The following is a 131850-nucleotide window of genomic DNA, read 5'->3' on the forward strand; positions in this document are numbered from 1 at the left end:
CTGCGACGCTCCTGCCTCTTGATGGCTACTGTAATTCAATGGCTTCTTTTATAGAGCTGATTTCATTTTAAAAAATAGTTTGAAAAAAAATCTTAAAAACTGTAATGACTGAGGATTTTTAAGCCTACGAGGTAAATTATTGTGTGAAAACAAATGAAAAAAGAATTGATTTTTGAGATTCTATGATTATTAGTGGGTTAGTGGTCATATATCACTGCAGTGACATCATCTCTGACCAATCACATACTCTCTCTGATTCCACCTCCAACGGATGGCAGAAGGCACACACAAACACACACTCCTTTCTCTTGTACACTATTATTGACTATTGAGCTTTGTCACAAAACTAGACTTTTGTGCTCATCTCTCACTAAACCCCCCCCTTTTTCTCTCTCGCTCTCTCTCTCTCTCTCTCTCTCTCTCTCTCTGCATTAGAGGACAGGGAAAGAGGGAGATAGGGTGCAGAGCCTGATCTTAACAGGCAGCAGAGGCAACCCCCTCCCTCGTTGTATCAGCCTCTCTGACAAAACCACTGCTGCTTCCCCACCAGAGAACTGGCCTGGATTCACAACAGAAAGGGAGAGTGAGAAAAAAGACAGAGAGAAAGAGAGAGAGAGAGAGAGAGAGAGAGAGAGAGAAACAGAGAGACAGAGATAGAGAGACAGAAAGTGAGTGTAGGAGAGAGAGGAGTAATGCAGACAAGAAAGGAGAGCGTGCTAAGGCTACCTGACTAAGGGAGACCACCTGCTGTAGCTCTCTCTGTTTTACTGTGGGTTTCTTTAGCTATGATGATAACTCAAGGTCACTCACACAGCTTACGCACATATACAGAAGTACACGCAATCTTTCCCAGCCACATGGAGAGACAGACCACAGTACAAAACAAAACTGACCTCAGCTGCAGCAGACAGCCCTTTTTGCTACTGTAGTCACTTCATATCTAAGATTTTCACCATCGTATTAACCTGTTCTTATAGTTCCATAGAATCTCGTTCACTTTAGTCCTCAAATCATAATCTGCACAGTTTTTTTCTTATCTCAAACTCTTGACCTGATTTCTCTAAACTGTGCCACAAAGGTGCCACAGTTCTGTTGCTGTGGTTACTGTTCTTATGACGACCCACCCTCTCAGTTATTACAGTCAGAATTAGCGCAGAGAGAGGGCAGGTAAAAGCTGATGTGGACTGATGGTGGGTTGGAAGAAGCTTGTGGGTGTTTCCTGCTGCAGTCTGGAACATGGGCAGCTCCACAGGCCTCTGTGGTAACGAAGCTCATTACCAGCACAACTGTGATGCACGAGGCTTTGAAAACTACATTTACATTCATGCGGAGACCTGCTCTTGGATGTCCTGTTTTTCTCAGCGTGACATACCTACCCTGTCTTCAAAGCCGATTATAATTTTTTGAATTTTCTACTGTAAACTGCCTTTGCAGGTGTATTTCTATGACATTAAAGTATGTTTCTCTCTCTAGAATAATAAAAACTAAGGTCCTATGCTTTCACAAAATGATGACCCACTTTATATTTGGTGGTCCAATAACTTCATATATTCCTATTAATTACCTGTGTATACACCTCTTGATTTCTGTGGAACTGTACTAACTTTGCTGCTCTCTGATATCACATTTATTTGTGAAATAGTAATTTTCACTGTAAATGCATAGTAACATTGTCACACATGATACCTGCACAACAGGTGTATTATTGCTGCCTGTTAATAAATCTCCAATATGAGTGCACAGTTACTTAAAACCGTAGATATGAAATTGAATCTAAAATGGTGACATTAAACTTGCCCAGATTCTGTTACATCTCAGACTTCATGACTCAGTACAAATGGCAGTAATTCAAACCCCAGTTATAAAAGACATATGGAGAAAAAAAGCATAATATTCATGTGAAAGAACCAAACTTTTTTTTTCGTTTTAGACCATGGCCTAAGGCTCAAGCTGTCTGAATGATTTAAACCCAGATTGACACTGATTACAGGAGCATGGCAGAAGAAGGCAAGGCTTAGCGACCGGTCAGCAAGAACAGGCTGAGAAAGAAAGCCAAACACTCCATTAACAACACTACACATAAATCCAGTCTTACTGGGGGCTAAAGACATCCATATAAATGCCTTCCTAACCATTGTATCAGTCAGTAAAGAGAACAGTCTACTCTCTTAAACATTACACTAGCCATTACAAAGTAACATTTGTGTAGTTATTTAAGCAGAGTGATATAACTGGGCAATAACCAGATGTGATAACAATGAACTCTGCGTGAAAGTTACTTTGAAGTTACTTTGGAGTAAATATACAGTCATTAGGCTTCAGAGTAGGACAGTGGGCAGATGACCCCAAGGTGGATGGAACTGCCTCTCAACACTGAATAATACCAGCCAAAAAGCAGCAAACAGGACACATCAACGTTGACATGCATTTACAGACACACTGATTGAGGTGAAATGGAATGAGGCTGATGCTTGAGTTACAATAGTATGCCAGGCACTTCACATCCTTTGAAACACCGATAAAATTGTCAGCATTGAGCTAACAGCTGAGGAAATGGAGCTGAACAGAACAGACAGAACAAAATTTCGCTGAAATGAAGAAAAGGGAGGTAAATTATCTTACCCGTTCGCCAGGTTGTCATCATCGTCTTCGTCATTCAGGCTCTTGGTCATCAGGTCGGTGTCACTAAGGTAACCCGACCTGAGTTCGGTGTCGTCGCTCGTGTCCAGGCCTTCGATGAGTTCGATGCGGGAGGTGTGGCTGAGGCGGGAGGAGCAGCGTGCCGGCATGGTGTGAGACGTGTACTTACTGCCTCCTGTGTACCCCACACCTCCACCGCCTGTGGAGGAGGGGGCGTCGCCTGCCTGCAGCCGCGGGCTGGACTGGCCATGCCGCCAGGAGAGGGGAGATGAACGACTGGACAAGCTCGACACGCTACGAGCGTTAGTCTCATCACTGTCGTAGCACACATTACTGTCCAGACAGCTACACAGAGAGAGAGAGAGAGAGAGAGAGAGAGAGACTAAAAAACTGTAATACTTATAATAGGACCAGACCCTTCCAATCTGGACCTGATTATTTTTGTTACACTCAGCTCTACCAAAGAGAACCAAGATTCTGGTTGTGTTGGCAATACTGCTGCAAAACAGACGTTTTCTTTTGATCCAAAGGGCCACAATGGTTATCCATGATGTCGTAAATACTCTCTCAACTTGACGAAGGACACTGCTACTTAACAGAAAATGTTGACAGATGTGTACACGGAGATTATAATGGGGAGTCTGTAATTAAAAATAATTTGTCTCTTATAATCAGACATATCAATAAGCAGGAGTTCTTCATATAATACAGCAGCTGCAGAGAAGGGTGATGCTTGTTTTAGCAAATGAAGCACACTGCAGAGAGTAACATACAGAGAAAGAGAGAGAGAGAGACAGTGAGGATGACAGAGAGAGAAAGAGAGAGAGAGAGAGAGAAAAATGGAGAGAGAGAGATGGAGTCTGTTTGGAAGTGGGTCAGGTTTTGAGGAGCTCTGCCTCCAGAGATTTTGTATTTATTTATTTATTTTTTCGATTACATAACCAGATGCACCAGTCTATATGAATAATGCAATATCTCACCGCCACACAGGCGTTTTAGAGTTATTTTTACCTGGTGCTGCTAGGTCACCCATTAATCAGACGACAGACTGCTATTCTGACAGGAACCCAAATATGCGCAGTTGGTTTGACGAATGGTCCAAAAACTAGCTATTATTTTCATTTGAGCTGAAATTAAGATGCCAAAGCATTCAGATGCACATAATTGTTTTGGTGCAGGCCACTGCCAAATGTCTGATAAGAGAGGAGCAAAAAGTAGTCATTGGTTGAGTCATTGGTTTGTGGCCGGTTTTCATGTTGGTTTAAATGTAATGATAGGGCGGTAGAACTCAGGCCAGGACAAGTTATTAAAAGAAACTAAATATCTTCATAATATTATTTGGCACATTATGCATACAGTTGGTGGTGCTGTGTGAGGGTGTAAGTGAATGTGACTGAGCATGTGTATAACTGAGTGTGTGTGTGTGTGTGTGTGTGTGTGTGTGTAGGTGTTGGATTGCTGTCACACAACGTTGAGGCTAAGATTGAGGTGAAGAGCTGTTTCCCGGATGCATAGCTGCGCGTGACTGCTGCACATCTAGACGATGCTCAGAACGCCAACAGAGACTGTCCACAGATCTGAGTCTGACTTTTTCAACACTTAATCACACATAGCTTAGATCTTCAAGTTCTGTCCAAATTCCACCGTGCTTCCATGTTTCATTCCCTTGTCTAAATTCCCTGCTTTATCCCGTGGGCAAGTTTGTTCTATAGCATTCTTTCAATTTTACACACTTTATTTAGTCAATGGCATTAAAGTGAAAAAAGGAAAAAAAACACAGCACATAAGAATAACTTGAAGTGTCACCAGTGCTGATCCACGCTATCTTTTGCTTGTCCATCATGTCCAATCAAATCATGCGTTATTGTTCCAGGATTCCATACACTGTCTGACGTGATGGGTTTAGCTGCATGTCCACAGCTACAGGTGTGTAATTTACAGACTGAAGCCTGCATGTGTTTTCTAAATGCAGAGTTAGAGTCGTTTGTTTTAATTTCCACTTAACTGTCGTTGCACCTAACTGTCTATGAGGTCATCAATATCTCTGCATAAACAGTGTCTCCTGTTACTGAAATGTCATTGTTCGTCTCATCAGCCCATTAGCCATTAGCCCTGTTGTGTTAGAGTGGCTGTAAATCTAACCGTGTGATGAAGTGAAGCGCATATTAATGAGATGTTTCAAAAGCTAAGAGCTAAACGGCTGAAAAAGACTCATTCAGAGCGTCTCGGCATTCGGCGCGAAGCAAATATTTTTTAAAATATAGGCTCTGAGATTTGCAGGTTCAGCAGTCTTGCTTTATAAATCCGCTCTCTATGCTCCGTTTGGCGGATGCTCAGGGCATTTGGCATCCTCCCCCCATCCCTCTCTCTCTCTCTCTCTGTAAACCTGGCACTGACGGAGCCATGTGTATGGAGAACAGGTCACTCCACAACTGCTGAGGAAACTGAACGGAATATAAATTACCTGGCTATGTGGAAGCATCAATATTCAGCTGATACTACTGTGAGCTAGCCTGTAAACTGAGCTATCCAGCTGTATCAATGGAAAATACTTTGTATTGGGAATCTATTAGAGTTGTCTTTGGTGACAATCCTCTTATGATCAACTGAGTTTTTACAACATTGCGTACACTTTCTACATTCCATTTCTGTATTTATTACATGAATATGTCTGGTGTTGTTTTGTGAGGGGAAAGGGTTTAGGGAGAAACTGGAAGGTTTGTACAGTTACTGCACCGGTTTGATTGATAGCTGTCAGAGTTATTTATTATTAATATGAATTGCTGGGAGGCAGGTAGGAGTCTCTGTGGGCAGCTGTGAGGAATTCAGGGAGGAGATAAAACAGGCCTGAGGCATTGAGGAGTATTCCTAAGGTAGAGGAGCATTATGAAGCCAGGTCTACTTGTGTGTGGGAAAAACAGACCAAAGCCATCAAAAAATATTTCATAGAGCTGTGTGCTTATCTGAATTTCTCTCTCTCTCTCTCTCTCTCTCTCTCTATTACTGCTGAATTTCTCTGGGAATTGGGCTGTTACCTCCATGTTGTCATGTTGTTTTGGTTTTTGTATTTATGAGAATGCAGACAAACAGAGAGGTCCGTTTGGTCCTTCCAGGGAATCTCCATACCCATTGAGATTTAAGGCTATAAAATAACAATGTTGTTTTGGTTCGTTTATACAAAATTAAAGCCAGGTGTTTGGATAGCTGGAGAGACAACCTGTCCAAAAAACATGAGAAGGAGACTTGCACCAATGCAGTGTATGTGTAAATGTGTATGTGTGTGTGTGTGTGTGTGTGGGTATAAGTGTGTGTGTGTGTGTGTGTGTGTATGTGTATGTCTGTGCATGCATGGTGTCAGTGTGAGTGTGTGTAAGTATGTGTCTGTGCAAGTGAGTGTGTGTGTGTGTGTGTGTGTGTGTTTATGAGTGTGTTTCTAACATGTCCTCAGCCAACACAAGCCGAAATCAATTACTCAAAATGCTCATCCAGATGCTTTTCCAAAAATGAATCATTTTTATTTCATCTTTTAACATTTTTTCAATGCTGTGAGCTGATTTGATGCAAATTTAGAATGGAAATCTCATCTTACCCGTGGCTGAGCTGTGTACCTCGTAGACTGGACATTGTCTCCTCCAGGTTCTGTCGGAGGTCCAGAACATTCTGGACCGTACGTTTCCTTTGGGACTCTGGATCTGGAAATGAGATCACACACAGGAAGACAGTACAGTAGAGGTGCTACAACGTTGCTAGTCAACATAAAAAAATATTATAAAACATCATGACAGTCAACCTCGTACAAGTACACAAAAAACCTGCTTCTCATTAGATACACAAAGGCACCAATCCAGAAACCCAGAAATATTTATGAAAACATTCACAGATTATTATCATTATTATGTTTTGATTTTTCACTGTGTTTTTTATACGATCTGTGCAAAGTCCCAACCAGGGCCCTAAAGCAACTTATTATTATTATTATTATTATTATTATTATTATTATTATTATTATTATTATTATTATTATTTCTGACTCACAAATATTTTTTATTGAATATCACAGTCTGCCTGCTGCCAGTCTAATTGGTACACGTTTTGATTGCTCATAAACAAAGATAATCCCTGCAACATAGTCTTTGTGAACACATTGTGAATCCCGGCATAGTCTTTGTGAACACATTTATAATGACTACACACAGAAGGCAGTGACATTTAAAAAAAAAAGAAGAAAAAAAATCATGCAGACCCTAGAGAATCTGACATTTCAAATAAATCTGACCTTCGGAAAACAGATCTGGATATATATAATTGACAAACCAATTCCCTCTGTGATACTGCATGCAAAGCTACATTATCCTTAATGGTTAGTGAAGTGTCAGTATGAAAATGTCATATTTTATGATGACATGCCTAAGTCAGGACTTAATCCTTTCATGTTAGCATTCAGTATATATTGAACGTATCTGCATCTTGTTTAAAAAGCAGATACATGTAGCCTGCTAGCTGTGACTGTAAGCTATAGCATCATCATGTCAACGAAGGCCCCGCCCCATTTATGAATACACAGTGCAATATATATTTCTGCCACTCTCTCATTGGCTGAGTGAACACTACCACAGTGTTTGTAAATGTCCACCAGCAGGTTCAGCACGTCAGTTATTCTATATGGACAGAATTCTTCGCCAAACTTAATGACACTCTCCACAACACTGTCCACTTTCTTCAGTTACACATAATTTAACTTTAACAAATGTACAGTGTGCAGTACCAGAGCTCACTCAGCAAATTCACCACTTTTGTAGTAACAATAAGAGTGTATATAAGAGCACATGTGGACTCAACATTCTCAGTTGTCAATTCTCTCAATTTGCCATTCAGCAGAACTAGGCCGTGTGAATAAAGAAAGGGATGCATCACAGAGCACAGTGGGGATCTTCTGGAACTAAACGTATAGTACTGGTAAATGTATAGGGTGTTTTAATCGGCCAGCTATGTCTTCACCTGGTTATCAGGGCATTTTTCCGTCCAGTGTTTTCCGATGTGAGACAGAAAAAGAAACTCAGCATTGCGAGAGTGAGGCAGAGTGAAAACGACGGTGGCTCTTCTCGCAGATATTGGCCGTGACCTACATGCCTGCATCTGTACGACTGACACTCATGACATTCTCCCCACGCAAATGCCTAAGACTCTGAACAAGAACTTTTCTGTACAGTTTTTACATACATCTTCCACCTCCTGTAACCTAAAACAGTAACACTGAACCGAGCAGCTTATCACCTCGTTCTTCAAATGCACGCTCATAAACGCCATCCGACATCAGTCAACTTAATCAAATAAAAAGGGCCAAACCCACTATATCTATGAGAATTTAAGGATAGATCTGTCTTCTGAGCTCATTCCCAGAGACAAGCAGCTTCAGGATGCTCTTTGACTCTGGACTGCAAAACAGAGACAATCGAATCATAGAGGGGAGTCAGTCCTAAATCACTCAGCCATTAAGGGAATAAGTCCGGCGAGCTATAAAATTGTCGGTTTTCTTTGGGTCGAGACTAGATTTGCCGGTTTGTATATCTATCTCTCGTCTCGCACGCTTTGTTTCCAACCTCTGGACAGGGGACACGGTGGTGAAACCCCAGTTCCTGTGTGGGCGGTCAACATGTCACCGCCGAGTCCAATCAATCCCATGGTGCAGCTGGACACAACGCCTGTTCAGACATTATTAACGACCTCTCTGAGACATGGGGGAGAGAGAGAGAGAGAGAGAGAGAGAGAGAGAGAGACAAGGAGGAGTTTGGATGGACACAGAGAAGAGCACGGGCGATCCAATGCCCATGTCAGTCATGTTTTAACTACAAGAGCATTAGAATTAACACTAATCATATGATGTAAACTATCAGTACAATAATTCATTTAGTAAAATAACACACTCTAGTCTGGTAGGTTTTCTTAAAAAACTCCACAGATGTTTACGCAGGTAAAGAGGAATAGCCATCTGCTCCCTCATTACTCTGTACTTGACTGCTATGGCAAATGCTTCTAAAAGTACATATGGACACAGTTATCAAACGGAAGTCTGTGTGACATATATTTAGACTCTTTTAACCAGCCTTCAGTTTTGAAGAGACAAAACTTCCAAATGGATCATTCCCTCATAAGATGACACATCATGTGGAGCCTCAGATCCAACAAGTTAACACACAATAGAGTCCTATTCTGGAGGCTATGGCTTTGTCAGAAACTAACAGTACACTGTTCTCTACTTCACGCTCAGTGCATCTCAGTGAATCAGCATGACTACTTACATTTGGGGAAAATTCACTTTGGCTAAACAACTCCTTTCCTTTGAGTGTAACAAGAGAGAACATCCAGAGGTGGGCTCTCTTGCCATTAAAGTCAAGGATATGCACCTTCTGAAGTTCTGCTGTTGTACCAATATATAAAAGAGTGTAGAGATACACAAAAAGAAGAAAGAGTCCATTCAGAATATGTGGGCCAGCCACTGTAATATGTACTAAATCTCTTAAGATGGAAGAGGGAGAATGAGAGAACAAGAGAGCTGAAGACTGCTAGCAAAGATCTCACACCATAAGCAGGTCAGTTGTCAACTCTGAGAGTGTAGCAGGCAGGTGTCTGAGCAGAACCTGTATTTGCTGGGTGTTTTCAGGTTTTAAGGTCAGCGAAAGATAAGGAGTGCACAGTAGCTTCTCGTGATGTCAGTGAAGGTCACAGAGACCCAACAGTTGAATGGTAGATGGTTTCTGTAGCTCTGCTTCCACCATTTCATACTATCACTGTACTGAAGGTCAGAGTGTATCTGTCTAACCGGCCTGACATTCTGAAAGTTTTTTCATCGTTTGCATCTCTCCTGCACTTGCCTTTAACTCTACCAAGGTTTTGTCACGGCATAAATGGTCTCAAAGGAGCATTCACATCCAAAGGAGCGAAATAAGCGGCTCACGCCTCGGTTAATTTTACTCCATTAAATTTCCATTCCGTGAACTGCCTCCTCAATTCCACCTATTGTCCCTCAGTTGGTATTTTAAGGATGCTTTCCTCCATAGGGTTCCTCAGCCATCACAGCTGTGCCACAGTGTATAATGGAGACAGTATACATGTACTAAACTAAACGTCTCATTGTCGCTTCCAATTTTGTCATACGAACACAGGAAGTTGGTAGGCAAACCGAATGACGGGAACAGCAAACATTGCTGAAATTCCCAATGAGCTGTACATAAGGAAATCCATTATACTGTGAGGACGACCACCACCACAACAGGGACACAAAACATCTCGGGAATCTTCTTTTAGTACTGTTGGCTCATTTAGATGTCTTGAGAAAGTTAACAACAGTCACATGGTTGTTAATTGGTAGCACTACCATTTTTCACTTCTGGTCCATTTTCAGCTACTGGACCAACTCAAAACAAGAAATTTAACGATAGTGTGATGTGTTTTCCAGATACAAAATGAAGGTTTGAGAAGGATCAATTTACCACTTAGCAATGTTGTTTGGGAAATCAATTCATATTTAATGACTTTCTCATCTCTATTTGGATTCTATCGAGCGCCAGACGACATTATAGACTTCCTTATAAAAATCTGTGCTGTTCTCTGACTATTATCAGTTTCAAAATATGAAATATCACCCAGCCCATGACTGACAATGTGCCAAAGTCTTAAAGCGTTTAATGAGATCCATGACAGCATATTACTGTTGCCACTCTAATAAAACATAGCCTAGCAACATGTAACTAACAAACTACCTCTCTGACATTTGTAAGCATCATAGTTACGGCAGAGAAATATTTAGCTTAGCAGCTATAGGAAACAGACACATCAAACTGGAGGCATGTTGTATGTAATATGAGATGGGTTTGACCATGAAGTGTTTTGTTTTACAGTGGGCCCAGATACACAGTCATTGGCTCTCTAACTAACTGATCATCCCTGAATGTTCTGCTAGGATCAAAGCTAAAAGAAACAGCCTTTATTTCTCAAAATCCAGCATCATTATTCCTGATAGCATGAGACTGTTACCTTGGCCCTGAAAGGCCAGGTCCTTAAGTAGGAAAAAAGACATTCAAAACGAGCTTCCTTGGGAAGCAATCACATGGAGCCAGCGACTGGGAACAGCCAATTTAAATGACTGGAGGTTGGGCATGACTGAAATAAAGGTTAGTTATTCAGAACCTCGAACACAAATATTCAGGACACATTATATTATGACAAAGCCAGTGAAAAAACTAGATGGAATATTTGGTTTCAGGTAGCTGTAGAGACAGACATGTTTTCATGCCCGATAAATGTCAATTCCCTGTTGTCTGACATCTAGTCAGACCATATAATGGGAGTAGTGTCTTGCAGTGCATAATGGAATCATCCTATAGCAAATCCAATGAGCATAAAAAATACACAGTGAGTGTAAACTGTAGAGAAAGAAAAGTCCATACCAAGACCTCTCTTTCACAAGAGGGTTGAATTCTCTTGGTCTGTGTTGTGTCTAAATGGAGGCTTTTCTGAGTCGTAATCGACATACTTTCTGTTGGGTGGCCGATAAGTCTGCTCATGTCTTCCTCTCTCTCTCTCTCGCTCCATGACTGATGGCGAAGGCACCATCTGTCCATGGCCGTGGATGAATGGAACAAAGAGGGAGGCTAAATACAACGCTCAGTGTGAACTAGGGGGCAAATTCAATATGCCCTGGTTTATTTTCAGAAGCCATGTCCTCTTACTGCCCATTTCCCTCCATAGCGCTCATCACATCAGAGCAACACCCACACCCCCATCCACACACACACCCACTGCAGCCAGGCGCTAGAAAACAGATCACTGTGTCAAGCACCTGCCTTCAGGCTTGATTGTATTTGCCTATCAAAGGTTATTGGAAATAAGCCATTTTATGTGTTTTTATTTTCCCACGGCTGATTCAGAAAGGAGAGACTCCAAGAAATGAATGCAGCAATTGCAAATGCACCGAGAACAATGCCTGGCAATACTCAGCAGCAAAATCTGATCACACACACACACACACACACCGACAGAATTGTGACATATATCCTTGCCTTAAAAAAATGACTCCAGCAAGACCTGGCTCTGACTGTTTGTGCAAGAGCTGGCCAAAGGGTAAGCAATGCATTCAATGCAATTCACAAGCATAAAAAGAAATAGTGTTTTTTTTTCAATCAGTATCAACAGCTACGTTGGCTCCATTCAGGGAGTGTGCAGCTGGAGCTGGCTGTAGTAAGTGGGCGTGACATCCGCTTGCCATTGTCGACAGATAGAAAGAGAGCATTCGGTTGCAAGCTAGCAACAATTTTCACATCCCAGCTCAAAAGCATTTTTTGTTCTTTGTTTGTTTGTTTTTTTATGTGTGCTGATGATCAAAGTCATACTCACCTAACATCTGACTGAAGAGCAACTGTTCCAGGTCACCCAAAACGGTGACCACCAACTCAGGGTCCACCTTCAGGAAGGGCTTGTCCCCTCCTTCTTCACCTTGACCTTTGGCCTCTACCTCTCCCGAGCCACTCGCCGCAGCTTTCTTCCCAGCAACCTTGGCCTTGCTCGAGAGGATATCGTCATCGGACTTGCCGTCGTCGGAGGCCTTGCTAAGGGGTTTCACCTCTGCATAGGGACCCCTGGGGATACGGCTCTGGCCCTTGCCCAGAGATCCGGGCGCCGCCAGCGGGGTGAAGGGTTTGGGCTTGCCCTGAAAGAGGGAGTGCTCCGACTTGGATAGGTTACGGGAGAGCGGGGCGCCACCAGCCCCTCCGCCCACTCCGCTTCCACCCCCAGCAGTTTTGGGCTTGCCTGCCTTCAGGTTGCCGGCACCTGACTTGGCCATGTCATCGCACCACTTGGGCTCGTACAGCTGCATCTTCTTCTCGGCGTCAGTGAGCACGGCCAGGTTGGTCAGGGACCTCTGCTTTCGGAGGTTGGTGGGCACGGGCAGACGGCCCTCCGTGCTGCCAGCGCGGTACACCTTTAGCTCACTGCGTGCCACGCTCTGCGGCACCCCCGACTTGCCCCTCTTGGCTGCCATGCCAATGTCTTTGCCCTCTGTTTGGCTGTGTGTGTTGGCGCCTTCTTTTATCTCCGGCTCGATGTCGCCCTCACCGCATCTCACGCTACCCCCAAGCAACCCCCCTGTAGGAGACCGTTTAGAGGAGCATTAGCGAGGAGAAGGAGAGCAAAGATGAGAGAGGAGAGACAGAATCCACAAGCACAGCCTTTTCTCTTCCCTTCTACTTCCCCTGTATCTCTCTTTTTTTTTAAATGGAAGGAGAAAAATGCTAATGTTCTCTTTCGTTTTTTGTCCTTCCTGTGCCTCCCTGAAAGGCTGCTGCTGCTGCTGCAGCTGCTTCACTGCTGCCCTGGCTCTCCCTCTCTCTCTTTCTCTCCTCTCTTTCTCACTCGCTCCCTTAGCCTCTCTCCGTCTCTCCTCCTTTCACCAGACCCTCCTGCCGCTGAAGCACGCAGCAGCCGAGTGACAGCAGAGACAGACGCAGCAACAAGCCCTCCCCTTTCTCTCTCTCTCTCTCTCTCTCTCTCTCCCACACACACACACATGCACTCTCTCTCTCCCTCTCTGTCCCCTTCACCCCCTTCCCTCTTTCTCTGTTGCATTCACTGGTGCTTCTCTCTGCCTCAGCAGAAAGTGTGAAATGTAAGGGGTTGATGATAAAGTGCAAACCTCTGATTTGAACTGAACGCTATTACTGTATATATTTCCACACACTCTTATTGTGTTTCTTTGTTCTTCCCCTCCCCCCTTCTCCTAATGTCTTCAGAGCCTGCAGTCTCATTATAACTGCGGTTATGCATAGATGCATTTCTTTAGGGGAAATACAATGCTTTCCCAATATAATCTAGGTAATCCATTTATTAATACACAAATCCATGTGATCCATCATGCCTTTAATGATATATAACCTTCACACGCACCCAGAAGATTCAATGACAGAAATTTTCAAATACATGTTCACAGGCAGATGTTACCCATTCATCACAGTGATAGATAAAACTAAAGTAATAAAAAAAGGATGCGGGTCCTGGCCTACGCCTTATTTGCACAGAGAATTATAACTGACCTTTTTGACAAACATGGGCCTATTTTCTGGCCACAGACTGAAATCTTGTTCTGAGAAGATTGGACTAATGGTCTGTTATATGGGTATAATCTGCTCTTCTGACCAGAGCTCCATTCAGGGAAAAGACCCAGAGTGTATTAGCAAGACCGTGTGACCTCAAACTGACCGACAGGGAGAGAAAATCAGTCTGAATCGATAACACTGCTATGACAGAGGTAATCAGTTGTAATCAGTTAATATATTACACAAGGCTGTGCTATTTGTTTTTTTTCCACTGCGAGCCTGGTCTTATCATTTTCCATAATTCATTTCACAGGAGAATCATATGTCAAACTCTTTGGAGAGGATCCCTTACACAAGCAAACGCTTGTGATATTCCATACGCAGATGTCTCGGGAACACTCCACCATGCACCGCCACAGAAGCTGTCACCATGGCAACGTGGCTGCTTCCATCGCAACATGCATTAGTGCTCCCTGAGTTACACATAGCACACCCACCACACGAACAAGGTACCAGTGTTCTTTAAATTTAGTTAGTTTTTTTTTTTTTTTGCTCTAATTTGCTCTATGCTTCATGAGTGTCCTAGTTTTACACAATACTAAATAAAAGTAACTGCCCCTGACCGAAAATGAACGCTGTGAACAGCTCCAAAAAGTGATCTGTGATCCGGATCGGCTGAGGGAACTGACCGATCAGGCACAATGACTAAAGAAAGCCACTAAAGCTCTCCAGCTGAACGTCTGCACAGTTGGCTGGACATGCGTGTTATTCTCCGGGGCATTTAGGGCAATGCTAAAGCCAAATAAGTCATTTGATGTGACCAGAAGTGAAAAAAAAGAAAATAGTGAACAAAGAACCCATTTATTCTCCTTCATCACAAGTTGTGTTCCCATGCTATGTTTGGGCCATTTCTGATGACATCATTCTTAGTTATGAATAGAGTCAACTATGTGTTTCCTGAGGACTGCAAAACATGTTGCATTCATCTTCACTCTCTTTTGTATCGTCCGTTTGAGGATCACCGGAAATCTACTTCAGTTAATTTATACAGCATGATTTAAAAATGCCACGACCACACCGCAGAGTATAAGACGTATATAAACACTACTTTCACCACCAATGATATTAGTACAAAACACGAGAGTCGCTAATGGCTAAAAAACTCTTTCTCACTGAGAGAGGCTTACATTTGGTTAAGCTTTTAAAAGCTGGAAAATGACTGAAGGCACACCTAATGAATTAGGATAGCGTCACCTCCTCTCAGGGGAGGAAGGGAGAGAGCTCCCCACCCATCTGGAGTCAGTTCTGATGCTTTGCTTGTAGTGGATAACATCTGTGTAGAACCATGTGAACGTTCACATAGTGAATGGCTCATGGCTCATGTTCACAGTGGCTTCCTTAATGACACCATGATGATAAATGGTAAAGCACATAACTGGAAAAAACTGCTAAGGGATGTCTGCATGTCTGCCTCAGTGTGTGCGTGTGTGTGTGTGCGTGCGCGCGTTTGCGGGTGGGCGTATTTGTGTGTGTGTGAATTTGTGTGTGTGTGTGTGTGTGTGTGTGTGTGTGTGTGCATGCGCCCGCACGCATATGTGTATTGAACTCCCAGACAAAATGAGTGGAATGTATAAATGATAGATCTTTTGATTGTACTGATGACTTTCTGATTTGCCCTGAATATACACCATACAGGGTAAAAGTCTACTCCTTGCTGCTCAGACTGGAGACCTGTAAACACAGAAACACAATCATACATCTTTGTTCTCATTTCAAATCTCCAAATTTATTTCCACACATATTTCCACACACATTCTTTGCACATCTGTAAACATTTCAGTCACAGGACTGCCAACGCTGCTCCTCTGTTCACAGTTTACAGCAAAGCTGAGACTTATAAAGCATGATACTATGAGTTGTTGATGGTTTACACCACAGTGACAGATCTGTATAGGTCCCAAGGCTGAACCCTGAGGGACTCCATACTGCTCAGGGCTGCAATCTGATCCTTACAGTTGATCATATTGTTCCACAGTCCACAGTCTGCCCTGTCTGTGTTGTTCTGCTTCCAGATTCTCTATTCTCCATTCTCACACAGCACTCTGAGAGCTCAGATACACTTGCATGGAACACATGTGTTCTGTCAGGGTCTTTTATAAGATCATTGTCACTTTACATGCATGTTAGCTGGTTCAAAAGGATACAGACTGCTGTGGTTTTCTGGCTGTTTTACTGTCCCCGAAGATGAAATATGACACAAAATAAGAAAGGAATCATACTCTATTATTTTCTTTCAGTGAAGTTCAGACAACTGCAGGAGAAACCCCAAAAAATTTAACTTCATCTCTGAATTTTCCTTTCCCTGTATTTGTGCAACTTTTTTTGATGTTTTACTTTTTTTTAAAGAACAAATTAATTGAGGATGATGAAAAATGAAAAATGAAAAGCATAATGCGATTTAGTTTAATCTAATATACAGCTGTTGGAATTAATGTAAGACTGAATGGTTTTAACAGATTATAGAAATGGAATTAATTGTCTGCAGCTTTTTTTGTTACAGCCTCGTGTCTGTAAGTGTGTGTGTGTGTGTGTGTGTGTGTGCGCGCACGTGCATGCATGAGCATGTGTGCATGATTGTGTGTTTGCATGTATGTATGCACTTTAGTATGTACTGTCCATTAAACCTTAATTTCTTTGTTGTTAAAACAATAACAGCAACAACAACAACAACAACAAAAACCTTTGAGATTACTATCTACTGCGTGAAATGAACTATTTCACTCAGGAGGCCAAGAAAAACAAAACCTGCATAAATATTCACAGTCTGATTAGTTTTCAAAACTTACTGTCATTATTAAGAACAGTGTGCATAATTCGTATTACTAAAGTACTGTCTGGCTACAAAGATCCAGTGCAGCAGCAGGGAGATGGGCTCTGGAGTGTGTGATATTTGACAGAATAAGGCTGTCAGATTGACACTTATGAATATTTGAGTTCTTTCATGTCAGCTGGAGAGATTATTCATGAGCTTAGTCCGTCCAAGAAAAACTGCTATGAGAAAATTTAAGAAACCGATGAAAAAGCTTTTCATGTTGCATTTTATTTAATCCTAGTTTGCAACTAAAAAACATTTATCTGCACCTGCCGTACAGCTCATGTTAAAAATAGCAAATTTCTGCGTCTGCACACACAACTGAACACACTAGAACCAGAGCAGTTTGAGGTTCACATAAATTCCCCAAAGCGTACATAGAGCCAGGCTACATGATTCAGCTGTGACAACTGTGGTGAGGCTTTGTCCTGTTCAACCAAGAAATGTCAGTAATATATTAAAAGGCTTGTAGATATCTCTAGTATCATCATTACAGTACACGAAAATTGTTTTCCAATGAGAAAATATTTTACTATTCTGTTATAGTGACAAATTAAGACATAACAGGGTAATGTCCTCCGTGGTAGCAGAAAACACCTGTTTAGAATGATCTACTGTTTCCCCTGCTGGTCGCAAGCATGCTTGCAGGAGACTTGGATGGGGAACTTGGCACTGAGCAGCAAACGTGTTTGGACAATATTTTGTGTCTGGTTTTTAGCAAAGGTATTACTTATTACCCCTGTCCTACATCAGCCAAATAAGACTAAGAGATTAGAAAAGAGGTTAAATCCCCTCCAGTAGAAGTTGGAAACGTAAAATGCTTAGACCATAAATCTCTACTGCACAGATCTTCAAGGGTGACTCACTTATTCTGTAAGTGTACGTCAGTTACTTCTCTCAGTAGCCCTTTGGAAAAAAAGATGAGAGTGGAACTGGGACAGGATTTTGGGGGAAACCATTCCTTCATTAATCCTTTAAATTGCTTGTGTAATGTTAAAAACAATTGACAAAAAAAATTGGAATGAACTACTATCCATGAGAGTAGACTCGCGCTGAGCTGAAAACAACATGGTAACCACTCTGCCATTTCTAGTATGTTAAATTCACAACCAGCGCTGAACTGCAGGGCAGATTCATCATGATTCATAGAAAACCAAACCACGCTAGAATCAAACTTAAGTACAACTGCCATTTTCAGCAAATAAGCAGTCTGAATATGGGTTTTGTCTTGGGCATTAGCAGGATAAGCATGTCTGATGTCTGCTGTATAATGAGCAAGGAGACAGAGAACAAGATGCACCACATGTAGCAAAGAAACAGCAACTGGGGAGCTGGCCTACACAACACAGAGTTCTGAATGTTAGACTGCCGATGTCACCTATAGTCACAGGAAGCCAATCCAACTCCTCCAGACCTGCATTGCATGCAGGCTTTTGCTGCAATACAGACAAATCAGTGCGTATATGTGTATGTGTGCATGTGCGCATGTGTGTGTGTGTGTATATATATGTGTGTGCACATATGTATGTGCGTTGCAATACAGACAAATTGTAGGTGAGTGTCGCCTACCCCCAAAACACTCACCCAAATCTTCACAGCATACTTCCATGGAGTCAGAGGAGCAGTCACTGAGGTCTTCTAGAGAAGACGCATCCGTGTCCTCCTGAATTTGCAGCCTGGTTTTAGAGAAAGCATAAAATGAGACCAAACACCAACAGAAGCCTCATAAACACATGCAAACTTTGGATACAGGACTGAATCAGACAAACAAAGAGGAAAACTATGCCAAGGACAAGCGATTTCTGATGGTTCTTGCCCACCTGAACCTGAATGGAGCTACGGCTGCCATTCGTGGGGACTCACTGCCTTTGGGCAGTGTGGCATTCCCTCCCATGGTCAGCCGTTTCGACTTGGGGAGCAAAGCATCTCTGTCACTACCACTTTTCCTGTTTATCTTGCCACCCTCAAACCCTCCAGAAGGTCTCTGTTGATGGATATTCATTTGAACAGTGGGTGAAGGGCTCCAAATCACATTCCCATTGGTGGTTTTTTGATGAAGGAACTTTGCCTGGCCTGTGTGGGAAGAAGCCTGCATATCTCCATTGTCCAAGCTACCAGAATGGATATGTTCAGATTTCCAGTTTTTGTTGTTGTTCCTACCCAGTTCTCGCAGGCTGACTTGAGGCAGGGAACCTCTGCGAACATCTATAGTGTCTTTGGAACGGTTCATCTCCTTCTTTGGCACCTGCGGGCTGTTGTACGCTGAGCGGGTGCCAATGCTCCTCATCGGGGCGATGAAGACTTTGGAGAAGGAGTGGGGGGAACACACACTCCCAGTCTGCTTCAGAAGCTGCTGTCCCTTCACTGTCGTCCCCCTCAGCAGCTCCTTTGAGATGGAACGAGAAGCATTGGAGGAAGTGGAGGAGGAGAGGGAGTTCATCCGTTCATCCTGGTACTGCAGGGTAGGGCTGAGGCACTTGGTTTCCTGCTTGGAGAATGAGTTCACGCTCCTGGGCAGAGGGATCCCAGAACTTGTCTGATTCTGTGACAAGGTCTTAAAGTTCACACCAGCGCTCATGGTTGATGACATTCACTTTGACAGGCTCTGGAGAGAGAGAGAAAAAAAACAGAATATTCTAGTAATGTTGGTCTAACAAATAAAAGACCACTCAGAACTTGAGCCATAATAACTGATGCAGATTAAAAGCTGATACACTGTTTATGCACAAACAAAACTGACTAACATAACTCTCCCATTTACAAATATTTACTGATCGGCATTGCTCAGGGAAGAACACTGAAAACTTCACCAACTTCATGAACAAATGCAACAGCAGTGGTGAGAAATTGTCACAGGTTGCTCATTCTTATCCTTGGTGTGTGTGGATAGAAATGTAATATGAGACAGGGGATATAAAGGTCAGATTGTTCGACAAGTGGCAAATAAATTTGAATTTCTAACCACCCAACAGTAGCACATTTGTAAGAGAGCAACAGGTGCTGTGGCTGATTAGACAGCGCAGTCCTGTATCACATAGCACTGAACGACTGCTGGTCACACAGTGAGAAATCTGAATGGAATTTGGACGTGAAAAAGGCAGTGAGGGATTGAATTGGGATTGCATACTTAACACTCAAAAAAATAGTTGGGTAGAGTGCAAATCGCATATGTCCAAGACCAATCAATGCGACTGGCTAATTTAATCTTCTTTTCAATTAATTATGTGTTTAATAAGCAGTTCTGGATCAGATGTTAACTGATTCAGTATAAATCCAATGCTGTAAATCACTTTTCGTTATGGGGGGACTAACTTCAGGCAATTAAAATAGACTGTGCCATAGAAATGTTCCTTAACTGTTTTCTTATTGGAGTTGTCCAGAAGCAGCTAAATGATGAGAGCTGTACACTTGGCAGTAATGTATAAGCAGTTCAAAGCTTTGAACTGCATTGTTCTCGTGGAGAGAAAAGAAAAAAAAACAAAACAAAATAGAGAACACTGAAAGGATGAATTATTTTCTCCACAAATACCACAGCTTGAAAACGTGTTTGATATGTCAGATGCTCTCAAACACGCTGTGCTATAATTATTTTAGCTTGAGCACAATCCAAACTGTGTGTTTCAATTTATTCTCCATGATCCAAAATTCTGACACTGCACTCTCACATATTATGCAGATGTTTTTGTTTGTTTGGTTTGTTATGGTTTTTTTTTTCCCTTCGGTCTGGCCAAAAATCTATTTCTTCTCTGCGGCTCATGAGAATTTAGGTTACTCTGACAGATTGGCACTGCTTGGCACACACAGTGGGCACGCCAGCCCTGTCTGCCATCTCAGATGCCCTGTCTCTGAGAGATTGGCGCAAAGCCTCCCCCTCCCTTAGCCCACACAGGCGTTCAGTCAGTCCCTCCCAGTCACCTTTCCCCGGTTAGGGTCAGCCAGACAGGCGCATGGACAAAACGATTATTCTCATCCACCCAGCATATTACAGACACACATTACTGATGAGAAGAGTCAGATTCCCGTAGCGTTAGCTTTGTTAGCCTTTAGCTAATCGCAGTGCCCTGTGGTAGAGCCGGTCTAGTTACAGATCAGTGGGGCAGAAGACACTGTGAGAGTGGGTGAGAGTACAGCTCATAATGGTGCTGGGGGAGTTGGAAGGGAGGAGGGGGGCTCTATTAGACTGCGTGGATGACAGTGCCATCACAATGCATCACTATCTCCGTAATACGCTAACTTAGTCAGAGAATGCTTAGACGTAGTTAACTTATGGACAGACAAGGGGGAAAAAACAACCTGTTATATGATGGAGTCAACTTAGGAACACATACATAATTACACACACACATACATGTGCACACACATGCGCGCGCACGCGCACACACACACATACACACACACACACACACACACACACACACACAGAGTGAAATATCTTTTCAGGGCAGTCAAATGTGAAAAAAATTCAATCACATAAATTACAGAAGTCAATGCAGAGATGTTATAATGGTCAATAATCAAAATGATCAATAATCCAATCCCAAAAAACCACATTAAAACCAGGAGTAAATCCTGTTCGCAAAATATGGTGAACAGTAATCAATAAAAGCACTGATCCACTGATCTACATCAATCCTTTAGAGTAATCTGGGCTGGAGCAGTCACTATAAATGCACGAGGGAGTCTGCTGCAACCTCAATCTCCAGAGAGACTAGCTAACAGAATTATCATGACATTGCAATGCAGGACTGATAGACGAGCAGGGAAGAGGATTTGGAGTAAGCGGCCAGAGGAGAAAAAAAAACATGAGAGAGCGGATGCTGTTATTGAGAGAGAGACAGAGAGAGAGGGACAGACAGAGAGAGAGAGAGGGAGGAAGAGTGAAAGGGAGAGCAAGAGAAAGAGACGAAGAGAGAGAGAGAGAGAGCGAGAGAGAGAGGCTGTTAGAAGCGAATAAGAGTTAAATGTCTGCATTAATATGAATTTTAAATGAGTAATTCAAATAATAACTCAATTTCAGAGTAGCGCTGTTTTTGTTGGGGGTTTTTTTTTTTTCATCCTACCTGACTGATGTGTGTATCTTCACAGAGTGAGTACTCCAGATTTGTAATAAAATCCTACAGATCCTTCTGCACGTCTGATGAAAAGCTGCATATGTCTGTGTATCCCATGCCAGCTACTATCCACTACAGCCTGATAAGCCTATAATGCTATCTCGCCGAGTTCCTGAACGCCACGTGCAGTGTTCAGACAGAGGGGGAGGAGTCTGAAGACATCTGGACACAGAGGACAACCAGTGGGGACACAAGGCAAGCCTGCAAAGGACAACAGACAGAGAATAGAAGTCTCAGTAACCCATTCTCTCTCTTTCTCTCTCTCTATCTCTCTGTCTCTTTCTTTCTCTCTGCCCTCTGTGCTTTCACTCACAGACCTACTGACACAGTCTCAGACAGGCAAACACACAAGCATTCCAATCTAACCACAATTACACACGTACAAGGCACACCCATAACCACTCACACACACATGCATACTCACACACACACACTCACACACACACACACACACACACACACACACACAAGTGACTCATATTTCTATTACTCATGACATCATGCCAAACGGTCCCCTGGGGTTATGTCTCTCCTAACAGTCTGAATGTGACATTCAGCACACACACACACACACACACACACACGCACACACACGCACACACAGCTTGCACCAGAGTAAAATCAACCCCCTTCACTATATCACACTATGGGTCACTATAATCTCTGCGTGACAGCTAAACCATCCCCTGCTAAAAGTACCACAAATAACACAGAAGCATCCCCCTGGAGGAGGCTGAGGGTGTCACACACATTTACCCTACACTATTCTACACAGGCTCTGTCTTTATCAATCACATCAACCATCTGTAACTGTCTGCTGTATCACAGCTCCACCTCCACCACTACCTAATCATTATCTGTATGGACTGTATTCACTGCAGGTTTAATCATTTCACAGCTCTGCTTCTGACCCTATTATAGTCCTGCTCTGCCTGTGCCTCACGTTTATATAACAGGCCTGCTGTATTTGATAAATTTAGACTCAGAGTCCTAGATTCAACATGCATTCTCTCTCTCTCTCTCTCTCTCTTTTTCTTTCTTGCCATTTTCAGGTCTTTCCATGTGTCAGATTCATATGTGTTGCAAGACAATCTCTCTCTCTATCTATCTCTCTTTCTTTCACCCTCCCTTCCTCTCTCTCTCTCTTTTTTTCTTATCCTGACTACTGCAGAGAGAGAAAGAGAAAGAGAGAGGGAGAGAGAGAGGGCAAAACCCTGGGGGGAAGGTGGGAAGAGGATGCAGTGAGGAGACAGGGAGGCGTATGAATGCCTCTACATGAGAGACAGGGGCGAAACTGTATCTCTCCTCCAACAGATCAGAGAAGACGGATCGCACTCTATCTCAAACACAAACTCACTGACCAGAATGTTTTTTTTTCCCTTCTACCAGAGATATGTATTTCTATTTCTAATGTGCTATTAAGTGAATATGGGAAAGAGAATATACAAATATATTTGAGCAGTTTAAGATGATTATTCAAATGTAGTGTTGATCACGTAACGCAGTGCATTAACAAATATGAAGAATATTACCTTGGAGCTGCCTGATTTCTGAGGGTGGGTGGGGGGGCTGAGACCCCCACTTTGTAAAGTCTACCTCTCCATCATTTGAACCAAAGAGGGGCTTTTCCCAGAACCTGTCCTGCTTTAATCTAATTCTCGTCTGCAGCCCCTCCCTGAACTCCCTCTCAGTGCAATCAAGCAGTTAGACTAGCATCCTCTAGCCATCATACGAGCCTAACACAATTACAACAGCCAATCTCACTCCCTCCCACAGGAATGCATGGAAGCCCATTCCAACACGCTGAAAACAATGCACAAAGAGAGACAGACAGAAAAACAGCCAGAGAAAGATAGAGACAGAGAGGAGACAGACAGAATAAGACTAAATTAAGTCGTTGAGGGAAAACTGTGAGCTCAGAGTGGAGACTACTATCTGTCATTTGCCAGACAATTGAATAAGGTGCTTAATTCTATTGACCCACATTCCCTCATTACTTATGTTTCATTTCGAGGATGACCAAATCTTATCACACTGTTATATCAATGTTTAATCTTGTTAATGTTTAATGTTTAAACAGAAATGTAAGTTATCACAATCATGTAATAGAATAATGACCCTGTGAACTTGTTTTGGTGAGTGAAAGTGGAACAGGAAAATCTATAATAAAAAAGATTACCTGTCATATTCAGTTGTTGGAAACAAAAGAAGTGTACTCCAAAAGCCTTACCCAAACAGATCTTTATCCTTCTGTAGCTTCCCCCATTAAGCTGGTTAGTTAGTGTCTAAACCACTGCTTCAGTTACCTCATCACTGAATGAACAGCTAAGCTCCAGTAGCAGATTCTAGATTAGCTCTTTAGCTCTCTCTGACACTAAACAGTAGGAACACTTACAGCATATCAGGGCGTCTGATGGAGGTGAAGGAAGTAAGTAACTTACACAGTTTAGAGAATTATAATCCTGAGATTTCATCCTCAACACGGTTTTAAAAAAGTGCTCAAAAGAACACAGTCACACACACACACTCGCACACACACACACACACACACACACACACACACACACACACACACACACACACAGAGGCAGCTAAATTGGAGAAATACTAAGCTAATCAGTCACAAATCTAAAACATATGAGTAGAACAGCACATTTAACAAAAGATATGTCTAAAATATTCCAGACAGGGAAGATACTTACTCCTTCTTGGTTTTGTGTATGACACCATTATTTTTGAGGAGTACATAGTAAAGATCTGACTGGATAAGATGTAATAGAAGCTGAGCAGGAGGTAAATTCCTCAGTGGAGGAGAACTGTGGTAGTCAGTAGCTATGCTAAAAAGGTCTAATCCACTCCTTCTCTGGCATGACGCACGCCGTTATTACTGCTCTTGTGGTCTCGCAGCTTGCCTTGGCCCTCAGCATCCCTCTAATTAAACTGAGTCATGTGAGTCTGGACAGTCACAGCACATGCTAATGTGTCTCTATGTTCAACAGTATAGCCAATCCACCAGCCATCCACTGTGATACTACAGGACAGCTGCAGATTAGCAACACGTCCGGTCCAGCGATGCTCTGTCTTAGAATGAAATTTCCTCTGCCATTCACCTGTCAGCCTCAGTATCACAGAGCCAAACCCCTGCTAATCTGAAAACAAATAAACAAAGCATCAACTTGAGACAGTAAATTACTGAAAAGAGTTCTAAGTTTTCCGAATGGCTGTAAATGCGCTAACTGTTAATGACAACAGAGCGCTATTACTACAAATAGTAAATTGCAATGTTTTCAAGAAGTTCTTTGCAGAAATCCATCTTCATTATATCAAGACAATGCAGAAAAATACCAAGTCATTGTTATCAGTGAAGGTATTTCTACTGTATATATCAAACAATAGTGCGTCAGAGGATAATTTCATTTGTCACTGAAAACTGCACAGCTGTCACCCACATACAGTGAATCAAGAAAAGAACAATCTGTCATTTAGGAAATATGTGTTGTTATAACACAGTCGAGACAAAGCAGATTTATGTATTTAAAAGCAAACGCTCTTATCATAATCGTATTAATCTAGCAGATTTAGTATTAAGGACTGGTCAAGTACATGTTAATACCCAGAAATCTGTCCAGTGCTGGTCCTGTCTCTGCAGTGATTGCTAGCCTTTGTTATGGCAGACTCACTTTGCACTGGGCAGACTGTAACTCAATGTATGCAAACATTACCAGCAAAATCTCTTCTGCTTGCCAAAGCTCTTACGACCAAAACCAAACTGGACTGTATACATCACGTTAAATCACGTGCCATGGACACCATATGATTTTCCATTTTATATTAAATGTTATATTACTCAGTGATTTTATATTCTAGCAGATTATGATGCTTAATTATGAACAAACAGCACAGATACTACAAGATCTGACATAACCTCATTGTAGAACAGACAGTTTTTTTCCCATTCAATTTATTACAGGCTCGCCTGTTGTTTATATTTTTTGTTGTTGTTATTGTTGTTGTTTGTTAAATCTGTCTGCATGTCCTTGTTTAATCTTCTCACATGTAATAAATAAATTCACCTAACATGACTTTTGGGCTGGATGTGAAAGTGGGTCAGTCTCAATCTTTTTTTTTTTTTTTTTTCAATTTCATCTCACGCAATTTCTGAGTCAGTCATCAGAGCGCTGGAGAGAAAACTGTCGAATCACGTAGGGGATCAGAACAGCTCCACTCAAAAAACAGCCATACCTTTGCAAACTGTGACATCATTTAAAAAAACCCTCTAAGGGCCCACACAAGCATACTTCTTTATGTAAGTGGCACGGTTAATACACTGAGATGGTAGCATTGAGAGCTCTGCGGAAAGAGGTGGGCAGGTGGGAGGGGTCTGGGGTTAGTGCCTCTGATGCAGAGGCTAATGAGAGTGTGGGTGCTATACTGTTAGCACGGTATATGTGCAGTGAACTGGGCTAGTGGAGCACTGAAATAGTAATCACTGTCAGAGAAAATAATTCATCAGTTTCACACACTCAGCCAGAGATTTATTGGACTCATATTGTTTTCAAAGTTTGTGTTCAATTAAGTCGCTATAATATTCAACCATGGATCAATTCGGCTGTCTGTCTCTCTCCCCCTCTCTGTCTCTCTCTCTCTCTCTCTCTCTCTCTCTCTCTCTGTGTTTTGTATGTGAATTTTTTCCAAATACTGCACACAGTGGGTATCCTGCCAGACATCTGAGTTACTTTGAAACTAATGACTGTTGAGTGTTTTCCTGAGAGAGGAAACTGAACAACTAGAGATGTTTAGTAAAAGTGTGGATTAAACTCAGACTTTGTCAGGACTGTGTTACTGTGTTATCAGTTAAAGGTTTATCAGTCAGCCATCAGCATCTGTCTGCTGTCATTCAGGAGACTATTACCAACACCTGGGCCAATCGTCACTAGCAAATATTCACACCAAAATATTTTTATCAGATCTAAAGAAATTACTTTTATCAGAATCAAGGAGTGTGTATAGACAAGACAGGGATGATTGCTGGTTTGCAATGGCTACATTTTTATTTTAAAAATGCCATGTATTTATAAAAACAGATAGTGAAGCAATTCAAGTGGTTAAAGACAAGACAAAGAAGGGAGGTTTTGCCTTCGTGGCATTTCTCAAGTAGTTCATATCAAATTGATTAATATTCTCCCAAGTAAGGATTGACTACAGTTATCTTCTCTTTGACTTCACGCACTGTATAAGCTAATACTTGAACCATCTGTTTTGTGCACCATCTGTGTGCCAGTCTTGTGTTTTATTAAATAAACAACCAGCTTATTTAGAGAATGTTGCCATGCCAACCAGATAAAACCAGTGGCAATAGACAACTTTAAAAACTTTTAAAAAAAAGGAATCTGTGAAAACCAAATCACTTTACTTCCTGCATATTTTTATGTCAAAGCAGCAAACCTGCTTTCAACATTTTCAGTGGAGTGTTTAGCAAGAACAGATGTCTTGCCATTTGTAAAAGGCTCTTTTTTCTTTCTTTCTTTTTTTTTTTGCAACTCTCAGAAAGGATCTGCACCTGAGAAAGTGCTGAGGATTTTCACCTAATTCACTACACCAGCTCAGTCCCATCTTTAACACTCTGAGTGCATGCTAAAAATAGTGTACCTGCTTCTACTACATTTTCCCCCGAATTTTGGTATTGAATTTTGAAGCGTTATTTACCTCTGCCTTTCACTTTAATAACAAACCAGAGCCCCTAAAACCTCAGTCTTTCCAGGCGAACCTGCATTCAGACAAGGGTGTGGAAACCTTGTAGGATGTGATGGTATTTGTGGCTGCCAGCACCACAGCCACATCAGCACTGGAGCCAAAACTCGCAATGATTGCATCACTTAAACGTGGCATAGATGTCTATCGTAAGTCTCAAAATGATGAGACTGGGAATTAATGAAATTAAAATGCTGAGATCTGTGGATTCTTTTTTAACAACACAATGTTGGCAGAGGTAGTTCTCAACTATCTGTGCCCTTTAAGTGTTGGCATAATGATGGCTATTAGCCCCCCCCCCCAAAAAACAAACAAACAAAATAAACGAAAGAGGAACAAGCCCTAAATTGAATTTCAGACTGCTGAACCCAGTATGACAAGAAATAAACCTGACCTCTGAGAAACTATTAATCATTCGTAAATATTTCATCTTGACTCGGTACGTTACGTTTATCAGTGCCAGTAGCCACAATGAAGGGGTTTGTAACTGAACGACTCCATTTCTGTCCATCTCTTCTGTAAATGGAGTGCTGTAAGAGCCTGTTTAACAAAATACCCCTTGGCGATAAATCCTTCAGTTTGTCTTATCCAAGCGATGACATCATCCTCCGCCAATGTCCCTATGGTGATCTGAGCTGGGGCCATTTTTCACATATGGTATAGAATTCCATTTGTCTAAGGGGAGAAAAAATGATGTGAAAACTACCTCTCATCCAGCAATGACTGGATCCTATTTACCTGGAGTTTGTACATGCTATGCACACGTGCACACATATGCACACACACATAAGGAAATACCCAGAAAACACATGTTCAGATTTATAGTCATAGTTTGTACTGAGCTCATCTAAATCCTAAAGCACTGCCTTGTGTCTATTGCCTGAGCCATCTTATGCTTATTATCCATTTCTCACTGTTAGCCTGGCGTTGAGGAATCTACCGTGGCTTCAGTTTCCACATTTGGGAGGGATGTTTTGCATGAGTGGAAAGAATAACACAATTTCACAGTCACCGTTGTGGACCATATGATTTCCACATGAGGGAAATTTGTCACAGCCTCACAAACAGCTGTGAGGTTTTTTTTTTTGTTTTTTTTTTTTACTGCTTTTAGTTTTGTCTCTGCCAGAAACACAATATGCTGAGGTCTGCTGAAACATTCACAAACGCTAATGCTAACCAAACCAAACAAGTCCAGAGAACCAGAGGCAGCATGAACCCGTCAGACAATAGCACTCGGTGACGTTGGTCAACATGTGTCAAATGTCAAGGGGTTAAACTCAGACTTTCTTACAAAAGACTCAAAAACACAGCTGCAATAATAAGTGTTCAAAAATAACATTTACCAACAAATGAGTTCCTGCTGTGCGTGAGAGCACGCTAACTGATTGTAATTTGGGATTATTCTGTCACACTGCGCTAGACTCATGCTCCGCAGCATCTAGCACAAAGCAGGTGCTCTGGAGGATGCTGTGAGGAGAGCCAGTCTGTCCAGTCATGTCTATGGCTGTAGCTTCAGGGTTAGCACATGACTATCTTATGACAGCTGACTAGCCTTCACATGATTACAGCTGTTGTCCATAGCTATATGCCTTTTATCTGCTTTATCTTCTTTTCTTTTCTTTTCTTTTCAGCCTCTTGCACCATAACCTCTTCACCCTCAGGAAATATGGGCAAAAGACAAAAAAGAAAAAGATGGAAAGAAGGAAAACAAACAAAACAAGGTTTTATGACAAGATATCATATCAACTTTTGACCTTGAGAAGATGAAAGGATGAGACTCTTAAAAACAATGAGAAAAAAAAAGCCTTCCAGATATTTTTAACAAAAGGCAGAGAGACAGAACCAAACCATAAAGTCAAGAAGTATTTTTAACCTGTAACCTCGTCTAGATACTCATTAACTGTAAAAATTTGGAATAGATTATTATTGAAGGTGTTTCTTAAGGGTGTCTTTTTGTCTTTAATCTCATTCTAATTTTGCAAAACGAATCCCATTCGGCATATACAGCAATCAGGCTTTACCTAATTATGTCATTAAAATTAACATTGTGTCATTAGTTTCTTCCCTGCAGACATGGAAATAAGTGAGCTGTGTGGGGCAGGGATAATTGATCGCATACTCACTTGCTTCAGTGAGAAGAGTCCTGATGACAGAGCTACTCAGACAGTCAGGCGATTCTCCTACCCACCTCCCTCAAAAGCCGCCCAGCTGACTCAGGGTCTGCCTCGCTACAAAGTCCTGCACAAAATGGAGACTCCACCACTCAGGTCCAGGTTATCAGGTCTACGAGGGTTCACGTTCCCTCTAAATAGTCTAAAGTCACGTTTCAGCAGTGGTCAGCATCATTGCCCCGCAGCAGTTTTTCAGAGAGAAGGAGGTATTTGCTTCCTCTCCTTCGCTGGGGATCAACGGTAAATGTTTTAGCGGCCTCACTGCGAAAATGCGACTCGGATGCGAGAATGCAAGCTCCGGTCTGAAACGCTGATTTCTCTTGGCGGCTAAATGGACTCGCTGGCTCTGTTCCAAATCAGACAGATATTTTTACCATGGGCCCAAGCTTAGTTTTACCTCCTGGTCCATTAACAGTACAGAGGACTTTTTTCACCATGGACTTTACCTGTCTTCTACAGGACTGGAAAAGTTTTTAAAAATCGTGTTGCTTTTCCCGACAGAGACATCGGACGGAGCATAAACAGGGAGAGATTTTTTGTTGAATATGAACAAATTTTTTACGATTAACACCTGTATATTCACATAAACAACAGTTTAACATCTGGCGTCTGAGGTGCATGTGGAAAAGACACATTTTAAGCGTGGAGTTTCTTCTTTTTTTAACCTGCACTTTTCCCCTTTGCTGCTCCTTTGGAAGCAGGTTGCAAACCACCTGCCAGAACCAGACATGTTTGGCCTTCTCTTTCTTTTTTTGTTGAATCTTTGAGAATTTTCTTTTCTGTTCAATTAGCCAACACGGTGCAATAGACAAGGCAGAATTTAACAAATCACTCTGGAGGCTATAAAAGGACGAATTCTTGAACACTTAAAGTCAGCTTTACCATTTGATCTGTATGTGCTTTATGGTCGCTGGTGGGTAAAATGATCCCAGGATTTTACACCAATCCCAGCCCCCTGTGCTCCCCCAAGCTCCAGTCTCTTTGGAAAATAGTCATTTGAGATTTACAGACAATCTTTTGGTCATTTTCACTGTAATATGGTAACATCAAAAAAGTGCTCACCTTCAGGGGAAAATAACTCCTCAAGTCCTCAAATGACTATATCTGTCTGTCGTTTCTCTGAAGTGGTTCAGATGTCTGAGAAACACAGAGCTGGGTTTTAATTACATTCTCCAAAATTTTCTGTTAATTTACACACTCGTCTATTCTCACAGAGGAAGTGGTGGCTGAAGTATGTGCTATGATTAAAGTTACTGTGATCTCACACACGCACGCACACACGCACACGCACACACACATACACACACACACCCACACTCATAAGTGACAGAGAAGCAACTCTCTGTCAGCCTGGTGTTTCCAGAGCCTGTGAATCAATGTGAGACACCATTAACAGGTACAGCACATCAGGGACCTGTCAGTTGGCGCCTAGCATGGAGCCCCTGACACGGACCCTCCTGCAAAAGACAATATTCTCACCATCACACCTCCATCCAGCATGAAGACTAACCAGCTGTTCCTGTTTTACCTGAGAAAACAGAGTGAGTATGGCCTGGTTTTGTCAGGCACCTCTGCGTTGAGTTTACCTTCACCTCTGAGCAATGTGCACTTTACATAACAAATGACATAATCATTTGCTCTAGTTATTAGGTTTTTTATTTATATGTGTATATATACGGTCATAATAACAGCAGAATGTGCAACAGGATCAGCTCCACTTGTGGCTCTACTTCTAACCAATAGGAACACAGTTCTACTGTAATATTGTTAATGTTTCTCTCATGGTGGAATATTGGCTCACTGTTACTACTGAGTAAATTAACACATTCGTCATTTGCTTTTAATGGTGTATTTTAGTAAGACAATAAATGATATTGAACCTGCTTTGAGGTATCGTAAAATGGTTCTAAAAGTGTTGTCTGCCTCATCGGAGTTCCAGTGTTATTTCTTATATGTACCAGTTCAATTAAAAATGCACATTTAACCTTGAGAATCATAATGCCACTGATACATGTTTATTAATTTGGGAAAATGCAATATAATGTAAAGTTGTAGTTCGTTAAAACAAGATAAAATTAAAACATAAAAGCACCATTATCGCACCAGTATGTAAGAAGAGTTGTCCAAAAACAAGGTCTCACATTTAATCCATAAAACATGTCTGACTAAAAGAGTATCTGTCCTAAAGATCCTGGCCTATTTTTAAAGCAGAATAGCAGCGGTATCCGTGGGCAGTGCGGCATTTCAGCTGCATTAAAGACAGAAAGGCAGAGAGAGAGAAATAAAGACAGAGAGAGAGAGAAAGAGAGAGTGAGAGAGAGAGAGAGAGAGAGAGAGGGGGAGGATCTCATTTATCCAACTCCTTCAATCCAATCTAAGTGGAGTAGAATGAACCCACTAACACCTTTGCATAATCTCTACCAGACTAAGAGATCTGAGAAAGAAAACAGAATTACAAGAGGATTAGGTTGATGTTATCCATAATTTCTCAGCTGTCTACATAATGTCAAAAAGCAATCACGTTTGAGTATGTAACCAAAAAAAGCACAGTACAAAATCTCTCTATAATGCATTTAATGTCTATTGGAATATCCAAGGTACAGAGTGTTAGTAACTAATAACAGCAACATCAACAAGTTATTAACCGAGCCTGGTTAGAATCAGCGAACCAAAACCACATTTTAAATACAGTGTCAAGTGTGCTATCCACGGCTGACAGCAGATTTGGCCGTCCGCTGCTGATTGGTACTATAGTTATTGGCTGTTAAATTGGATACATATAATAGAGTTTCTTCACTAGGGTTTATTTTTAGATTATGTATTGATTAGCATAGAGGCACTCAGTGCACAATAGAGCACAATGTTGAGCTCCACACGTGAATGAGAAAATGGACAAAGGCATTTACACACATGGCAATCAAGGTCAAGATCATGAGAGAGAGAGAGAGAGAGAGAGAGAGAGAGAGAAAGGGTGAGAATGGAGAGTGAAAGAGAGACAGCATGGGTGTGCCGATAACAGATGCCTGTCAGTCCTAAAAAAGCAAAGAGTGCCCTCTGCTGCCTGCTCCCTAAGGCTAGAGCTTTTTTTTTAACCAAATAAGCCACGATACACTGTACAGATGTAGAGTAAATGCCTTATTGGGTGTATCTCGCACAGACATACACCCAAACACACATTCACAAATGAGCAGACGTACATGCACACGCATGTGCACACACGCTCATACACACACACACACATCACGGACATAAGACAGAGCAGAAGAGCAGAGCAGAAGAGGCATGTTCTAGTGGGCTGCTGACCTACGAATGACCTTTAATAAACCAAATTACCCCATGACCCACAGCACTAAGCTTATCATCCTAATATTCTAATGAAAACAGACGTGCAACAACCTTTCCTCATTAAGTTAACAATCTCTTCATAATCATAATCACTCTCTACATAACCATAATCATCCATGGCTCATCTGAATTTAGTCACAGCTACTGTAACTGCACGTTAGCTCATTTAAAACAAAATGAAAATATCAGAATCACAAATTCTGTGGACGCCGTAGATTAGTGAAATTAATGCTCGTTTCAGATTTCAGACTGACATAAACATGGATATCAGGGAATCAGAATCGTCCAGAGAGAACATGTTTTGTAAATGTGTCGTATAAAATATAAGTTATATGAAAGCTAATAGATGGTTCCTGTGTGACAGAGCTGTCTTAGATTTATGTTGTAAAACATGGGACAGAATGTCTGAGATGCAGATGCGTTGACTGAGTCAATAAACAGACAAATCATCAGCTCTGAAGGGAGACACCATAAGAGAGTCATAAACCAAATTACACTGAACTGTTTTACTGTCATAGCAGAGTGATACACATATTTTAATGGGCTTTGAAATTAAATTTTATACAGAAAAGATGCCTTTACTGCATGTATTGTTTTCTTAATACCAGTTTTTAAGAGAAATTAATATTGTGAATAAACACAAATGGAAACCTTAGAGAATAATGCTGACAAAAGACAGATGTGAAAGTTCTGTACAGTTGCCAATGCAAAACAAGACAGCAGACTTTTGCCTGCCAAAAATGCATTTACTCACACACATTGCCAAACTTGGATGCTGAGAAAGACTAAACATTCCGTCCTGATAAAAAGATGCTATCATAATACCCAGAGAAACTCACCACAAAACATCGCACTGGAAATAAAGATGTCTCGTGGCTCTTCCTGCAGACAAAAAGCTCTGTTATCTTCTCCCTAGTCCACAGGGTACACAAGTCATGCTCTCTCCCTCTCTCTCTCTGTGCAAATAAAATGAGAGGACAAGTTCCTTTCTTCTTCTCTTTTTGTGTAAAATTAATCCATTGGTCACACTCGCTCACTCACACAGACGTCCACACACACACACACACACACACACACGTGCTGTGGCACAGACACAGCGAGGCCAAAGTGGATGTCCAGTGGCACAGACACAGCGAGGCCAAAGCGGATGTCCAGTGGGAAGACACAGTGACTCTATAAATACACTTTTCTGCTCGGAGGAGACAGACGGGACTGGAGCCAGTGTGGCTAGTGGTGCTTTAGGACTCTCTGTCCAGCTCATCTCACTTAGAGCTTTGGTTAGGTTTCCAAGCCCCTCCCCTTTCCCCACTATCATCTCCTCAATCGATGGAAGTGATCAGATAGGGGCAGACGTCTAGAGGACGGATGGCATTTCTGTGACTGTGACTTGGCTAAAGCACTGACTGAAGGGAGAATTACAGAGCTTTGTCACTGTTTAAGCGGTTTACTCAACATTTCCTTCGCCCTTTTTTTAATGATCACTCTGTTGTCCTAAAGCCTCACTGTAGTATTTGTATTGCATACCAAAGCATCCAGCATTTAAAAAACACATGCGTAGCATGGTTGCAATCAATTGAGAATTTTTGAACTGATTCCAGTTCAGTTCATGAATTCATGAGCTTGAATAAAACTGGCTACTCCCAACAGGATGTAGCATTTGAATCTGAATGATGGTGAGTTTAATTTATTGCATATCAAACAGATCTCCTCCATCAAACTGACAGATCAGCAGATAACAGATAACAGGATGGGAATCAATTTCAGTCTTTTGGACCTAACACAACACTGCTGGGTAGACTTTTTGTTTTTTGACAGAGATCGTGTGCTGGCATTGACATGTGACATTAAAAGCTGCTGTGTGCACTTCACCACAGAACAGTCTGAACAATGAGACACAATCATCGGCTGACAGTAAGACCATCATCATTAATATTCATGAGTGTAAAACAATGCCCTGTTTAACTAGACAGCGCAAAGAAAGAACATTTCATTTTCAAGACAAGTAATGTTTGTTTAATCTTGATCTGTGTTACTGGTTTACTGCAAAATGTTGTACTGCAAAATTTGATTTTAATGTTTTCTTTATGTATCGCCCTCTGTAAAGTCTTGAAAAGCCACAGGCATATCTCTCTCTGCATTGTGTTAAACCTGTCTCTCTTAAACACATCAGTGGGTTATTGTGTCGACCTGGTTCACCTAGAAGGGGCACATTCCTAGAAATAGTTTTATATTAAAATGCCTCATGAAGTTTGACCTTTCAGTGTACCTTTCATCTGTCTGTAATACTCAGTCTTGTTTGCTGGTTCACTGTGGGTATAATCTCTCTCTCTCTCTCTCTCTCTCTCTCTCTTTTTCTGCAGTAAGTAACTGATATGAGCAGCATTACAATGACATATTCTTCACACTACCTGTGAGTGTGAGGAATTGCATTGAATAACTTTGATTACAGCACCAGCTGCTGGCGAGATAGTATAACTGCAGTTGTTTCCTTTTTTGTCAGAATTAATTGCTGAGCAAGATAGAGACCAGACTGGATTTATTACATGTTGGTTCGTATCTCATTTTGTTTGTCTGTGTGTGTGTGTGTGTGTGGGCGTGTGTGTGTACGTGTGTGTGTGTGTGAGACAGAGAGAGAGAGAGAATGTGTGTGTGGGTGTGGGTGTAATCTACTTCAGTTTAAATGTCAGAGAGTCACAGAGTTTTACTGTCAAATGTACAGAACAACACAGGTCATCCAAACAATGAAAATCGTATGACATGGCTTGGTCAGGTACCTAGCACAAGACATATCCATATGATAAATGCGGTATAAATGCATTTATTTATTTTTTTGTTTGTTTGTTTGTTTGCTACAAGTAAACCACTCAATTCCATTATTAAAGATTCCGTGGAACTGCTCTGTCAACGCTGGATGTTTCTAAACTGAATGCTTTCATGTCTAATACACGTTGACGGATATGCAAATAACGTATTCTCTGTGGTTAAGCTGTCTTTGGGGACTGCAGTTCATAGCACAAAGTCTGTTTCAGCCGAGCAGGGTTTGGTATCAAAGTAAATCCGCATGTGGAGGCACGTATTTACTGACATATGGACTACAAAGGTTTGAGAAGCCCAGCTTAGTGGTCTTTGCTTTACCCACACAAACCCCTAAGGAATCCTCAAATTACACTCAGAAATATGTTCGCTTCGATCCGATTTCTTAAGTCAAATTTTTTGGTATGCTGACATGCCGCTCAAAACAAATTTCAAAAGAACCGCGGCCAGATTTTAAATTTCACATTTCATCTGAAGATTTTTAGCGAGACCATTTGGAAACTCCAAGCGCCAGGGCTGCATAAAACCTGAACCTTTCTTCTTCAAGGAACATGTCAAATCCTTTTCCCAAGGGGAACTACAAAAAAGTGACGCATTGTAGAATGCTCTTGCTCTTGTAGAATTACACATATAAAGGAAAACGGTCTCGCAGAATTTGAGCACATTCATCAAAAGTGACAAAAGCAGAATAAGAGAACGTAGAGTGAGTGTCTGTTGGTTTAGACTGGGCTTTATTCATATCAAAATAACAGTAAGCATCTACTCCAGCGGAACTGGGATGAACATAGGTTTAAAAAAGAAGTGCAAATGGAGGTGTACTTTTAAACCATTCCTCTTCAGCCAGGTATATCGTAAGGGTCAAAGCACTAAAGCTACTGTAATTCTTATTTTTGCTTTGTTCTCAGTTACTTCTTTTTATCTCTGAAACGGAGTGGGGGATTGTAAATCCTAAATTATTGCAGTTTGTAATACGGACGTTACCTTGTTCCCCTTCCTCTCTGTTGTTCGGGTTATCACATTTACCTCGAATACCCTGAAGGTGGTGCTATTATGCCAATATATGGGGATATAGAGTAAATTTTGGATGAACTCAAAACCACAGAGGTGAATTAGTCTCGGGATTCCTTACCTTGTGAACCTCACTCTCGTTTATTTCGGTCATACTGGGATTTCCTTCCTTCTGAATTTTTAACCAAAACAGGTCTGCTGATCGCCAGTAAGCATGGCGCGCATGCGCAATGGATGGAAGTGGAACGGCATGCCAAATTTAGCTAAATATTTAAATTTTACATATAGGTCACGGTAGATGTGTAAATTATAGAAAAATATATTAGTAAAAATTTAATTCGTCCAAAAAGTCGATAATTCCCTGGGATATTGTCTGATGAATTTGATATTCATCCTTATCTTATATAAAGCTTTAATGCACCTTTCAGATTTTTGTATCGTTCATTCAACACATGCTGCCACAACCGGGGGCGGGGGCGAAATCAGAATTTGGGCAAATAACTTAGACCCCTTTAACTGCCTTTTGTGGTTATATTTACCAAAACCTTTCCGGCGTCATAATGATTCTTATGGTATATCAGAGCATGAGGAGTGTAAGTGCCTATGTAATGCTGGTGATCTTGGAGGCGTGAGTAATACCCTCTGGAACACGCGGACAGTGTTCATCCTAACAAAGACCTTGTATGGAAGTATGGCTTGATGTAGAGAGTTTGGCCAAAGCAGATTACATTACCTTTCTGTGTAGTCCCGATGAGAAACATTTTACCATGGTACACGTAGTGTGTCACCGAAATACCGGACATACTATTTTTATGAGGAAGACTACAATGGGTTTTCCTACGTATCACTCATCTTTCGCTACACGATAAAACATTCAAATCTAACAGTGGTAACTTACCCTGTTGGGACTCGTACAGATTAATGTGTCTGAAAGAATCAATAAGACACTGAAGTGAGAGCTACAAGTGACAGTTAAAGCTACAAGTGGCAGTTAAAGGCATCCAAGATTTTTTTCTGCTGCTGTAGCACCATTTATTGGATCAAAGATACAAATTTTGAAGAGTGTATTAGAATAATTTCGGAGAAGTTATATCATTGTACAGAAATAATGGAGAAATTCTGAAAGCAAATAAAGAATATGGATTTTCACATTACAGATTCACTGGTGTAGGATACATGTTTAAAATCATCCCTAGAACAGAACTAATTGTCAGTTATAAGAAAGAAAAAGAAAAAAAAAAACCTGACAGAATCCAGACGAACCTCTGGCATCCCATGGATCTGTGTCATTCTGAGGGAGTATGCAGCTTTGTATGAGGGTATTTCTCTCTCTCTCTCTCTCTCTCTCTCTCTCTCTTAGCCCCTCCCACAGTCATCTGGCTGTCCGTCTGTCCTCTCTGTGGTCCTATTAAACAGCTGGTTCTCCTGAACTTGTGTGCACTCTTTGGAACATCCAAGAGCAGCTCTCCACCTCAAATCCCCAGCCTCACACACTAGCCCAGGTAAGGTCAGCTGGCCCTCACACTTCACTGCCCATCTGTCGCTTCTTCTCCTGAGCCTAATGACAGAGCTTAAAATATCAGCAACTGGTGAGGAGAAATGATCAACTTAATCTTCTCTTACGAAGTACTCAAAGCTGCAGTGTTTTAGTATGGTGTGAAGACAATGCAGAGAAACTGATTTGCATATAAATGCCATATTTATGCTGCTAGGCGAAGGCCAGGTAAATTCTCTGTTTTATGCATGTTCTGAAATCATCTCTATAGTTTTGTTTTACAAAACAAGTAGTAGCAATAAATCACTTTAAAAGGACTTGATTCGTTTAAAAGTGCAGAGAGAGGCTTTGTTGTTGTTATTGCTCTTGTTATTGCTGTTGTTGATTTTGCTGTTGTTGTTGTTGTTGCTGTTTTCATTGTACCTTGATGAGAAACAAGTACTGGGATTGTAATTTCTGTATACTCTGTGGACTGCTTCAAAACAATAAACCATGGCACTGACTGTCCACACACATTAGACAACTGGAAACTGACGTGATAAGAATTTCCTGTTTACCCACATGTAAAATACTGTTCAACAGCCATTCAGAATCAACACCAGCGATAATGATAGGTTATTAAATGTATAACTCGAGCAAATAAGCAATACGAAGAATGTGAGGCTACTGAAGAACTGAAATGCCCTGAAAAGTTTTGTATATGACTGTGTTTCTCTGTCTTTGCAGGATGCCCTTTGGAGGAGGAAACCCGTGTGGCTGTTGCCACAAGACTGTGTACTTTGCAGAGGAAGTGCAGTGCGAGGGGAAAAGTTTCCACAAGTCCTGTTTTCTCTGCAGTAAGTACTGAGGAGTGATTCAGGTCCTCCTGAGGTCAAAGGCCAAATCAGGTCTAGTGTAAGTAACATCCGTTAGACTATTTTAATCTGGGGTTAGTCTCAATGAGTTTGCGGTTCAATCAAGACTCAGGGAAAGCTACTTTTGTATCTCTCCTGGAGATCAGGCTGTTATCAGGGCAGATGATCACATCGGAACTGTACAGTTAAACCAAGAGAAATATTCATAAGCAATTTTACAAACCATAACAGAGCTTTATCCCCTTTATTTTTCATTTTAAAGCAAAGATTCCCAATCTCATGCCTGGAAAATCCTCTTGACAGATGTCACAGTCCTACTCTGCTTGTTTGTGTGTGTGTGTGTGTGTGTGTGTAGGGTGTAACGGAAGCTAAAAGGGTGGGATCTCCTGTGTAGCCACAGGTGGTGATTGTCAGCCCTTTACTGCCAGAGGATATGAAACAACATCAAGAAAAAAAAAAACAAATGGAAAAGTCATTACTCCCAGTTATAAAAAAATGCCCTGTCATTGTTATATGTACTGCTCCATGACTGCATCAGTCTGTCAGTCTTATTTAAAAAGTCCAGGGCTCTTCCTTCCTTCTGTTGTGTTCCTTTTCTGTCTTTTTTTGGTGATGTGATGTTTGTTGGGGTGTGGGTAACTAGTGTTTTCATAATGTCATTCAGCAATCGTCACTTTTTCCTTAATAAACTTTCTCTACACTTCTGTTTCAAATTATTCATTTCTTCTTATTCCCAATTAAGGGAAACTTTCAGCAGCAGTAGCAGTAAGGAATCGTTTAGAGAACCATCTAATCCAGAAATGGAATCTGGTACGTTGTGTGTTCGGAGCAGAGCAAAGGCAGTGTGTAAATCGCATCCTTTAAACACACATGCCCTTTTTAGGAGCTTACTGTAGCACGTCACCCTGGCTCCACCTGCCTTTTATGGGCCTGCCTGCTCCGGGATTCCTGTGGCTAGCACAGATAGGAAAGATGTACTGTTTGTACATATGAAAGGACACTTGTGAGCAGAGTTACGCTGATGTAACGCTGCAGATACACATTAATAATGTAAGCACTGTGCCTTGACTATTCCACAGTGCCACCAGTGGGGATGGGGGGTAGAATGGTGGTGAGGTGTGTGAAAGAGTTGAGGGTTCTCTGTCTGGAGTAGAAAATCTACCAGCCCTGCTCGTGTCTTAGCCCTTTTTTGTCATTTCTTCATGAGATAATCCATCATTGTGGGGAGAGAGAAGGATGAGAGCACAAACAGCAGTCTGTGAAGCCAATGGATCCCTTTAACGAGATGATGGAGAATAGATCACAATTGTGTGATTGTGACTGCAGTCAGAGTTTGAAATCTGAACAGTGCATTAGGACACACTTTTAATATATATGTGGGCTTTTTATTTATGTAGACACTGAATGGGTAAATAATAACCACAAGGTAGTGCAATACAATGAGGGTATTAATAATAATTTACTCTAAGGATAATTATATGGTATACAATAAGTATGATTTTGTAGTTTTCAGAGAGTATGTTTTTTCATTTGTGAGTGTGTGTATGTGTGTGCGTGTGTGCATATGTGTGTGTGTGTGTGTGATGGGGGGGGGGTATTGTCTTCTATTTTCCACTAAAAACCTACAAGTTAAACCATTAACTGCTGGCTGTCTGAAAACTGTTTCCCACCTCCTCACAGTGGCATGTAAAAAGAACCTGGACAGCACAACAGTGGCCGTCCATGTGGACGAGATTTACTGCAAGTCCTGTTACGGTAAGAAATACGGACCGAAAGGCTACGGTTTTGGCGGTGGAGCTGGAACCCTGAGCATGGACACAGGAGAAGGTCTTGGAATCAAACCAGTCGAGTGAGTTGGAGATAACACGCTGACCTATGACAGACGACTGTTAAATGTGTAAGTGTTGTCATCCACTGGTTACCACATACTGAGAGCATCTGTAATTTGCAAACGCAGGCTGGTTTCACACCGTCCCACCAACAACCCCAACTCTTCCAAGTTCGCTCAGAAGTTCGGTGGTTCAGACATTTGCCCCCGGTGCAGCAAGGCTGTGTATGCGGCGGAGAAGGTGGTAGGCGGAGGAAATGTAAGCGTGATAAACATTTTTTTTTTCCTCACAAATATTATCTCAATCAGAGCGGCAGTGACTCATTGTTGTCTGAATTTGATTTCCTGGGAGAGGTGACTGTTAGAACATTGGTATTTTCCTAAGTTTTATCATCTCTCATGGTTATCAGATTGGACTTTTTTTTCCATTTAACAGTCACCTCTGTGCCTGATATTAAAATTTGCCTGAGCAAAAGTGCTTCAGTTATTGCAGTTTGCACTTACACTAAACGAAGGGTTAGGTCTGTAAATAATTTTAAGTTCGAGACCACTTACCAAGAGTCAGAATGAAGAGAGAACTGGGTGGGTGCTGACTGGGATTTGACATGGTTAGGGGTACCAATCCTGCGCCACCATGTGGTAGAAGTGTAGTAATACAGTGTTTTCTCCTTCTGTGTCAGTCTTGGCATAAGAGCTGCTTCAGATGTGCCAAGTGTGGTAAGAGTCTGGAGTCCACTACACTGGCCGACAAAGATGGCGAGATCTACTGCAAAGGTCAGGACCAAATTTTCGGCTTAACCTGATACAATATCCTCAGTTTACATATTAAGTTGTTTCTCAGATGTCTTGCACAATGCAGTTCAATTGCTCCAGATGACCTATATTTATGTAATAATAGATGGACTATTTACTGTTCTGTAAACAAAGGATAATATCGATTTCAACATGATTATAAAATGCTCTGTCGCCTCAGTGTTAAGATATGTGTTTATCATTGTATCCACAGCGTGTTATGCTAAGAACTTTGGACCAAAAGGCTTCGGTTTCGGCCAGGGCGCTGGAGCTCTGGCTTATTCTGAGTAAACTGGTGTCAGACTCCCAAAACTGATCTGAGGATCAACTCACTCAAATGCATCTTTTCAATAAAGCACATGTGATTCAATTATACATACGCTTACAAGTGCTTGAATGGCTGGCAAAATGTGTGTGTGTGTCTAATGAGAAAAAAAAAAACCTAGTGGAAAATAGGATGGAATTAACTGAACGCGCGTTTTTATCCACGTACTACTCACTGACATTGTATATACTGTATATATTTCAGCAAATTCTTCATTTCATGTTATTCTGACCAAGGTTGTGCATATAAATTTATAATTACACACCAGTAACTGTCCAATTCAATGAGAAATATGGGAAACACGTTTACAGTATGTTGAAAGTCCACTGAGATTGCATAAGTAAAGTATATTTCTTCCAGTGAGTAATGTCAGACATACAGATGGACGATATAATATGTATGTAATGGAGGCCTTATCTGTCTAATGTTTTAACTATTGCTACGGCAAAATGCACTGCAACATTTCACAAATGTACTACTTAAATGAGAATGCTCAGCCCCCAGAAACCAAACTGTCGCCATGATTTTTCCGATATCTTATTTCATTTGACCAATAATTAGCAAATGTTTGTCATTGTTTACTTTCTGAGATGCAGTGAATGTATAAGTGCATCGTTTTGGGCGGGTTGATGGACTGTTAGCAGTTTTTGCATTCACTCTTGCCTCATCCTGTCTCCCGTGAGAATGAATGAGAACAGTTTCAACCAGTTTTCACAATAAAAAAGGGCTAGCTCTGGCTTGAAATGACCATTTTACTTTTTTTTTTTTTTTTAATTGTGCGCTTGGCAAATCAGTGTCAATGCAGCTCCTACTGTTAATGGGATGAATACATTGAAGTAGCTCTTAGTGTGGTACAGGTTGTTAAAAAATTGACATTTTAAATGAGAAACACAAAAGCGCGTGGTTGAAAGCACAGCCGAAGTGCTGATAAACACTGAGGTAAAGGTTTTAGGAAACCCACAAGTCCAAAAGGGAGAACCTTCTGGTAAAGTATTTCCTTTGAGACTTCCAAATAACGCCATGTACCAGACAGTGTCATTTACTGCTGACTTTATTTATTGCTCTTTCCAAGAGAAAAAAACACTAGGCACTTCCTCACACAAAAAAAGCTCATTTTTGCAGTGAATCCTGAATGATGCTTTCACACAGCGCTCAAAAAAGATGACCGGTACTGAGATAAAGCACGATATTAGTCATATCCCTGTGTTGTAGTTCATTTTTGATATTATCAGGGTTTTTTTTCAGCTTCAACTGGAAACTTTAGAAATGCTGAACTAAGCGACATAATCAATTTGTTGACATCGACACTTGTTTGTTTCTTTTATTATTTGAAGCACATTACGTGTTATTGTGTACATACACTTCACATTGCTATAACCACAGCCAATCACCAAATCATATATAATTAAAACAAAAGAAAATGAATTCAGTTTTGGACCATTGTTTTTTTAGACTTACAGACCCATAAAAGCAGCTTGTGCTCACCCATCTGGAACGCCTGTTTGTTTTGGGATTACACCATGGTAGCGCAGTGGGGGGGGAAGTGACAACTGTTTGTATTTACAATGAGGTCTTTCATCCTCAAGTGTGTCACTTGTGTGCTCCCCACACAGCGTGCCTCTTAGTGTTGTGGGGACAGGAGGAGACAGCTGTGTGTGGAGTGTCAGTGTGTTGTAGGGAAGATCCCGTGTGTGTGTTTGTGTGTGAGTTGTGTTACAGGAGGAAAGTGTATATTGTATGCTAAAGGAGAAAAGAAGTCACCATTGTGTGTAATAGAAGGACATTGCATATTGAGGGGTGTTGGAATAGCTGGGCCACTAGAGGGCACATTTGAACCAAGTTGGTAATTTCAAGTTTGTTTAAACTTTTCTACCTGTAGAAAGTCATTTGTCGCTCAAAAGAATAGATGATGATCCACCGATGATCATATTCAACCTGAGGAGATAACCCACCCAAGGCAACTCTGGAACCTTCCAGCTACGTATAGGGCAGTCCATGCTACGTACTCAGCCCTGCTGATACATAGCAAGGATATTGTATATAGACCTTAGTTAGATCGAGCACAATGCTGTCATTTTTTCACACTGTAAATAGAAAGTCTTCCAGTTTACAGCTGAAAACTCTACATCAGTTGTTTGGTCCATGCCTTAACTGAATGAAGGATTGTCTCTTTGTTGATCCAAACTTTATATATAAATAGGAATGACAACCAGCTGTGTTGGAGCCAAAAGTTCACAGCATACATTAATTAAATTTGGCAGTCTGCTAATGAGTATTCTGCATTGCTTCCAAATATAAAATGCCCCAGTTCCTCTATGAGTTCACAACGCATTGCACAGAATACAGGGGATTATCAAGACTGCAATTTAAAAAACAAGAAAAGAGAGAGAGAGAGAGAGAGAGAGAGAGAGAGAGAAATTAAAAACAAATACAAACCACCAGAAATGTGAAGTCAAATTCGTGCAGACAAATGTGAATGTTAATGTAAATTTTCTTAGTTCTGGCAACGATGCATTAAAACAGAATTAATAAACAAACAAACAACCCAACAGAAAACACAGGTGAAATAATCATCTGGACTTTTAAGATTTACTGTAGTGACACTCAGAAGAGTAATATTTACCAAACAGCAATATAAATAGTGACTTGTATTATTCTATATTCTTTTAAACAACATGGCAAATACTGACATGCATTTCTCAGGTGCAGTTCAGACATGTGATGTACCATCAGATGCACTCATAAACATTACTATGAGGTTCCATGTGCCAGTTATGTTTTGTATAGACTTGTTTTGTGTGGGTCTTGTGGTCTCATCACATTAAACTCATACATTTTCCATAAAGATAAACAAGAGGGTGTGGATCTTACTGCAGAGAAATGAAGAGTTGTGAAAGTCAGATTCATATACTCAAAAATGCTAAAACTTTACCTGGGCCAATATAATTAAAAACCAAAAACTGCTTGGCTGTATGCCACAAAGTATCTCAAAGCACTATGCCAAGGAACAGGTCTTGTGTGAGAGAAAGTGGGCGTGGCCATAGACGGCTCCTTTTTCAACCATTATCAGTATATTGTCATAGGCCTGGGAGCAGAGCACATCCGTATATCTTCCATAAACAAACATAACACTTAACACATGATACATACAAACACAAAATACATGTTCTATAGATAGGAATACCACATCTTATAATCATGTCTCAGAGTATGTAAATGATGATTCTTATACATCAGTGAGTAACAATATACACTGTTACATGAGTTACAACGTAACAGTGTGACATAATGTTAGCAGGGATGATGAATTTCTGCGTCATTTTGGCTCGAGCAGGATCGCTGGTCCGAATCCAAAAAAATACAGTAGCTGCATAAACACGTTCGTGTATCAGACACACACTGAAAGGTTGATTTAATACAGATTTAACAGAGATTTGACACAGACCCTGACCCATAGCCATTTTCCAGTTACAGAGACTGCTGTCTGACTGTAAACACAACAGGTGCTCTCTTCAGACAGATGCTTCTAGAGCTGCCTTTAACGAGGAATATATGAGACCTCACGCTGGCTTTGGCACCGGAGATGGTGAAGCTGGCATGATCTGCGTCATATACGCCGTAGGCCAGTCCCAGGGCGGATTACCCATGACGAACGCTTTTACAGGGGGAGCGTGGCTCATCAGTGACCCAAGACGCGGTGTTAATCCCTGGTTAACTGCAGAGAAAACAACGCTAAAACCGCCCAAACAAAAATAAAGGCCTGGGTGCCAGGGGGTTTCCACAGAGAGGTGGGAAATCACGATGCAGGGAAGCAGTTAAGGTCCGCAGAGGCAAAGAAAACGCAAAGCAAAATGAAAATCAAAAAGCGCCTCTGACACAACGAAAGGTGCAGAGTCAAGAACAAGGAGTCTGGATCAACAGCAATCCTGTTTCAGATCTTCTAAGGAAGATATTGACTGTTCAATACTGTGTTCAAACAATGCAAGGCCAAAAAAAAAAAAAGTTTACTTGGAAAGTCATGATAAAGGATGACAAAGAAACGTTGCCTTTTGGGATAGGAAAACTGCGACTGCTTTTATTATGTAATGCAATCCTATAAAGAAAAGAATTATTTCAATCCTGAATACTGATGTTCTGAAGACTTTTTACCAAGCTTACCTTTTTAACAGTACCTTGTGTTAAGTGCTTTCTGGTTCACTAGCAAAGCTCGGAAATTGACAGTCGCAAGAAAATTATCTGTCACTTAACCACAATACAGAGATTGCTGGAGATTGTAAATGTTAAAAGTTACTTTTGAAAAAAATCTGTTCTTTTTATTGCCCTTAATTTATGGAAATAATGAGTAAAAACTAGAGTAATGAGTAACAAGACCCTGTAGTTTAATGTGAAGATAGTAACCATTAAACTATTTTAAACCCATTTTAAACACCACTATATTGAGAGTAAGCCACAACTGAAAATTGCCTCACTATGATTCTGCACAAAAAAGGTCATTGTAGCAATTCATCTTCATTTTGAAAAAAAAATAAAAATATTCCAAAAACATCCTGTGCTGGAGAAGCCAGAGGATATGTTCCGTTTCATGTAACTGATGGAGGAACTGAGACAAGATGACATGATGGTTACATTTCACTGATGTAATTTCAAAAACACCAAATCAGAATCAACATGGGGGTACTGGAACCGTAGAATGGGCCTACTTGAAACTCACTAAACATATGTGATTTCTACATCGGCTGTCTGCGGTTTTCTTTTTTTTTCAGTTGTTTGAGCCGTTTGTTTAAGCTGACTTTGCTCAAAAACATATCTTGTTAATCTGTTTCTGTAACATCAGAATTTCAGTTCTATAAAATACATCTTTCGTGTTCCTTTCCCACCTTATTTCTTCAACCATACTTTCTTATCACTTGTTTTATCATTATTCTAATATTAGTTAGCGGACGGTAAGAGGCAAATGTAAGCTCACCTGGTGTGAAAAATGCAGATTTATCTGTGTACAAATATTACTTCAGAAGGTTCATCTCAAACATTGTTTCATATACAATGCACAGTATTACAATACAAGACACAGTATAGTACACACACACACGCGCACACACACACTCACACACACAAGAGCGGCAGCGGCAGCTGGCACAGTGAGCTATATTTAGCTGTCTGGACTGTGCCAGAATATGGGTGAAATTACATTCCTGTCATCAAACAGTTGAGATTAGCATTGTCTACAGTTAATATATTAAGGGGAGGGGTGGATCCAAGAGAAAGACTATGTGTGTAACGACACAGTGATTACTGGTCAGAATCTCCTCCTGGACTGGTTACAGAGTTCTTTATAGGATCTGGCATCCATTCATTACCAACTCATGAAATCAAAGACAGACAAGTTAAAAGGACTTCTCAGAGACAGCAGACAGTCCAAATTAGATTCTTGGAACTCTGTAAAATGCTTTTTACTTTACTTGATATACTCATCTTTTTTTGGGCCATGCAATTTCATGCAAAAAAGTTACGGCTTACTTAAAAACTGCATAGTTCTCAAAGCTGCTTGATGAATATAACAGAGCATATAAAATCTTTTTACACTGACAGTAAAAGGACCTCTGCATCTGCATTTGCACTGAGGCATCTGCATCCATCATTCTCATATTCATACTACTGCAGGTCAGGGCCTGTTTATTGTTCCACAGAGCAAAATACAGATAACTAAAAAGCCACATAGCAGACAAGATTCTCACTGCCTGGGAGTTTCTTGGGCTCTGAGCTCGCTGAAAGAGGAGGTGAGGTGGGAGAAAGAGGAGGCGAGCTGAGAGAAAGAGGAGGCGAGCTGGGAGAAGGAGCCACAGGGGCCTCCTCCAATAAGTGAATAAAAAGGGAGCGATTAGAGCAGGTCACAGTCTGCTATCACGTGACGTGAAATATCAGCTCCACAAGTGCTGGATTAGAAAGTCCATGTCATCTTCTCTCTGGGTGTCTATTAATAACAGGGCTGCAATGGGGAAAAGAGGGGAAACCAGAGGCCAAGAGGCAGGGTTTAAAGACAGAGCCTATTGTTCCAGCATCACTACACACCAAATCCTTCTCCTGCTTCACGACTCAAAGGTAAGGCTCAGTTCTCCTTTGACTCTTAGACTGCGTGTCTTTTTTGCATCCTAACACAATTGTGTTTTGTTTACATATAGTAAAATACATTAGTAAAGAACTTCTAAAAGAATTACACATTCTGATAAATTGAGATATATTCTATTGTTCTGTAAAGATCAAAGGGAGAATGCTTAATAATATTTTTTTTATTTATTCAGATGATCATACTTGTAATTACTTGCAATCACTTGTAATTACTGAAATACATTGTGAAATTGTGGGGTTTTTCTCTGATTCAGAGAGTCTTTGTTACCGTTAAATTCTAAATAAATGTTAGTTGCAAATTACTGTAAATCATTTAAAAAATTATTAATTTCATTTGACACCACTGTGTTACATAAATTATTATATAGGTACAGGGAAATTTTTAAAAAAATGACAATTTAATGTATATTTGCATCAATATGACTTAATATCATAACAAAAAAAACAGTTTTAAATGTGACATAAATGCCATAACTGGAGAACCAAACTATTACTTTTTCATCATATTTTTCCATCTCACTTTCAGTTACATTGAATAATATAATGTAACAAAAATAGAAGTCAAATTTCCACAGACTTATCGGAGGATGTTTTGACAGAGTGTAGCTTAGCGTAGCACTTCAAAGCCTCTGTGAGATCCTAATGCAGGACTATTTGCGGTAGGCTATTGCTAATGGGCAGGAGAAAGCTTGGATTGTTATCTGTCTGAAATAGTTGCCGAGCCAGTATCAGTCTTTGTCTCCATATGTCTGCCAACACCTTCTTTTTTTGGGGGGGGGGGGGGGTACTTGTGAGCTGCATCTTTGAGTGTGTGTGTGTGTGTGTGTTTGCATGAGTGAGTGAGAGAAAGAGAGAGAGAGAGAGAGAGAGAGAGAGAGAAAACCCTGTCACCACTGTTAGCTGACTCACTGATACAGAGCAGATGGCCGTGGTTTTCTGTGGCCACTTTGAAACTTTGTTCATGTTCAAAAGTTTCATTAAAACATGAACAGCAAAAATGCAATTGACCTTTGTTCAGTATCCAAATGTTTAAAATTTCAAATGTAATCACGGCAAACACTCCACATTACATTCTTCAATACACTGTGGTTTTCAGACATACCTGTAAGTGGAGAAAAAACCTCTCCAAGTAAAATATTCAATATTCTGTGTTCACTGTTTAACAGAAACATCCACCTAAACATTTATGACTCTGACTGGTTGAATTAATAAGAGAGGGCGGGACACAATATAATAAATAAGCACTAATTGGTTACTATGCCTCTGGCCTCTGGGGTTTGATAACAGCTGGGATATGAATCATCTTAAAAGAACTGGATGCCAACAGTCGCAAGTGGTCTCTATTGGCCAGTGCTTCAGAAACAATTGCTTTTATTTTTGTCTTCTAGGCTGAATCGACATTGTGAAGATGCCTGAGCAGTCGTGAGTAGGCCTATATAATGGTTGTGCTTTCTTTTCCAAAGGCAGTGCGTCTGATGGATCTTCCAACATATGGCTTCTATTCTTGGAATTACTAGTCATATCTGTAGCTTAAAAATATGCAAGTGAAACAGAGAAGAATGCTTGTATGCATTACCACAGCGATGCATGTTATACCATCATGTCAATTGCCCTTATATAAAACACTAAAACAATACAAAACAATACAACACACCTTATGCATTTACATACTGTAATGAGATAATACCCATGATCTAATAATATCTTTTTGTCTCCTTCACAGACAAGAGGTAAGACTTAAACATTGTTTTCAAATTGTGTGTGGTTTCCTGGTACCCTCATGGAGGTTTGAGACATTATTAAACATGAGGGTTGAAAGTTTCACTATCAGATAATATTAGGAGACATACATTTACCTAGTAAGGATTGACAGGAATAACGATATGTTGTATTTTTGTCTCTCATTTTTGCAGAAAAAGTCTAAGATCTCAGCATCTCGCAAGCTGATGCTGAAGGTATGTCTGGCATATAAGACAAGAACCCAGCAGTCTGCATTCGTACCGAGAATATATCATTGATGGATGTGTGTGTGTATGTGTGTGTGTGTGTGTGTGTGTGTGTGTGTGTGTGTGTTTGTGTGTGTGTGCACTCTAAGAGCTTGATGGTAGCTAAAGCGAAGGAGGAGTTGGAGCAGGAGCTTGTGGATAAGGAGGAGGAGAAACAGAGGTACCTAGAGGAAAAAGCTCCACCCTTGCAAACCAGTGGCATGTCTCTTGCCGAGCTTCAGGTATTCCTGAGCAAACCAGACACTTTCCAATCTAATACCAACTCTCACTCTCTCATTATCTAAGCACTCATAGGCCAAAAGTCAGGGAAACATCTTCAACAGGTCACCAGTCCACCGCAGGACAGACACACAGACAAACACACTCACACATACATTCATACCTAGGGGCAATTTAGTGTCTCCAATTCACCTAACCTGCACATCTTTGGGAGGAAACCCACACAGACACAGGGAGAACATGCTAACTCCACACAGAAAGGTTGCCCAGCTGGGAATCGAACTTGAGACCTTCTTGCTGTGAGGCAACAGCACTACCCACTGCACCTGCCGTCCAACTCAAGATGATTAAATATGTATCAAATAAACAGTCTTAAACAGTGTAGCTCTCATCTCTCAAACTTATGGTCCTGAAAACTGCGGGTTGCAATCCTCTAGTGTTCTGCAAATAACTCTCAAGCAAAGCTTCAACTGACAGCAAATTGTAACTAAATTTCATCCTTATGTGCATTGCTCTTCAGCCTATGTGATGAGTGAAAAGTTTGTCTCTGTGATAGGAGCTCTGTCAGGAATTACACGCCAAGATTGATGTAGTAGATGAGGAGCGGTACGACATTGAAGCAAAAGTCCTGCTCAACACAAGAGAGGTACAAACTATGAGATATTCAATATTTCATTAAACTGTAGTATTAATATTAAAAAAACTCTGATGATGAAAAATGATCATGTCAAATTCATGTTTTTCTTTTACAGATAAAGGACCTGAACATCAAGGTTCTGGACCTGAGGGGTAAGTTCAAACGGCCAAACCTGAGGAGAGTGAGGGTGTCTGCTGATGCTATCCTGCGCTCCCTCCTGGGCTCCAAACACAAGGTATCCATGGACCTCCGCGCCAACCTCAAATCTGTTAAGAAGGAGGACACAGAGAAGGTGGGTAGGAGCACTTTGGGCCTCCATGAACTAACACTCCTACTGAGCAGCCCTGCTGTGCGGGACAGACTTTGTATGAATTCCCAAATACTGGAAGGTTTGTTCGTTTGTTTGACTGGTTAGTTGGTTGGTTAGCTGTCTGGTCGGTTGTTTGCTTTGAATTGTGTGACAACCATGACAGAGCTGCGATCCTAGACGTCAGGATCTTCTGTAAAGGAGAGAGAGAATCTGACCTACATCTGTCTCTCGTTAACCTGTGTGTTTCTGCAGAAGGAGACAGTGGAGGTGAGTGACTGGAGGAAGAACGTGGAGGCCATGTCCGGGATGGAGGGCCGTAAGAAAATGTTTGACGCTGCTAAAGGGCCAGCACAGTGAAAGCCAGATTGCTGTGGGACCCGAGAAGGTGTGACACATATTCACAGAAAGTCTTTATGAAACCACTGCAGTGTCTTTGTAGAAACATAAACACAATAAAATAGATTGTGGTTGAGAGTTCTAGTTAGGGGAGTACAGGGCAGTGGAAAGCACTACAAAAAGAGTGGACATAGGTTTTGGTAGTAAAGTAAGAATAATGGGAGTTTCTTTCTTTCTTTCTTTGTTTTTTTTAAGCAGTGCATCAAGAAGAATTCAGGAGCAGAAGATGTGTCCAAACCAGTGTACACTGTGCATCAAAGAGGTGTTAACACCAGATGTCATACCAGCCTTGCAGTCACGCTCTCCAAAGCTATATTTATCAACCTCTGCATCTACATCCATTCCGGAAAATTCAAAATGAAATGTGTTCCAGAACTGTGGAATTCATCAATAACTGTGAAGCTGTCAAATGGTCTCTAACACACAGATGTAAACAACTGCTAAACTATGACAATTAATCATCATGACAGCTGTATCGGTTAAGAATGTCAAAAACCAATGCCAGCCTGAATAAAACATTTGATGCACAAAGAATGCAACCATTGTAAGTTTATGTTTATCAACAGGGAGTCTTTGAAATCTGTAATGTTGGCTAGCTAAAGAATGCCACTCATTTAAAGGCAAATACTAAAACATGTTACGGCCTTAAATGCAATACGGATTAAGAGTAAATGTCGAACAAATGTAACACTGGGATACGGAGAAACCCATCGTAAATACATTTGGCTAAAGAGATAGCTACGATAGGAGTGGATATATCTGTAAAAGTAAAAAATTATAGTATCGGTTATCCATGGGTTTTAATTTAACTTTCCAGTAGATGAGAACTATATGACTACACTTTTGTGCATTGCCCGCTGAGGCCTCCCTGAGATGAGCACTCGTGATGTACGCTGTTTCAAATGGAGTTACGTGTTATAGGGTTGCCACCCGTCGCTTATAATACGCTTATAATTATATTCGTCGCCAGGGAAAGGGCTAACCCCCTGATCATTGAGCCCAATATCTTGACAGCCTCTTACGTTTCACCGGGGGACTTGAGACATCATTGAAATAATAAGGAAAAGAAAAATACAGCAACTGAGAGTGCTATTTTCAATTGCTTTCACTACTTCAATACTGGGGGCAGCCATCATGGATTTTGAAGTCGGGGTTGGTGGGGTTTCTCCGACTTTCCGAATTGGAAATCTGAATTCAAGGGGCGTTCCCGCTGAAATTTCCGATTGGGAACTCGGAAATTCCGACTTCCGAGTTCAAATGGAACGCACCATAAACTACAAGGCAACCACGGAGTTACACCTAATGGAAACGATGACGCTGACGTGCAGCACACAAGCATGCAGAGTTTGTTGGTCTGTACCTCAACACTGAAATTAAACTTCCCCACTCCGCTTGTATAATTGGTTTGATTTTACTTAATGTTATGTTATTCTCAGCACTTTGAAGACCTAGTGCATATATGAAACGACGTGTACGAAAATACGGGACAAATGGCGTCCCTTATTGATTCAGTTCGAGACGATGCCGTATTATAAGGGACGGGTGGCAACCCTAGACTGCACGTCAGCGTCATCGTTTCCAACCGTGCGGTGTGTCACGCTTTTCTTCCTAAAACGTTGCTATTACAGTACGAGCACACTAGATGGTAGCCTTAATCAAGCGCAATGAAGCACGACTTGACGTGATCAATTTCACAATTGTGAGGGCTAGAGAATTTGTACTGAGCAGGCTTAGACGGGCTCAGTAAGAATGAAGGATTTGGATACTCCTTCAAAGTAAACACTGTGGAAATGTCTCCAAACATCTCAAAGACAGAGTTATTCAAAGGACAAAGAAAAAATATGAGACTATATATATCAATACAGTATTGTGAATTTTGTTTCGAATAGCAGCAATAAAAAAAACTGTCAAGTTACGTGAAACAGACATAGAATTGACTTGTTAAGAGACATAAAAAAGACAGAATTGCACCTACTCCATCATTCTGTTTTTTTTTTTTTACATCTGTGGACTACGCCTTGTCTTGTGTGGTTTAGTTTTAGGTATCATCAGCAAGAGTCCTCTGAGTCATAAAACTCCAAGGTTGTAAGTCATCCAACTGTTTTTTCACATCACACACACACACACACACACACACACTGCAAACTGAGAAGGTACAGCAGACAATGGATATTTAAAATACGACAGGTCATAGCAGGAAAATGCTTCTGAGGTCTGTCAACATTTGGCCTTAGCTGGGGGGGTCACAGCGTAATTTATTAATAGTGTGTGTGTGTGTGTGTGCGTGCGTGTGCGTGCGTGCGTGTGTGTGTGTGTGTGTGTGTGTGTGTGTTAAAAGCTTTGGCATGGTGGTAAAGAGTGCCAATGACAGTGTGGACAGGAGAGAAAATCTCTCCAGATTGAGGCATTGCCTTGGACACATTGCTGATGTTTGTGGGGGCTGATCACACTTCTAGGTTTTCTCCTCTGGGTATAATGTCTTCCAAAACACAAAGGCAACACAGGTCAGCCACAAGGAATCAGTCTAGATTAGAACCTTTAATTAAGTACATGCACAGGCTAGCTTTCCACTGGAAAAAGGAATGTGTGCTTATGGCGGAATGGAAAAATAAAAAATTGATTACATGTATATTATGAATGATGTATACTGTTCACTCACTACATGTTAAAAAAATAAGCCTTAAATTCTCATCCAGTTTATCAGTATTAAATTAACACTCAAATATACACTATCAGAGTTAATTCAACACAATCAGAGTTAATTACCAATGGTAAATTTGTTGTGTAGGATTCATATCATCAATGTTATATCTAAGTGATCCATATCCAAGTATACGATTTTACAGAATTTAACAAAAGAACAAAAAAAATAACAAATGTTAATGACCTAGTCTTACTAGAGTTGTCTAAATGAAAGTATTTTCAGAAACAAAATAAATGTAAAAATCACAATACGAGGACTTAAAATGACCCATCAAATCTGAGCAGTAAAATGTTTGGGGTATTTATGTGCTGTTTCTAGACAACTAGAGCTAGCAGTGTCTGTGAGCTTTTGACCATAGAGAGAGGGACTGCGTAGTGGGGTCAGGGGGTAGCAGTGCTGTCAAAAACACAGGCGTCAGAAGGGCTTCCTGGCATAAGCTTGCCGTCTCACCTCCAGAACACGCTGATAACACCCTGTAGCTTGTTTCACTGTGGACGTGTCTAAACCTGTGTGTGTGTGTGTGAGTGTGTGCGCGTGCGCGTGCGCGTGCGTGTGTGTGTGTGTGTGTGTTTGTGTGCTTATTATGAGTGTGTTCATCTGTTTGTAAGTGTGTGTGTGTGTGTATGTGTGTGTGTGTGAGTGTGTATGTGTGTTTCAGACGGACTGGGGCTATCTATGAAACAGTCTTCTTGGTCTATCTTTCCACAAACCCTCCTCCTGTCAAAAAGGCAGAGTGACTAACTCCTAGTTTTGTGTGTGGGTGTGTGTAGGGGGGTGTTGGTCCATAGCCAGACAGTGGAGGCTGTGGATATAAAAATAGTGACAATGGATAAACGCATAGTGTGTGTGTGTGTATTCATGCATTGTGCTATATCTAGTTTTAAGGGACATCTGCCCACCCCTGTGTAACCATAGCTTAACCCCAGGCATGTGACCACTGGATTGTGTTTAAAAGCAATCAGGCTCACACCGAGAAACTTACAGTGAGGCATATGCTTACTGCCACTTAAAGTGCCCCCCTATCCAAAATTGGGTAAGTCTGTGTATTACTGCTTGATTTTTAATGAGGGTGTGAACTCATCTTAGTACAGCAAAAATAGTCTCATCATAGTAAATTACAAATCCAGGCTGCACTCTCAAATATTAACAATAGTAAATAATTACAGTCATTAAATATTAATGGCACTTATTATTATCCATCTATTCCTTTACAGTTTTTTCCTCTAGTCATTCTTATGTTATTGATGAGATGTGAGTATGAATAACTAAATGGTTTAACGTTATACTAACTGTGTAACTTCATCCGTATGTTTTAAGCCAAAGATGTCAGACACAGAGGAAGCTGAATATGAGTGAGTAATAACCATATCTGCTAAAGTCTTTCAAAGAAATAACTTAGCAATTTTTATTCATTACTCTGTAACCTTGGAACCAAACCACAAACTCCATCATTTATTTGTCCATACAGTGTATGGATTGAATTACTGGCAAAAAATAATACATGCAGGTTTTAACATGCATCCGTAACAGTTTTTTCTTTCTCTCTTTCAGGGAACAAGAGGGTAAGTGTTTATACCAAGTTCTTCATTTTACAAAGAAAAAAGGAGAAAACAGAAATTAAATATGTACGCACAACTTGAGAATGTAAAGCCATGCTGTGTTTATGTGACATACAAAGACAGAATTTGGGGAGGGAAATTTCACCTGTTTCCTGACATGGAAAAACACTCAGAGTTGAAAATAGGAATTCTTAAGGTCCTCTTGCCACTGTAAGTTTGTTTCTGTAGTGTGAAACATAATCCTTAGATCCTTACATTATGTCATCATTATGGATTTTTTTCTTTTTTTTTTTTTTTTTTGGAGTAGCCCAGTTATAGTATACGTGTCCCCTGGCCATGATCCTATGTGCGCTGAAGTGCCTATGGTCCTTGACTTATGTTTACTGTCGCTGCTGCTTGGATTCAGTACTCATGGCTCAGATGATCCCTGGTTATCCTCTTTTAGCTTTAGAGACGCCTGGGCATGTGTTGTGTCTCACAGCCAGGTTACCATGGAAGTGCATTGTCAATAGCTAAAGAAAAAGGGAAGCCCTGCCCAGAAACCTAAATGCACGAATGCTGCTGCTGGTTATTTGACTAATGGTATGTGCCGCTTGGGAAAGAAATCCTCAGAGAGTCAGGTGATTTGCTTTTTTAACCATGACCACTCGGTTATCAAATATTCAGTAGAGGCCCCTGTTTTAATACTACTTGCAGTCCCACACAAGATTTTCCAAACAGGTGAATACAGTGACACTTTAACACCTTTTCTGTTTGTTGATTTGCTCTTTTTTTCCCCCTTATTTGCAACCATTTTACGTGAACCTGTTTGAGCTGATATTCGTAAGGTTAAATGGAACGGAAATGCAGAATGCCGGCTGTGTGTGTGTTTGCTGATTTGTTTGGTGAGGCGGTTTTACACTTAGCAGTTTGGGCAGTGGAGGTTTATTATTCATTTATTTATTTATTTGGTGGTGGCCCTCAGATGTGGCTGTTAAGAGGTGCTGTTGTTAGCAGCACAATTCCATGCTTGTTATCTGGCATCTCCCCTCCCTGAGCAAGCAGCTCCAGTTTCCTCTCCACAGAGGATCTGGTTCTGGCTTCCCAGGCTTGAAAGGCTATCCTTGTGTTAATGTAATGCTGCAGGGAACAGTTGGTATCCACGGATGCTGCCAAAATGCACAAAGCAAATGTTTTGGACCCCAGAGACTGTCAGGTGGCTATTTCTCCCCTCACTGTGGGCTACATTAAAATAAAACCATTTTATAACTCAGTGATTATTAAAGGTAATATGGAGTGGTTATTATTTCTTTGTTAAAAAGTTGTTGGTTGCTTCTTCTCTTAGCTGCTTGAAATCCATTAGCTCTCCTAAAAGAATCCACAAGAATCTGCTAAAGTCTCTGGATAAATGTGCTGTCTAAACTGGTGTAAATAGATATAAATAAAACCTATTTTAAATATTATTAAAATGTGAAAATTACTGAACATAATGACATACAAAACATAAATCTAACATCAATAATCCAATAAATTATGATTAATAAATCATCTGTCAGATATTTTGCTCTAACCTGACATACAATTACCCTTTGTAATTGTTATGTGTGTCATGGCATCTTAAGGGAGTTGTGTGTGTGTGTGTGTGTGTGTGTGTGCGCGCGCGCGCACGCGCATGCGCACGCGCACGCACATATATGTGTATGTGTCTGAGAGAGAGAAAGAGAGAGATAGACAGGTGTATGTATGTGTGTGTGTGTACATATATATATATATATATATATATAAAGAGAGACAGAGAGAGAGAGAGAGAGTGAGAGAGTGCCTGGTGTGTGTGTGTGTGTGTGAGTGTGTGTCTATGAGGGTGAGAGAAAGACTGTCTGGTATGTGTGGGTGTGTGTGGGTGTGGGTGTGGGAGGGTGAGAGGGAGTTTCTGTGTGTGTGGGTGTGAGGGCTAGGGAGAGTGTGTGTGGTGAGTAGGTGAGTGTGTGTCTGTGCAGGTGACAGAGACTGGCCAGTGTGTGAGTAAGTGTGAGTGTGGGTGTGGCTGAAGAATGCTGCTGATCTTAACAGCCTGTTTGCTCTTGCTTTGCACAGAGGTGGAGGAAGAGGAGGAAGAGGAGGGTGAGATTATAGAGCAAAAGGAGGATGAAGGTGCTTATGCTAACAGCTGCTTCACTGCTTCAAATGGGAAATGCTTCTATTTGACACACCTGTCGCCTGTCACCTGTCATCTTCACAAGGCTGTGGTTATGGATGCATTGTTCCTCTGCTTTAAATTAGTTACTTGTAATCTCAAACAAAATCCCTGCCATTTTCAGTGCATCTTACAAATAGATATGATTTCATTGTTGCCGATACTGTTTCAATAATTTCTAATTATGTGTCCAACTGGATTTAACTCTTCATGAGGTTAAACATTGCCTAAGACTCATAGAAACATCACTATACAGGAGAAGAATACAACACAATACAAAATTTTGTTCTGTCTGTTGCTACATGTAAACTGAAAACAATTCAGAGCAACTGTGAACAAATCAGAATAATTTTTTTTAGTTTAAAAAATATCCTGCATCAGTGAAGGAAAACAAACACCAATACTGCAGTAAGTAGTGCCAATACTGCAGTAAGTAGTGCCAATACTGCAGTAAGTAGTGTGCTGTAAGTTTTACTGCCCATACAGACAATACAAGACTAACAATGTTGCTCTGAAATAAGGAAGACGTTCTACTGATGACCAAAACAGAATTAATGAAATGACAGTGTGTTTGTTTCTGTGTTATTAGTTGAGGAGGACAAACCTACCGAAGAGACAGGTACGAACATCAGTCATTGCATCTACACCTCTTACAGTCAAACCCAGAGAGGTTTTTAAATGAAGCTTAATACAAGTTCAGAATACAAATTTTGTTGTTAGGATTTGCCAAAAGGAGGTCCTATTTCAAGAGGAGACAAAATCTTCCCTCATGAAAAGTCCTCAAAACCCCAAATTTACACCCACTGTGAATTCTGGGTGACTTAGACCAATGACTGACACACGCATGTCTTTCAGATGCTAATTCTTAGCTTGCAGGGTGTCAAAGCTGAAGCGATTTTACTTTAAACACCCAGAACTATATGCCATGTCAGTCACATCCCCATTTGTCAAACCAAAGATCCTTTTAATCTCTTTAAGTGATGCTAAGTAGACTGTAAGAAATTGCTGAAACATTAAGAGCCTCTTTTAAAACAAGTCTATCGGCCTGAAAAGTATGACAGTTGCCACTCAGCGTGTGGGTTTGCTTTTCAGAAGTATCTGACCCTAGGGTTAAATACCTCGCTTTCAGACAGTCCATCACCTTTGAAAAGCCTTTGACACTGAGTGCTAGCCTTCCAGATATTACTGTCAACAGTGTTTTCATTACTTAAGCTGACCGAGAAACTGGTCTGTGATGGGTCATTTTGTTCCTCGAGGCATCTTAGAGCAATTTCTCTTCTTCACAAAGCTAACCCAACCCTGTTCTCCTTGCTCTCTCCCCTCAGGTGCTGCAGAGGATGCAGGAGAGGAAGGTAAAGAGTCCCAAATGATCAGAGAAGAGAGGCCTGGTGAATCTGGGCTTTATCCCACTGTCGATAATGTGCTTTTAACCGAGTCCCATAAATCATGCAATTACAGCTTCAAATGCCTGTCCTGATCCTGTATGTATGTGAGTATTTGCGATGGCAGTGAAGTCTTCTGTGTTGTTTTGGCCTTTTGGTACTTTCTTCTCTAATGGACCTGCTGCTGCTGCTGTTGATGGGGTTTCCTCTGGCTCAGAAGAAGCCAAGCCAAAGCCAAAGTGAGTGGAGCTGTGAGTCTGAAGATGTCACGCTGAACACAGATGTCTATAAGATGTAATATTCAGTAAATTGTAAACAAAAGAAACAAGCAGGGCTTTTAACCGACGTTTGTTTTGTTTCAGATCATTCGTACCACCTCATGTTCCTCCAAAAATTCCAGATGGAGAGAAAGTTGATTTTGATGTGCGTAAAGTATCACTCACATTTTCACATTCTGCTCTGTAGGTGTTCTCTTACTTAGCAGGTTACAGAAATTAGGTGTAACACCAAATTGTACAAAGTTCAAAATGGCTATCTGCTGGGTATTCTGTGTGTGTGTTTGTGTGTGTGTGTGTGTGTGTACTTAGGAGGACATTTTACTGAAAGCACACTGTTCTTCTGGGCGCACCATGTCAAACTGGGGTCAAAATCAGAGTACCCACTAGTAAAAGAAAAACTGAAGAGGTTTTTCCTCCTAAAAGTTATTGTTGATGTTGGCAAAAGCAAAAGTGTGAAAGTGTCTTTTGGTTAGGGTTACGGTTAGGGTCAGGTTCAGCTTCCATGGTTCTTTTTGCGCAGGACATCCACCGTAAACGAATGGAGAAAGACCTTGTTGAGCTGCAGTCTCTTATTGAGACCCACTTCGAGAGCCGTAAGAAAGAGGAAGAGGAGCTTCTCAGCCTTTCTGAACGCATGGTGAACAGAATTTCAAGAGTAATATTTCCATGTTGTAAACAATTACATGAGAATTAATTTATGTTTATACAACTGCAGTTTTCTCAACTGGTTTTAGGTCATCAGTAAGTGAATTTTGTCATGAAACTGACTTTTCTTCATTTTTCTCAGTGTGAATGTATGTATGTCGAATACTGCTAATACATTGGAGATTATACATTGTTTCTGAGCTTGGATTTGTTGTACTCCTCACACAAACGTTCATTAGGAGAAACGCAGAGCAGAGAGAGCGGAACAATTGAGGATCCGCACGGAGAGAGAGAAAGAGCGCCAGAACAAGCTAGCGGTGAGTTTTTGACATAGAGGGCACAGGGAAAAAAAGGGCGTACGTCAATAGTATTAGCTGCCAAGCGTCAATTGGTGGGTAAAAAAAAAATATATATATTATTGCCACTTTTTTAGGAGGAGAAGGCTCGGAAAGAGGAGGAAGAAGCTAAAAGAAAAGCTGAGGATGATGCGAAGAAGAAAAAAGTTCTCACCAGCTTGCATTTCACAGGATATATGCAGAAGGTAATGAATTCTGATAGCTCAGATACGTCACAAAATGGAAATGGAGAAGAGAGAACAACATTGTCTCCAACAATGCCTCTCTCTGTGATTTGGCAGTCAGAGAAGCGTGGAGGACCAAAGAAACCAACGGAGCGAGAAAAAAAGAGAAAGATCTTGAGCGAAAGACGCAAAGAGCTCAACATCGATCATCTAAATGAGGAGAAGCTCAGGTGAAAGCCTATGCAACATTTACTCTGTGGGTGATGTTTTCATTTAAAGTAAACTGACATTGCAACACAGGGTCCAAAGCTTAGGTATGATGCCAAAATGAACACAACTAAAGGCAACATTGTCTGACTCAGAATTCAGGTTCAGAGGCTTCATTGTTTGTTTTTGTGATATATGCTGCAGAGAGAAAGCCAATGAACTGTGGAAGTGGATGCATCAGTTGGAGTCTGAGAAATTTGAGCTGCAGTACAAGTGCAGGCGGCAGAGATACGAGGTAAAGCAGCACAGCCTCTTTCCCACGACCAGCTGCCAACTCTTCCACGCACAGCCCAGTAACGATTTCTAACTCTGCAAGGGCCAGCAATTCTACACTTAGGGAACATTTTCACATAAATTTACATTGTTAAACTTTAATATATGAAAAAACCCACGGTAGCCACACCCTATGCGAGACATAGCAGGAGAGACTGGTTTTCTGTTTTGTAGCTGGACGGGTGCCCAGATATTTAGATAGACAAGAGATGGAAGAATCTGTGTCTGTGTCTGTGAGTGTGTGTGTATGTGTGCGTGCACGTGTGTGTGCGTATGAGTCAGGGGCTGTCCAATCAGACGTGTCGCGCTGTCTCTTACAGGTGACTGTTTTGAGGAACCGCGTCACTGATCATCAGAAAACGTATGTATGAGTAAAAAAGAATTGACTTTCACCCCTCTTCATTTTAACACCTTGTTGTGTGTCAGAGTTTCCCAATGTATTCACTGAGCAGGACAGACCTTTATGATTCGGAACATCTGCTGCTCCCATTAACTTAGCATTAGACCTGCCCATGGCTGGCCAAAAACATGATTCATGTGTCAAATCATCATTTATTGTTTTTATGGCAGTGACATTAAGTTTGGCTTTTTGATCATAATTGTATATTTACAAAAAATGGCAAAGGTACCGTAATGATGCATTTTGGAGATTGTGTGTAAATTTGCAAAAATGACTTTATTGTTACTTTAAATTATATATTTCAGAGGCTGCCTATAAGAAAATAATCAAAGTGGGATAAATATAGAGGGAGCAGAAATTTACACTTAAAAAAATGTAATAAAATATTAAAGCAATTGAAACATTCCTAATTTCTTTTTTTTTCCTTTTTTTTTTCTTTTTTGCTATTGTGATAACTACATTTAGTAGTGCCAGTTAGTTCAAAAATCCCTGAGAAGACAATGATTTCAAATTGCATTCAAATTTTGTCCCAGTTTTGTTGTTCTCCTCTGAGCTATTGGGATATATTCCATGGTCTGATCCATCTGTATCTGCAGATTAATGCCTGTGCATTTTTGTGCGAGGGTGTGTGTCACTTAGCTGCTGCATAGTAAGCTGGGGACCCACACTTGGCACTAGTCTGTCTCGGACATAGCAGGTTTGTCCTGGTTTTGCTGGGAGCTTGGGTTAGTTCACTTAATACTCTGTTAAGACCAGTTATGGCCCCAGCGTGTGCTGGGACTCTCATCGAGTTTCCCCAGTCCAGAATGTTCCGTTTGAAGTGCCAGCTGTTGACCGACCTTGGTGTAGGCCTGGCTTCTGAACCCCAGCCCAAAGGGATTGTGGGATTGGACAAACAAAAGGCAGTGGGTTAAATAAAGGTGTCTCAAAAAAAACAATGTGATGCAGGATACTCTCTAAAAAAAAAAAGGTGGAAAAAAACCTGTACAGAACCTGGAGAGACACAATAACAGAGCAACAGCTGCGAGGGAGCACTAAAGCCGGTGATGAAATCAGGGTTTATAATTATAATTCACAACATTTACTCACAATAAAAAGTGCAGCGCAGATCTCATCCTAGGTGTGTACCTTTATTTTTTTTTTTTTTTTTGAGGTACAGGAGACATTTTGGCATGTTGAGATTTCGGCATGGCATCTGCTTGAGTGAGTAAAGGTGCTGTAATAGAAACCGTCTGATTCATGGCAGATCTGTACCAACTTGTGAGAATCTGTTTGTGTAATGTAACGTTAATCATGAAAAATTATCTAACGGCTGGCGCACTGAGACACATTTGGCAAGGCACTTAGACACGTAGATGCTGTCGCTACGCAGCAAGAAGGTCCTTGGTTCAATTAACGACCCGGTGGGCAGGGTCCTTTCTGTGTGGAGTTTGCATGTTCTCCCCGTGTCTGCGTGGGTTTCCTCCGGGAGCTCCGGTTTCCTCCCACAGTCCAAAGACATGCAGGTCAAGCGAATTGGAGATACTAAATTGCCCTTAGGTGTGAATGTGTGCGTGAATGTGTGTGTACGCGTGTCTGCCCTGCAATGGACTGTCCAGGTTATTTCCCCGCCTTTTGCCCAATGTATGCTGGGACAGGCTCCAGCAACCCCCGCAACCCTAATTAGGATAAGCGGCTTAGAAAATGAATGTATGAAGTCAAAGAGAAAAGAAAAAGAATGACACCTGAAGTGTCGTCCTCGCTCCCTTGGTGGGGTTAGGGTTAGGATGCTTTATTTTTGTTTGTTAGTTTGTTAGGTCTATCTGTTTATCTATCTATCTATCTATCTATCTATCTATCTATCTATCTATCTATCTATCTATCTATCTATCTATCTATCTATCTATCTACCTGTCTATTTATTTAATTGTTTGTCTTTGCTTATTCATTTATTTACTTACTTATTGTCTGTGAGTGAAAAAAGGTCTTGGTTACTGATGGTACTTGGATGCTTGTGTGCTTTTGAACTCATATCACAGCAATATCTCTCTAATTAATCTATTCTTTGTTATCTAATTTATTCTCTAATTCAATCCATTCTCTACAATGTCAGCAAAGTAAAGAAAAAAAATTATTTGCTATTAATGCCTTAAAATAGCCTTACCCATTGCACTACAAATTACATTATAAAGATGTCAATTAACACAGGAAATTACACTGATGATAACAGATCTGTACATGCTCAGGGAGCACTTTCAACTGAGTGAAAAAAGCCCAGTCTAACCACGCAATTAAAAAGACATTCTCACTTCACCAATATTGTTATTTAAAAAACAGCCCTGATGGCTTACCAGACCATTCATTTATTCTTGTCTATCTTTGTAAACTGGTAATAATGTAATTTTAATGTAGTACAGTCGACCCTGAACATGTACAGACTTTTTTCCCTTTCTCATCATTCCCAAAATAATACAATATAACAACTACTTCTGTAGCATTTACATTGCATTAGGTATTATAAGTAATTTAGAGATGATTTAAAGTATATGGGAGAATGTGCATAGGTTATTTGCAAATACTACTCTATTTTATATAAGGGACTTGAGCATCTGCAGATTTTGGTATCCGTGGAAAGCCCTGGAACCAATCCCCCGCTGGCACGGAGGGCCAACTGTACTGTACTTTTACTGTATGAATTTCTCACTCAATCACCTGAACAGACTTGAAGACGGCACTGGTCATTCACAGAAGACATCTTATTCATCCCTTGGCTGTACAATAGATGAATTTTACATTTTCATAAAATTCATTGTTACTCGTCCCTTGAGGAGATGAGGAGATGGGGAGATGGGGAGATGAGGAGGTGGGGATTCTCTGTGAAACTGTTTTGTGTTAACACTCATGGACAGGAGGAGAGTCATGATGGTGGAAATCCCTTTCCCATGGCAAGCTGCCACTCTTTTTAACAGCCTTGAAAAAACCTCTCCCTGGCCTCACACACTGTGAATTCTCTCTCTCCCTCTCTCTCTCCCTCTCTCTCTCTCTCTCTCTCCCTCTCTCTCTCTCTCTCTCTCTCTCTCTCTCCCTCTCCTTTGTTCTCTCTTTCTCTCTGTAACACCCCTGTGGTAACTGAGTTTGGCTTGGCATAAGCCTGCAGGGCTAGGCGGGCACAGAGGGTGTGGTAGTGGAGTACACTCGTCAGTTTTCTGTCTCTGGCCCTACTTCCTTGTCTCCTGGCCAATCAAAGCCAAGTTGAATCTGATTGGCTAAGCAACTTGTTCCTCAATGATTGTGTGAACCTGTTCTCAGTTGGTTCCCTCATTGTATCTGTGTTTCTATACCCCTGGCCCAGTTGTTAAAAAAGTTTAATCTGGATCAGAATTATCCAGATTTGGAAATCACATGTTTTGCTATTGAGGATCAGGTAATCCATCTTACTTTTGTGCTGGTTTTTCAAAGCAACATTGGATTGGATTACCCTGATCCAGATACAAACTTTTCAGGATTACCAAATCCAGATCATCAGTACTCTAAATGGGACTTTGTAATGCAGGCTACTAGCTATAATAGCCAGTGTGGGGTCGATTTAAGTGTTTTTATTTGAAGAGACAGAACACAGCACAATAAAACAATTGTCTTTTAAACAGTCAGACCCCTCATCTGACCCACAACAAATAAATAAAAACAAATAAATATACATTATTCACAATTACATTGTGGATATTTTGAGCATGTGTTTTAAATCATAAAAAGGCTAAATGTCCAATAGTTAACAAAATAAAGAACATTCAGAGTTCTTCTTCCTTAACCTGACAGTTAAAATAGATTATTTTTGTTGGTATTGACATCTGTTCATTTTTATGGGAGCAAAATAATTTTTTTTATGTTACTGTACTGAAAGGCTTAATAGGTAGCCTAATGTCTACTTTATCTACTTCATCACTGTAACAGTTAAACAAATGAAGTACTAAATATAAATAAATGTATATATACTATATGATACAAATGTTGTATCATTTGACCAATTTTAAAGTTTTATTACATTTTGTTCCCGAAATCCACCCTGAATCCACCCTTCTGCTGGGATCAGGTTAATCCTGATTTTTTTGATCAAAGGTATCCCAATTCTACGAAAAAGTTTTGAACAACACATACTGAAGATTTGATCCAGATCAAAACCAAGATTGGATTAAGTGATCTAATCCGATTTCAGAATCCTTTTTTTCTTTTGAACAACCCATTTTCAAGGTTTCATCCAATCCGATAGCCGAAATCCTATCAGATTACTTTTGAACAACAGTGCCCCTGTGTTTTCCTTTTTACCCTTGTGAAGTCTTACGCTAGCTGCACATACTGAGCTGTGTACTGTTCCTTGTTTTACTGTTGCCTTGTTTTCCTTTTAGCCTTGTTCCTTGTTACCTAGTTAACCGTGTTTCCTAGTTAGCCCTGCTTCCTTTGTGTAGTCCTGTTTGCTCTATTTAGTCTTGTTCTCTCCTTTAATGCCCAGTGTACTGACCTTAGCTTGTTCTCGACTTTGACCTTGCCTAGCCCCCAGTGGCCAGTTTATTGTGTACCAGACCCTGCCTGTTGATTGAACATGCATTTGGAATATGATTTTAATGACACTAAATGTTGCCTGCATTTGCATCCAGTCTCCTCTCAGTTTCATGACAACACTAATGGGGAGAATCCTGCCAGCTGTGGCCAAGGTTTTATAAACTTCTCTCACATGCCCAGTGAGGTCTCCACCCTGATAAAGCCTCCAATCACTAAAAGGGCAAAGTGGTTTTTTAGAGTCAGAAAGTGAAATAGTATGGAAAATGGGGAATGTTTTTCTCTGGTGAACTTCCTGGACTCTGCCCTTGTTATTTTGAAAATATGTAAAAATGGCTATCGTGATGTTTGTGTTCACCTGGGATTATTTGAGCACTGTATACATTTATGATAAAACATGAGCATGAATATGTTTGACTGCATGACTAATGTCACATTTTCCTTAACTGAAATGACGTTTAAACAGTAAAACACACAGAGGTAATTAACTTATGGCTGTGGAATAGTGAGTCATATTATCAGAAACTAAAAACTCAGGAAAGATTAGGTGTGCTGCAGCTCGCAAGACGTCTTCTTAAAAGATCCTCTCTAACTTCTTTGACAATGCACAAGGGAATATTTGACCTAACCCTAACCCTGATCCTTTCTCAGTGTGAATTGTCACTCAGAGCGGTGTTTCAGAGCCACTTTCAGAGGCTCACTGATGTTTTCTCTCTCTCTCTCTCTCTCAGCTCAAAGGGTTCCAGGACTAAACATGGCCTGAGGAAATGAGAGTCTGTCACATCAACGCCCTGCTATCACACACATGACCTCTGAGCTGAAGTTTGGAAACTGCATTTCTCAATCCAACATATTGTACAGATTAACTGAAATTACAGTATAATCAAGGGAATAAATGTCTGCCTGAAACTGACCTTGCTTTGAGCTCCTCATTTTTGATCTGTGTAACATTAACAATAACTGACATTAATTGTTTATTACCAATAGCAATAGATCATTTGTTCTCAATGACAGCTCTTCCTCTTGTCTTAGATCCAGTGTTTAGGCATCTATAATTAGAATTTAGAGGTTAATAATAATAACAATAATAATAATAACAATAATAATAATGATAATAATAATAATAATAATCAACCAGTATTGTCTTAGATACTGCATTATAGGTGTGGCATTAGGATTTTTGATTGTTGTTTGCCTGTTTCATTTGTTCACTTTAATTTAATTACCACAATTAAAAAAGTCACTAATAAAAAAAAAAGCAATGCTATCTTTAGACTGAGATTCAAAGGAGCTAGTGACTCTCAGCTCTATTGAAGATTCAAATACATAAATCCCTACTGTTAGGTACTGCAAGTTCCCTCACAGGCTTGCATCAGCAGTCCAGAATGTTCTCTACCAGTAATTGTCTCTGATACAGGCAGTCTCACCAGAACTTGTCATGTCACCACTTGGTGTGCATCAGAGGTCAAAAGGGGGCAAGGCAGAACAGGTGGAACAGGAAAGACATTCTGTGGGGCAGAGCTCCATCTGACTGTGCGTGTTTATCAGAGGTTAAGGATAATGACTTCAGACATCTTGTCTGATGTCTAATGTGACCTTGCATGCTCTTCCCTGGTTGTTCACAGACAGTGGTGCCAGCACAGCAAAAGACTGTCTGGGTATAGTGTTGTTTGGAAAGATGCATTCACTCTCTTCTTACTTTATTATTCATCATTATGTAATGTTTAATGTGCCATTATGTAACATTCTAGACTACAATAAAATTCATCAAAAAAAAGAGGAACAAAAAACATAAGCTGAAATGTATGTTCTGTAGTTTTACTGACAGTTGAAATTGTTTTTGTACGTTACTTACCATTACTTCTGAAGTTTCTATGTACTCTCCTGTAGTAGTTGGCAGAAAAAAATGATTCATTGAAATGTTGACTGCAGGGTATGAGTCACATAGATTCGTTTCCGTATTTCAGCAGTAAGCATAAGACCAAAGACGGTTAAAACACAAATGAGCTGTTACACTTTCACGTCCAATAGGGAGAGAGCCATGTAGTTTCTTCTATCCATATTTGCACATATGAACACGATTGTGTGAGTTTAAAACAAACAAACAAAATTCCCAATTTTATAAACAAATTTTTTTATTTTATTTTATTTTATTTTTGAGAGGGAAGGACTTGTCGGTGTGTTCGTCTGTTTGTTTGAACCAAAATTGCAGTCTATGGAGATAGCCGGTAAGCTGTTGATAAGCATTAATTGTAATTCTTAATCATTCGGTATCAGTGTGAAACTGTTTATTCATTTGAAAGGCTGAAGTTAGTTTAAACAATGCTAAGTGTGATCCCGCTACTGTGCATGGAATACAAGACGACAAGTGCACACCTTTCCCTGAGAAAAATCCGTTTCTCTTTCTCTCGCGTATTCAGCGATAAGTAGTTTCGCTGTTTAATAATAGTTTTGAGTATAAGAAGGATATGTAGAAATATAGACATAGGGATACACTACTTGGCCATAAAAAAGTCGCACACTCTAATTTCGTTGGAAACATTAAGATTTGGTTACGGCGCGCATTCTTATGCAACGTCAAAACGTTTATCGCCGTCCAGAGTTGCAGTGTTTTTTGGCCATGATCTTGCTGACGATGGGAGAGTCGAACCACTCCGTAAATTCTTCTCCAGCACATCCCAAAGACTTTCACTAGGGTTAAGGTCAGGACTCTTAATTGTGGCGGGCAATTCATGTGTGAAAATGATTCCTTATGCTCCCTGAATTACTCTTTCACAGTTTGAATGAATCTTGGCATTGTCATCCTGGAATATGCCCATGTCATCAGGGAAGAAAAAATCCACTGATGGGATAACCTGGTCATTCAGTACATTTACGTACTCAGCAGACTTCATTTTATTGCCACATAACGTTGCTGAGCCTAGACCTGACCAGTTGAAGCAACCCCAGATCATAACACTGCCTCCAGAGGCTCCAAATCCGAACGGCGACTTTTTGGCCAGGCAGTGTATAACAAATATGTAACTAACAATAAATACTTGAATTAAACTTTTTTGTTCTTAATTATGTAGTTGTATTTCTTTGCACCTGCGCATCATTTATGGAAGTTCCAGGTTAGCAACATGTGCAGTGAAACTTCGATCCTTCCGTCTCTATCTCAAAATCGTGCTGTTAAGTTGTTTGTTTGTTTGTTTGTTTGTTTGTTTATTATGTCTCTTCATGTCTCTTTCTCTTATGGGGGTTTCTGAAGGACAGTGATTCAGTCACTCTCTTGTAATCTGTTTTTGGACAACAGTGTTTTGTCTTCTTTTTGTACTGATATGTAGAATAGCTTTCAAATGATAGTTTATTTTTTCCTCTACATATTAATTCCCCTTTTTGCCCATTAGTTTTCTGACTTTCTTTTGTTTTTGGTTTGTTTCTTTGTTTATTTTTGAACCACACATGAATAAACTACGTGGTCTTATCAAAAAGTACTAAGAATTTTTCTTTTATTTTTTAGAATTTTTCTGTTCTATAATTGCTATTTTTCTAATATGAAGGGAGTGATCTATGATGACCTATGTACAAAAGAAAAATATTAACCCATCCCAGGAACACGCCATTTCTCCACACCTTACACCCATGTTGAGAAATACATGTTCTAAGACAAACGTATCTCTTAGCCCTGTCTTCAGAGAAGAAGGTCAACATGTGCACATCATGTTTTGAGTGAAAAATGGTAAAAACAACAACAACATCAACAGCAACATCAAAAACAAACATATTCCTCGGTCCCCATACCTTCCGAATTCAGTCAGTCTGGCTGCACGTGACTTTTTTTTTCTGTTCCCAAAAATCAAAATGGAGCCGAAAAGAAAGAAAGATTTGCGGACATTTAAAACACCCAGAATAACATGACAGAAAATCTTAACTGCATGACAGAAGACTTTTCACATTCCTTCTGAAAGTGGCAGGAGCCTTGGGACAAATGTGTATCATCTGGGGGAGATTACTTTGAAGGGAACATCACATAATAATATAAATTATTCTTTGAAATAAAAGCTTAAAAATCTCTGATCAGAACTAATACATGGAATTCATGGATTCATGGGCCGTTGGATTCTTATAGTTTTTTTCTAAGTTTGAATTGATTGTATTTAACTTCTTGTGGTTTCAAGTGCCTAACTTGGACTTATCCATGCATATTCTTGCCAGGATACTGAGTTATCTGAAAACTTTATGAAGCTGTTTTTCCAACTCTTTTTCGTAATTATCAATTCCAATTCTTTTCCATTATACTCTTTTCCCCTTTGTATCCTCTGCTCAATAAAAAAACAACGTTATACAGAGCCCATCATTTGAATGGGTCTGCATTTTTATTTTCCCTTTTTATATATTGCAGAAGAAGGTAGACCTCTTGTATCTCTTGATTCTCAGTGATTGTACTGGTTTGGAATCTTCTTATTTGTATGGAAGAGAGTATTTGAGATTTCATATTCTCTAGCAGAAAAGATCAGCACAGTTTTACTGCACAACTGGTAATACATTCCTTTATTCTTTTCTTATGTCAAATTTTTAAAATATGATCAAATTTATCATTAATTTACCTGATAAGCAGAAGCTCACATCTAATTATGCAGTTCATCCATCCAATTATGTTCCTCTTCTATATTTTTTTCATTTTATTTTTCATTGTACTATGGGTACAAATGTTATTAATAATTTTGTGTGCACATCTAATATCACCAGTAAAAATTTGTGTTTCCAAAGGCTTCGACCTGAAGAAAGACTTTCTTTCAGCACTTTTTATGAGTTTAACTTAATATGTTTTGTCTGATGAAGCAACTTACCAGCTTGTTCCATTAGTTGGTAAGAGATGATAAGTCAGTAAAACATAAATTCATTCCCATTTTTTTATATAGAATTCTCATATTTATTGTTTTTGTTGAACTCAAGACTTGTTCACTGCACTGATTTGCATCATTTCACATCTTATGTCATTTAATCCTAAATAAATGAAGAGTTATTGTGTATAATGCTATTTTGTCTGCATTCAGTTTTGGATGCATCTTTAACATGATGTGCATTTTTTTGGGTGTCCAAATTAATGACTACCTGCCAAAACTTAAGTACTTTAAATTCTTACGCTATAGCTCCTTTCTGAGGAGAATTCTGCCCTTTTTTGACATACAGTTGTTCTCTTTGTGTGTGAGGCTTTTGTGTGTAAAAGTCAGAAGTGTGTGTGTATGAGCACACATTTACAGAACAAAAAGTACTTTTAAAAGGCACATTTACTCATTCAAATGCCTCATGGTTTTACATTTCACTGTTTAAACAATCAGACTGTTAAAAAAAGTACTCCAGCAGCATTTTATCAAAAATCTGCCAAAAAAACCCAAAAAGTGCTTTTGTGTTGACCTAGGTATGCCTTTGTTAACAGCAAAGTGGCCAAGTTTTACTGGCTATCTGAAGACAAGCAGATCTCATTGGAAAAAACTGCAACGGCCAAAAAGTAAGAGAAATATTGCATTTTATTAAAATTCTGTATACAGAAATAAAAAAGTGTAAGACAGACAAATCACCAATCACTGAATGCGGCGAGCTACACTCTAAAAACCTTTATTGACTAACAGGCATAACAACCCAGGTGTGAGTCAACAAACGAATAAAAAGTAAAAATCGCTAAGTCAGGTGTGAAACGAATGGAAGAATGGGTGGAAACCAAAACTTACCAGATGCAACATCTTCCCACCAAATCCCCCCCCCAAAAAACGCATGCTCTAACGACAAGACTGTGATTTATTTTTTTGTACTACATACCCCGGAAATGTGCTCCATAGTAATTGATCCATAACTCCAAGTGCGCATCACACACGTACAACTACAATACTGCTAACATCCAATGTATGCCAATACCAACAACAAACACACCAAAACAACATTTCATGATGTGAAAATGAATTAAGGAATAAGGTATCATTTGAGTTTAACAACTTAAAATCCTCAAAGTCGTGTCATAAAGTCTTTTGTGCCACATAAACAAAGTAGAAAAAAGGTACAGTTAGTGAACAATATTCTTGATTGTATTTAAATACTGCCTCTAACTTCATTTAATGTTATGCCATCCATGCAGACATAGCATTTCAGGATTTATTATTCAGGAAAAGAGTCACACAAATTTTAATCAATCAGTACAGCCTCTTGGGACAATTTCAAATGCAACACTTTGAAAAGAAAAGAAAAGAAAAGAAAATATAACAACAAATTCTTAAAAAAGGAAGAAATTCTAATAGTAGTCCAGATTGTAACTAAATGACTTATGGGACCACATATTTTATTGCTGGTATTGTTTATTGTTGTTTATCAGTGTAAACTGGTAATAATGTAATTTTACTGTATGAATTTCTCACTCAATCACTTGAACAGACCTGAAGGCGGCAGTGGTCATGTCATTCACAAAAGACGTCTTATTCATCCCTTGCTGTAAGACAAATACATGATATCATGAATATTTTCATAGCTCATAAAGTAAGGAATACATGTCATTGACAAACAAGGAAACATGAAATTATATTTATTCAACACACCTGTATATGTTTTTTTAAGTTATACTTATTACTTTTATCATGTTATTTGTTTTTATAGATGAATAAAATTCCTCAGATAAAAAGGAAAGGACTGAAGGAAACACTCGATGTATTTTCTTTCTATAAACTGTCTTTTCTTCTTTCACAATAGATCCAGGCCCTTCCCATGCTTTACATGCCAGTGCAAAAATGCATTACATGTACACGGCACATATATCACATCCACCTCACCCATATTTACAATGGCGTTGTCATTTTTAATCCTACTGTTAATGGGGAGTGAGAGGAGCAGGTTACATATTTGTCCTTACTCTACCTATACGCACGCATCACCCAGTGACTGCTGGTAGACTGACAGACTGAATGACACTTTGACAGAGTGAACCCTGGCCCAAGATAAGAAATCAGAAAACTAGTACAGACAGATTTCACAAGTCCTCTATTTCACCGTTCTGCCCTGATGCCGGTTTAGACAGTGAGAGTGAGGGCGTGGTGGATGAAACAGAGAGCAGTCAAAAAAATAAGCATGTATGGCTCAATCCCTGCCACGCCCGGCCTGGCTAATCCACGTCGAGTGCTTTGGCTTTACACGCAGACAGACTTTAGGAATGTGCTCCTGAGCCGTGAGAAACAATGAGCTGACCAAGCAAGCCCTCAGTCCGGCAAGCAGAATAACCACAGCTGCTTCTTCAATACCACTGTGCATTCACTATACTGCAATCAATTACATCTTCATTTAGCTGTGACATCAAACCTATTCTTCTATTTCTCCCTTCTTTCTTTCTTTCTTTCTTTCTTTCTTTCTTTCTTTCTTTCTTTCTGTCTTTCTTTCTTTCTTTTGTTCTGTTGGTCTGTCTTTTTCTTTCTTTCTTTCTTGTTAAAATGGCTTTGCAGTATCTCCACTGAATTGACTGCATTTGGTGAATATTACTGTGTGTAGATCAATAGAGAACAGACTCTATACCTTTCGGAGGAAGCTTTGAAAGTCTTTATCTGACCACAGGCTGTAGAGGAGAACGGAGGCAGCTGTCCTGGTCTTTGGCAAAGATCTGAGAAAACAGAGGAGACACAAACTGAAACACACTTTACATCTTCATCACAACCAGCCTCGTATGAGTTTATGTCCTCAATCTTTGGTTATGTACAGATTCAGTACTGAGAGGAAATTTTTCTCTTTGTTTAATTACTCTTGTTTGTGTAAGAAAGAGAAGGAAAAAAGATTCTCTCACGTGTTTTGACTCAGATCTTTCAGTGAGTTGATTAGAGTGTTATTCAACAGTCGTTTCCCCAGCTCAGGCTCCGACTTCAGCAGGTTGAGGACTGAGTGACAGGTCGTCGCCATGGTGTTGTCAGACTCGGTGAGTTTGCTTCCGTGTGTTACCCCGGAGCTCAGGAGACCGACAAGTTGTGGCAGAGATTGGCGAGCTAAAAACCAGCATGGAACTCATGTCAGACCACCAGAACAGCACCAGAACAACACAGGAGAGATAAAGACCACCAAAACAATCCAGGACCAATCATGTGACACAACTCAGGCCCAACATGTTAAACATCACTTGAAGAAAAACAACACACAAGTTACATGCCAAACTGCAGAAAAGAATATATAATATACTATACAACAGACCAGTACACCCACAAAAACTTCAAAAACGTAACAAATAACAAATAAACACAAAACACAACAAATGCAAAAGCTCTACAGTAGTTCAAAAGCTGTGATAAAAAAAAAAACACAACACACAACAGTTACATTTCCTGCTTACTGTACACCACAGAGAACATATTAGATGCTCGATAACAAAATAAACACCTCCAGGTATAAACCACAGAGCTATAGTAGTAGCCACAATGCCACAATACCACAAAAGGTTTGTGTTGTGCTTCTGTTCCATTTAATGATATTGTTTCTAATGTTAATTTCTGTCTGAGCTGAAATTATGGCACAAAATGCAGGTAATCTTTGGTGTGCTCACCCAGGCTGCTACGGAGGTGTGGGATCTTGGAAATGTTCCCGAGGATGGAGACAGCATTGTTCCTCAGAATGGTATTCTCTGACTGCAGCAGTGCAGAGATCTGCTGAAGTCCATTCAGTTTTTGCACAATAGTCTGGCTCAGAACGCCCGATGCCTTTAACGAGAGAGAGAGAGAGAGAGAGAGAGAGAGCGAGAGTGAATAAGATATCATAGAGTCTGCAAAACTAAAGAAAACTTATGAAAAGTTTATAAAAAATGACATTGTGAATATTTATTGACAACTGTACTCCTTGCTTGCAGATCTCCCTCATAACTTCCCTGACACCATTTGTGTCAGACTGTCTTGCGCCAATTTGTGTTTACAGATACACACGTGTAAATTAATGCATATACATGTATAAGCTGATAGAGTGAAGTGAAAAATATGGCTTAGAGAGCAAATGGGGGCAGGTGTCCTTACTACACTGTTGCTGGCAGTGAGGTTGTGTAAGGCTCCAGAACAGGCTTCCAGAGTTTTCTCATTTTCACTGGACCTCAGCAGAGACAGGTACGTCTGCAGTGTCTTAGAGTGGAAGAGCCGGGAAGTTCCTTTTGGGTTGTTCTCCTCGATGACAGGGAAATCAAAACAGCTCTGAGAGATACAGGAAGAAACCTGAGAGGTTACCCCCCGATATAATCGCCGATCAAGCGACCATACACTGTTCTGATCCATTCAGGATTAGTATAAAGATACAAGATACCAATTCACTGAAGTGTTTTTGGGTTTTGTGTGCGTGGGATACACTACATTGGATAAGGTTCAGATTAAGCTTAGCTTTTGTCTTTTCCTTTATTTTTTTATTTGTGGTTTGAGAGGAGCTAAATTTAAATCTGGCAGACTAAGGTCTTGGGTTTGGATTAGGATCCTGATATACCAACCTCCTGCTTTATTCTGTTACTCTGACTACTGAAGCAGCCAATGGGAGAAGAGGGTGTGGTGGTGACCCCTCCCCTGGAGGGGAAACCTGCCAATGAATTCATCTTGGTGAAGAGGGAGGGTACTTCGCTCTCCAGCTGGTAGGTGAGATTGTGAAGAACACACACGCAGTTCTCCACAGACTGAGCACACACACAAAAAAACAACAACAGAACACAGAGACATAGTTCAACCACACAGCATTCTCCTCTAAAAACATACTGATTTTTTTTCTCCTACATTAATATTGATGTACTATTGACAGTTGCAAGATTGGTTGACAAAATGTATCCAAAGTCCAAAGTATTCTTTACAACAGAGCACAACTGACACTGAAGTGGTGAAAGGTTGAGTGGAACATTCCAAGAACAATGAGTGACGTGATTAAAACGACGACACCAAATCAAAAGGAACACTTCATGCTCTTCCCTGGGGAGTGGTTTTCAGCTTGATTTCACCGAATACTCAATGCTACTTAATAACTCAATTATGGAATAAATTGCTCAGTTACGCAACACCAGAATTAATCCTTGGCTCCAATCGGACGGTCACAAAAAAAAGGAAAGGAGATGCCTTTTGTTATAGCCTGAACCTTTCCTGAAGGGTGTGATACGATTCAGCCTCCTCACCTTGTCATTGGGCAGGTCTGAGTCTGCACATTCTCTCACGTAGCTCACAAGAGAATCAATCAGACCTCGGCTGTTACGAAGCGCTTGACGAGAGTTTGTCTTTCCCGAGCTGAGGTTTCTGTAGGTGAAACAGGGGGAAATGCACATGAAAATGACACATAATATCTGCATTCTGACATAAACTTGCAGTGTTCAGTCATCTGAGAAAACACATCGTATTTGTGAAAAAGACGCATGGCCTGACAGTGTAGTAACATGCACTGAGTTCAGACGCAGTACAGTCAATAAACCAAACAGATGCCTGATGTGTTTGTTCAACTGTGTTTGGAAAAAGGACATCAGAATGCTAAGCGATTCAGTTTAACTTTCGAAGTGAAATCACTCTTTTGTCCAAAGACAGTGTACCCTTTGTGACCCAACCCTAACACATAAACATGCAATTTCCCACTCTGTTAAATTTGGAGACAGTACACTCTTTCACTGTTTTGGCTGCCTGCCTAACTTTGGACCCAAACCAAAAGGAATAAAACTCTCAGTTTAAGATGTAAACGACATAAGTGTTGGGCGAGAATCCAGTGCGTGTGCAGTGGAGCTGGTGTGTTCTGATCCCTCACCGCAGACATGCTGTGGTGTTGTAGAAGACTTCAGGATCCACGTTGCTGCTGTTAGCGTTCTGGTCTTTGTCGGCAGTGAAAGGTACCACGACTTTTTCGGTGAGGACGGGTACGGCACTGCGCACCAACTCAGGCTTTAGGCTGTCAGAAGAGGAGAGGTTCCACAGAAGGCCTGAGGAGACACAAAACAAAGACACAAAAAAACCCTGTAAATAACAACAGCACTATGCTGCCTTTGATTCGAAACAATGTGTCACAAGCCGACAGCTAAAACAGAAACAAGAAGATCTTGTTTTGCACAAAATCGCTTTACCCCGACTCTTCCTTCATGACCAGTAAAGACTGAATGTAGTATTTGAATTAAAAATTTGGGGGGAAAAAAAGTTGCAACAATGATTTTATTGCATCTTTGTTCAAATTAAACATTTTCTGAAATGAATTTAATGTACGTTTGATTATTAAATCTGAATGCACCTATTTTTACTGAAATACTACTGTTCATTTTTGGAATTTTATTTTCTTCCCCCACATTGGACAGATCACATGCACAATGTTTTGGCTAAAAATCTGTAACAACAAACATGATTAGAAAAGAGGCTGTGCTTGTCGGCTTTTTCTTGTATTCCTTTAATAACGCATTAATAAAATATAAATATATTACATATATATTATTGATATTTTTTTCTTCCTTTATATCTGTCTAGTTTATCTTTGATTTTTCATTTTGTTCGGTTTATCTGAACTGAATTATTTATGTCTGTAGGTGAGATGTTTATATTTTCCTGAAAGTGATTAACTGACTTGTTTTAATTTGTTGTGCAAGGTTAGACCACAGGGATATCTTTTTGGGAGGGTGTGGTAAGGTTTGTGCTGATGAAACTGTTGGCCAGTTTACAAAACAAGCTGAAACATTTGTATCTGCAAGCACTTTGTTAACATTCTCTGAAAACAGAAAAATATGGAACATACATTTTTTGCATTATTGAGTTCTTTATCAGGAAATGTCATCTTTCAGCCCAGTGACAAACATTTTTGCTGAATTCCTTTGTCAACGCTGCAGGTTTAAATTTAAACAGCAAATCCCACATACCTCCATGCATTTACTTGACCTTTTCCATTTTGTTGAGCAGAATGAGCTGTCTCTCTCTCTCTCTCTCTCTCTCTCTCGCTCTCTCTCTCTCTCTCTCTCTCTCTCTCGCTCTCTCGCTCTCTCTCGCTCTCCATGCAGTCATAACCATGCTTTGAGTTGTGTGTCTGTGAGGCTAACATATTGGGAGCTGGGTTTAGAGGGATTACCTGTCAGGTGTTTCTGGATCTCTGCTGAATTTGTCTCTTTCAGCACGTTGATGGCCTGAGTAATGCCTCCACACTTTTGCACCTCCTCTTTGTTGGGGCTGCTTTTGAAGACCAGGTTCCTCAGAGCAGCTGCTGCTGTCTCCTGCACCTGCAAGTTTGGACTGCCCAGTATAGCCACCAGAGGAGCAATCCCTTTCAACCTTAACACCTGCAAGACAAAGGCTCAGCTTAGCTTTTGGAATAATCCCCTAACAGAGGTAAATTCAGTAGATTTAATAGATCTAAAAGACAGTGGCTTGGAGGCAAAACCTCTCTATCAAAACCATCGTTCCAAAACAAGTGAACTTTGACGTCATATCTGGTTAATGGGTTACTGAGGTTTAAAATGTCAAGTCTTATAATAGTGAATAATTCCATGCTGCACGAAACAGATGCAGAAAACTTGTACATTTGAATAACACAAACTGAAGAAACTTCCTCACAAACATCAACTATTTCAGGAGACATATACTAAGAACACACTTCAGCGTTCAGCATTATGACCAACAAGTTCAGTATTAGAACCAACAAGTTATTCAAAGCGAATTCTTTAGGATCTGATTTGGTTTGAGTCTTGTAGTTTGTTCACCTACCTCCTCCTTGGCCTTCTCCTCCATGTAGGTGGTGTGTTGGATATAGGAAGCTCCACACTGCTGAAAAGCTTCATCAGGACTGTATAAAAACTCCACTGCCTCCTTCATGGTAATATCAGGCACCTGTACTCCTCCATTCAGCCTGGAGAACAATATCAGCTCAGTACAGCATAACTGTGAATGTGAGTATGGCACCTGCTGGGCATAAACATGTACCTTAAAGGAAGAACAGACATGCTTTGTCGGTTAAACTCACCCAGAGAGGTCCCCGTTCTTGCTTTTGGAAACCGAAACTCTCGACTCTGCGGTCGAGTGCATGGAAGGGGGCCGCCTGACACTGAACTGGTTTACTGGAGTCCTGGAGATCTTGTTGGCGGATCCAGCCCTCACAACTTGACTTGTTTGACTGACCTGGGCACGCTGGAGGAGGACGGGGCTGAGGTCTGGGAAACTGCGTGTGATCTGTTTCTTCTCCCTCTGGCTGGTGGACCAGTTCATAGCAGGAGGGCTATTGGGAGACCACACCCTCTCTTTCTTGCTCGAAGTACTAAGACTGCGCTGGGAGCTGGACCCTCTGGTAACAGTGGTTCTGCGCTGGGACATTTGCCTCTGCATGACAAGAACAATAAAACGAGGGGATGGAATTACTGAAGATCTCTGGCTTTGCACAGCTAGACATATTTGGAAACCACTGTATTTAGCTATAATTAAGTTTTTGAATCCCAAATGACTCCCTTTATGTGAGAAGATTGGGAGGTTGTTTGGGTCCATCAGTGTGCTACTCTCCCATGAAATAATACTGCTGCACCTCTTGAATTAATGTATCATAGTAACCTGATTTTTTACAGTACACATGTAAGAACACACAGCGCATCGCAGTGACGCAGATATGGTTATTTCTAGCTGATGAGTCACATGCGGACATTTAATTTTCAATCATGCGAAAATGACAGGGAAGCAAACCACTATGTCGGATATACACATGATTGAGAACTGACAAAAGAAGCCTGACTCATTTTATATTTTTACTGCACTCTGACTAAGAACGATGTTTTGCACCAAACGATCAGCAAACAAACAATACCAAGCAACCAGTTTATGTTTCCAAAAACATTTAGTTGTGCACGTGGAGACTAGCACTTGTTATAATTATTACTTTGTTTTTTTCCATCTTGTCAGTGGCTCTGAATAAGAGTAATGTCTGCCAAATGAAGAAAACTTCACGTGCAACTGCGCTGACCGAACCATTGACTCTCCAATAGAGCCAAATGGATGTGGAGACAACGGTTTCATGTTGCTGCCTGATGTCAGAGTAGTTTTGTTGGTTAGCTGGTGTCAAGGTAACCTAGCTGTTCACACACCTGTCACACATGAATAAAAGTTTCAGATAATCCTGATACACAGTGAGTCATTAGGCTGCACTGTCTGGTTGTGTGAGAAAGAATTTCCCTCAAAAAAGTCAGGACACGGTCAGTGGCTGATAAGTGCCGTTGAATCAGATGTCTTTGTGTCAGCATAAAGCATCTTCTGAAGAAGAGGTTAAGTAAGAGGAAAAGGTTGTCATTTCTGTAGAGTTGTCTATGTCCTACATCAAAAGAGGAAGGTCTGGCCATTAATAAACTCGTTATTACAGAAAAAAATGTGTATAAACCATGAGATGATGTAATCATTCAGTTAAAAAAAGAGCTTCATAAACAGAGCTTAAGCAATGTGGTAACTCGTCAAAAAGATGCAATGAAAAGAAGTTCGGATGATGAGTTACTAAACCGTGTCAACAGTTGAGTAAGACTAGAGTAAGTTGGAACCTAATTCATACATATAAAAATATAAAAATGATAAGGTAAAGTGAAGTAAATCTCCGTGATCGCACACACACACTGTGAACAGTGAACAGTGAATTTGTCCTCTGCATTTTACCCATCCAACACACCAGTAGTGAACACACACACCAGACGCAGGAGCAGTGGGCAGCATTCCTTGCGCCCGGGGAGCATTGGGGTTAAGTGCCTTGCTCAAGGGCACACAGCTATGGATGTTGGTTCTGGGAAATCAAACCGGCAACCCTCCGGTCACAAGCCTGGTTCTCTAACCTCATAGATTTAATTATTATACTCTCATGTCATTTGACATGCTTTATAAGATTACTGCAATTCATTTTATATGTCTAGGATATGGTACTCAGATATTTTACATATTTTATACACTAATCTGAGTGATTATGTTTGTCTACACATGGATTCACTCAGTCAACTACTACTACAGTGTCATTCTTTACTTGAAAACATTCTGTAAAACTTTACAAGAAAACAGTCTGCAGCCTCATTGCTTTGCTCAAATCAAATACACATTATCAGCTGAAGATTTCTAAAAACCTGAGCTCTCATCTAAATACGTGTAGTATCATGAACTCCATTAAATCAAAACAGTGAAAGTAAAACAAACTCGCGTGACCTCACGCATTCGGACATACGACATCTACATTATTAATTCACATGGAAAATACAAACGCATATGAGAATTACAACTATTTATATTGTTAATAATGAAAAATGTACCATTTTGGAATGATCATTTATGCTGGCCTTTCCTCTGGAGAAAACGCCACCATCGACGGTGACTGGAGACATCTTCATAGTGGACTGATCATAAAACACACTGTCATAAGAGGGACCTGTGGGATGCAAAAAACCCCCCCAAAAAACAACAAAAACAAAAAAAAAAAACAAGGGCATTGATCAAGTTTACAAAGTTGTGTTCAAAACAAATGAGAAAATGTACATGTGACTTCAGAGAGAACCTGTAATGAATTACTATGAAATGAAATTACATCTGCGGGAAAAAAAAGAAACCATAGCCCTGCTTACAGAGATTATGATAATTACTTTATCTGGTCTGTACTATCACAGGTATGAATGAAACCTCTGCATATAACAAAGAACTTCCATGACTGATCAGTTACATTAATACAGACATTTTAAAAATTTTAAATAAGCTTTCAACTTTCAGTGGATTCATGTGAAGTCAAAAATAGTCAAACAGCCTCTTACAAAAATAATCTCCTTTCATTCCAATCTATGAAACCTGCAAGATTATTGTTTATTTTAAGCACTTTAGCTCCTCAGTGTCCAACACTGTTTGATCTGTGCTTTCAGATAAGGTATTTGAGGTTAGACTTAAGATTTACATGGGCTCGTGCCGGCCTTCCTTTCTGACTTATTTACAACCTATAAACCCCCTCGCACCCTGCGCTCTCAAGATTCTGGACTATTAGTCGTCCCAAGAGTTGAAAAGAAGTCCGCTGGCTATCGAGCCTTTTCCCACCGCTCTCCCTTCCTCTGGAACGGTCTACGTACAGAAATTAGGGAGGTAGGAAACTCTCTTCTTAACTTTAAAACTACACTACATATTTTTCTATTTTCTCTAACTTATGGACAATATAATTTTGATTTAACTTTGTTGTGGACGTGTAAAGCCCTTTGAGACTATATATAGTGATGCTGTGCTCTAAATAAATTATTTTTATTATTACTATCATTATTATTATTATTATTATTATTATTATTACTATTATTGTTTACGAAATACATACTCTGCAGCAATATTATTAGACACACCTACCTTGCAGATGAACCATGTCACTGTAGAGTTAGAGACTACGGCCTATCTGCTGCTATGCACAGTTTGTGTTTGTCCTTCGTCCTCTAGCCCTTGATGGTCAGGTTCTGACAACAGGTCCACTGTTGGCTGAATATTTTTGGGTGATGAACCTCTCTCAATCCAACACTGAAACTGATGAGTGTAAAAACCCCAGCAACTGCATCTGATATACTCATTCCAGCACAACACTCATTACCATGCCAGTATCACGTCAGTGTCACGGTAGTGTTGAGAATGGTCTTCCACCCAAATAATATACAGTCAACTGTGGTCCTTTGGTCAGAAACTGATCCGGTTAGAAGGTGACTAATTGTGCATGGGAACAGATTGGCTACAGTGTCTAACTGTACACCATTATATTGTACCGTTACGGATGTACACCTCATAAACTGAATGTAGGCCCAAGACAGGTGTTTCTAATAGAGTGGATGGTGAGTGTCATAATAAAACATTTCGAATATATTGCACCACTTCTTACTGTTAATTTTAATGCACAAAAGTCCTTTGATTCAGTTTTAATATGGTCTGTACATTTTTAAAAATATCAACCTATCACATAGCCTACAACATGAGCCGTGAACTTGAGTCGTGATTTAAGGCTACACGAACCATGTCTGAAAGTACAATGAGCTTTGCTCACTTGTCTTAATTTAAAATATTACCTGTGTATGATAATGCAAAATCATTTTCAGCTAGAAAATAACCATTTTAATAACTGATTTTACTTTTACTTAAGTCTTTCAAATTTACGCTTTATTTTGAACATTTGCGAAGTTATGTTAAATTAGAACTAAAAGATGTCTTCTTTCCAAATAATACTAAATAAAACAAGCAATCAAACAAACAATAAAACAGTCTTACTGGTTGGGGACAGCGTTCCAGATCCACTCTTGCTGCTGTATTTTGACTTAGTCCTCTTGATGGAGTGAACCTGATCCAGGACTCTTTGTTTTGCGGAGCGAAAATCGCGATCAGAAGGCACTTCCAACGATGTTTCACCTGCTGATCCAAAGGCTATCGCCGACCTTAAAGGTTCAAGAGTCGCCATTCTGAAAAACTCGGTTTCCTCTCTCATCTAGAAACTGCCACCCAAAAACTGCAACGAAACGACGGGAGAGTGAAGCTGCACTGCCTTCAAAAACGGAGAGAAAGATCTGCCGTAGCACTAATCTCGATGGGTAGGACTAATATGGTGCCGTATTCTGGAGCCCTGCCCAGGTAGATACCTGGACCTGCCCTCCAGCGCGATTCACGCCCTTATGACGCTTCGCATCAGACAAAACATTTAAGACGGTAAAACATAGGATTAGCCTCAGATTACATTATCAAATGACAGAGTTGTATTGAATTCTGTATATTGGGCTATAAGGGAAGAATAACGCTTTAAGATACACCGGAATTATGATCGATGGTTCACCTTTTTCACTTTAAATTCAAATAAAGTTTTTTTCTCCATCCAATTACAATGATATCGCTCAAAATTAAAACAGTATGCTGCTTTAATCTTTTAGGCTGGTGTTCATACGAAAAGAGACATGTTTGAATCGATACGACTATGCATTACCTAAAATGACCTCATCCCTGATTCTTAAATCCGTGACCTCGTCACCAGTTGCAATACAAAAGGGGATTTAAATCGTTGTCAAGATACAGTATGCCACACTTACTCGATCATTTCTGCAGTCAGACATCCAACCGCAAATTTCACATATTCCACTCTCTCCTTTTGTCCTCCCCCACACATAAAAGTCAACTTGCAAAGAGATTAAAGTAGCACCGCAATGTTGTAAACTGAGGTTTGGCAGGAATTAAAAAAAATCGAAGTCGGTCTAGCGGGAAGTGTTTTTTTTTTCTTTCTCTCTTTGTGTTTAAACTGATGGTGTTCAATCTTGTCTTTAAAGCTACCTTCCCTTTCAGCCTGAGGCAGTGGCAAATCTCGAAGGCTGTGAGAAATGTGCCAACTAAAAGGACAGCTCATCAAAAAGGTGTGAATCGAGCTAGACAATCCACCACAGACAAGAAATTTCACGTACACACAGCATCTCGTGCTCCAGACCACACCTTTCGGCAAGACTCAGTGCAACAGGTGGAGTAAACACAGGATTACCTGAGTGAGCCAGAGACGCACCAAGCCCAGTGTCTGACTAATGTTTGGACATGTCATACTGTGACTTGAAATTTATTCGAGAAAGTGCGCCCCATTTTTCATTGCTGTGGTACCTCAAGGTAACGCGTCAAAAATACCCCCCTCCTTTTTTTTCGTACTCCTTTTAATTTGAATAACTAAGACATTTCATGTCAGAAAAAACAGTCAAACAGTTTTAAACCACAATCGTCAGAATTTATACAACAGAGGGTTAAATTGCAAAGGAAATTTGCAGAACTCTTTATTCAGCAGCTAACAAATAGAGACATGCAGCACATAAAATGACGCCTCTACGCGCAACAAGAACCCTTCGCTAAGTCCCGCCCCCTTGGCTACTGTTGCTACGCCTGTCAAGCTTTCACACCCGGCATATCAATCTATAGCGTTTTCAACGATACCAGTGAGAGATATTCCAAAGGAAACAATAGCGAATTTCTGGAAGCATAGTTCTGAAGTTTTAGAGAAGTGGCTAGAAAGGACTACAATATGCATTTGAGAGCTACATTCATAATATAATTTGTCGGCTGAGTATTGCGAATGAAGAGGACATTAAAATCGAGGGAAAAGGTGGTTTGGCCTCGGATGAGCTATTGATCGAAGCACATGCACAAATGCAAAATAAAACAAGATATATAAAACCAACCAAGCGAGTTAAGGATGTTTACTGGTAGTATCTGTCAGAGCCACCTTTTTAAAGTAACACTGCATACATGACTAAAACCTACAAGCTGTGTGGTCACTATTAATACCTGAGTAGCTAACGTCAAATTAGCTATTCAACTGTTAGAGTCGCTGTCAAGCTGAAACATCGTGAACAATTATCATTGTCAAACCTGTACATATAGACGATTTGACAATTTGGTGAGATTACACAGAGTTGTAACGTTGTCATGCTCTACATGCGTTCAACAAATACAGTAAAGTTATGAACAACTAACTCTTCGTTACAAACACGTGCGAAAACAAGAGAATCAGCACTTTTTCAATAACATTGAGTCAGTTAGTAAATCCATTTGACGCGGCAGTATGGCTTCGTTTAGTGTATCACTCAAAATAAAGACTACACAGATTTAAATGCCAATGTGTAGTGTTGTGCTAGCCGTGGTAGTCGTTAATCACCATAGAGACAGAGTTTAATTACTACATATTGTCACTGTCGACATCTCTCCTTTGGCGTTTTTGGTTTTGGAAAAGCGCAAAATACGACACCACCCTGTAAACTTTGAGGATATCTGCTGTCGGACTTGCAGGTTCCAGATGTACACCGTTTCGGTCACAGATATGGAAACATATCTGTGGTTTCGGCATTTTGTTGATGTAAACAGTAAGGTCGCCCATTTATCTTTTAATCATATAGCCCACATGTTTTCATGCTACATGTGGCCTTTAGCCTCTGCCATCTTGGTCGGATTTTATTTGTTAATCCCGCCTCTCTAGAGAAGGTCAAGTACCAAACACATCACATGCCGAACTGATTGGTTCTCTCCATCATTGGCGCCTGTTTTTTAGGCAACGCCCATTTCTAATTAACATATATTTACATATATTTGCATGTGGGCGAACTCGGGAAATCGGGAGTTTGCCATAGGTTTATCAACTTAGTCTTTTCGTTTGCATTTTCTATTCTAACTAGTGAAGTAAAATGGCAAAAAGATATTTTTAGACTCGTGTTTGTCGTGAAAAATCCATCTGTTTTCATAAGTTTCACTTGAAACAACAAACAAAAAAAAAACACAAACAAACAAATAAAAACATGAGGAATACGAGGAAAACTAATGTTGTTGAGAGTAGTGATGATGAACAGAGTATGGGGTAGGACTATCCAGTTATTATACAGCTTCAACAGTCGCGAATGATCAAAGGGATATAAACACATATGCAAGATAGACTATAAACTAACTATAGCATATATGCACAGCTGCTATTACTTTGAGCCAAAGTTGAGACATATATCTTTAACCTTTTCGATGAATTTGTATTTACAATGATGCATTATATCAACTATTTATACAATTATGATAATACAATTAAGTAACATACAGCGTATTATAAATATATGGATAATGATCCGCTCACTCGATTACTGCACACTTGTTGACAATTTGAGACACTAACTAAATATTAGGTTCTCACATTCAACTAGTGGGAACGCGACTTTGATCGATCAGCTGTCCGATGCTGCAACCTAGTGGAGAACTATTTACGTCTTACTGAATATTCTCCTCTCATCCAAAAATGCAGTTACAAATCAGCATTCAGAATCAGATCAGTAATTTACAGAGCACAGTTATAATATGTTAATGGTTTTAGTTTCTGAGGTTACAGAACAAACTTTTGAAAGTTCCCATACTCATTCTCTGGAAGGGTGGATGCACAGGTAACTGAGGTTATCCCAACATCCCAGGAGTTTTTCAAACAGTCAAACATTTCTGTTAAAAGAAAGGCAAAGGTGTTTTTTTTGTCTCAACTAGCAGTCTAATTTAGAATACAACCCTGACACTGTACCTGTCCCACAATCTCAGAGACTAGTTAACGTTACTCACCTCACTGCGTGTCCTCCCTTTGATGCTCGAGACGGTCGGTGCATTTCATCATCTCTTAGGGTATATTTTGGTTTTCAAAAAAGAGGAAGGGAGGGGGGATATATTCCCCTCCTAAATTACTGGGAAATGTAAGTGTTTGTCACTTTTGGTTCCTGTCGTTGCGCATGCAAGACTGGTGCTTGACAATGCAATGTGAAACTACATCTGTACTTAATTGCCGCAATACATAGCCGGTTGGTCTTTAATAAGACAAATAATTGCTTGCATAATAACAGGGTAAGATGACCTTAGGCCTATTTCTTTCCATTCAAGCTTTGGTGGCGTCAAGGCTTTCTTATGATTTCTTGGCTCTTGCTGCGGTGTTAATAGTAATGAATGAGATGCGGTTTAACCAATGTTTATGGCATGATAGGGTACATGACCGTACATGGAGGCGCGACCTAAAGAAAAAGGTCAGAGCAATGCAAATCCACACACAATGTATGGTGACAGTGGAGAGCAAAAAACCAAATCCCAGGTATTTCTGGCAATTTAGAAATCCCGACCGGGCGCATTTTTTAGGTCCGAAAAACGTTTGGTCATCCTATCATCTCCAAATATCATCCATTTATTAACGACTTCACACATTTATGTCTACTCATATCCCCTTGAAATTACGACCCTCAAATAAATATCCTGTTAGATATAGCTTAAGTTATCGATCGCAGCCATTTCCCGCTAAACACTGCTAACAACTCCGTCTGACGGCCTTCTCATACCACACCACCACCTAATGCTCCCAGCATTGATCTGCCGTTACACTTCATATGAAAGACGCTTGGTGTACACCAGAGATTTTACATTGCACACTTGCAGTTAAGGACTGTCATTTACACTTCACCTGCTGCTGTATACTCCTGCTGTGTACGTATCGTCCACGTTTTAGTCTACAGTCTACAATTTAGTACTTCATGACTATTCTCTGTACTTGTCTGCTGTTTTGTACTTCATGTTTTTGTGTTGTAATTGATTGTTTTTACTGAACATTTACATTATTGTCACGTTGTACCTACTGTCAAGTGTCGTTGTACGTTACATGCCGCATCATGGTTCTGGGGGGAACTATATTTCGTTTCTCATTCAACACCTCACTGTCATATGGGTGATATGAGTGGTATGACACTAAAGCTGACTTGATTTGTCACAATAGATCAAATTGCAGAGAGACTTAAGCAATGATGCAAACGAAGAGCATATAACATGTTTAATTTGTAATCAGTTCCTACATGAAAATAAAATTTATTACACTGGTGACATAGTGGGTTTAAGTGCATTTGAAATATTTGAGTGTTACAGAACAAATCAGTCTCTCTCACTCACTCACTCTCTCACACAGATGCGCGCACACACACACACACACACACACACACACACACTACACAAAACATAAAATAATAGACTCATAATAGACCAACCATCTACAAATGTCAGATATCCATTCAGAAATGTCAACACATATTGAAATGTAATGGATATGGGTATAAAATAAGGTTTTAGAAGGCTTCAACCCACAAGAGACTACACTCTCTACACTCTACAGGTCTTTCTTCATCCACAGGAGTGAGGAGGCTAAGCTCCGGAGAGGAGAGGAAAGAAAAGAAAAGAGAAGAGAGAGAAGAGTGGTCGATTACACTTTGTGATATTCATACTTGGCAAAAGCATATTTTAAGTGACAGAACATGAACCACTTATTTCTCCCATTTTCCACTCTAAAATCCATCCAGATCATTACAGACATGAAACTGAGGAAATGATTGGTCCCACCAACCCTGACACAGAATGAACCCCTGAATGAAGGAGCGCATTGTTATGTTGGTTGGTCATCTTAACTTCACATAGCTGAGAAGGGGAAAATAAAAACAGATGAGATGCTGATTGTCACAGGGGAAACTGTGCATAACGGATAAGCCACAGAGACGGGACATTAAACGATAAAGGGGTCACAGGTCTAGTTCCCTCTCTTTTTGCTTAAGAAAACAACATTGTCTACATCCTGTGCAGGCAATAATAAAGAATTAGTCAATTGCATACAAACTCCTCTTCAAGTCACCCAAAATTTTAACAATCTCTGAGACACTTTCAAAATCTAAATATGGGTTTTAAAAAAAATCTCCAAAGAGCTGCCTGTCTCTCCTGATGATTTTTAGGCATCGGGATCCGGAGAACGGAGGTCTTGGCTGTCCGGCTCTTTCCTTTTTAAGTCTTGAGAGATGCTCCGGGGACACTCTTTCAGCCTTTCCTGCAGGCTGCTCATGGCCAGACGCATCTGGTCTTCTGCCCCCTGCAGGGCCTTGACTTCTATGCTGTAGAAGACATAGAGAAGCGTGGTGGAGAGCAGGATAGTGAAACACAGGACGCCCAGCAGGTAGAAGGAAGCCTTGGGGAAGGGCTGGTCAGTGCCCAGAGAGAAGCAGGGCACAGCGGCAATGGCCAGTTCCAGCAGCAGCAGGGCCAGACCCATGGCTCCTGTCCGGGCTGCCGTGTAACGCATCCTCTCAGCACAGTGCACACCCACTTTAACCTCTGTACGAGCCTCCGTTATGATGTTTATCAAGTCAGGCAACTGATCTGAGAAAGAGAGAATATGTTTATGTGAGTGTGTGTGGTGTTTGTGGTTGTGAGAGGGAGTGAGAAAGAGGAGAGAAAGAAGAATCTAAGGCTTGGAGGGAAGTGAAAGTCCAAAGCAAAGCAAAACTCAACGCATGTCCAAAAGGATGAAACAATAATATTCTTTAACCAAAAAAGGAAGAAAAAACAGACAAACAACTATTTTTTAGTTGTTTATATTCCAAAGTGTGTGTGTACAGTGTCAGATGGGTACCTGTGGCACTGCTGTTATGTTTGTCTTCCTCTCTGGACGGCATCTTTCTGACACACAGCTGCAGCTCTGCGCTAACGGCTTCATGGTCAGATAATGGGAATGGATGACCAGCGGCTGTGCCCGTAGTTGTGCTGAGGGACTCACACTTCACGTCCACTCGCTCTGACCCCTGTAAAATTTGCAAAAGAAAAAAAAAAAACACTCAAAACTGACTTTTTCAGCAAAAGCACACTTCTGGTCCAGTAAACAAATGTCATGTTGTGCTAGCACTGTTTGTTAATAGGGAAATATCAGAACTTAAACAACAACTTTCTTTTCAACATTCACCTAGAAATGATTCAGTCCACTGACCTTGAAAAGGATGTAGTCTATCCGAATGCCCCTCCCAAAACGCGCAAGGTCTTGTTTATTGGTGAAAGGGTTGTCAATAATGTGAGTAAGCCCGCCCTCACATCCCTGTAAATTTCATATATTCAAATGTCAGTTCAGGCCACATATTTCACCAGTCAGTCTCTGATATATAAACTCACTATTGTCAGAACTGGTACATTTCCATATTTGTATTTCCATATTGTCTCTGTAGAAGCCGACATGAATACATAGTAAAATGAACAAAGTCCAGTGTAAATCTAGCTTCACCCACGTCAAATTTCTCAGTCTCAGTAAAACAGTCTTTGAGGCCAGTGTAAGTCCGCAGCAGCCTGTTCCCCAGGTCCTCAGGGTGCATGTTCAAATCCCCCCCGAACACGACCACATCTGCCCCCTCACTGGTGTGTCTGAGGGAGAGCAATAGGTGATGCCAAACACAGCTACTCAGGCTATATATAGTTTTGTTGAAGTTTACTGTAAATGCACACGGACTCTGTTTTGGCCAGAATAGATCACAGTAATGTAGGTCATTACCTGATGAACTGCTGGAGTTCCCAGGACTGTACCACTCTGTGTGGAAGGTATGAGTCACACTTTCTGCAGTACTCTGCATGCAGCTGTGAGGGCACATACAATCCAGTCAGTAAAAACACACACACACACACACACACCTATGTGCATGCGCATATGTATCTACACGTGTTTGCATGCACATGCATTCACATGCGTGCTTGCACACTGCACGTGCACGCACACACACACGCATACACTTGACTTACATGCGTGACATAAACATGGACGTTCATTCCACTGATGTTCAGTAAAACCTTTCCAACAGCCTTTCCCCCAAACCAGTCCCCATGATGGGCCTGAGAGAGAAGGGGGGGGGGTGATGAGAGAGAGAAAGAAAGAGAGAGAAAAAGAGCAAAATCAATTTGACCTCAGACTCAGTCAGATACAGACTCATGGAAACATTTTCTCTGTAATCCAATAAAATTGAGTGCTGATTACATGGATGTTGAAACTGCTTAACAAACAGATTTGAGTCTGCTGAGGCAGGACAGTATTGGTCTAATGTTCTGTGCTTTGCCCTCTTTCATTTGGCATGCTGCATATTAATGATAGGAAGTGCAGAAATGCACACAGGAAAATAATTTCAGACAACTCAGCCCCATGGCCAGTTTGCTTAAGTAGTCAGAGAGTCAGCACACACCCATCTTAGCTGACTTTATTTTTTCATGTTTTCAGTGGGTTTTCCACTTACTGTTATTAAAAATTAAAGTGGGTACCATTTCATAGTTATACACACTTGGGACAGATATTTGGTAATACCCTCTGTTGGGATTAAGTGCCGTGGGATATTTACATGAATAAGACGACAGACATGGGGGTGGGGTGGGGTGGGGTGGGGTCCTCTGTGGGCACGCTTGCAGCTTGTAATATAAACAGGATGTCTGTTTGCTCCTCTTTATAACTAAGGGAGTGTCATTACACATTGCTTGTTATTGGCTGGTTTGGTCATACTAGCATTAGGCACTGAGAAAAACTGGTAAAACTGTGAACATAACAGGGAACATTGTCAAATCAAAAGTCAAATAAACATGCTCTATTCCAACAAAAGATTTCAGATAAAAGAAGCCCAGGCAGATTACAGAGAATTTTGAATTTGTTCATCTTTCATCTGGGATACATTTGTGTGTCTCCAACTTTAAAGGACGTGATAGGATACAGTCCTTTGTTTTTTAGAGCTCTCTCCCTGTTAAAATTCTGCTCTCTCATTCCAAAAAAAAGAAAAGAAAAGAAAAACCAGGCATCTAATACCTCTGGAAGTGACTACATGGCAGTTATGTACAGAATTCTGTATAGTGCATTGATACGAAGTCTTTGTGTCTGTTCTTTCTTTCTTTATTTATTTTTTATCACTGTCTCATGTTTGGCATATTACAAATCAAATTTCCTTCCTAAATTTTTCCTACTTAAAACATACTCTCCCACGTTCACACAAACACAGATAAAGAAAGAGAGAGAGAGAGAGACAGAGGGGTAGAAAAAGAAAACAGACTTACCATGTAAGGATAGCCATTTAATGAGTATCGATAGAGAAAAGCATCATGAATTTTGTGAGTGGAGAATACAGCTAGCCCACTACCTATGACGCCACTAGACAGGAAAGAAAAAGAGAAAAATACACACAGCATGTATCTGCAAGACCTTCTTACAAAAGGTGCACACTACAACATATGGAATGCGTATATATGGAGTGTGCTACTTTTGGAGTAAAACTACTTTTCTTAGTTAGTACATTGTTAATAGAGAATTGATAATGCTATTGAACACGCTACTCAGGACTTCTGAGCACTTTCAGGTTTCGTGACACCATACAACAATGACAGCAATAAAGACATAAAATTCTCTGAAATTCCAGTGACCTTCAAACTGTTCACAATGTGTTAAACTCACAGCCTGATTTCACAAGAGATATCACAGTCACATCCACAGGCCATCCACATCCACAGTCACCACTCCTAAGACACACTTTCAAATCCCAATACAGACAGGGATGTAACGATACACTTAGCTCACTGTTCGATTCGATTCACAATACTATGTTTACGGTTCGATTCTTCCACGATACTTTTAAGAAAATCAGTTGAACTGACACTGTAATGAAAACAATGGACTTTGTCAGTATCGTCGGTAACCACAGCGATACTGTGATTTGGCCTTTCAAATTCCCACTACAAAAAACGGCCGATTTTAACACTTCTGCTTTGTTCCAGTGTGCGTTTCAATAAGTGGACGAGTCTGAAGCACAAAACTTTTCAGTACCTACTAACTACTGGTAACATGCAGTTATTGATATGTAGCCCTGAACAGCCCTGGACATCCACCCATCGGTCGTCACTCTCCGCACTTCTCAGAATTTCTGTCACTTTTGTTTTTGCTTCGTTGTAGGCCTACAAGGCTGGTATTACGGATTGACTAAAGTGCGGGCGTGACGGGATGTCGTATTTGGGCTCTAGTGTCTAAGTAGACGAAATCCTTCGTTGTCGACCACCAAGAATGGTATCATGTCTTTAGCAATAAACACTCATCTGTGATATCTTATGCTCTTGCTCATGTATGAGGCAACGGGATGCAAAACTTTTTTCGAGGAGTTTGGCCTTTAAGCACTTTCTCTCTCATACCCACTGACCGGAGTTTGTCATTGTAGTGGTGTTGTAGATGCTGCATCATATTTGTGGTATTAACAGTAGTGTAGCTGATAGTATTTCTAAAGTGTTTGCATACCGTCTTCGTTTTGTCAGTTAATTTGTCGCCATTCTCCTGTTGGATGATCAGAAAGCCAAAATGTTGCCAAACTTAAAGTGGGATGGCTTATCCCCGATTTTAATCTCAGCTCCAGCCACACTCATTACGTTTCACGCTAACGCGGGTCTGCTACTGAAACCTCTTCTACCTATGACTGAAACATGAATCGTTACACCCCTACCAAATACAGGAGATATCACAGACACATCCACAGGCCATTCACATCCACTAACACACAATGACATCCCAGTAGAGTTAAACTGTATCTCTAAGGGAATGTGGGTCTTACACGTCAGTCCTCACTGACGCTGTCTGCGCACGCAGAGTAAACCTGCTGAAATCTTACCTTTTAAAATAATGAGAATAACGATAAGTATTGCCAAGTTCCCTTTTCAGGAAGAGGTAGTCTTTCTCACACCAGATCTGCAATGTTGACCAGAATCAGAAACAGAGCAACACAAACATTTTGTTGAACGTATGAAACCAAAAAGCTTTATTACTTAGCAAAACTAACTTTTAGATTTCAATGAGTTACATACCAAGGACATTTCTATATCAATCAGTTAATTCATAAAAACTATTCATAAAAAATGTAACATGTACCATTTCTGAAGGGCTGTACACCTGCAACTCTTTAAGTCTGAGTCAAACTGTTCAAGACTTTGACATGCCATTGTAAGGGCACAGGGAGGACATTAATCATTACTGGAATAAATGCTGAACATACAGAATCAACCTCACGCGAACCTACGGACTTAATATAGGATCACTGCTAACTAAAACTGGTGACGAAATCTCCTCAATAAATAAAGCACTGTTGAGATAGCAAGAAATGCAATGCTGTAATCTGATACCACTGAAAGGTTCAAACTACTTTGGCCACAGAATCAGTAATAGTGTTTGCATTCTTGTGAAATGGAGATGGTTGACTTCAGACAATCTTCACATGAATGAGTTCCATCTTAAGCATTCAGACACATATCCTCTGAATGGGAGAGGCTGCATTACTGGTAGGAACAGCTGAGCTGGTCAGAAACTTATCCATGTTATAGCAGTATATCTTAGCATCGAGCCACAAGGGGCTCTTAGTGTGAGTAGATTCCACAACAGGAATCTACTCTCTAAGAAAAGACCTTGAGAAATAGTTGGAATAGTTGAAAACATTACTGAAACTCAATACCAAGTATATGCAATTAGACCAGATGTACATATGGAAGGAGTTGACTTCCATGCTCTCTTCACTGAAAATTTCTCATACTGTTCAGTTTCCCTACGCATCCGATTAAATGCTCATGAATAAACCATTAATGTGTTAATTTATTTATCCATTACTGTATACATCCCATATATGTTTTAATATGTTTGCTCATTTTTTTATTTTGTTGGTTTATCTCACCTCCTGCAGTAGGACAAGGTCATGCTGTTCCCTGTTCAGATGATCTCTAATCATTGCAAAGCGCTGGACACAGTGTTTACTGAGGTAGCGAATACCCCTAAAACAATGAATAACAAACAGCCAGTGTTTCAGTATCATTACCAAATACACACACCCCATCAAACAGCGTGGCCTCAGCACTGACACATCACTCAAGACCTGGTAGCACAAGACTCTACCAACATCTCTGAGAGCTGTATCATTTCACTCTGTCCCAATATCTCTCTGTGTATTCACTATATTCAGTTACATTAGACTGAGGTTCTTATCTCAGTTATTTACAATCAGAGGTGCTCACATGCACATTGAATAGAACAGGCTACAAGACATGCTTCAGTTTCTGCTGCTTCATTCTGATGATATGACTGTTTAAAATTTGAAGTGGATGTCACAGAGTTAGTTTATGTCATGAACAAGAAGGTGAACTCACCAGCAGTTGAGAGAGAAGATGCGTAACCTAACAGGCGTACTGGTTGACATGGTGTGAGGGTTGTGGTTAGGAAGGTGTGGGTCTCTGGACCTCTCTGTGGACAATCTTAGACAGCTGAGGAGGACACACCGAGGAGAAGAGACGCTGTAAGCACAAAGCACGAACAGGAGAAGCTGTTTGTCATCTACACACAACAGTCACATTCCTTTCATCCCAAGATAAATCTTTAAATAGGCTACTACTTGGAAAAGACAGTGGTCTGGTCCAAGCAAACTGCAGGAAATGATGAATCCCCTGTTTAAGCATCAGTAAGGTCCTCATTTAACAGAGAGAAGGAGGGAATCTGGGGTACACTTCCCATCACCAAAGGAGGCACTAACAATGCAGTTGGTGGCTCAGTCAGGATCTGGGACTCTGGGGTCAAGTTCCACTCCCAGACACTGATGCATAACCATGACAGCTCTGTAAACAGCCTGTGCAAGTGTATCTGTCACATTGTACACTACCTCATGACTCAATACAAAGGGGAAAAAAACATCAATCAAAAAATCAGCAAACATAATTAACTGAACAGGGTGTGCACTTAAGTACATAACAATTCATGGAACTGAGTTAGTTTAACTGTCTATTATCACATTTATAGATCATTAACTTGGTTCATTTTCCCCCCAAACAGTGCTGTCCAGTCAGAAGGTTCGTCATATATGCACATGAGTAAAAGAAAATGATCAAGATTGCATGTCATTATCTCAGTGTTTATCTGACAGTCTGTCATACATTGCAGCAACATTTGGCAACCGTACTTTGATATGACGACTTTGACGATTCACTAGAAACGGTTATCTCCTGGATCATGGCCGTGTTTTCAGATATAACTATTAGTGCATATGAATGTTTAAACAGGAAGCGTCTGCTATAGCCACATTATCAGCTTAGGATACTAAACATAGACACAGCTGCGACACAGAGGCAGTCGCAGGCGCCATGGATCCGAACGGGACATCCAAGCTTACCGCATGTCCAAATGATAACTGCCAGTCTCAACACTTTTACATACACCGCACACGCCTGATAACATGTCGAATGTTTACTTAAGGATTGTTTAGAGGTTTAGGTCTCTAGGTTTAGGTCTACGTCAACGGTAAAAACACACTGCTCTACACCCCTGCTCCTTAAAGAAGAAAACGTATCCATACACATTAATGCTTCAGTTAACAACGCCTACAGATGTTTCACAAAGTTTATCCACACCAAAGTATATCTATTTTCTTACAATGACATTATCGGTAAACGTTGAGAAACAACGAAAGTTGCTTTGATCATATTAAGCCTACCTTACCGTGCACGATATCCTTTACAAACAACGCCAAAAAATAGGCTCAGACTGATTCCTACAGGCGATCAACCGAGGATAATCGATGCATAAGTGAGGCCATTGGACTTCAGCGAAACAGTCAAGGTGCACACCGACTTTATTCATTCCTGTTCTCTTCCGCGTGACGTGTACATGTCTAAGTGTCGCTAAGACTTCTGGGAGTTGTTGTTTGGCTCCAGATCTATAGCACAAACTAGAGTGGGAAAAAGTTTCTCTACCTATTAATAGAGAAACTTCTTCCCACGACCCACCAAAAATGTTGTGTATCCAAAGAGGCTAACTGAAATATCCTGTAAATTGATACATAGATATCAATAGAAGATAATGCTATTTGAATGCTTTTAACTCACAGAATACAGTAAACAACTGTGTATAGACTTTCTTGATGTGAACCAAAACCACTCAAGTTTATTTGAGTAGTAATGAATGACATTAACAATGTGAGTAGACCAAGCTTTGCATTGCACTGGTCTGATGAGCAAGTAAGCTTACTGGTTTTGTGAGTTTACCACTTCAGATATCTGACAAACACTGTCTTTGTTCAGAGTCGAATTAGCTAAAAGTTATCAGTAAAGGTATAAAAGTACTGAGTCAGTTTAACCAACCTATTGCCAGTATGTTGAGCTTCAATGCAAGAACAATAAAACTGTATGAATGTTCAGGGTTTTTACAACTGATTAATTAATTAATGAATGTATTTGTTTTATACAGTACTCCAAGCATATACTTGATAGTTGATGATGTCATGCCATCTTCCTATCTTACACTCTCTACATTATGCAGTGTAACTCTGCTTCAGTGTAATGACTTTACTTTGAATCCACCCATACATGGTATAGTTATGCTTGTCACAGTCATGGTAGCAACTGCCATTATTTCCAAATTCCACAAAAAACCCACAAAGTAACCTTGTTATTTTTCCTGTTCATGTGCTCATCTATCTATCCATTCATCAATCCATCCATAGCCAGAGAAGACCAGCACATTCTCAGTGTCTAAGAAATTGAAATGATAAACCTAAGGCAAAAGAAACATGACAATTCAACAACAATGTTGTTTCAGCCATTTCATGTTTAGTGTCAATCCTTTTTCATTTCCCACATTTTTAAAAAATATATTTTTAAAATTAATTTTATGAAGTTGGTTTAGGTTAACCGCATTTCAAAATATATATGACTCTCTCTCTCTCTCTCTCTCTCTCTCTCACACACACACACACACACACACAGGCTCTCTGCTCACCAGCTGCTTCAGCAGGCTCAGCTGTGACAAGAAGCACCCTTAAAAAGTGATTTAGGCAATACATCTTTCATAAAAATTTAATGTCATCCAGACAATTTCCAACTTTACCTGAGTTTTACAAATAACCTGTATTGCCAATCATGTTAAACTAAGATGAAATTTAATACATACCCTCAAAGTAACTTAGTATGCATTTTAAATTTGTAGCTGTCCATCCAACAGATAAATAGACTTCTGAGTTAGAACAACAGATTTTGAGCCAACATTTTATTGTTTTTGACATACTAGTTATTTCATATTAATAAAAAAATGTTTTTGCTGTACTGAGAACAATAACAATACACCAGTTATAATCTGGTTATTTCAATATGAGCAGCTATTAACTTAGTAAACTCTATATCTAGCATCTTGGAAAAAGTATGCTGTGAACCTGTGTAGGTCCTGTCACCTACTGTATTTCCAAAATACATCAGGAAAGAGAAACACGATGCTCTAATTGTGTCCATGTCATGTTCCTCTGCCTGTTATCCCTTTTGGAGGCATTTGATTTCCTTGGATCTTCTGCATGTCAACAAAAGTCCCTGTTGGAAAACAGAAAAAAGGCAAATAATCCATAATGCTGGGTTGCTCTAAAATTAAATAAACAAACAAACAAGCTTACTTTAATCATTCCAGTACCTGTGCATATTATAAAATGTGTAATTGTTGGATCCAATACCTGACCCACTTGTCCTGTTACATTAACCACTTGTGACTTATGACCCGTAGTTCTCCCCTAAAGAAAGGACCAAGTTCACACTAATGGTAGAATGTCATTTAACTTTCTTGAATTATTATCTTCTTTCAGTTTAGGATTGTGCATTAAATTGCAAGGTTAGGTACGTACACACTGTCTCTCAATGAAAAAGGAGTGAACTCACATAGCTGCACGTCCCATTCTAACGCAGTGTCAAATTGTAAAGGAAAAGATGATATTTAATACTTGCCTGGGACATCTCAACTGAATTTAAACTTAAATTAAACTTTACTTTCACTTATTCGCATTTAAACATTATTTTTGGACTACACTGTCATTTTATACACAGAATATTAAATCAGGATTGTGAGTGTATCCTAAATTCAAGTTGTTCACTTTCCAGAATTGCTAATAACATATCTTCTAAGAGTATATATGTTGAGGCTGCATGATATTGTAAAATGAGTAGTACACACTAGAAATAAAAAAAAAAAAACTCACATAAGAGCTGATTTTTTTTATGAAGAAAATGGCCCAAGAGGAACCATGCATCTTTTATTGATACTGCTATACTTATCAGTTTGATTACATTATACAAACCCCTCACATTGTAGATAACAGAATATACAAGACTGCAATGGACAGTTGATAATGGCAACACTTAACCATTATTGTGGGGGGGGGGGACCCCAAAAAACAACAACAAAAAAAACATTTGCCCACACCATTTAGATTATTACATAAAATATTTCAAATTTCAACAGTAACACACAAAATGTTCAAAGGATGCATATAGCATCCAATGAAAGTCAAAGAACAGACATAAAATTATTCCATTTAATATTAATAATAGAAAACCAAGAGCCTGTAAAAAAACAGAGTTACAATTGAGGAAACTGTCGTCATTTAAGGTTTGTCTGAAGCATGACGTTCAAAGAGGATGGTGTAACAACAAAAAGGCTAATGAATGAAGCAATGAGCAGTCCAATACACTTTTTTTTCTATGACTAAAAATGTGTCGGATGACTGTAGAATTCAAGCATGAATTGTCTTCTCCCCATTTAACCAACACATATCAGGGCATATGGAAAAGACACAGACATATGGAAAAGACTTGTTGTTCTGTAGTACTGTGATTAGAGTGTGTACCTTAAAAGTTTATGCAAACTTCCACATCCACAAAGCTTAGTGAATCATTGTAGCCTACCCCACAGTGATCCTGTTCACACTGAGGTGGCACCTTCTTTCAAAGACTTTTTAAAAAAAAAAAAAAAAAAAAACCAAAAATACAGCTTTTCACACTGTTGTTCCATCCATCCAACACTTGTGATGTATATTTGAGAAAGCAGGAGGGAAAATAAAATATGGGTTGTGTTGTCAAACACAGTGAGAGAGGAAAAAAAAACAACTGAAAAAATTAGGAACTGCAAAAGATTTTTGATCAATTCCAATGCAAAAAACCAAGAACAAATTAAAAAATAAAAAATACCATTTTAACACTGTCCCGGACATTTAGTTAATGTTGCTACTACATCTTATCCGAATGATAAAAAAACAAACAAACAAACAAGAAGAAAAACCCCTCAAAAGCATGACATGACTAGACAGACCTCAGAGGGTTAGAAATACCAGTGCTTATTGGCCACTATCAGAAGACATTAAAATGTTGCAAACTTCAAACTGATTAGGAATAAAGTTACACAATACTAAAAGAGAGAAGTGGGTAAATCCATTTCCTTTTGTAATGCAGTTACTTTACAGAGAAAAAATGTGAATTAAAAAAAAGGTGCTTTACAATATTGAAAAAGAACATTAGCATTGTCCTGAGTGCAAGACCAAATTCAGATGAGCATTTGCCGTAGAAGCTGTAACAGAAAATTATTTTGGTGAGAAATTTCACTGAGTTTGGACTGCTATAAAGCAATGATCACTTAATTACATGAAAAAACATTTTTCCCCTCAATGTCAAATTCAACCAAATTTTTTCAGACAATGAAAAGACAAGTTATTGAAAACAAAAAGAATGACGAGAAGAAAAAGTGATATGCTAATTACACATTAAAAACAATTAAAGCAAATGAGAATCAAATGGTAGTGATGGTGGTGAGGAAACATTATAAGAATGACATAAACCTTCCCTTTTAGACTGCCCTTCTCTTTCTGCACCAAGACAAGTACCATGTTCTATAGTTTTGATATGCCGCAAACACAACCTTTTCAATCAGCTGCTTCCATCAGACTGGGGCTGAATTCTTTTTAGTTTATGAACTCAAAAATTTTCATTCCTAAACTAAAAAAACAATTACTGAAAGTGATTGGTTAGCACAGTGAACAGAATTCCAGTTCACATGCAGAACTAACATTGTACTTTCTATTGTAACTGAATTAAATACAATTGCCTCTAAAATTCTGTAAAAAAAATGGCTAATGTTGCATATTTAAAAAGACAATCATTAGTGTGATTTACCCTGGATAGAAATTCACAGTGCCACAAATAGTCACAAAAAAAAAAAAAAAAAACGGTTTCATGGGAGATTGACAGTGGACAGAGCCAACAGCTCTCTGTCAATTGCCTAAAAGTGAGGGAGGGCTGGGTAACCCATGCTTGGAAATTCACAATTCCCTCTTCAAGGATCAGAAAGCACCAGAAAATGCAGACAAACAGGCAAGATGTTCCACTGTCACAAATAAAAAGAAAGAGAGCAAAAATAATAACACCTACCTACAAGAGTTTAGTACCACCATTCAAATGATCAGCCGAGTAACCTCAGCTTTAAATCCTTGTTTCTTAGAACTAGACTGAAACTTAACCTGAAAATCAACTTTACATATCAATAGTTACCTTAATCATGAGCTTGACCTCTCCTTAGTGCATATGTCTCACAAGAGAGCAAACGTGTGCTTCTAACAGTGGTGAGAACAGATTTAAATGCTTAGTCACACTACGGTATTAAAACATCAGAAGCTCTTTCTTTTCTTCTCTTTTCTTTTTTGTCTAATGATTTGTGCATAGAGGTAGTCAAGAGGAACTTCAGAATGGCTATATTTGTAATATTTCTTTGGAGAAAGGTATTTGATATTTTGTGAAACTTATCTGAATTCTTTGGAGGTCAAATGACAGTTTAAAATGCCTCTTGTTTGTATCTCAGGACAGGTCCACTGAAAAGTTCTCCAGTGTTTCATTTAAATCCTCTGTTAAACTAAAATTTTATTCAAGTGGTCCAATTGTGATATGCTATGTGTGTGTGTGTGTGTGTGTGCGCATGTGTGATGTGGAAATGAATAATTAAAAAAAAAAAGTAAGGTCCAACCTGAAATTAGTAAGACTTCAACCTGTTATACACTAGCTTAGCCAGAACAATATGCACAATGGGACGTTTTAAGCTGAATTAAAGAATAAAATTAGATGTAGAAAAGATGGGACTTTGGCATAAATACTATTTTTTGGCTGGTGTAAGAGAAGGCCAAGAAAAGCCTAAAAAGTAAAGTGTTTTTGGAAAAGTCACTGTTGTCATGTATGACCCACCATTGATACTGGATTAACTGACAGGCAAGAACAGTTCTATCTCTTTTTGTCTTTTCTTTTCCAGTGGACCAGTCCAACTATACACCCTCCCCTTTCATTTGGCCCCCGTGGTCCTTGCTTGTACACCATTCTATAATACAGCACGTGCCTTTTCCTGCTGGGAAAGGCACAGATTGTCTTCCTTTAGCAAAACATTCTTTATACCAACAAACACAGTCAGAAAACACATTCACATTCCCTCGGTGAAGACAAAAGCTTAATAAAACAAAACCCAACATCGTGACCCATTTTTGTTTTTAAGGCATTTAAATATGTGTAAAAATGTTTCCTTTAACCCAGAAATGCGCTACTAAGTTCCACATTTCCTTACTTCTCTTGCTTGAGACTTCATCCATGTGTCCTGCTGTACAACGTTCTCTATGAAAATGGGAACAAAAGATTTTTTTTTTTTTTTTTATGTAACATTTGTGCATTTCTCAGTAAATGGACAGTCCGTGGAGGAGGGGCTTGAGCAGGGAGACTTGAGTCAATTGGCTAACCGTCTCACACATGCCCCTCTAGTCCTTAATGAGCCGGTAGACGTGGTACTGTGCCCCATGTTCACTTGTTGATACCTCAAAAACAAATGCTATGCATAGTAAGGTTTCCTGGGTTTCCCTGTTCGTCACAACCTGGGAGAGTAAGAGAAAACACACCACTCAGACAGAAAAATCTCAAATCTCACTAAAACCAAGCAATCTTCAATAAGGCCTCTATGATACATAATGTAACTCTTGATATAGCAGCAAAAAACGGTGATTAAGTGAGGAATTCGTGAGGTGCCTTTCAAAAATTACCTGTAAAATTGTGAAGTTTTCTAACACGCTGTTCATCATGTATTTTTCCGGAAGATGTTTGAGCTTGTGAATAAAGTTGATCATGTATTCACACATGGGCGAGCGATGAATCCTGTATACGTACTTCCCTCCTTCCATCCGTGCATACTCCGTCTGCCAATCGGACAATGTGGACAAAATCAAGCGTAGTTACCACCCGACCGTTCTCTCGCTGGGCTTTTGCAGATACAGTTGCTTACAAAATTCTGAGTACCCCTTGTCAAACTTCATTCTTCAGTGAATCTCAAAGTAAGCGCAAGCTGACCTCAGCCTTCAAGTTACACATTCAAGTTACACTCTCAAATATTATTTATTCAAATGAACTAAAACTACAGAATATGGAAGACACAAAAGTTTGAGCACCTTTCCAGATGATCCCTCATTTGTTTTTTTTGAAGGATGAAGGTTGAGGACCAGCAAAGTTAACTGAATTGTTTAGGGCTTTAGCTAATTAAAGTTCACATGGGTGAAGAGAGGTAGCAGACACTCACCTCCACCTTCTCCACCACCTGTTTGCCAAACGAGCAGACCTTGGTGGACACAGTGATGGTCATGTTCTCAGAGCTACTGTACTGACTGCTGACACCATAGAAGGAGCCTGGGCCGTCCTGCATGCCGCTGCTGTTCAAGTCCGCCTGCAACGGGGAACATAACTCCAGCTCAGACCAGCCAAAGTACCCATAACTGTCTTTAAAGTAACCACGTGTGACTATACAACTCTCAAACAACAGCCTCACTACTCTACTGGACACATTTACAAGCCCAAATGTAGTATCTGCTACACGAAATCTCTGATCCAATGTTTTCTCTCTCAGGACCAATCACCAAGTACCTCATGGTTTTCATAATCTTCTAAAGCTGAAGCATGAGTTGGTGAGTTGTGATGTTTGTACCTACCCAGAACTTGACCAGGAAGAATGCGTTCTGAGGGCCTTTCTCGTACAGTTCCTTCAGGCCTCCCTTCTTCTCAGGGAACTTGTCATAAATCTGTCTGATATCCACGGCCTCCAGCAGAGGGTCGCTGTAAGATGGGTTAGTCTGACCGATGTGGACAAACAGGTGTTTGCTATACTGTAAAAGAGGTGTAACGTAGAGTTGTTTAAAACAAAGGAGAGTCTGACTGTTTTTAAAGCTAAATGTCAGCAGAGATGAGCGTGTTAGGAGACTAACTCATGCAGAAACTTCCAGATGTATGACTCAGAGAGCTTTCAGCCAGGTCAAGAACAGTTGACTTTTTGGAAAGAGATTAAAGCTGATAAGGAGGTTGTACAGACAATCTGTACAGGCAGAACCACGACTACTACAGGCTGAACTGTACAGAGATAATGAGATAATATGTTTCATTGACCTGCACAGATTAAATAAGTTCTGTTTATGACAGTGTTACTGTGCATTCTTACAATTTTTCAAATATTATTTTTCTAATCAAGAGCACCCACTTCTTCTTTTCTGTTCTTCCTCCTAATGAGTAACTAATCATTGTGATGGGTTGACTGATGTGTACAAAAAGAGCCACAGGACTTCTGGATTCAGTATTTCACTGGATTTAGTATTTTCAGTATTCTAGATTCAGTATTCTGGATTCAGCAATCACTCACACTGTCTGAGTCCTGCGGCACCTCCATAAACGCAGAATACTCGAGCATGCGCAGTTTGGACGAAGCGATGGTACGATCCTGCCACACGGGCACGGCCGTGGCGGACGGAGGGAGGGGGGGTGCCAGGGGCTCGTACGCTGGGCACAGGGCGCACCGGGATATGAGAGGTTATGAGAAACTTTATCAACACAGATCAACAGAGTTCTAAATGTCTTTGAGAGTCAGTGACAGCTACTCACAGGATATTGGAGGTGGAACAGGTCCTGGCAGGTTTGTGTAGGCAGGCTGTGCAAAAGGTTTAATGCTGAAAAGAGACATTCACAACCTGTCAGATTCTGCCATAGGCCACTGCAATGACAAATTCTACAAGATAATCGACCACAAGCAAAAAAAGACACACCTTCCCAAAGCGAATCAAGATAATGACACCATTAAACTACAGTTTTGACTGTCTGGCATGTGACTGGAGTGTGCAGTTGGGAACGTATGAATGGTGAAGTATAATTCTGCCATTGCCACAGGACCTAAGTGCATTTCTGTACACCACAGACTCTCTATACATTATGTAACTGATCTGTTTATAAGGAATTTAAAAGGCATGCAAAATTGATCCTTTTCGATCCATGTGTATGTGTGTTTTTTTCTGAATGTAGCTGTTCAGTGCTGAGTCAGACATAAGGTGAGGGGTTAATTCATAATTTCAGTGCTTAGATGAACTGACATGGAGCGGTTCTGCCATCTGTACTAGGCAAACTGGTCTGGTGGATTTAATGGGACAAATATCTGTTTGTTTGTGTGTGTGTGTGTGTTTGTGTTTGTATCTGTCTACCCTGAGATGAGTATAAGACAAAGTAAAAGTCCAATTTACTTTTTGTTGGTTTATTTTTTTTTTTTTGGTAACAGGACATCTGTTTGGCCAGAGATTTGAGTTACATAAGTGTTTTGTGCTATGCTTGTCATCAGTGCTGGTCTATCAGTATGACACACCGTCAGTGCTTTCAGCAGAGACTAGATATGGGTCTGGGCAGAGACTTAGTGCAGATGGTGGAGTCAGGTGTAAAAGACCCACCCATATTTAGCTTTTCAATAAGTGTAATGTATAAAACACCATCTGTTATATGTGTAAGGGACACACATCTGTCCCTTAACTATTATTCTGCTCTCACATCACTACACACATACACAAAAACAAATTCTCTCCTCATTCTGTCACACACACACACAATTAAAATAATGACTAAATATTACTCACTCCTGAGATGGTCCAGGCTGCCCCGGGATAGGAGTTGGCCAAAACTACAAAAAAAAGGAGAAAAAGAATGAAAACAGATGTCACTCACAGTCATCTGGTGTCCATTAAGAACTGCGTATGTATCAGATAACAAATTACAAATGATTCTAAAATGAAGAAGCAATGAGCAGCAAAGTCTGAAAATAATATAACAGTTAGAGATCAATATTTTATTTAAAAGTGTTGAGTAATAGGGCATTATGAATAAAGCAACCTTTCCAGTAAGAGACCACACACTAGAACTATTTTTCCCCCTCACACTGGCGCAGTGACATATCTGTTTCCATACTGAGTGTGCTGAGTGTTGGGGCATGGGGGCGGCGGGTGGCCTGCAGTGGCTGAACATACCCGGGCAGGGGGAGGGTAGGGCGGCTGGGGCAGTGGGGGCAGCTGGGCTTTGATGAGACCTGGAGACACGATCTGGGCAGAGGATAATGCGGCCATGCTTTGGAGGGCCTTGTCTTTGGATGCCTGATCCTGTGGAGGGAATGACAGGTTTCAGAGGAATGTTAGACAAACAATAATAATAATAATAATGCTGAGACAACTTCCGCATACTAAGAAATGGTTACACATGCTATTCACTGAAGTAACAAAGTCAAACTTCCAACAAGGTTCATATGAATATATTACTTAGTCCTGCTCTCTGTCTCTCTCGCTCTCTCCCAACATTCATACACACCATCACAGCTTTTTATGAATACTGTTATATTCGGTGCTGCTAACAATTCATTGGTGCTCCAATAGAAAAAAATCAACATAAGAGAGAAAAACAGTGTTTTTAAGGAGAAGTTTAGTCCATTGGAACAGGGAAAGAACAGGCTAGGGATCACTTTGTCTCCTGTCTGAGCTTTAAACATATGACTTTTCATGTTTTTACTGCTCAGAAAAGGAGATTTAGAATCAGATCGAGTCTCTTGTCAAAAGACAAGGCAAAATAACCGGATCCAAGCATAATTTATAACAAATGTGAGCTCCCTAGAATGCTCCTCTGGTTTTCCACTGAGGTGAAAAGAAGCAAGAAGCAAAGACGTTTAGTAAAAGCCAGATAAATTTGTACAACCTGAGGCCAGGCATAAAGAGCAGTTATCTCAAAGTCTTATTGACAAGGCAAAGCGACTCTGGCTCATTAAATAGATCACCAAACTACCAATTTTATGGAACTTCAGTTTCATATAGGAAAGTCACGCTAACCTTGTCTATACAATTATCTCAACATTTAAGAACTCTACAACCAATCCAACCAGCTGGCCAGTTGCTTTCACTGACAGTGTCTTGACTAAATTTAGCTTTCCTAGATCCTGAATGCTTAAAGGAAAATCTATCCAACTCTTCCATCACAATATAAAATTAACAGCAAGCCTTTTCATATACATTTTGTATAATGGCAGTTTTGAGTGAATGTCCTTTAACAGATAAACTCCGTGCAATGTTCAAGTTTAGCTATAAGCAACTGATTGCCCTTTACCTTTTCCTTTTCACAAATGTTGGATAAAAGTGAAAATCACGGGTTTGGGATAAGTTAATAACAACTGATCTTAGCAAATTATGCCCCGCCACCCCCCTCCCCCCAAAACAGAGCCAGATCACTGTAAGCAAACCCCCCCTCTTGTGTTCTCCTGACAAACAATATAAACACCCAGACAAGCCTATTTCGCTCCGAGGAGCATGACGCCTGAGTATTTCCCTGTCACCAAAGAGCTTATGGGAAATGTAGGCAAACAACTGGGGCAGGACAGAGGGATTGCCATGGCGATACTAGGCATTAGCTGTAGCTGTTGGTAAGGGGTAGTGACAATGCACTGACACAGCCAAGCAAGGCAAAGCAAAAAAAAAAATTAAAAAGTTTAAAACAATCAAAATACACTTACCAAGTTCATGGCCTGAATCAAAGGAAAGAGACACTATTAGTACAGGGTCCAGGATAGCAATACCTCTTATTTAATGCTCCTGTAAGAACAGCGGGTCTCAGCTTACAATCAATGGACTAATGCTAAGCACATTTGTTCTCTGTAGCCTTCTGATATGTTCAAGTAGTTATGCTCAATTATGTGATCAATGTCAGTGAACTCGGATGTATTAAGGCAGATATTTTAAGACCCATCTGGGCCCACAACGAATCTCTTTCATTCAAACAGAGACCTTCATCAAATAGATTGCCATGGTGATGATGGAAGATAATAGAGTTACCTAATTATCTTATGAAAGTCATGGGAAACCACACATAGCATTTCCTGTTTTGCCTAGTAGTTCTGATGATGACTGACAGAGGGCGCCAAAGAGACAATAACAACAACAACAACAACAAAAAAGTGGCCCAGTAAAACCACTTAGATAACTGTACCTACATTTAAAAATTTAAAAGCATAATTTGGCCTTTCTGAGGTCACAACTGGATCATCATGGAATGTTCTTTTAAAACTGAGCTACTGAAAACGTCCACAGAAATGAATGAATGGTTAATAACTTTACTGCCAGTTAAATGTCAGCAACACAATGATTAATTTGAACTTGTTTTTAGATGAGAGTATGAAGAAAAATACTCAACAGCTCCATTTACTGTTTTTTTTATTTTTTATTACAGTTTTACAGTGACAACTGGACTGAGCAGTTGTGAAAGAAAAGTTTGAAAAGTTTAGGAGAGACTAGCATTGGAAATGAGAACAGAAATGAGGAGAGGCAGCATCATGAAAGCCTACAGGCAAAAAGCACAGAGCTACAGCGGAGCCCTCATGCACTTCAGCACCTCACAGTCAAAGCACTCAGCTATACTGACAGAAAAACAACAACAACAACAACAAAACAAACAAACAAAACGTGTGCTCCACAGCACCACGGCAGCCTTTTCAGCCCAAACGCGTCCATCGTTATTCGAGCAAACCTTCGAGCTTTCTCATCTCAAGCTCTTTATGAGAGCGTGGGGCAAGCCATACTCACGAGCCAAGAACAAAAATGACCACCGATCCAAATATTACGTTAAAAAGGCGATTTTCTGACTGGTTAGCGCAAAGCCAAGCCCCGCCCAGCCCGCAGGAAAGCGCATACCTTCAGCTTTGACTGTATCTCGCGAGATTTTCTCCGGGCAAGAACCTGCAAATGGCTAGAGACCTGCAGAACAGAAGAGCAAAGATGGGGAAGAGAAAAGAAGAGACAGAGAGAAAGAAGGTAGAAAGAAGAAAGAGAGAGAGAGAGAAAAGAGAAGCCGTAACCAAGGAGGAAAGAGCCCAGACACACCCCAGCCGTGTGGCCGGCAGGTAAGACCTACCTTTATACCAGCCTGGTATTCGCGAACCTTCTTCCTCGCTAGCACCTGTATGTGGCTAGATACCTGAAGGAGTGTGAAACAGTTTAAAAACACACACACACACTCCTTCACGAACAAAGACCTGGATGTGGATAGATACCTGAAGGAGTGTGAAACAGTTTAAAAACACACACACTCCCTCACGAACAAAGACCTGGATGTGGATAGATACCGGAAGGAGCGTGAAACAATTTAAAAACACACACACACTCCCTTGCAAGCAAAGACTATGTTAGTCTCTAAGGTTAATTTATCATCAAAAATAAGTTAAAACACAATACAAGAAATTCTGTAAATAAATATATGTGAACCCAAAAGTCGTCTTATCAATAACAAATAACTAAGCTTTACAATGCCATCTGTGAAAATACATGTTTTGTGTTTTGGTCTGTTTTGTGAAATCAAGGCACCCTGTGTTTAAGAACATTAGTTGTCTCACCTGTTAATTTGCTGCATGTCACAGACATAGCAAATCCAGTTTAAATTTCAATATTTTAGTACTTTTCAGACATATGCAATTAACCGTAATATTTTTCAATTTTTCAGACAAAGCTTATGGCATGTGTCAGACGTTAATTGCACAGATCACAATATTCATCTGAATTTAGAGTCTGGTGCACAAAAGAGACAACACTTTTTAATAACACATCAGAGAGGGTAAAAGAGCGTAGAGGGGGGAAAAGCCAAGTACCTGTTTTCTTGTTCGGGTTTTGCCTGTTCTCAGCTTGATGTATCTGGCAATCAGTTCGTTCCGACCTGTTGAGGAAACAAAAGGCACATTTTCAGAGGCTATGTAATTAACTGAACAGATTTTTTAGTAAAAAGCCACAAGGTGGCACCAGACAAGAGCAATGGATTTTGCGACTAACGCACACAAACACACACACTCGCACACATTATCACGCAACTTCCACAAAAAAACCCTCTCGGTTCTAATGAGAGGACATAAATAGAACTCTCATCATGTAAAGCAGTTAGCATTGATGTGCTAGCTTTGCCCAGCAAACAACTCAGGCTAATAACTTGACTTCCCATGGTAGGCAAAAAACCTTTCACTGCAACCACATGATGAAGCTTATTACTTATTACAGAACCATACCGTTAAAAGATTTTTTTTTTAAATATGTAAACAAAAAAAGGTGCTTGCATTAGGTAACATGTTCTTTCGACATTCCACACAAACAGGTTGGATTATGAAGCAGCTGCTGTCTAAACAAGGTTTCTGAGGCTTCTCTCCTGACAGATGAAAACAACGTCTGAAATCTTTTCACCTGAAATGCAGCTTAGCTGGATCTAGATATTTGTGAAACATAATTATGAGGTTTTTTTTGTTTGTTTGTTTGGGTTTTTTTTTCAAAGATCTTTGATCGGAGCTTTAAAAAAAATCCCACATTCAGCACAGTGATGGGTGCTGAACAGATTTCTGATGTTTATCTGAAACAGGAAATCCTGCATGTTTACGTCACTGTGCTCTCCAAGGTCTAGCTCTCTGTAAAAACTGGTTGATAGGTAACTGATCCAATAAACCGGGACAGAAAGTGAGAGCAAGAGAGCGAGAGAGACAAAAAGAACAGGAAGGAACGAGTGAGAAACGAGACAAAAAGAGGGAACCGGGGGTGGAGGAAAATGAGTTGGACTCTGGGGTCCGGCCTTGAAAACAGCTGCATCGGGCTGTCCTTATGAATTTTCCCAGGTGACTCCCCTCTGACAGACACTGGAGACCTGCCATCCAAGCCTGACTCTCTCTTTTCTTCCAAAAACTTCCTAACATGCGCACCTTTTCTTTTTTTTCCCTCTCTCTTTCCTCCTCTCTCCTTGGCTAGCAGTACTTAGAGTGGACACGGATATATAAAGTGATTCTAAGCATGGTTGTAAAGGTTGGCAAATTCCCTCCACAGAAGGCCAAATGATTCCACACAAATCCTTTGACACAAAAGGACACACCAGTGTAGGAGATACTCAGAAAGCCATGCATGTTCATCTTCACACAGTAAAGGACAGTAACACTTTTGGACTACGAGCGGATGGACACTGGGGGGGTAGGTGATCAAAATGGTACTGAGCCCAGTCCAACAGTGCAGCATTGTCCCGTGTGTCCCAGTCCTGTGCTCCACTCAGCCTGATGCATTGACCATAAAAGTCCTGCAGAGTGTGCGTGTGTGTGTGCGTGTGTGTGAGAGAGAGTGAAGGCAGTATGAGAGCACTGTTGTCTGCCTGCCTCCTGTCTGCCTACCAACCCACCCGCCTGCCAGGCCCTGTGTTCAGTTCAGCTCTCCTCAGAGCACAGAACTTTACACGCATAGTCAGCTGGACACCCCCCCTCCAATCTCCTCCCCCTCCCCATCCCCATCCCCCCCCCTCCCCTCCCCTTTCTGCAGCGCACCCAGGACAGCAGACACACCCGCCTCTCAGCCTCCACATTCCACACATTCCATAGCGCCTGTCACATCTGTTCTGGGCCCTGTGATTGGACAATGGTTGGCTGGACTGAGCATGTGCACACCCTCCCTTTTCAGCCCAGAGAGAGGGAGAGAGAGTAGAAAGAAAGACAGAAGAGACACAAAGGGCCTTGCTATCTCTGCCAACAACTGGCAGCTGGCCCTCTCTCCACCCCTTTAACCCACGCTCACCAACGGACACCAGCACCTGCCATGGACTGTCCTCAGAGTGGCAAAGAATAATACTGACCCTTCCCCCTCTCTCTCTCTCTCTCTCTCTCTCTCTCTCTCTCTCTCTCTCTCCCTCCCCTCCCCCCTTAAGCTTCTGCAATTCAACTGTTGCTCTCAATCTCTTCTGTCAAAGAATAAACTTTTTGGGAACTCTCTCCACGAAAGCCTGCGTAAGAAGAGGGCATTAGGCTCAGGATCAAACAGTAGTGTGGTCTGAACAGACCTAAGGGTTTGTCTCTAAACAACAGAATCTGGTCTGAGGTCAGAGTTGGACAGAATAAGGTCAGAGTTGGACAGTACCTCAGCACTGTTGATAAGAAAAGTGGTACACCCCTAATGCAAGGAGCCACATGGAGGCTAAACAGTCACCTACCTTTATGTAACTTAACTAGTGTGTGTGTGTGTGTGTATGGTATTTGAGGGTAACTCCATTGCAGCTCAGTTAATAAGCTGTTATCTCAAGTGCTTTAAATCTTGGCCTTTTCAGTTGTGCTTTCACTAATGGTTTCTCTTGATCTCTTGGACAAAGGCTGTAAGAGCTCATCTAATGCGAGTCAAACATGGACGGGTACTGCTCTGTCAACTCACGCTTGACCTCAACATCCCTCACACTAACACACCCGTAACCTCCTCTGTCTTTCTCTCCTTAATACATCTCCTTCTTCCCTCACGTCCCTCCTTAAATCATGTCCTCTCTCTCTCTCCCACTCTCTCTCTCTCTCCCCCACTCTCTCTCTCTCTCGTTGATTGCTCAACCTGGTTTGGTTTGAAGAAGCCTGTGGGATCACTCTCGGCAACGCTTAACCTTTTCCTTACCAGAACACGCCCATTTTTTTCTTTCTTTTCTTTTTCTTCTCAGCTGTGCACCCAATGGAATTTTCCACTTCCTCTAAGTAAAATTGGCTATTTTCGCCCAATCCCTCTCGCTATCCTACCTGCTTCCCTTTCTTTGTCTATCAAAAGCTATGATGGGGAAGATTATGTCTGATTTCCCACAGGTAATACATTACACGTATAAAGAATCTCAAGGCCTTGTCTCAAAAAAGCTTCAAATAAAACACAGCCATCCCTGCATTCTTGCTCTGACTGACCCAGACAAAATCTACCCACAATAACTTTATTACTCTGCCCTTCAAATAGCTTTCATACATGCTGAACCCAGTGCCCATTCCAGACATAGCCCAGAAATGTCCCCGCAGACACGCAGGACCTCGCAGTGCCGAGTTTCATCATCTCTTACAGACATGCGTGTATGAGGCCAACACAGCAGAGGGCAAAGCAAAGGGACTGTGGGGTATATGACAAGGTGAACTGAACTGAATAGCAGGTAGACTGGAAGAACATACTCCAGAGAGAGAGATAGAAAACAACAGCCGAGGAACATGACAGTGCAGAACTTGACAAGCCACATTTCTGCCATCCTGCTCTGCTATAAATCATTCAATTAAAGAGAGGAATGCCATTTCATAACACTGGGAGCTTTGAATGTCATGTTTAACCCCAAATTTAATTGTATATTTTTCTTCTCAATGGTAACAACTGCTTTTGTTTTCAAACCACGCATTTTTGTCTTTCCAGCCTCCCCACATGTACGTACGGTATTTGAGTGCTACCTTCTGACCCTTCCAGAAAAGTCCAAAAGGTCCAGACAAACAGAAGTCTGAGTGGGTCCCTGAGTTCTGTTCCCTTGATTACACCTGAGCCGGGCACCGTGGCACACGGCAGAATCATCAGCATTCCCTTGGACCTGCGTCAGGCCTATATTTCCAGCGCTGAGGTCACCCGCCTCGTGAGAGGCTTCTTCAGTCGCACGGCTGGCCAATACCACGAGGGCCTTGGATGACTTGATGTAAACGGATCAGGTGTTTACAGCCGCAGAATAGAGCAACCGCTCCGTGACACCCCCATGGGGGGTCCTGACTCTTCTCTCCCGCAAGCACTCATTCTGCCCGGGGGTTGGGGTCTGAACGGGAAAACTGATCGACCTCAGTGACAAAATGCTGACAAAAATGCTCCTGGCTTCATCCCAAAAAAAAAAAATTAGATTCAACCAGGCTGCCACTCTCAAAGAACGACGAAATGTTTCTCTCAAAGAACAATGTTTTTCATTGCAGGTCTAGTTGTGGTAATTGTGTTTTAAGATCTACCTTTAGGTCAGTTCGTTATAAAAGGCGCAAGAAAATCTGCCAAAGAAAGACTGTTCTTACACTGCATACATGTGTCCTCACTATAACCGAAACCCTGAAATTATCAGCCGTCTGTACTATACTCAGTAAATGGTTCAATCAAAAAATTCATCAAAGAATACAAATATGGAATGAGACCATACAACTATGCCAACAAACATTACAAAAATGCTTTCAATGTAATATCAAAAACTGACATTATTCCAGATTAATCTGTTCTGACCGACAAAGTCTCTGTAACAGAACAGTGAGGGGCATGTCCTTCTGGGTTATCAGTCGAGTTGTAAATATGTTTATATTTGACGGCTTTGGCAAGATAACACTCTGCCAATGTAACCCTGGGCTGAGGGGGGAGGCAGGCAACCCCCCCCCTCCCCCCAAACCTAACCACACCACCCCCATTATCCACTTCTGATGCCCTCTGGAGCTTTAATCTGGATTCATGCAGAGACATAGGAGAGCTGTAACCTCGTGTCAGCTATCGGTGTACCTGTGGAAAGGGACTCGCCCACGTTTGTGTGTGTGTGTGTGTTTGTCAGAGATTGTGTATGTCTTAGGAGCCTGGAGAATGGCATTCCGGAGTGATTCACCTGAGAAGCTATTCAAAAAATTACTCAGAGAAAGTGAGAGAACCAAGCAAAAGGATTCAAATCAAAATGAAACTAAAAGACAGTTTGAAAAAACGAGCGAAATAAGAACAGAACTGCAAAGGAACAACTAAACTTGATTCTCATTAAAAAGACAAACCTGGCATGATTTGACTGCAAGTATCTACCATACTTTTCCAGATGCATTTTACGCGGAGCTGTATGTAAATGTGCTGAGACTAGAGGAATAACTGGCAGAGAATGGAAACCCTTTGAAAAAGCACAGGAAACATAAATGTGAGTGGAATTAGTTTCCTCAGTCTACAGGCTCTTCCTCTTCCTCACAGTTCACTGGCGTGCTCTGGGTTTAGCCCAGGGTTCTGTGAGGACAATGAAGAAGAGCAAAGTGACCCCAAAGGAACCCGACTCTTCCTCCACTCTACAGTGATGGTGTCGGCTAGTTTTTCGATCTGCTTCACATCTCCCTGCTCAGCTCCCTTAATTGAAACCATCACTTGAGCACTTTCAGTGGGATTTTTTTCCCCACGTGGAGGGGGAGGGGAAGGGGCTTTAGACTTGTTTGGGGATGAACACGGTAAGATCCAAGCACCTGGTCTTCACTCCACCGGGTCCCTAACTACACCTCAGCCAGACCAGCCATCTGCCGCAGAAACACTTCCCAACATGCATGACAATACATTTTTCCAGCTGGGCTTTCACCCACAAGACAACACCCCCCCCCCCACCCCACCCCCCCAAAAAAAAGACAGACACAAAACTTCCATAAAACCAACCAGTGCCTTTAGCCTCAAATGTTTAAACTCTACACAGAACTAGAGATGGTTCTTTTCATGAACAGGAGCAACTGCTGATGTGGTATTCTGTTTTTTACTCTATTTTGAATGCTGATCCAACGTTTCACGAAAGAGAGACGATTCCCATTTAAGGTAAAAAAAAAAAAAAAAAAAGGGAGCAGCTCAAGATACCCTCGATGTCCAAGGTCTTTTTTTATTTATTTATTGAAATAGCAAAGAGAGTGAGACTTGAGTCTAAACTACATGCCCCACTGTGGTTCATTTCCAATAAGATAAAATCCATTAAAACAGAGAGAGCCTTTGATGTACCTGGAGTCACTAAAGCTGGTTTGCCTAAGGGCTGAGTTACCTCCTTACACAGACATCCAGAAATTTGTGAGAGAACGCTACCTGACTGCCTGATTGAGCAAGACAAACAGAGCTGGTTCTACCACTTTACTACATGGGTGTGGAGGGGGGGGGGGGCAAAGAGAGGGAGTGGGAGAACAGAGAGAGAGAGAGAGAGGGAGAGAGAGAGAGAGAGGCAAAAAGAGACAGTACTGGCATGACAGGAAATGAAGTACTAATGATCAGATGTGATCCAATAAACCTGCTTGGGGCTCAAAAGAGAACAGCTAATGAAAGACCAAAAAAAAAAAAAAAAGACATGCATGCTTGTGTGGTTTTGAATGCCATTCAGGAGAAACCTGTTGGCAGGTTGGTCTCTACGACTACTCTCCACTACTCCAAGACAAGTGCAGACCTGTATGCACCGTACAATGAGGAAAAGAAACCCTTTGGGAAGGATGCGTGTGTGCGCGCGCGTGTGTGTGCGCGTGCGTAAGTGTATGTGTGTGCGTGTGCACGTGTGCATAATGGTTAAAACATTTTCAGAACATAATGGAGGGAACACAAAGCACCGTGGACTCTTATTTCTCTGAAAAATGGGTGCAGTGTCTTTAAAACACTGCTATTAAATGATTGATGAGAATGATTCAGTTTTTCAAAGAATGCTGAAAGGAGAAATGATGTGAGGGTAACAGTTGGTAGCATGTGTGAGACAGGGTGCCTGCCATAACTGAATGAATAACTACACTCAACATAACCTCTGAGCCCCTTGTGTGCTCTCTCTCCCTCCAATTTTCATCTTCAGTGTCTTTTCCTCTCATTCTCCGTTCTTCTTTTCTTCTGCTCCTTCCAAAATCTATCTTTGGAACACTAATACTTAAACATATTTATTTTTCCTCCAACACTTATTCAATCAGCTCTCACAGTAACAGAGAGATAAACACGCACACAAACAAATCCCTGTAGTGTAGACAAACGATTAGCTAATCTTGGCAGCCAGCAAAGTATTACAGGTCCTGTAACAATTTAAACCTTTAGTTTTTGTCTCATAAATTCAACTCATCAAAATATTCAACAGCTGAAAGAAGAATCCCTGATTTAAGAGTTTTTCATTAAGTGTTGGATGAGTTTCCATGGAGCCACTCAGAAACCCTTTAACTTGTTTTCCTGGCTTACACTTCTTTCATAGTTTAATTTGCCTGTTTTCTTAATGCCACTGTAAGCTTTCATTTTTGGTTAACAATACAGCAGAACTGCACCGGCAGGTTGGCTTTTGACAGCCATTTTCACAACATGCTGTGCTATGTGTAATTTCATTAGATTTTCCAGTGGCTCCAGTACTTCAACTACACTGATTTTTCTTTTTTTTTTTCCAGAATGTCTTCAGTTGTTAATTTCTCTTTTTTGGTCAGGTTGTGGTGTAGCTAAATGCTGGAGCTACAGATTCTTTTTTTTGTCAAGTAAGAAAAAGTGGGAACTGCTAATTTTAGAAACAGATGTATTTTTGCATCACCGTTTCACATCAGAACTGTGATAAGACTTACTTAATCCTGTTGCATTCTCCGTTTTTAATCCAATGTGACAACCGTACGTCATAAGCATAACAGCAAAATCTGAGAACAGCTGATCTGTTCCTACTCCTTATTTCTGTATACACATTATATCATACTCCAGATTTAGATTTGATAGTTTTGTGAAGTGGTTTTGATTCAGTGAAGTAACTTTAGTTAAACAAACTACATTTAAAGCGTAGCTTTACTGTAGCTCCACATCAAGAAAGTGGAGACTGGCTACCAAGTTCAACACTAAGTCATTAGGACAACAGCAGAAGCCACCGAATAAAGCAACTACTGACCACAGCTGAACAGTGAACATCCCTAGCTGGGTACCAAAGTGACCTTCAGGACAGGGAGATATGGAAGACAGTGAACCCTGGGCTGATGGGTGTCATTGTTGAACCCTCTGGTAATGTAAAGGGGTCATCAATAAAACACTGAGGAAGTAGAATGCATGCTTGACAACCCAAAGTATAAATCAAACAGCCCAGTTGAGATCCACTCAAGTTAATGCCAGTCACTTAGTGGATGGTCACACCAAGTCTTGCTAAGCTGGTAGCTTGGTAAACTCCATTTCCAGAGGTGCTTCCGTAGAAGAGTCACGCAGTTTTGGAGTCACTTCCCCAACTCAACACAAGACACACACAGAGAGAGTTAAATGATCAAAATCAGAAAGTTTACAAACTCCCTAAGAGTGACTGCCCATATGAAACCAGGGGACAGAAACTTCCAAAAGAAATACACCACTATATCTGTGCTTTCCTAGTTTGTAAGAATAGAGACACAGTATTCTAAAGGTGTGTTGGGGTTGTGTCACTCACCATACATCTTGCCCTCATCGGAGAGGATGATTTTGCGGCGTCCACAGGGCGGATAGATTGCCAGCGCTTCCTGAAAGCTCTGTTCGATGTCTGGGCTCCAGACGCCCTCTGCGTCCCCATCCATGGTTTTGTCCAGCTCATCTGCCCCATCTTCCAGCCCCTCCTCCGGGCTGCCATTCGCACTCCACTCGTTCGACGCAATGATGGCGGCTCCGCCTGGGCCCGGCCGCGAGCCCCCACACTACACAAATACTGCTGAGAGAAAGAAAGAGAGACTGTTAGCATGCCACGCTACACAAATACTGCAGAGAGAGACAGAAAGAGACCGTTAGCATGCCACGCTACACAAATGCCGCAGGGGACACAGAGAGAAACTGCTAGCATCTCATGCCACACATAAACTACAGGAGACAGACAGAGAAAGGTTTAACATCTCTCACTAAAAAAAAAAAAAACTGCAGGGAACACAAAGAGAGACTTGTAGCATCACTCACAGACCATTAAATTAGCAGCATCAGTTTACAATAATTACAATAATTATCACCATCACTATAACATAACATAGACTAGAGTACTGTATGAAACTAATGTGTGTAAATCTTCACACTAAGCGCCCAAGACAACCTATCCTAGAACACAATGTGTAGTTTTTAGTCATTCTTAAAAAAAAAGACAAGTCATTCACAAAAATTACCCACTCTATTCAAGTTCATACTTTTTATCCTGCCACAAAGCACGAGTACTTTATTAAGAGGGGGGACATTTTAAAATATTGAAATTGTTTCATCGTCCAAAATAAACAATACAAAACTTCATTATGCCTGTGACTTAACCCAACCTTAACAACCCTGTAATGACAAATGACTCTCTGACATTATATAAAATAAAAATTTAAAGGACTCGCTAATCAGCACTGGCCTCAAAAAATTGTGCGGTTAGTAGGCAGGCGTCCCAGTGTGGCTGACTAAATGTCTGTAACTGGTTAAGGGATCTTAAGTGTTTTTCAGGCTGTCTCTTTGCATGCTATTGTTTCTAAGGAGAGTGAGTCCCAGGAGGGACCAACATACCCACATATTTCATTCTTTATTTCACTTTCTGCTGATGCTGACAAAAATACACATCTTGGATAAATATGAAGACTTTAAATTGCATTCGTCCTCCAGGGCTAGTCAGACGGTCGTGTTTCACAAATGGTGGAGAGAATACGTTTGAACTGGCAGGGCCATGATGGCTGAGTATGATCAAAACTGCAGATTGGAGGATACTGTTGGAATATGTGAGTTGGTTAATTATTTTTAAAGTAGTGCAGATGTTGTTTAGATTCACTACCTCATAGAACAAAGCTCACAATTAAGCCCACAGCAAACTACCTCGGTATCACATTCACTCCTATCGGCAAACATCGGAATTCAGTCAACACGGTAAAAAAAAAAAAAAAAAAAAAAAAAGAAGCTTGGAGTGAAATATAGCAGATGCCATTTCGAGTTAACTCCGAATGTGCAAAGCGAACTATCGTCGTGCGGCCGAGTTTCTGCTGAGGTCGAGGATTAGATGTGACTTGCTTTGATCATCATTGTTGTCGTCATCAAGGAAATTAATATTGCTGATCAAAGCTAAACGGGAAAGTAATGCAATCTGATGGGACAGCCATCTAGGCTAGCTGTACGGTGCTTAAGACGAGACTAGAGCAGGGGTAAGCTTCAGGGCTGACATTCTCCAGTGAGGGCTCTAATTTGGCCTGGTGGGGTTTAGGAAAACTAGCTGGAGCCTCTCAGGTCTTTCAAATTCTGAGATCCTGGCAGAATTTGAGCAGTGCTACTCCTCAGCTGCTCTCTCTCTCTCTCTCTCTCTCACACACACACACACACACACACACACACACACACACCAGAGGTCATATGCTGCAACCCCTTCACCTCTTAGGAACCTGAGAGCTACAAACATACACACAAACTTTATCATGGTGTAAAGTACCCAGTATTCTATATGTTTGTGTGTGTGTGTGTGTGGTATGTAAAGGCTAAAAAAAGGGGGCAAATAAATGAGTCATAAAACTAAGCAGCATCCTGCGAGACTATATAGTGTTGACTGCAAAATATACTATACAGCTGACATTGGGAAAGGAAGACAGATTGTTATTGGAGAGAGTCATCCAAATCTCTTAAAGAAATACAGTCTAGGCCACAAATGAAAGACATGATCTCAAAACACAACAGTTCTCTTTCAGCGTGACTTAAAGATTGACGGGAAACAGCTAGACTATCATATGGGCTGAGCTTGGCTTTGAGGGGGGACAGTGAGTGAACCTGGTCTGTTTCGTGGGGTACTCTGAGAAGCACTTCTCATGGAGACTCAGGCTTAGATTCCAGACATGTCCTTATTAAGGAAGGGCGGCAAGAGTGCTCTCTCTCTCTCTCTGTTTCTCCCTCTGCTTCCCGTGTGTCAGCCTGAACCCCCACCCTCCCTCACACTCACTCTCTCGCTCTCGCTCTCTCTCTCTCTCCCCCCTTCTCCACCCTAGTCAGGCTGTCCGCCCATGCACTCCCAGCCACTCTGCCCAAATAAGGACAGGAGTACAGGGGATACAGGGAGAGGAGAGGAGGGGAGGTGGGGGAAGGGGGGAGGGTGGTAGTGTGGGACAGAAGGAGGGGCTCTTAAGGGAGGAGAGGAGTGGTAGGGGTGGTGGTTCTGGTGGTGTTGGTGGTGGTGGTGAGGGGGAAGTTGGACTGACCAATTTAGGCGCGTCCACTTCAGGGGTCTGGAAAACAGCAGGATTGTTCCTTTAGGAATGCAACATCAGCAGGCTGGGAGAGTCTGCCTCTCTCTCCCGCTCTCTGTCTCTATCCTCACACACCACTAAAGAACCCTGAAACCTACAGCTAGTGATACTGGCCCACAGCTGCCTTGCTTTAAAGATCTAAGGCTATATGCACTGATAATAAACTATCCACGGTCCCGAGAAAAAAAAAAAAAAAGCCATTGTAACACATCAAGTAGTAATACACGTCCAATGAATCTTGTTCTGATGAAGGCTTTTGCTTTGTGTGACACACATCTGGGTACAAGATGATTTTTGATGTGAGATTAAAATAAAAAAAAAAATTATGATTGATGATTATTAAGTCAAAAGTTCATGTTTCCAAGTGAAATACTTAACCCACATACATTAAGAGTTGTAGATAATAGCAACGTCAAGTTGATTAAGCAAGCCGAGAAGAGCTGTCATATGTTTCATAGTCATCTAGGACGCAGTGCGCTAAGACCTAAGTTTGATTTAATCTTCTCCTAACGCTGCTGAATAGCCTTCTGATAGCTGAGAGTGGTGTGGACACAGACAATACACACACACACACACACACACACACACACACACACGCACACATGTGTATACATCAGAAACACATCTGCATAAACTCGGAACATTCTCGGGGGTCAGCAGGAAAACTGAGAATCTTGAGGTATTGGTTTCCTGTTAGCCAGCCTGCAAAGGCGTATCGTTCTCCTTCTCCTGCCTCGGCACGAGTGGCCAGACAGAGCGTGTACACAGAGCCCATAATGCCAAAGAATTCCCATGTGGAGAAGGAATGTAAATAATGCTCTGAGGGCAACGCGGCTAACACGTTCTTCCAAACTACCTCTGAGAGGGCAAAAAAAGAAAAAAAAAACGAAAAAGAAAGAGTCTCTGACCACCTCTGCAAATGAATAAGTGGCTTGCAGAATGGTGCATTCAGCCGTCGGCCGGTGGTTTATTGTTGAGTCTGAACGAGCACGATTGAGTTCTCTACTTCCTCTTCGGGCCACAATGCTTATGATAACGTGTCCAAATGAATTTGAGTCTTTATGCCAAGACTGTTCTGGGAGGTTCTGCCAGAACCGGAGGAAACTCTGTAGCAAGGTTGACAGCGTAAGCTTAGCGGCTAAGACTGGGAAAGCCTTAGTCACCGGGACAGTTCCAGGAACAGAGATGGAGTCAGAGGAGGTTCTGTTTAACTGGGATCTTTCCTTGGATGTTCCACCAATGATTATACTGTGACTCACCAAGACGTCACAATTTGAGTCAAAGCGAAGATCATGTTAGGTAAAACCAGACTTTTCCTGATCAATAAACACATCTAGCCCACTGGTCCTTTCATAGTTCATGAAGAATGATGCTGGTGTTGGCTATAAAAGGACACAACCGACTGGGGCAGTACAACTCAGTGAGTAAGCTGAAGCTAACCTTCCTGTCCCTTTTTATTGAGTGTGAGGGTGAACCGGCCCAAGACCGCGATGGTTCTGCTGGCCACATTCGCTATGGGAAAATGGCATTTCCCTCACAGAGACACACTCCACCCAAACAGGATGACTTTCAGAAATAAATCCTCGCTTCCAGGAGACTACACGTCTCCTCTTGTCCAGGTTATGGAGCTCAGATGACCAAACATGAGAAGAGGTGAGGATGCCAATGACAGACAGGGAACTACACCAAGAGGCAAATGACTGTGATCTTACCCAGGGACCATGCACATGTTTAAAGCAACCTATTCAGCCCACGTAAGCAATATATTGAATACACTGGTATGGGTTTGACAAGTATATTCATTACTGCAACAGTCAAGCAAAGTAAGTTCCAAAGACACAGTAACACCACTCTTGGAAAACCATTGGGGTTAAGCATTCACTAATCAAAGTGACTGAGTCTCCTGAGAAAATCATTTTTGCTTTCACTTGAGAATATAAGCAGAGATAGCGTTGGTTAGTCAATGTTTTTACAGAAAAACATACTTGTTCCTGCCTTGATTTTATGCGTCAACTTATTAAAAAAAAGCACAGGAAAGGATTCTCCTGACTGTGGAGAAAAAGAAGGGGACTTTCCAAACAGACTGCTTTCGCTGTGTGAACTATGGACCCAAGAGTGAGCAAATGCTCCCAAGTGGCCAACTTTTGGCGGGAAATGGACAAGTAGAGGATTCTGCCCAAGAGGGAGGTCTTCACGCACGTCTGGCAGTGAAAGAACAGTTGGAGGGGAATGAGGGTAGGTGATGCTTGTTGGCAGACAGCCAAGACAACGACCATAACCTGCCTTTTGTTCACACGAGTCTTCTGCTTTTTCAAGCTGACATGACGGATGAAGGAACCCCTAAGTCGCCAAAAACAGAGAGGCTGTGGTACAGTGGAAACAGTCTACAATAATCTAGTCTGTGTGGCAAGGGTTAAAATCACAACATGCTAAAACTCAAGGTTGATTAATGACGAGCACTATACTTCTCAATTTCCTACGACTCCTGCCAACACTCTATTTGAGTGCTAATATAAGACCCTAGCACTCGTCACGTGGGTAGTGCAGAAAGCCACACGGTTACAACATCAGTTTTAAATCTATACAATAAGTCTATGCATGAAGTTGCGCGGCTTAGCAAACTAAAATTCCCTGTTGTCGGCTGAAAGAGCCAGCCTTTCCCATAGATTCTATCATTTTCCTGCTCTCTGTTCTTCCATTTGGGAACACAGGCTTTGTTAGTGAAAACTGTTACAGCTGGAAGACTTACTGGCAACAGCCAGCCCGGCAGCTTCTCTCTAAGGATTGCCCCCTTAACACACTACATGACATCAAATCTTTCTTTCACTAATTTGATCTCGTGTATGCACACACAGCATGGCTCACAAGCAGACACTCTCACTTTAATCAGTGAACTTAATAGTAAACATACATACTTATCAGTCAAACAGAGAACTACACACACACACACACACAGAGGAAAGGGGGAGGGGAGAGAGAGAGAGAGAGAGAGAGAGAGAGAGAGAGAGAGAGAGAGAGAGAGAGAGAGAGCGCAACTTGATGTGGAGAACAACAGCGTTGCACAAGTGTAGCAGCAGCTGCTAGCTCGGCTCACGTTACAGATTAAGACGTTTTCAGTTAGTTCTGGACGAGCTCCTCTTGCTGAGAGAACTGGAAGCCCATTGACCAAAGCACTAGGCACCAGTTTTCCAAAGGGAATACAGTAGGATCATCCCAACATTCCACTGATGAACCACATTCACCTGTTGCTTCGCGTACATAAACATCTCAGAAGAGCCACCAGGCAGTAAAAGGTGGAGAGATCTGACTAGAGTGGGCAGCTCGTCCCGGAGCCCCACAGCGTTATCAGTCAGCCACTAAAAACCACGCTGCATTTATGACTACCCAGGGCCACACACCAAGAACCTCAGGCTAGCATTTCCACAGTATGATGAGCAGAAAATCTTAGATAAACTCTTCACATAGTCAAAGTCTTTGGGTTTAATCCCAAGTGTTCATTTCTAAATCGCAGCATTCAATTTCTGCTGGCCTCTCTGTGTTTTCTAAGTCCTAACAGGATCCTTGAGTTTTAAGGCAAATTACCAAAGTCCATCTGAGCTCATTATTCATAAACTGTTTTTCAACATACACATATGAGGCAAAAGATTTGGATTGGGCCTGTAATTTCTCCTCTAATTGGTTCGGACTGAACCAAAACAAGAGCTGCAAATCCCAGGTCATGCAAAGCTCCAAGCCTCAAGCACGGTGGTTGGCTAACGAGCTCTCATATTCACATCCACCACACACCACAGAGGGATTCAGAGGAAGTCTATAGAACTTGCCAGGAGATTCTAACTTTGACTTTTTTCCTCAGGGTGGGGGGAGGGAGGGTTTGGCCTGTGAGGTCTCCTCACTAAAACACCTCTTCAACACCCCTAGGTCTGTTATGAGTGTGTCTGAAAAAGTTCAGCTTCTTCCTCTCTTTTTTTGTCCTCTCACTCCCTCCCTCCCTCTTTTTTTCTCTCTCTCTCCCTGTCTGTGTTTGGCTCTAATAAATTCTTCCCAACTCCTCCAATAACTTCCCTCTACTTCCGCTCTGGCACAACACTCAGGAAACAATCAGAGCTGAGAGAGCGTGTCTGAGAAAGAGAAAGAGAGAGAGGGAGAGAAAGAGAGAGACAGATCCAGCACTTCTTACTGAATATAAAGCCTAACATAGAATGACAAAACAAGATAGTTTTACACAGATCATTTTCTCACAGCTTCATAAAAAAACTTGGAATAGTCGTGAGAAGGCACCAAGAGGGCACCACAGGTGAACACAACTTTTTTTTCCTAATGGCTGAGCGTTCCTGGGCTGACGGCAGAGAGCTGACTGCCCGGCGCTGAACCCGTTTCAGGGCTCCCAGTGTCGTATGCTCAGGCCATGATCCAGCCAGCAGAGGAAGGACTGACAGCACGCTCCACTCGGCCGCCTGATTCAGCACTTTCGTCGGAAAATTTCCAAGGAAATTTGCAGAGCAGTTCTCCGTGCCTGAGATGGTCATTTAGTGGCTGAGAGAAGAAGCTGATGCCAAAACCCATGAAAGCTTAAAGACATGCACATAAAAGACGACTGCTCCGAGACACGCTTTCATAACTCATCCGTTCCTTCATCTCCTCTCGTCCTCTCACCGAACGACGGCTAGCAACGTGCCCTTTCCCTCCTCCTATAGCAGCACCTCCACAGAAATCCCACAGACAGGAGGTGGAGTTCAAATCAGCTCATATTAATGCATTAATGAGCATCTCTTCCATATCTCATTAACCAAATATTGAGAAGAAATGTTTTGAACCTCTTGGCATTTTGTCTCCTGCTCATTTTGGAAATGAAGAAAAAGAGCCAGCCACAATTTAAATGGAGGGAGGGAGGAAAAAGTTAAATGCTGTCACATGCACAAACACAACACGACTTGAGATTAAAAAAAAAAAGAAATAAAAACAAAACATATGCTGGCATTTGATATGACGGTAATGAGAGGAAACAAAACAGATTGAAGACAATTAAAAAAACAACAGATTGGAGATAATACACTGGCGTTAGAAGACTGTTATCATGAGCTATAAATAAGTACATTCTGAAATACAACCTCAATCACTGGTCTCTCTGAAACACCCAGATGTTTAACGTTACTGCTCTCCACAGTCATGCTCCATCTACTGCCCCACAGGGGACCTGTCATCCAAAACAACAAATAGGAGAGCAGATCCAGCACTGAGAAACCAATGGCAGTGAGCTCCGCAGTCAACCTTTTCAATCAAAGTTACCCAATCATATTTTAACACTAGTCTGTGAGAACCGGTCGTCTGACAAGACGCTGAAGCAAACTCCCACACATGGTTCAAACATTCTCGGAAAAGAGGGAACCTTTCAGGCGAACTCAAACTGAAAACAAAAAGAAATCTGTAAAAAAAAAAACAAAAAAACACACAAACAAAAAACAAGTTGTTTGGTTTTTTGTTTTGTTTTTTTTTTTTGTTTTGTTTTTAGATTACTGTCCAAAGAAAAATGTTTGAGAACTGAGTAAAAGAACAGAAAATGTCTTTTCAGTGCAAGTAGAGACCAACTACTCAGTTGTTCACAAGAAGCTGGGGGGGAAAAAAGAAAAAGAAAAAAATAAGAAATAGATTTCCTTTTACAGCATTCATACTCTCCAAGTTACAATGAGAACCTCAGGTACTTGTCTGTATGGAATAACCTGCCCGCTGTGTGAATTTCAACACACGCACAAACAGACGGTTTCAAGAACAACTGGAAAGTTTAGCAACTTCAGACAGACGGAAACAAAGGCTATACTGTTTTAGGCCGATGTCATGCCCCTCCCTTCACTCAAGAGTCTAAAAGGGGCCAAAAATCTTATCTGCCAAAAGCTTCACAGAGGACACAGATGTAAACCAGTGTCAAGAGACCACATGTTCACTGAATCAAAATATAAGTAAATATTCATAGACAGCATTTCTATCACACTCAACAAGGCATGGCGATTAATTTGTGTGCTTTGGCTCTCAACCTATTTTTTTGGCTCATTTTTAGGCAAAATGTGGAAGAAGTTTCTGACTTAAAAGGGAAAACAAAGTATCGTGAAATTGAATCCCTTTTGAAATGTTTCATTCAACAAATACTGGAGGTTTAGGGGGAAAAAGAGCACATCACTATAACAGGAAATTTACAGAAGACGGTATACACAAGTGCACATGTATTATCAGTGGATTCCTCTCTTTCTGTCCCTCTCCTTCTCTCCTTCGTTCTCTCTCTCTCCCCCTCTCTTCACAAAAACTATTTGTTCAAGCGTCTGTTGACAGAGGGGTAGAAGCCCACCATTTGGAAGAGTACTTCTGAGGCTAGTACTAAAAGGCAGCTTTAGTCTGCACAAATGGAGAAGGCTCATTAGACATTCAGCTGTGCCTTTAACACAAGCGGGTGAAGGAACTGTCAAACGGCCAGCAACATAAACACAGACGGCGCAAACAAATCCCTCCAAGAGGCCACATTAGTGTTCACTGAGAAAAGCACATCCAATCGCCCAAAGAAAAAAAAGTTGTGCAATTTGTATTTTTTTTACATGAAAGTATGACGTGCGCTTGTACGAAATTAAGGCAGAAATAGAATTCAAAAACCTGGATTTATTTAAATAGCGTTTATCAGGTAATGCCAACACAACATTCAGACCAAAACAAACAAATCATTAAAATGTATTAGCTGACTTATTATAAGGGTAAACCTCAAACTTAGTGTGGGAAAGCTAATGGCATATAGTTAGCTATGCTCTTTCCATTCTCTATAATCTAGTGTAGGCTACTGAAATGTCTGACAATGTATGCAATAAACTCTAATCTAACCCCAGACGTCCTATAATGAGGCTCCGAATGACCTCATTTTCATATTGTAACAGACCACAAAGAAGGAGAAAGAACGTCTGAACAATTCATTCTTCGACTGCAAAACACGTAAGTGATTGGAACACTGCATGAAGTAACTACAGGCATAGCTGTTCGACACATTGATACAATGATACATTTAGACACATTCAAATCATCTTTGTCACCCTAAGTAATAACACGTTGTAGAGATTTTTTTAAAGACATCCCCTATAAAAGAATTGAAATGTAAATAGGGCAAAGGGAATCATTACACAGAAAAACAACATCACATCTATCCATCCTCTCTCTAAAAAAAAACAAAAAAACAAAAAAAAAAAAATTCAAAATCTCTTGCAACATGTTCAAAATTTGTACAAAATTTCACAACTCTTTCATGACGCAAGGCTTCAAACTTGGTACAAGAGTCAGGTTTTCCAGCTGACAGGCATGTAACTAAACAAGAGCAATACAAACTATATGGGATCCAGCTGCTGCACATTTAGTGAGACAGGTCCTCCTGAACGCTGGGAGGTAGCAGTTTCGTGAACTTCTGCTCCGAATGAGTTGCCTAAGGAAGGGGGTGGGGGTGAGGAGTTGGGGGGGGGGGGGTACACTTCAAGAACAGATTGTCCAAATAATCTAATTGGCTGAATGCATTACTGCAGTTGTGCCCTTTGGCTTGTACGTAGAGATGAGGACGTCAATGAAAACAAAGCGTACTTTTGCCCAACACCAGCTCCCCGGGATGGTTGGCGTTGAAGCTCGGTAAGAAAGAAGCGCGTTGTGTTTTGAACATAGCATAAATACTGAGGAGAAATTTGCCAGAGCAGCAGAATGCTAATCCTTACCAGATTTACTCCTGCCTTCAAAATCTAATATTAGAAGGCTTGTGCTTCTCCAATCACAAGGGATGCATTACATTACTTTTTTTTTTCTTCGTCTTCTCTACTCTTCTGATTTTACAAGAGTGCAAGAGTGCTGACACTCAACTGCCATGTCCAAGTAAAAGAAAATGCCATCTAAGATATTGTCCTCTTCCTCTTGTGTTCAATTTTCCTCACTTCCGTGGTTAACACTAATGTAGTTATAAAATATAATTTACTGACAATGCGGAGAAAACTAACATAATTCATTTGGAAAACAAAACAAAATGAAAGAACAAAAGATAAAAATGAGACTCTGAAGACAAACAGAGAGAAAATATCATTGGCTCTCTCTTTGTCCACAGCCCTTATTGCTCCATTCTAAAATGACAAGCAGCAAACACAATGGTTTTTACTCTGTTCCGTCTGCTGGCTTTCCAACCATCGTGGCGTATTTTAATGAAGAAAGACCCTGGTCAACCGGAGGCAGAAACGAAGCAGATCCTGTATTAAGCTCCACTGTACGAGTGATCAACTCTGGTACAGCTCAACAGTATCCAACCGGAGACTTTACAGCCAGTCCTACAAAAACAACTCAATCTCCATCTTTGTTTTCTTTTCTGGACAAGCAGACGATTAAAGTGGAAGCAATAGGCCTATTCCTGGTGCACTGATAACGTTCAATTATGGGAGTCAGGAAGCCATAACGTACATGGACAAAGTCTTGAATTTCAAACTGTGAGTCAGTGAAGAGATCAGAAAATTAACCTACTAAAGCATAAATGATGACTGGTGAGAGAGCATTTTTCAGTACAGTGTCCTTATTCCAACAATTACATGGGTCTATCATTTATTTAATCCTACTTATTAACACACAGCTGGAAACGACAGAGAGCAAGACAAATAATAACTGTCTGGACTCTTTACAGCTCTTTCTTCCCCCATTCAGAAATAGGTGTAAACGCTGGATGGTCTTTCAGCTAATTCCAGTTATCACCATAAAACTAAATTACCTGTCAAAATATAATCACAAAATCTTTTTAAAACCCAGTCATCAGATGCATGGGTGTTCAGTAGCTGTGAGTAAGCTGGAGTAAGAGCTAAAACTAGCATTTGTCTCAGTGAAGTGGAGGTCATTCATTTATTGGAGTTAGGATGCAGAGGTCTAAGGACAAGCAGGTGATGGCTGTCTCTAAACGTTATGACTGTGACTACGCAGGTTTTATTGCCAAGACAGCTGGGATCACAGTGTGCTCAAGGCCCAGAGCACAAGACAAGCATCAATCAAATCTTGGAGCTTAACTGTCAATATGCGCCAAACCCGAACAGGATAGAACAGAACCCGCTTTCAGACGGGAGACAAACTGACACAGAAGTAATTTGGTCCTGGTTCTGTTGATAGTTGGGAGAAGTTTGCTGATTTTCCCTGAATTCCACATAAAAATAATGATTAAAATCATCTAAAAAGCACATCATATTAAAATGCTATCGCTAAACTCATTATAGCTTACATCTATACAAAGACACAAACTGGGTTAATGAGTGTTTAAGAGCATACATATTCAAAGCAGAAAAATGAGACTATCTTTCTGAATGGAGGCACATTAAAAGAGAGGAAAGATTGAATGATGTAGCATAACCAGATAAGGCAGTTTGGGGTGCCACTCTAGGATAAACCTGAAAGTCAGCATTCTATTGTTCAACTAGATTTCAATTAGTGATAAGTAGGCTGTAATGTCAGTGTGAAAAAACATATTGTAAAATGGATTTAGCACAGGAAGAAAAAAAACCCCACTGAAACTAGACTGGCTAGAAATCCAAACTACATTTAACAAGAAATGGAGTCACGTTAACCTTTCTATGAGAGCACAGACCTTGCCAACATTAACGAAATTCAAAAACAAATCTTAAACCATGCCAGAAGGTTCCAGGTGCAAAAAAAGAGTGTTTTCTCCAGGCTATCACTCAAATCTGACAGCACCACCTTTGCTTTAGGCAGGAACAAACTCAACCAATGTTCCAAATCCTGAAGCAACAGAGACCCCGACAAGTGGTAATTTCAACCAATCTTTCAGTCTAATTAGAGTTCACATTAATGATTAAATATGACAGACACAATGAACCATGTTTCTCATTTGTATTTTACACAAGAACTGTAGTAAAGAAGAAAAGAACTAGAATCATTTAATAATGAGAGAAACCCGGAGCATTTGTTGTGGCGGATTCAGAACAGTCTACTTTAGCAATAGTCAGCCTAAATGAGCTCACAGTTGATTTTTGAAAGAAATCTTTTTATACCAATAATCGATTGCTATTAGAAACGTGACAAACACCTCTATAGGCTTCTAAAGTATACGATTTACGAACAGTGTGAGGAGAATTGGGCAGGCCTACATGACATGTTTGAAAACACAGGCGTTTATAATACCGTGGTAAAACCGTGACATTCTACAGTCACACAAGACCCAAACCAA

The 131850-nt window shown here is 40.6% G+C and overlaps 7 protein-coding genes across 10 annotated transcripts in view; 3 read left to right on the top strand and 4 right to left on the bottom strand.

Moving 5' to 3' along the window:
- The window catches only part of nav1b (neuron navigator 1b), a 51384-nt gene extending 38705 nt beyond the window's left edge, over positions 1-12679 (bottom strand). The window contains exons 1-3 of the mRNA XM_030777090.1: positions 12034-12679; positions 6230-6332; positions 2623-2985 (exon numbers count right to left, since the gene is read on the bottom strand). Coding sequence (XP_030632950.1) covers positions 2623-2985; positions 6230-6332; positions 12034-12679 — 1112 coding nt within the window. The remainder of the gene's footprint in view (positions 1-2622; positions 2986-6229; positions 6333-12033) is intronic.
- A 25553-nt stretch (positions 12680-38232) lies between these two features.
- Positions 38233-42146, top strand: csrp1b (cysteine and glycine-rich protein 1b). The gene is made up of 6 exons (XM_030777297.1): positions 38233-38304; positions 39024-39133; positions 40832-41000; positions 41109-41238; positions 41660-41753; positions 41986-42146. The coding sequence occupies exons 2-6, from the start codon at positions 39025-39027 to the stop codon at positions 42060-42062; spliced, it is 579 nt and encodes a 192-aa protein (XP_030633157.1). The 5' UTR covers positions 38233-38304; position 39024; the 3' UTR covers positions 42063-42146.
- A 7980-nt stretch (positions 42147-50126) lies between these two features.
- tnni1b (troponin I type 1b (skeletal, slow)) lies at positions 50127-51751 on the top strand. The gene is made up of 5 exons (XM_030776647.1): positions 50127-50177; positions 50318-50449; positions 51004-51093; positions 51200-51376; positions 51647-51751. The coding sequence occupies exons 1-5, from the start codon at positions 50169-50171 to the stop codon at positions 51749-51751; spliced, it is 513 nt and encodes a 170-aa protein (XP_030632507.1). The 5' UTR covers positions 50127-50168.
- Positions 51752-55817: 4066 nt separating this feature from the next.
- On the top strand, positions 55818-67295 carry tnnt2b (troponin T type 2b (cardiac)). Its single transcript, XM_030776513.1, has 11 exons — positions 55818-55835; positions 58129-58153; positions 59826-59847; positions 59971-60031; positions 60407-60523; positions 60771-60848; positions 60965-61072; positions 61169-61281; positions 61463-61553; positions 61912-61952; positions 67256-67295. The coding sequence occupies exons 1-11, from the start codon at positions 55818-55820 to the stop codon at positions 67293-67295; spliced, it is 714 nt and encodes a 237-aa protein (XP_030632373.1).
- Positions 67296-72912: 5617 nt separating this feature from the next.
- pkp1b (plakophilin 1b) lies at positions 72913-83927 on the bottom strand. The gene is made up of 13 exons (XM_030778205.1): positions 83714-83927; positions 81751-81866; positions 79452-79804; positions 79196-79337; positions 78564-78771; positions 77268-77439; positions 76654-76771; positions 75988-76167; positions 75530-75700; positions 75070-75223; positions 74323-74518; positions 74058-74142; positions 72913-72987 (listed from the first exon to the last, which is right to left on the bottom strand). The coding sequence occupies exons 1-13, from the start codon at positions 83925-83927 to the stop codon at positions 72913-72915; spliced, it is 2184 nt and encodes a 727-aa protein (XP_030634065.1).
- Positions 83928-88953: 5026 nt separating this feature from the next.
- On the bottom strand, positions 88954-97372 carry smpd2b (sphingomyelin phosphodiesterase 2b). Of its 4 annotated transcripts, none has more exons than XM_030777360.1 (11): positions 97287-97372; positions 95948-96061; positions 95479-95575; positions 94429-94505; positions 92837-92930; positions 91550-91639; positions 91305-91387; positions 91045-91177; positions 90753-90857; positions 90402-90570; positions 88954-90148 (listed from the first exon to the last, which is right to left on the bottom strand). In XM_030777360.1, exons 2-11 carry the CDS (start codon positions 95995-95997, stop codon positions 89724-89726), a joined length of 1323 nt encoding a protein of 440 aa, XP_030633220.1. In that variant the 5' UTR covers positions 95998-96061; positions 97287-97372; the 3' UTR covers positions 88954-89723. The 4 variants fall into 4 exon arrangements, with proteins under 4 accessions (XP_030633220.1, XP_030633218.1, XP_030633222.1 ...); XM_030777358.1 differs by having other exon boundaries at positions 95948-96091; XM_030777362.1 differs by having other exon boundaries at positions 97282-97372.
- A 6011-nt stretch (positions 97373-103383) lies between these two features.
- tead3b (TEA domain family member 3 b) lies at positions 103384-118994 on the bottom strand. Its single transcript, XM_030777444.1, has 11 exons — positions 118856-118994; positions 110586-110650; positions 109636-109698; positions 106939-107067; positions 106552-106595; positions 105539-105603; positions 105300-105436; positions 104599-104772; positions 104193-104336; positions 103663-103815; positions 103384-103497 (listed from the first exon to the last, which is right to left on the bottom strand). Exons 1-11 carry the CDS (start codon positions 118977-118979, stop codon positions 103384-103386), a joined length of 1212 nt encoding a protein of 403 aa, XP_030633304.1. The 5' UTR covers positions 118980-118994.
- Between the last annotated feature and the right edge of the window lie 12856 nt (positions 118995-131850).

This window comes from Chanos chanos, chromosome 6 (assembly GCF_902362185.1).
Source record: "Chanos chanos chromosome 6, fChaCha1.1, whole genome shotgun sequence".
Taxonomy (NCBI): Eukaryota; Metazoa; Chordata; class Actinopteri; order Gonorynchiformes; family Chanidae; genus Chanos; species Chanos chanos.

Excerpts from the sequence above, each read along its gene's own strand:
- csrp1b (XM_030777297.1), top strand. The coding sequence starts at position 39,025 with ATGCCCTTTGGAGGAGGAAACCCGTGTGGCTGTTGCCACAAGACTGTG. Across the intron at positions 41,001-41,108 it reads CTTGGAATCAAACCAGTCGA|GCTGGTTTCACACCGTCCCA; the intron begins GTGAGTTGGAGA and ends TTGCAAACGCAG. Across the intron at positions 41,754-41,985 it reads TGGCGAGATCTACTGCAAAG|CGTGTTATGCTAAGAACTTT; the intron begins GTCAGGACCAAA and ends TTGTATCCACAG.
- tnni1b (XM_030776647.1), top strand. Across the intron at positions 50,450-51,003 it reads TGTCTCTTGCCGAGCTTCAG|GAGCTCTGTCAGGAATTACA; the intron begins GTATTCCTGAGC and ends TCTCTGTGATAG. Across the intron at positions 51,377-51,646 it reads AGAAGGAGGACACAGAGAAG|AAGGAGACAGTGGAGGTGAG; the intron begins GTGGGTAGGAGC and ends GTGTTTCTGCAG.
- tnnt2b (XM_030776513.1), top strand. Across the intron at positions 60,849-60,964 it reads AGCGCCAGAACAAGCTAGCG|GAGGAGAAGGCTCGGAAAGA; the intron begins GTGAGTTTTTGA and ends CCACTTTTTTAG. Across the intron at positions 61,073-61,168 it reads TCACAGGATATATGCAGAAG|TCAGAGAAGCGTGGAGGACC; the intron begins GTAATGAATTCT and ends GTGATTTGGCAG.
- pkp1b (XM_030778205.1), bottom strand. The coding sequence starts at position 83,927 with ATGAGAGAGGAAACCGAGTTTTTCAGAATGGCGACTCTTGAACCTTTA. Across the intron at positions 81,867-83,713 it reads TGGAACGCTGTCCCCAACCA|GTCCCTCTTATGACAGTGTG; the intron begins GTAAGACTGTTT and ends TGCATCCCACAG. Across the intron at positions 75,224-75,529 it reads TCACTGCCAGCAACAGTGTA|GCATCGGGCGTTCTGAGCCA; the intron begins GTAAGGACACCT and ends CTCTCGTTAAAG.
- smpd2b (XM_030777360.1), bottom strand. The coding sequence starts at position 95,997 with ATGTCAACCAGTACGCCTGTTAGGTTACGCATCTTCTCTCTCAACTGC. Across the intron at positions 95,576-95,947 it reads ATCTTCTCTCTCAACTGCTG|GGGTATTCGCTACCTCAGTA; the intron begins GTGAGTTCACCT and ends TCATTGTTTTAG. Across the intron at positions 90,571-90,752 it reads TAGACTACATCCTTTTCAAG|GGGTCAGAGCGAGTGGACGT; the intron begins GTCAGTGGACTG and ends CAAATTTTACAG.
- tead3b (XM_030777444.1), bottom strand. The coding sequence starts at position 118,979 with ATGGATGGGGACGCAGAGGGCGTCTGGAGCCCAGACATCGAACAGAGC. Across the intron at positions 109,699-110,585 it reads AAACCCGAACAAGAAAACAG|GTCTCTAGCCATTTGCAGGT; the intron begins GTACTTGGCTTT and ends TCTGTTCTGCAG. Across the intron at positions 104,773-105,299 it reads TGCCGCAGGACTCAGACAGT|TATAGCAAACACCTGTTTGT; the intron begins GTGAGTGATTGC and ends CCTCTTTTACAG.